The 144,179-nt window shown below is 40.6% G+C and overlaps 1 protein-coding gene across 1 annotated transcript; it reads left to right on the top strand.

Moving 5' to 3' along the window:
• Positions 1 to 70,062: 70,062 nt before the first annotated feature.
• On the top strand, positions 70,063 to 137,780 carry LOC126481117 (protein fem-1 homolog B). Its single transcript, XM_050104651.1, has 10 exons — positions 70,063 to 70,497; positions 72,289 to 72,466; positions 72,552 to 72,917; positions 77,023 to 77,215; positions 94,052 to 94,373; positions 95,679 to 95,822; positions 109,823 to 110,040; positions 115,923 to 116,039; positions 116,378 to 116,484; positions 136,003 to 137,780. Exons 1-10 carry the CDS (start codon positions 70,372 to 70,374, stop codon positions 136,158 to 136,160), a joined length of 1,929 nt encoding a protein of 642 aa, XP_049960608.1. The 5' UTR covers positions 70,063 to 70,371; the 3' UTR covers positions 136,161 to 137,780.
• Positions 137,781 to 144,179: the final 6,399 nt, after the last annotated feature.

Genomic DNA, 144,179 nt, shown 5'->3' with positions numbered 1-144,179 from the left:
ATATCCAAGTTGTCGTCATCACTTATATGGAAGGTACGTGAAGACAGAGTGTTGAGTACTGCTTGCTTCTGGGATGGGTGGGGATGCGAAGTGGTATCTAAATACCTGTTTGTGTTAGTCAGGTTTCTGTGCACTCTGTGACCTAGAGTGTTATCAGATCTTCTGTATACCAACACATCTAGGAATGGGAGACCAACCTCACTCTCAATCTCCAAGGTAAATTTGATTTTGGGGTGAATTCCATTTAAGAAATTGTGGAACACATGAAGTTCTTCTTCGCTGTGTGACCATATAATAAATGTATTGTCCACATAGCAGAGCTAGCAAGAAGGCTTCAAAGGAGCACTACCTAATGCCTGTTGCTCAAAAAGTTCCATAAAAATGTCAGCCGCAACTGGCAAAATGGGTGAGCCCATAGCAAGGCCGTCAGCTTGTTCATAGAATTCACCACTGTATTTAAAATAGCTCAAACAAAGACATAATTCAATTAAGTTACAGACATCTGGACCAACATTTTCCCTTATGATTTCCATTGTATCTGATACTGGGACGTTAGTAAATAATGATGTCACATCGAAGCTAACAAGAATGTCATCTGCAGATACCATCAATGTGCATATAATTTCTAAAAACGTTTCCTTCTGAACTTTAACCAATAGCTTCTTGAACTTCACTTTTTGCTTCATAGCACTGAAATCTGAAAACCTTCTTGAATGATCAAATATTATTTTTTCCATTTTATTCCAGTCCTAGGGTGAGAGAGTTGCCGTGAGTAAAAAATGCACATTAATTAAAATGGAGCTAACATAATTCAAGTCTCTGCATATTTGTAGATTCTTTCATGGAGAAGTGCTTGGCTGGCCCTTTGGTAGATCCTCCTGGCTTTCACTGTCTGCAGCCAAGCACTTCTCCATGAAAGAATCCAGCAAATATGCAGAGACTTGAATTATGTTAGCTCCGTTTTAATTGATGTGCATTTTTCACTCGCGGCAACTCTCTCACCCCAGGACTGGGATAAAGTGGACAGAATAACATTTGATCATTCAACAAGGTTTTCAGATTTCAGTGCTATGAAACAAAAAGAGAAGTTCAAGAAGCTAGCGGTTGAAGTTCAGAAGTAAGACGCTACTGTGGATCCGAAACAAGTAGTGGTGAATCTCTCATCAGAAGTACTCGATGAAGCAGCAGTTTCAGTTCTGGGCAAAGGTCTGAATTTTGCAACTACACCAAAGAGAATACCTGTTGAAGAAATTGTAAGTGCCATCGAAACATCCTTGTTTCATCTTCCAAAGGTGCAGGCCAAAGAATTAAGACAAGATGTTTCGAGAGTTCTATGGAAATCAAAACCTCCAAAATGCAACATATCTACATAACTACATCATAGAGAATACCTGTTGAAGAAATTGTAAGTGCCGTCGAAACATCCTTGTTTCATCTTCCAAAGGTGCAGGCCAAAGAATTAAGACAAGATGTTTTGAGAGTTCTATGGAAATCAAAACCTCCAAAAAGCAACATATCGGCACAGGAAAGGAAATCTCTTATTGAACGCACGAGAAACGAAAGCATCGTTGTAACAAAATTGGATAAGAGGAATGCTACTGTTGTTTTGGACACTGTGGATTATCACAGGAAGATGGAACAACTACTAGCTGATCCTGTGTATCGCAAGTTAAAAAGGGATCCAATGAACAGAATCGTTCGGAAAGTGAAACACCTGATATCAGACTCCAGACTGGACAGCTCTATTACTAAGAATCTAACACCTATCCAACATCTCAAATACCTGTCTCACGCAGAATGTATGGACTACCCAAAATACATAAAGAATTGGTTGCTTTGAGGACTATAGTCAGTGGGATTAACTCGCCAACTTATTTTTTAGCACGTCATTTATCTGACAAACTGAGACATCTAGTTGATAAAACAAATACTTTTATAAAAGATTGAAAACTTATTTTAGAAATTATATGCACACTGAAGATGTCTGCAGATGACATTCTTGTTTGCTTCGATGTGACACTATTTACTAACGTCCCAGTATCAGATACAATGGAAATCATAAGGGAAAATGTAGCTCCAGATGTTTGAGACTTAATTGAATTATGTCTTTGTTCGAACTAGTTTAAATACAATGGTGAATTCTGTGAACAGGTTGACAGTGTTGCAATGGGCTCATCCATTTTGCCAGTTGCAGCTGACATTTTTATGGAACTTTTTGAGCAACAGGCATTAGGTAGTGCTTCTTTGAAGCCTTCTTGCTAGCTCTGCTATGTGGACAATACATTTGTTATATGGTCACACAGCGAAGAAGAACTTCATGTGTTCCACAATTTCTTAAATGGAATTCACCCCAAAATCAAATTTACCTTGGAGATTGAGAGTGAGGTTGGTCTCCCATTCCTAGATGTGTTGGTATACAGAAGATCTGATAACACTCTAGGTCACAGAGTGCACGGAAACCTGACTAACACAAACAGGTATCTAGATGCCACTTCGCATCCCCACCCATCCCAGAAGCAAGCAGTACTCAACACTCTGTCTTCACGTACCTTCCGTATAAGTGATGATGACAACTTGGATTTGGAGTTGAATTTTTTAAAGAGGACATTGAAGGCAAATGGGTATGATAGTTATTCAATCAACACGGCTTTTAGGCAAAATATTGGTAACGCTAATAAGAAAAATGAGGAACCACCTCTCAGTCCGTTAGGTTACCATTTGTTTCTGGGGTCACTGACCACATAAGCAGAATTCTAAAGAAAAATGGTATTCAGACATTTTTCTTTCATCAAAACAGAATAAAAGATTTTTTCTGATGGACAACGGATGCATCTGATTGCCTCCACAATGCAGGCATCTACAAAGTGACATGTGGCTGCGGCAAAGTGTGTATAGGCAAAATGGGAAGAACTGTTAAGGAACGCATTAAGGAACATGAATGGCACACGCAGCTAAAACAAAGTGCAAAATCAGCAGTAGCAGAACATCATGAGAACTGTGGCTCTGACATCGAATTTAATAACATACGTGTACTGGCTAAGGAAACAAAGGAAGCTATGGACAGCGACTGAAATTTCCAGGAATGCATCTAATTTCAATAGAGAGGACAGCTATAGGTTTCCAGCATCATGGCTTCCCGCCATCAAGGAAGTGAATACGCAGCCGCGGTGTGAGCGACATAAACAACGTGCTGCAAGTCACCTTGGTGGACAATAACATTTTGAGTGAATATTCCCCCTCTCTTGCTCTGTCCATTTCAAATCTAACCAATAGTGATGACCAACCAATAGCAGTAGCAGGAATTTCAACCAATAACCCTTCTCCAGTGTAAGTGTGGAATAGCGCCTTTCTATCCAATGACGATGGGCCACCAATGGTATCTACAGGTGATCAGCCAATAACATCCCTTCTTCTGCATCAGAGCAAGAATATTAGCCTTGGCTATGGCCCACCAATGGTAGCCATATGAGTTTTAACCAATACTGTCACTTCTCTAGCACGAACATGAGAAAACTCCCCCTTATGAGAGGACATGACACTCATCTCTGACAGTTTTCTAGCAGTAGTGGACACCAGAAGATCCTGAGGAAGATCCCAGCAAAGGGGTCGAAACATCGATCATTTTAGTAGAAATACGATGCAGCCTAATAACCCAGAAGAGTTTAGCTTCAGTGACAACAGCTGCGAAACCCTGCAGAATTACATATGTGTAAGCCTGTTTTGTAGTGCTGATGTTGTCTGAAAGCTTCAGTTTTGCGTATTTTTTAACAATCTGGACTGTGGGTGATAGTGGGTGAATACTGAAAGGACCTGTGGATATTGATTGGATGTTAATTGCATCCCAGACTGCTGCCTGACATTGCAATGCAACAAAAAAGATAAGTACTTTCATCACTAATGTTTTTAAGTTGTTAGGATTTGCTAGGCCATGTGTAAAACTTGTGTGCATTTTGAAAAGTTTGCTTGTGTCAAATCTGTAGAATTTTTTCAAAATGATCATCAACAATATAAGTGAGATAGGCATCACTTTTAGCACAGATCATAATGACAACAAAGTGCAGCACCTTTAATTGTCAATTTCAGAATTAATTAACAGTGAGGAAGAAGATCATGAAGATAATGCAAAGAGTATTTGTTTGCCGCTTCAGGATTTCTGCAGCCACGTCCATTAGAAGGCATTCTTGATCAGTTAACAACATTCTTTGGTGACAAATTCTCAGAACAAAATAAGAGTATAAATAAAAATTTCAAGCAAATCGGAATAGGTGCAAAAAAATAAAGGAAACTTAGTACAGATTAACAACATAATTGATTGTATTGTTAAACAATGGAAATTCCAGGTAGGAATATCAACAACGTAGGAAAAGATAGACTGCTACTTACCCTAAAGAAGACATGTCAAGTTGCAGACAGGCATGATTGAAAGACACTCACATACAACTTTCAGCCACAGCCTTCATCCATGAAAGGGAGACCCACACACAAAACATTCACACACTCACAAAATCAAGCACAGCTAATGCACACACAACTGCCAACTCCAGCCTCTGGCCTGAATTGCTGGAGTTCGTGGTTGTATGCGCATGAGGTGGGCTTGTTCGTGTAAGTGTGTGAATATTATGTGTGTGTGTCTCTCTCTTTTACTGACAAAGGGCGTGCCAGAAAGCTATATGTCAGTGTCTTTTAATCATGCCTGTCTGCAGTTTGATGTGTCTTCTTCACAGTAAGTAGCTATATAGCTTTTCCTACATTGCTGATAGTACTGTTGCGAGAGTTGACAAACTAAGAGCTGAACTAGGTGCATGTAAACAATTTACAGATATGGAATTGAAAGTAGTGGACAGTAGAGTTACTACTGCTGAGGAGAGATTAAGAGAAACAGAGAAAATTATGCTTAAAGAGTCAGAGAAGATCTCAAGCGTACGCATAGATTTTTGAAGTTAGAGTCACAGAATTTAGACAAAAAATTGGAATAAAATGAAACAGAAATAAAGATTTAGGCATTGTAAGTGGAAATGTTGAGGATTGTAACAAAAAGATTTGTCAACACATCACCACATAATTCAAATTTCTGACTTACTTTTTTTTCTTTATCTTTCATCTCCCTCAAAATATTTTCCCAAAATTCTCTATCAAAATCGACTCTATTTATTTGGTAATCCCTGTTACTTCTTTGATGACAGCCAATTTGTTAACAGGAACTCCTTCTTGTGATTCTGTTTTGCCTAGTCTGGTTTCTGTATATCTATCTCACCTCAGATTGACAGGCTCCCAATGAGGTGTTAGAATCAAAGGAGCAACAGACAAACTTGCAAGCTAATTAACAGACAAGCTTTGATAACTGTGACTGCATGCAACTGTTTCAGCATCATGATCGGCCTCATCTTAATGTTGTGTTAACATGGGGCTGGAGAGGGCACTGATGGCAGAGGGCATGGGTCACATTTCACTGGTGCCAGTTGCATTTATCAGTAGATCGGGCTTCACTAGGCCTGGACTGCACCTCAGTAGATATGGGAAGGGGAGATTGGCAAAGCTTATAGGTGACAGTGTAGTGGGTGGTGGTGGGATCCCTCATGGAAAAATTCCTGTAGTAGTCATGTTAGAGGTGCACATTTTTTAGATTGAAGTCAACTGATAGGTATACTTCTTAAAGGAAGTCCCTCTAACTAAGGGCTCACCTTCAGAGGATGTCTTGTTCCCAAGTAGAGAAGGAATTAGCATATTTCATCAAAATATAAGAGGTATTAGAGATAAAGTTAGTGGACTGCTTAAAGATGTTGCATTGAAATTATTGGTATGTCGGAGCACCACATAATTAATTTGACAATTCAGAGGCTTCCTTTATCAGGATACAGATTAGCTGGCTGTTTTTCAAGGAGCTCCTTGCGGGATGGTGGAGTGGCTATGTACATAAAAAACAGTATTCCATTTGAGTCCATAGGCATTTCACGGCACAGAAGTGAACAGATATTTGAATGTTGTGCAGGGGCAGTTGACTTTAGTGAAACTAAACTTGTTATTGTTGTTATTTATAGGTCCCCTAACTCTGACTTCAGAGCATTGCTGCTCAAGCTAGAGAGGATTCTTGATTCACTTTGTAGAAAGTACCAGAAATTTGTTATATGTGGTGACTTCAATATAAATTTTGTGTATGATGGTGCAAGAAAAAGGGTGTTGGTGGATCTCGTAAATTCATATGATCTGATACAGACTGTGTTTTTTTCAACTAGGGTGCATGGGAACAGTAGCACAGCCAGAGACTATACTTTTATTCATTTTTCGTTACTAGATGGGCATGCTGTTAGTAAAAGGGTGAATGGCCTTTCAGACCATTATGCACAAATTTTAACACTAAAAGGCTTTTGTACTCAAACAAATGTCACATGTGTGCTGTTTGAGGCTTTCCCGGCGCTGCATCTGCTTGATAGGTTCCCGGGAATTATGCTGGATAATATTGTAGGAACTGCACAATATTTCAGCAAGACAACTGCCCGCCATCTTCAGGTGCTACTGTCGCATCGCTGAGAAGCTCACCAATTTATATGCTGGCTTTCTAGAACAGTGCAGGCGCCAGCGGGGCACAACGTCATTGAAGACCAATCATAGACAGCATCAAATACCAGAGCCCTCTGCTGGAGAAACGGGTCGCAGTCTGTGGAAGCACGCCGCAGCAAGGGAAAATGCAGCCGGGAGCGACGGACCCCGTTTGTGCGCGTGAGGTGTTGGCACGCGATTTAAGCATCTGCACTAAGGCTTCCCATCTGCGTTGACTCAGTGCGGTTGCTAATCTGTGGCTGACGATTCCTTAGTGCCACCAAGGCTGGCTCCCAGGCTTTGCTCAGGTGAAATCCTGTGTCTGTTTATTAGGACACTGCTTATACATTTCGACCGGCTCTTTGATGATGGAGTCCCAGTATGTGGAAGCATGTGAGAGGACCTTGGTTTCTTCATAATTCATGCCATGTCCCATGTCAAGGCAGTGTTCAGCAAATGCAGATTTCTCTGGCTAACCCAACCTTGTGTGACGTTTATATTCGTTGCATCTGTCTTTGACTGTACGACACGTCTGGCCAATGTAAGATTTCCCACATTGGCACGGGATTTTGTATATTCCTGGTCTCCTCAGGCTGAGGTTGTCTTTGACAGAGCCCAGCATTGATTGCACTTGTGCTGGAGGCCAGAAAACACATTTAATCCGTATTTCTTGAAAATTCTGCCCATCTTAAAAGACACGCCACTGACATATGGTAGAAAAACCAACCCCGTGGTGTTCTCTGCTTCTTCAGGCTGTTCTTGAGGTTTGGAGTGTGCTGGTCGAAATGCATTCCGGATCTGTTTCTCGGAGTACCCATTCTGGGCAAACACAGAGCAGAGATGGCTAAGCTCTGCCGATAAGCTGTCCTGATCTGAGATGGCTCTAGACCTATGCACTAGCATCTGTAATACACCGATGTGCTGTGAGGAATGATGGCAGCTCATAGCTTGTAAATACAAGTCTGTGTGCATAGCCTTCCAGAACACATTGTGACCCAAGGAGCCATCTCCTTTTCTACGAACCAAAACATCCAGAAATGGGAGCTCACCATATTTTTCTACCTCCATGGTGAAACAGATGCTTGGATGGAGAGAGAGTTCAGATGTTCCAGAAAAGAAGGAAGCATTGCTGTCCCATGCGGCCATACCACAAACGTATCATCTACATATCTCCAAAAACATTTGGGTTTTGAAACCACCGTCTGAAGTGCTTTGGCCTCAAAATGTTCCATAAAAAGATTTGCTATTATGGGAGACAGAGGGCTACCCATAGCAACACCGTCAGTCTGCTCAAAATACTGGTCATTAAATAAAAAGTAAGTTGAGGTAAGCACGTGTTTGAAAAGGTGTAAGACGTCCTCTTCCAGCCTAGCTCCTATGAGTTGTAATGAGTCCATCAGAGGCACCTGTGTGAACAAAGAAACCACATCGAAACTCACTAGTATGTCGGTAGATTCAAGAAGCAGGTTCTTCAGTCGCCATATAAAACCTTCTGAGTTTCGAATATGGTGTTCACATTTCCCCACCATGGGACTCAGAAGAGAAGCCAGATGTTTAGCTAGGTGGTATGTTGGGGCATCTATATTACTGACGATAGGGCGAAACGGAACATTCTCCTTATGTATCTTTGGCAGGCCATAAAGTCGTGGTGGAATTGGTGCTCATTCTCTTAAACTCTTCTTCAGATGGTCAGGAAGTTGGCTGGATTTGAGGAGAGCAGATGTCTTCCGTTGTACAGTATCCGTCGGGTCTTTCTGGAGACGAAAATATGCTGTATCCTGTAGTAGGTCCATCATCTTGCCAAAATAAGATGTAGCAGGCAGAAGAACAGTGGCGTTACCCTTGTCAGCTGGTAAAATTACTATATCATTGTCTTCTTTTAAATAATGTAGCGCCGTTCTAGAAAGCTAGCATATAAATTGGCAAGCTTCTCAGCGATGTGTTAGTAGCACCTGAAGATGGCGGGCAGTTGTCTCACTGAAATATTGTGTGGTTTCTAAAATATTATCCGGCGTAATTCCCAGGAACCTATCAAGCAAATGTGACATGTAATTACAAACTATGTAGGAAAGTTAATCCAACAGCAATAGAGAGTGAAACTGAAAAGTTCAAATTTCTAGGTGTTCAGATAGATAGTAAACTGTCATGGAAAGCCCACATTCAGGATCTTGTACAAAGACTTAATGCTGCCATTTTTACTATTCGAACAGTATCTGAAGTGAGTGATCATTTGACACAAAAATTAGTGTACTTTGCTTATTTTCATTCGCTTATGTTATGTAGTATTATATTTTGGGGTAAATCTTCCCATTCTAAAAGGATATTTTTGGCTAAGAAACAGGCTGGTTCTCGAACCTCTTGTTGACCCCTGTTCACGAGTCTGGGTATTATGACATTGGTGTCTCAATATATATATTCCTTACTGTCATTTCTTGTTACCAATATTAGCTTATTCCAAAGAATAAACAACATTGACTCAGTTAACACTCAGCAGAAATCAAACCTGCATTTGGACCAGACTTCCTTAACTCCTGTGCAGAAAGGTGTGCAGTATACTGCTGCATCCATTTTCAATAATCTACCATTTGAATTCAAAAATCTTTGCAGTAATCCATGTGCTTTCAAATCAAAACTGAAGAGTTTCCTCATTGGTCATGCCTTCTATTCTCTCATGGAGTTCCTTGAAAAATGAAGCTGATTCTTGTTGTATTGTTGATTGCATTTACTTAAACTTATGGATTGACTTTTTTCAGGTTCATAAACATTTTATTTTTATCTGTTATTACTTTTATGTTGTAATTTCATTTACTGACACGTTCCATGACCTTGGAGATTTGCTGCTCAATTTGGTCCTACAGAACTGACTGCAAATAAATAATAAATAAATAAATAATGTTTAGCATTGAGGACTTCATTTTGAAGAGGAATGTTTGGTGATGAATGACTTAAATGAAAACATATTGTTAGGTATGGACTAGATTATGAAAGCAAATGTTAATTTTAGTTGTGAAAAGATGAAATTATTGATTTTGGAACCAAGGTCTGGTAACATAATGGAAACAAAATTACATATGGTGTTTAATGAAAATTATAGCAATCAGATAACAGTAGTAGTAATTATGCATGATAGCAATTATTTTGATGAGGATGAAGATTTTTGTGATAATATTGTAAATGATTCACATGCACACCTTGTTACTGAAAAAAGTAATGCAACTGATAAGTTGAGTGTAGGAGAATAAGGTGACTTAGAAAGATTTTTGCAGGAGTTTTGTGACATTTTCAGTGAAAAGCCAGGTAGAGTGAAAGATTACCAGTGCAAGTTGAAATTGAGAAATCATGATCCATTCTTTATAAAACCATATAGTATACCAATTAATGAAAGAAAAGTAGTGGAAAGGGAGCTCCAGAAATGACAAAAGTGGATGATAGAAGAAAGGGGCAGCAGCCAGTACAATAATCCACTGGTTGTTGTATCAAAGAGCACTCAGAAAGCATGGAAGAGTTGTTGTATAAATTTGATAGTGTTAGCTTCAGGGTTTCATCAGATTTCAATTGAGCCTGAATCTAGAAAATACACTGTATTTCTTTGCAATGGGAAGTCATTGCAGTACTGTGTTGTATCTTTTGGCCTTAACGTTTTCATTGCTGAATTTGTAAGAGCTTTGAACTATGTCACCAGGAGTAAGTTACTGTCAAAATTAGTCATTTCTGCTGATGATATTCTAAAGCCAGTAAAACATGGGAAGAACATTAAGAAACATTGAGAGAAGTAAAAAAGAAATTTAGAGAAGGGGGTATGACTTTGAAGCTGGAAAAATGTAGATTTGCTGTGAAACAACTGAATTTTCTTGGTCACATTTTAAGTGAAGAGAGAATTTGCTGATAATCTTAAGCTTTTGGCCATTGTAGACTTCCCAAAGTCAAAATCAAAAAGAGGAACTCAGATCATTGTGAGGTTTATATAATTTCTATAGGAAGTATGTCAAAATACACTTAATGCACCTTGTTTATATAACTTATTAAAGTTCAAAATAGTATTTGGCAGAGGACTAATGACTGTCTAGCAGCTTTTGATGAAATTAAACACCAGTTATGCAACAGTGAGATATTACACAGACCAGATTTGTCTTATCATGTTATTGACTACAGACAGCAGCGATTCTGAGCTAGGAACTCATTTATTTCAAGAGAAGTTAATTAATGAGTACATTTTGCTAGCAGATTCTTACAAAAAGATGAAAGAAATTACATCATTACAGAAAAGGAATTATTAGCTATTGTATGGGGATTCAAGAAATTTAGAAATTATTCAGCTGGGTGCAAAGTAATTGTATATACAGACCATAAAGCCTTACATTATATTCAAGACTGCAAATTATATTCTAGTAGAATTATGAGATTGGTAGTATGTCCACAGCAGTTTGAATACATGGTACCAATATAATGAAAAGGATACTTGCTACTCACCATATAGCAGAGGTACTGAGTTGCAGAGAGGCACAACAAATTTATTTATTTATTTATTTCTTGTTCCGTGGATCCAGTTAGTGAGCCAATCACAAGGATATGGAACGTGTCAAATTGTACAGGTTTCAATTTAAACTTACAATAAATACAAGGGCAATTCAATGGCAAATTATACATAGTTTAAGTAAGACATACTATAAATACAGTAACAGATACAATGTCAGCTAGATAACATAACAACCATTTGACAGAAAAAGGAGTTTCAAGTAAAGGTTAAAGATAAGAGCACAAAGTTAAATCAGATATTAGGCCTACAAGAGTAAATACATGTACAGCCAATCTGTTGTTACAAAAAGTGTGCTAATGCCCAAATTCACAATAAAATCAATTGAACTACTTCTAAACACAATAAGTTTAGTGATGGTATACATTTTCTTTCAGGTATTCATCCACAGTATAATAAGATTTCTCTGTCAGGTAATCTTTGAGAACTTGTTTAAATTTTGGCAGTTCTGTATGAACACATTTGATATGTAGTGGTAGAGCATTGAACAGCTTAATGCTGGAGTAGTAAACTCCTTTTTGTACCAGAGTGAGACGTTTCATTTCTAAATGTAGATTGTTTTTGTTTCTGGTCTTATAACCATGGAATTTACTGTTGTCTTGGTAGATGGAATAATTTTTGCACACAAATGTCAGCAAGGAAAAAATATACTGTGAGGCAGTTGTTAGGATACCTATCTTCCGAAACAAGTGCCTGCAAGAGTGTCTTTGATGGACCCCACACATTATTCTGATTGCTTTTTTTTGGATGGTGAAAACTTTTTTTGCAAGTGGTTGGTTCCCCCAGAATATGATAGCATATGACATCAATGAGTGGAAGTAGCCAAAGTAGGCAATCTTAGTAGTGTCAACTTCAGCCACTGAAGAAATTACCCGTAATGCAAATGTTGCCGAGCTAAGTTTTTTACATAGATGAAGAATGTGAACTGACCAATTACATTTACTGTCTATGTAAGCACCCAGGAATTTTGTGTCTTCAACTTTCTGTATTGGTTGATCTCTACATTTTATGTCAATTTCATCGGGATTACTTTGTGATGTATGGAACCTCATATAATGAGTTTTATCTGCATTTAGTGAGAGACCATTTGAGGAAAATCAATTTAAGATGTCATTAAAAACAGTATTTGTAGTTTTTTCAAGATCATGATCAATCAAATCGTCAATTAGAATTGTGGTATCATCGGCAAACAGGGTAAATTTGCTGTTTGTCTCAGAACAAAGAGGAAGATCATTAATAAAGATGAGGAAAAGCAGTGGGCCCAAAACGGAGCCTTGAGGCACACCACACGTTATCGTGCCCCATTCAGACAAGGCAGGTTCTCCAGAAGAGCCATTTAGCATTACAGTCTGCTTCCGATCCTGTAGATATGATTGTAGCCACAAGCGAACAGTACCACCTAAACCATAGTATTCTGCCTTTTTCCAAAGAATTTGGTGGTTTACACAGTCAAAGGCTTTCGTAAGATCACAAAAAATACCCACTGGAGACATTTTTTTGTTAATGGCTTCCAAAACTTGGTTGCTGAAAGAGAATATTGCCTGTTCAGTACAAAGACCGGCATGAAAACCAAACTGATTTTTGCTTAAGATACTGTGGAAGTTGAGATGGTCTGCAATCCTCCTGTGCATGAGTTTTTCTAGAATTTTCGAGAAGGTAGTTAATAGGGATGTTGGGCGATAGTTTGTAACAATGCTTTTATCCCCTTTTTTAAAGAGAGGAATCACTACAGCCAACTTAAGCCTGTCAGGGACAATCCCATCTTGTAGGGATACATTGTATATGTTGCATAAGACGGGACTAACAAATTTATAACAGTGTTTCAGTATTTTACTAGAAATATTGTCCACACCAGCAGAATTTTTATTTTTTAATGATCTAATTACTCTTATGACTTCGCTTACAGTAACTGGAGATAAGGATAACTGCGGGATTCTGTTGCTAATAGCTTTCTGTAGGAGGGACAATGATTCTTCCATGGAACCATTACAGCCTGTCTTCTCTGCTGCTCTCAAAAAGTGGTTATTAAATATTTCTACAATCAACTCAAGTTTCTTTATGATACTGTCCCCTGTTTTAATCTCTACCTGAGACATGTTCCCTGTTGTCCTGCCAGTTTCCCTCTTTATTACATTCCATATAGTTTTAATTTTATTTTCTGAGCTTTCAATTTCTGATTTTATGCACATACTTTTAGATTTATTTGTAACCTTCTTGAGAATGCTACAGTAAAGTTTGTAGTGTTGTCGTTTCTTTGGATCATTACAAGTCCTGAGAGAACTGTATAACATCCTCTTTGTTCTACAAGATGTTATTATCCCTGTAGTGATCCAAGACTTCTTGGCATTGCCTATATGACTGTTTCTAACTACTTTTTTGGGAAAAATGGACTCAAACAAAAAGGCTGTCAGAAAGTTAGCTTTTGACCAACAAGGCCTTTGTCAAAAATAGACAACATACACACATGCACATACTCACGCAAGTGCAACTAACACACACATGACCACAGTCTCTAGCTGTTGGAGCCAGACTCTGAGTAGCAACTATCCTTTTCGTTATATTTTTACATTCCATTCTGGATTTTTCATCATTTGATTACAGAGTTCAATATATCAAAGGAGAAAAAATGTAACTGCAAATACATTATCTAGAATGCCAATGGGGGTGGGGTGTGGAAATGTAAATGCCAGTAAGAAAGCAATAGGAATGTCAGAATTATGTACATTCAAGGTATTAAGGGAGAAAAAGTGATTACTAAAATTTGTAAACAGCTACGGAGAAATCAGAACATGATGATGAATGGAAGCTGGTAAAAAGGTGTTTAGTTAAAAGAGGTTATGATAAAGTCAAATGGTACTATCAAGTACATAAAGGAATTTTGTTTAGAAGACCAATGTAGATTCACTGACACTATGTGATCAAAAGTATCCGGACACCTGGCTGAAAATGACTTACAAGTTCATGGCGCCCTCTGTCGGTAATACGGGAATTCAATATGGTGTTAGCCCACCCTTAATCTTGATGACACCTTTCACTCTCACAGGCATATGTTCATTCAGGTGCTGGAAGGTTTCTTGGGGAATGGGAGCCAATTCTTCATGGAGTGCTGCACTGAGGAAAGGTATCGATGTCAGTCAGTGAGGCCTGGCACGAAGTCGGCATTCCAAAACATCCCATAGGTGTTCTATAGGATTCAGGTCAGGACACTGTGCAGGCCAGTTCATTACAGGGATGTTATTGTTGTGTAACCACTCTGCCACAGGCCGTGCATTATGAACAGGTGCTTGATCATGCTGAAAGATGCAATCACCATCCCTGAATTGCTCTTCAACACTGGGAAGCAATAAGGTGCTTAAAATATCAATGTAGGCCTGTGCTGTGATAGAGCCATGCAAAATAACAAGGGGTGGAAGGCCCCCATGAAAAACATGACTACACGATAACACCACTGCCTCCAACATTTACTGTTGGCGCTACACATGCTGGCAGATGACGTTCACTGGGCATTCTCCGTATACACACCCTGCGATCGGATCGCTACATTGTGTACCATGATTCATCACTCAACACAACGGTTTTCCACTGTTCAGTGGTCCAATGTTTACGATCCTTACACCAAGTGAGGTGTTGTTTGGCATTTACTGGTAAGATGTGTGGCTTATGAGCAGCTGCTTGACTATGAAATCCTAGTTTTCTCACCTCCCACCTAACTTTCATAGTACTTGCAGTGCATCCAGATGCAGTTGGGAATTCCTGTGTGATGTTCTGGATAGATGTCTGCCTGTTACACATTATGAACTTCTTCAACCGTCAGTGGTCTCTGTCAGTCAACAGATGAAGTTGGCCTGTACGCTTTTGTGCTGTACATATCCTTTCAAATTTCCACTTCACTATCACATTGGAAACAGTGGATCTAGGGATGTTTAGGAGTGTGGAAATCTTGCATACAGACGTACGACACAAGTGACACCCAATCAGCTGACCATGTTCGAAATCTGTGAGCTCCCCAGAGTGCATTCTGCACTCTTAAGATGTCTAATAACTACTGAGGACGCTGATATGGAGCACCTGGCAGTAGGTGGCAGCACAATGCACCTAATATAAAAAACGTATGTGTTTGGAGGTGTCCAGATACTTTTGATCACATAGTGTGCTGGAAAGTCTGCTGGCCAGAGCAACGCACTGACACTCTTATTAAATATATACACCAGAGTTTCAGTCTCTGTAGCACTATGAAATGTATTCAGCAAATCCAGGAAACTTTCTATTTTAGCAACATTAATTGAAGAGTAAGGAAATGCTTAGTTGCTTGTGACAGATGTCAAAGGGTTAAGACTACAAATCAAACACATAAAGGTTTAATGAAAAACATATGCCAAAGAACAAGCTAGAACACATTGGAGTTCATTTGTTTGGGGAACTGCCTCGTTCAAAAGAAGGTTATACGTGTTTATTTGTAATGGTAGATTTATTTTTGAAATTAATTAAACTTTATTCTTTGAAAAGGCAACTAGAAAGAAGATTATTCATAATATTATTCAAGATTTCTTTTGAAAGGTAGGTGCACCAAAAGATATTTTGTCAGATAATGGAAGCCAGTTCACATCATATGTTTGAAAATATTTTGTTAGAGAAAGGAATATAAAGTACATACTAATTTCTGTTTATTCACTTTCATGTAATCCTGCAGAGTGATAAATGATGGAAACTGGTTGCTTACGTGGTACATATTGTAGCAAAGATCACACTAATTGGTATTCTTACATCAGTCAATTTGATGATATTATAAACAGTTTGCAGGATTCTGCAACTGGATTTTCATCCTGTGAAGTACACTATGGCAAGAAACCTGCAAATTTATTAAACAAACTGATTAGTTATCCTGTTTGTACAGGGTTGATTGTAGATGAGGGAGAAGAAGTGGTTAGGAAAAATATGCAGTTGTCACAGTAAGAGAAAGAAGACACATGACACTAACTTGAAAGCTACACATTTTTGAGTAGGAGATTTGGTATTGACAAAAAGTAATGAGAAATCTGAGGCTGTAAATAAAGGGATTAAAATTTTTTGACTTTTATGTTGGACCATTTGAAATTTTAGAAAGTCCACATCCTAATGCTTACAGACTCATTTATCCTAAGTCTAGGAAGCTGTTTGGACTCAGGAATATTACACAGCTGACATCATATCATCAGTAATGCATTTGAAAAGTGAAATTCATCCCTCAAGGGATACACACTCTTTCGTTGTTATAAGTGTGGCTTACACAGGGCCCCAGCCATGTAACATCTGTTTCTTCAGCTACACTTTATCAGTATCACACCCACAAACACATCCTACAACACATACCTACTACATATCCACGTATCGACAGTTATGCATACTGAGTGATTTGATAATTTGTGCATTTCGTCTTGGAGAAGTTTTGCATCAGTTGATTCAAGATTTGCATTGAACATAAAGTTTACTACTAAGAAATTCTCTGTATCTGGTGAAGAAATCTCAAGTTCAGTCACACACTGATGCAACAAATTACATTACTGCTATACTCTTTATGAATATAAGATGTCTATCATAGCTTACTAGCAGAAAAATATTAGGTCTAGTCAAGGATTAACCAGGGATTGTGTTGGCAAGTTGCTAAGTAAGACCAAATATGAATATAATGTAACCTTTCAAGTTTATTTGATAAAATATTTACACTATGAGGCTGAAGTGTGGAAGAGATACACATATACTTACTTGTTTTCATTATACTTTTCAGCGTCCATGTTGAACTTATGTACAGAAACTACACATATATGAATAATTACCTCAGCAATTTATGACATGATTTACATATTATGCATTGTTGTGCTTGCTTTGAAGATAGGAGTTGAATTGAGCTAATTTTCTGAATACTTTTGTAAACAGTTTCATTTGGTCTAAGACACTGCTGAGTGTCCAGCAGACTAATTGAAACTATCTGTGTATTATACGATCTGTACTCTTGCTACCAGGTAGAGTTTATACTTCATTTATGTGCATATCACCCATACTGTTCAATGATTGATGATTCTTCACATGAGTTTATGTGGGAAATGTGAGGAACTTGTCTCTTATTATGCACATTCGTATGCATTACTATAATTAGATCTACAACACACAGGTGTTGAACAATACACCACTTCAATTTATTATGAAATATTCTATCAGCAATTAGAGAACTGGAAATACTATTTGAACTTATTGTAAATTGCAAATATGACTGTGGCCCATGCTGTCACCATACTGAGATTATCAATATAATGAAGTTTCATTCCAGAGTTGATAGACTTATTTCTGTACTCAGTCTGGTTATTTGTATCATGGTACCTGAGTTAAAACATTATTATACTATGTTAACAATAAAGACCACACAACATGACTGAAGTTGTAATATACTACATTACTCATGATCGACTGGTCATAGAAAAGGAAAAACATTGTTTGTAGCTGAATTATTTGTGTTTTGCACTTGGCCTGGCTCAACATACATGCACCTGAGAGTAAAGATGAAATATACGTAGTCACAAACAATAACTATACACACAAAGCAAGTAAAATATATACTGTTTTGTAATATATCTTATGTAATATTGATCCATGTGACGTTTTAGCTTTATATTAACATAAATTTGATAGGGTCTGTAGCTCCAGTAACCCAATTTGTAACTCGCCACTACCTACCTTGTTTGAATATGACTTTACTACTCAGAAATGTGACAAAACTAATTAAGATGGAATTTTTCAGAAAAACATTCCTCGAACTGTATGACACAAGGACCAAAGAAGATGCTACAGCAATTCACAAACATGAAACTTTCTTGGAGAAAATACTACATAAAGAAAAGCTTGTAATACTGATAGTAAACTTTCATTTACAATTTACTGTATATACTGGTTTATGGATTAATGTATTCACAAAGAGCCTTAGTCAACAGTAAAAGTTTGGCAAGTTCCTCTGGAGCGGGTATTGTTAAAAGAACACGCTCTGGAGAACCATTTAAGTCTCAGATACGCATATAAAAAATTGTCAAACATTCAAATATTGCAATTTGACACTAACTATTATGTGAATTACACAGCACTTAATAAGAAAGTTCTGGTTAGAAGCCAAATGGAAAGCTCATGACTATATCAGATTCAAGTATACTTAATATCTCGACCCAGCAATTGGTAGGAATAGTTTTTATTAACATTGAAGCCAATAATTAGCTAAATTCTTTAACAACTTCCAATGTTCACTTGAATTTATATTTGCCTCATATTCTGTTTGCATATACATATACTTATACATACTCAGGAAATGATGTACCTAAATTATGCTGTCCACAGTTTATCTCTGTGTATTAATTTTCTATTGTAATTTTGTAAATTTTCATATAAAAACAATACCACTGATTATTGCTAAAAGTATAGTTAGACATGGAGGACCCCTTTTATTATTGATTTTTGGTGAGACTACTCAATGAGATTTCAAAGTGAACATTACTATTTCACAGTTTTAAATGGTCATATTAACTCACATTCCCAGCAATAATGTTACAAACTGGCACTAAATATTTCATGCTTTCTGGGAATAAACTGTGGTACATTGCTGAGTTAAAGATATGGCTCAGTATTCTACAAACTTCAATGCAACAATGTTTTCATAGCTTCCTTGAGATGTTGTCAAAGCCATATGAGTGTTCACTTTCTAAAGAGAGAATACTATGCTGGTAGTTACAGAAGATAATATTATTTAATAAAAAGTATTTGACAAAGTAGATTGCAAGTACTACTCTGAGATGAAGAGGTTGGCACAGGAGAGGAATTCATCAAGGGGCATATCAAACCATTCAGTGGGGGGAAAATTGGAGTGTGCTGTTTGAGGACAACCATTGTCTCTTGTAGATCTGACCAACAGTCTACACACCCAGTGATGCTTCAAAAGTGGTCACTGAAGATACTAACTATCTTGTACATATCAGTAATTTCAAGATTGTTGAGATAAAATACAGTATAGGAATCCGTTGTGGAAGCAATACCTGCCTCATTTTTAATAATGTTCCACATGATTGTGATTCTGTTATCTGAATAATTTATTTAGTCCAGAAACTACATGCTTTTTGCTTTTTCAGTCCTTTGTCCAGAATTTTAAAATACTTTTGTATAAGTTCAGTTTGCTATGGTTATTTGGAGACCTGCATTCGGTAAATAGTTTCCATTCCCTTCTACAGGCTATATTGATGCCCGCTGTAATTCACAACTTCTTAACTTCTTTTTTTTTTTTTTTTTTTTGGGGGGGGGGGGGTGAGGACTCTGTAGATTTTTTTGGAACCTTGTTTTCAAAAAGTAATGCAATTTTGTCATTAAACATGTTAAGGTATCAGGTTGTCAACAAAGAGGATACCAGTCAACTTTCTGAAGCCATTGTTTAACCACCTGACTATTGTATCATTGTTTATATGAGTATGCTCGTTCTCCAGTAGGATCAGTAATGAGACACAGAAGTTACAAATGTTGGTGGGAACATATTTTGTACTGAAATGGTTTGTGAATTACATGCTGTGGTATTTGCTATAACTGCCGTATCATGTTACATTTAGTTTTGTCTTCCAACAGGAGTTTATATTGGCTGCATTTTTCATGAATTTCTGCTATTTTGGAGTTTTTTAAATCAGTTTGTTGGTAATCATAAGCTCACAAAAGTTCCTAGTGTTTCAGGGAATCAGTGATATGTATTACGGTTTTTTCATAGTAGAAATTTCTTTATTGGGCGTTAATTGCTTCTGCCTATAAAGGTAGCTGATAACATTTATAGCATAACAAATACAGGAATTAAAATAGAATTAGTAATCTTGACTTAAAGTTGTTTTTTTCTGTTTTGTAAAACATTGCACTTGTCACATGGCCCTGAGCTAATTGCTCTTCATAAGTAGTTGGAAACCACCATGACTATAGTGATGCAGTTTCGGGATGCTGCAAATTGGTTTGTTGGGAGATCTTCTGAGAAATGTGTGAATTCTGTCTCTTCTGTAGGAAGTACAGGATCTATCACAGCTTGCCCACTTGACTGTGAGTGGAATGTCAATGGTACATGTTGGGGCCCTTTGCAAAAGAAGCTGGGACCAAGGAGGACACAGGATATGACACCCATCCCCATAAACAAGTTAAAGGTGCTGGTTTCCATGACACTGAAACTGACCCAGTCAGACTCGGTTCATCTATTACGTTCACAAAATCACTGTATTTATGCAAAATACTCTCCCCATGAATCAATACACAGCTGAAATTATTTTAAAAGTGTTTTGAATCAGTCACTGTACTCTTTTTTTTGGAACTACATTTAGTATTTCAGTACAGTTGTCTTGGATGTCCTTAATTGTGTCATCACAGTATCCTTTCAAAGCTAGCTTCAATATGAGGAACACCCAGAAGCCAGTGTGGCCAAATCTGGCAAATATGGTGGGTGATCCAGGAATGTGATCCATTTGCTGGCCAAAAGCTGAAACACAATCTTGACTTTATGGGGTGGAGCACTGTTGTGGAAGAGCAACCAGGATCCTGCTTGGTGGTATTCTGGTCAAGTTTGAATTCTCACACACAAACACGAAACTTAACATAAAACAAAGTTGCCTCACTGCTCCACCACCATTCAAGTGTCAGACACATACTGTTACATCTGTGGCTAGGATGTCTGCTGCAGTGATCTACTACATGGCTGTTAAAGTGTGTAGGACCTGTATCAAATATACTAATTGGCCTCAGCAGCGGCAATGTTCACATGAGTTGCGGTAATGTTCATGTGAGTTGCACTTTTGTGTGTGTGTGTATGTGTGGGCACGCACGTGCGCTCTATCTCCGATGAAGGCCTTGTTGGCTGAAAGCTCATTTACTCACAGTCTTTTTGTTGTGCCTACCTGTGACTCAGCACCTCTGCTACATGGTGAGTAGAAACTATCCTGTTCGTAATAATGTTACATTCCATCCTGGAGTTTCCATTATAGAAATATACTACTAAGGGGTGCTGAATGGTGATGGTGGTGGTGGTGGTGGTGGTGCTAGAGACAGTGCCAAGATGTTCTGACAAGCACAACACATGAGCATCTTTTATCCCTTGTCAATCCTCAAAAAGAAGAGAAATTTGATTACTAAATTAACAAGCCCTCTTCTGTTTTGGAGAAGAAGTGGTATGCTTTGTCATTTGGTGGAAATGCATACTTTTGTCTAAAAAAAACAGCTAAGGGCTTTGAAGCAAAAAGAAAGCTCATTATTAGCTATTTTGCTTAGGGCAGTTTGAGCCTGTAAATTAGCAAAATCAGATTGCTGGAGTTGTGTCAGGGAATAGGTTTTAAATGTGGAATTATTTTGTTTTGATCTTCCACAATTGCTGCATTTGGGAGGATGTCTAGTGCCATTATTTATGACCATTTTGGATGCATTCACTGCTAAACTTCCTTATATTTTGTTTTTAAATATATATGGAAAGACTTGATTGTATTCTGTAAAGGAGTTTCTCACAACACTTAAGTGACTTGTGCCATATGGTGTTCAAATGGTTCAAATGGCTCTAACCACTATGGGACTTAACATCTAAGGTCATCAGTCCCCTAGACTTAGAACTAGTTAAACCTAACTAACCTAAGGACATCACACACATCCATGCCCGAGGTAGGATGCGAACCAGTGACCGTAGCAGCAGCGTTGTTCCGGACTGAAGTGCCTGGAACCACACGACCACAGCGGCTGGCCCATATGGTGTTACTTATTTGTGTATACTAGCTCAAATCTTGTGTTTTCATGTTTTCTTCAATTGTCATATCAACATTGTTGAATCATATACATAGTGCCACTTGAAACTATCTATCAAGTGGCTGACCCAGTCACCAGCACAATGAAAATTAGAAGACTCTCTTATTTCTTTCACATATAGCGATGGCAAGAAGACTGAGTTTCACAGCAACATGTGAAGAGAAATCTTAGCAAGAAAAAGGAGAATAATGAATCTGAGAAATCAATTAAGATCTTAAAGCAGTTTGACTACAGATAACAGATCAAAGAACACAGATAAAATGAATACTCTTTTTAAGAACTATAAATTTTCAGCAGAAATAACACACAGGAGTATAGAGATTTCAGATGAATAGAGAACACTATGATCAGAAACAATGAAATGGAACTGGGTGGATTGCAAGAACCAAACAATATTTACAAAGCAAAATTGAACATGGAATGACTCCGCAGAAGGTGGACAAGAATGTATGATTGACCATAATATCAGCTTCCAGATTAACCCACATTTTATGGGAAAAAAAGCAAACTGGATTTCTTAATAGAGTTGCTGCTTTGGGATACTTACAGAATTATCATGGATCTTCACAGGACTACAGAACTCAGCATAAGCACCATTGCGCTAGATCATTTACACTTTATTCTTGTAATATTTTGTTTGTACATAGTTCATATTTTTCACTATTTTGATACCAACTCCCTCATACAATTTGCAACAAGAATAATTGGAACCAGCAACATTGTTACTGATCAAAGTTTTATGGATGTATCACAAAACATGTAAATATCTTAGTTGGCAGTCGTGAATGAATTGAACTAAATTGAAATTAATTTTATTTGATCTTTTAGGATTACATTGTCAAGTGAATGTTTAATACAGGATGTGTCAAAAACAGAACATTCTGTATGAAGTATTTTGATTACATCCTCTAACACGGTTGGTTGCTCTCTAACACTGGAAAATTCCTTTTTCATCAGATAGTCTTTGCATTCCTTTAGAAACAATGTAGCAAAAGGCAGAGTGCTGCTTATCATAAAGATGGCAGGTTAAGTTGCAGACAGGCACAATTAAAAGACTTATACAAAGCTTTTGGCTAAAACCTTCATCAGCAAAAGAAAAACATACACCATATCCTTCACCGATTGCTTTGAAATTTTGACAGGTTTTTAGCATGTAAATACACCCGTATTTTTATACAGCAAGATTTTTAATATATATAATACATAAATAATATATAATGGGAAACATTGTTACCAAAAAGCTCTAAGAGACTCAACTGATTTGTTTCAAATTTTTACATGTTAGTGTAATAAAGGTTTTTATGCAAATAGGCTGTATTACATTCTTAACATATATGATAAAAACATATACATATATAAAATACATAATAGTTAGTAGCATCTATTGCCTGATTTTGTCATTAAAAAGTTATTTTGGAATCTCTTTCACTGTTCATATTATTTCATCAATAATTTTATAAATTTTATTTCCACTTCTCAGCAATAAAAGCTAAAGCAAAAATTATTGATAGCGTATTTGCTGTGAACCAACTTTTATTTTTGCATAAATTCAGCAAGTATGAAAATTATACATCTCAGGGAAACACACATATCAAAGCACAAATGTTTGGAAAAGATTTATCCTATCACTTTAATGGGTATTGTCCAGCCTATGTACATAATCTACAACTCAGTCTGAGAAAGACAAGGATACCATGGCCTCCACAGTACTGAGAGTCAGAGCTGTTCTCCTGTCAGATATTATATTACAGCATGACCTCTCACTATTGACATTACTGGCTGGGATCCACAAAGCCTTCACTGTAGCTCCCACAAAATGCCCATACTCTGATTTCAGGGAAAGAAGAATAACAAGCACATCATCTTTACCTTTTCTATACGAACTAGCAACTAAATCCCTACACACTGTGTACAGTTCAAGATATTTTGATGTTGAAAGTTCTTGTAGTATGAGAATTTGCTTCATTAGCTGAGAGTTTTCAGCAGTGTCTAAATCACCTTTCATTATGTTTCTTGGATCAAATGGTTTACTGATAGAAAAAATGTCAATTTTCCTGTGTCACACTCCATTAAGTGGTTCAGTTTTATCAGACTTGCACTACCTACAGATTGTAACAAGGATATTAAATGTTCTTACATTTGCTTAGGCAGTTCATGATGCTTATTCGAGGTTGTCTCAGAAAAATCCTGCGGTAATTTAAAGCTCTTTGAAAGATCACAAAGCTTAGATTGTAGAACATGTACTAATAGTATCATTGAGCTTTCTAAGGTCCAGTTTACAGTTTCAATGAATTCTACTATGTCGTTGAGATATTTGACAATGTTTTGACACTTTTAAACTGTGAGTTCCACCTGATGATGACAGGAATAGGTAAAAGTTTAGCTTTTGTGGGTTTATATTAGTATATCTGATTTAGTTACTTAGTTGCATGTTCCATAGATCATTTGAAAGATTTATTTTTCAAAATGATATGGAATGAGTCATTTTATAGTTTATTTATACATGATTAGTATTAACATTAATGAATACATTATTATTTTTAGTTCTGCTCTTACAACTACACTCTTTTCTTTACTCTTTTACTGGCTACCGGCTTTTTAGTAGAAATTCATCAGTGGAATGGAAGAGTTGTGCAAGAGAAATGATTTCAGCATAGATATAAAACATGCTTTGCTACCTGTCTCACATTTTATGTTAGTGGGCAAATGATTAAAAAGTTTTATTGCTGCATATTGAATTCCTTTATGAGCCACTGACATGTTTAACAATAGTTAATAAAGGTCTTTTTCCCTCTAGTGTTGTAGGTATGTACATCACTGTTCTTCTCAAATTGTGATGAACTACCTACAATGAATTTCATTAGTGAACATGTGTAATGTGACAGCACAGTAAAAATGCGTATCTTCTTGAAGAGGAACTACATGATGTCTGTTGGTGAACACCACATAGTATTCTTACTGCTTGCTTTTGTGCGATCAGTACTTTCTTTCTAAGAGCTGTGTTACCCAAGAAAATTACTCTGCATGACGTTATTGAGTGGAAAGATGTGAAATACGTCAAGAGGTTGATACAGTTCTTTCCAAAACAAGCAATTACACAAAGGGCAAAAGTACCTGAGCCTAACTGTTGGACAATCTCAGAAATATGCTTCTTCCAGTTCAAGTTTTAGTCAGTATGTACATCCAAAACTTTGGAGCATTCTACTCTATTTAGCGACTCCCGCCAATGTCCTAAATCAGTTGTACAGAACTGAATGTAATGTATTTTTTTTTTCATAATTTGGGGAGAGTCCATTTTCAGAGAACCACTTAATAATTCTTTGCAAATATCATTTACCAACTCTTCTGTTCCTTTCCCCCGATGGAATTTATTATAACACTAATATTGTCTGCCAAAGGTATCAATTTTGCTTGTTGAATGTTAAGTGGATGATCATTCGCTTACACAGGGTGTCTGATATGTCCCCCCCCCCCCCCTTATGTTTAAACAGCTATAATTTCTTTATTTATGAACCAGTTTTCTTAGAACTACTTTTTTTATAAACAGCCTACCTTTTTTTCTTTTGTTTCAGTTGGAAAATGTCGCCTGTGTTGATTGTGGGAAAGCAGGCCAAAATAGCAGCTCATTATGAGGTCTGGGGATCTGTGGCACAAGAACAAAGATGGTGGAGGGCTGATCGAGATATCTATGCAGCACTAGACGCAAAAACAGTTAAAACTTACCATTCCAAATTATTAACAACAGGGAGTGTCACTGATGCAATATCAGGAAGACCATCAACTTTGAGAACACCAGAGAATGTTGACAGCATTTGTGAAATGTTCACAAGGAATGCTGAGAATTCATTGCATGAAGGATCTAATGAGAGTTGCAATGATTCTTAAGAAATATGTTGCTTTTACGCTGTGGAATCCATGTTACGTGCAATTGTTTCTTGATTACTGTGATAGAAGAATGGAGTTTGGAGAATTTTTCTTGGTTTGGAATGATGATTGGCCTGAACTTTTTAAGAACATTCTGTGGACTGATGAGGCAGTTTTACACATTGGGGGATTTGTAAACAGGCATATCTGCCATTATTGGGCAGCCAAAAGCCCATATGAATGTGTCAAAAGAGCACAGGGACATCTGAATGTGACAATATGGTGATGTACCATGTCATCCAAAGTTATTCGTCCTTTCTTTCTGTGCAACACAATAAATGATGAGAGATACCTGGAAATGCTTCAAGATTATGTACGGCCAGTAATTTCACAATGGAACAATGCACAGTTTCATTTCATGCAGGCCGGAGCACCTGCACATTTTTCAAATAATGTTCATGAATGGCTGCATGAACATTTCCCAGGTTGTTGGAGTGGCACACATGGTGCCCATGAATGGCCTGTCCACAGCTTTGTGAATTTTTTCTCTGGGGGTGAGCTGAGGAGCAAGTTTGCAAGAGTTAACCTAGGAACTTGGATGAATTTGAAGCAGCAATATGTGATGTGTTACACAATGTTCCACCTAACATGTTGCAGGCAGCAGTATCGCATGTACCAGTTCATTTGAAAAATGCATAGAGAATGCTGGAGCTTATGTGGAGGTTTAAAATGGTGTTAAACATGACCTCAAGGTATGGTGTTTCTAACAAAAGTTGTTCTAAGAAAATTGGCTCACAAATAAAGAAACTATAACTGTTTAAAAATAGGGAGTGACTTGTCAGATACCCTGTATATAAGTACCCAAAATTGAGCCCTATGTGATTCCACTTGTATCTTTTCTTTTCTTTTTTCCAATCGCTAAAATTTTCTGCCTTTGCACTAATGACTGAAGCTTAACTTCTTACATTCTGTGCAAAGCCATAAATTCCATAAAATTTGAGTTTTCCTACGACAGTATCACAATGTATACAATCAAATGATTTGGGAAGATCACAAAAAAAACAGCAACTGGTGATATTCTGTTATTTAAGCTTGCATTGTTTGATGGTGAATGTATAAATGGCAATCTCAGTCGAGTATCCCTTCTGGATTTCATTTCACCCTGTGATACACTACCTAAACTGATCCACTTAAGTGTGCAACTACTGTTTGAGTACATTACTTTTTTGAATATTTGATAACTGAATGTATGTGTGCTCTATCTTTTGGGTATTAGGGAAGATATGTTTTGCCTGCACAACACAATGGTTCAAATCACCAAGTTCCATGACCCATACCCTGCACAACCAATTTAATTTAAGAACTTAGGACTGCATGTGTACTAACCCTTCTGAAGCTAAAACCCTAATTGCATTTATGCACTTGCCCATTTAGCAGGCTAAATCCAAAATAATAGAAACTATGTTTTGGTACTGAATTTCAAGTTTCTCAATAACATTCATAATTTCTTGCGAACTTTCTGTAGCTTTTGCATTTGCAACAACTTCTGATCTGTACCATCACCACAACTAAGTACTTGTAACAGAACCATGAACACACACTACTGCCCTTTTCTGTCCATTGCTTCACTGCAAAGAACTGAAACTCTCTCATATTTACCAGCTTTTTTTAATCTTTCCTCCTCTTCTCTGATGATTCAAGGTACAGAACCATTCTGTAGTCTTCTAAGGACAAAGCCAAAGGCTGAGGAGGAGGGGGGGGGGGGGGGGGGGGGGGTTGGTTCCAGAAGGTCCAGATCCCTCCCCATTGCCTAAATGAAATCATACATGACCTAGTTGCCATGTAGTGAAATCGAAAAATCGAAAGATAGTTTGATTTTCAATCATGCGACGAAAAAGAGATACACACTGTTGACAGTCAACAAGGCTGACAATAGATTTAAACTATCTATACATCTATAGCACCATCAGCTATCACCCATCCCTATTTTACTGAAGACCAATTTTTGGCCTTGCTTGAGCTCTGCTGTTGTTTTTTTATTCAGTTCAGTTGTTACTTGGGGCAATTGTATTTCATGTAAGTGCTGTCATTTATTGTTTTTGTGTCAGTTGTTACTTGAGGCAGTTGTATTTAATGTGAGTGCTATTGTTTATTGTTCTTGAGCTGCATGCTGTTGTTATGGTTACTAATTACGGATAAGTTTGTTACGAGAAAGAATAAGAAATTAGCATTGGAGTCATTATTTGGAGACTGGTAGAGCTTTGGGGAAGCATTATTTTAATATTTCCCAAGGCAGTGAAACGGTAAACATCATCACAAATAAAATTAAATAAAAATCAGTGCATAAAAATATTCATGGATTTGGTTGTGTCGTGCAATAATCACTTTGATCAACAAAAATATTGCGCAAATGGCAATGGCTGCATTTCTTCAAAAATTTGCTTAATATCTATCATTAATAGTTTAAATGGAAAAACTTCACCCAATCTGGTCACCTGGAGGTATTTAGTTATGAAAACATATTCCAATACTGAACAATGGGGAGGGATTTGTGGAGAGAGGATCATGTACATGATGACAGCACATTTTGTAGTTACTTAGTTTCATAAACATTTTTTCAGCGAGCTGCTTGGTTTTGTCCAATCTGACAGTGCTCTGCATCCATGCCCCCCCCCCCCCCCTTGTCCATAAGCTATTAGCTCTCTTGCAATACTGTAACAGCTGAAGCCAGCAATTCCATGCACAAGAAAATTTTAAAATATGCACACATTCACGTACCACTGGATGGCTAAATATGCACAATTAAAGGAAAAACATGAATGTCAGAATTCCATCTTTCATTGTGGTGTATTTTATTTTATTTTATTTTATTTTAAAACAATGTACAACAATGAGTTTTTCCAAATTCTCCCACGGACTTTGGGTACCTCTTCGTGTTGAGCTGCTGAACCAGCAATCCCTGGATTCAGGAGGCAAGATAGTTTGAATCTGTTTGCCAGCAACCTCGAAAATCGTTTTCATTGGTTTTCCATTTCCAGTAGCTAAATGTACGAAAATTTAAATTATATTTCTCAGTTAGAAGTAAAAGAACAGGTGTTTCACTGTTTCTGTACATTCAACCCCTAAAGGGGTGAAATAGGGTCAGACTGATTCACTATGCCATCATCACCCAGCCCTAATCACTAAGGATAGAAATTTGAAGTTTGCCGAGGGTGTGGATCTTATAGTGTAGGCGTCATCTGAGAAAGGATTGTACAAAATTCCACCCCTACAGGGGTGAAATAGGCAATGAAAGGCTCTTTAAAAGTATGTAGCTATTAAGAGAATTTTGAAGCTAGAACTATGAAAACTGGTATTTGGTTTCTCTGTAAGAAAATAAAAAAATACATGTTTCAGCATTTTTGGAAATTCAACAATTAAGGGGGCAAATACTGGATGACATCTCTAACAAGTTATTAAAACAATGTGGAGAAATTACAGCTGATGTTTTGAGTCACATACGTAATGCATCACTGACTCAGGGTATTTTTCTGGATAAGTTAAAATATGCCATTGTCAGCCCTCTCTACAAAAAGGGGGAAACCACAGATGTCAATAATTACTAGCCAGTATCCTTGTTTACAGCATTTTCAAAAATCTTTGAGAAAGTAATATACTCAAGAGTGGTTATCCATCTGAACAGGTAAATCACAGTTTGAATTTCAGAAATGCTGTTCCACTTAGACAGCAATATACAATTTCACTATCCACTTAATACAGTCTTTAAATAGTAAACTGTCACCAGTAGGAATATTCTATGACTTATCCAAAGCATTTCATTGTGTGAACCATGATATTATGCTAGAGAAATTACAATTCTATGGCATAAATGGAACAGCATATGAGTGGTTTAAGCCATATCTACAGAACAGGAAGCAAAAAGTCTCTTTATATGCTTCAAGTGATTCAAAGGAGTTTGCCACTTCATCTAACTGGGGTGAAATTACATTATGTGTTCCACAAGGTTCAATCATGTGTCCCTCCTGTTCTTGATATATATGTGAATGACCTCCCTTCTTATGTGAAACAAGATGATGAACTGACATTGTTTGCTGATGATACAAGCATAGTTATTAATCCAGTAAAAGAAAGTCCAATAGAAAATGATATAAATAAGGTCTTTGGAAAAGTTATTAATTGGTTTTCTGCAAATGGGCTTGCTCTGAACTTTGGAAAAACACAGAACATCCAATTTTCTGCTGCAAAAAGTATAATTCCTTCAAGAAACATAACACGTCAAAAGACATCAGTAGCCAAGGTAGAGCATACTAAGTTTTTGGGTGTACATATAGATGAGAATCTTAATTGGAAAATTCATATTTTGGATCTCCTAAAGCGACTAGGTTCAGCAACTTCTGCAATCAGAATAATTGCCAATTCAGAGGATGTAGAAATTAGTAAGCTAACATACTTTACATACTTCCACTCTCTGATGTCATACAGAATAATATTCTGGGGCAACTCAATACTTAGGCAAAAGGTATTTACTGCTCAAAAGAAAGTAGTTAGAATAATGTGTGGGGATCACAGTCACACATCTTGTAGGCATCTGTTTAAAAGGTTAGGAATTCTTACAACTGTTTCACAGTACATTTACTCAGTAATAAAAAATTTTCTCAACAACATGGACCAGTTTAAAATCAACAGCGACATTCATGATTACAATGCCAGAAAAATGAAAGACCTACACTACCCTTTACTTAACCTACCTTTGGCACAGAAAGGGGTAAAATATGCTGCTATAAAACTTTTTGATAAATTACCAGATGAAATAGAATGTCTGACAGAAAATAGTTTCAAAAACAAGTTGAAACCGTACCTCCTGACAACTTTTTCTATACCATTGATGAATTCTTGAATATGAGTAAATAAATCTGGAGATATAATACATGCATTTTGTGTCATTTAAGGGAATGCGATAGATAATATAAATATTTAGGTATAACACTATAATGCAAACAAAAAAAAGGAAAAATAAAAAAAAACTTGTTTCCTGTGCACATTTCTTGTGCATTTGACACATTCCACATCACACGTTCCATGCTCTTGATCGATGGAACATGTAACTAACTAACTAACTAAAGTTTGAAAATAAATAATTACTAAAGAACTACTAAAGGATTTTTAAGGCTACATCTATGGCAACTGGTATTTGATTTCATTTCAGTTCTCAGTTAGATAAAAAGAAATATTTTTATGGGATGAAAGTTGCTATGAAAAATCGCCACAAGAATGCAAAAGGTGCGATCAACAACAACTTTGGACTCCACCTACCAGAATCACTTTTGGTTCAGAATTACAATCAGAAAGGACCCTGCTTATATGGTCTTAATTAGAGTGAAAAGCTTAGTAGGTGTGCAATTTGTGAACAACATAAAAATTTGATTAAATAAAGAACACTCTGCAGGCCATACAGTCTACTCAAGTGAAACAGCAGATGCTAAGCTATTTGGCTTATAATTCGAATACTACTACAGAGTGTCAATTTGCACTAACAATAAATAAGTCCCAAGATCAGAGAGAGGAGAAGAGAAGATGGACATAGGGATGAGAGCAAATGGACAGGGGGAAGAAGGAGATGGACAGAGAGAGGGACAGGAGGAAATGGAGACAGGGAGAGGAGGAGGTGGACATAGAAAGGAGGCAGGAGGTGATGAGCAGAGACAGGGGAAGGATTTTTTTTCTCTCTCTCTCAAAAGGATGGAGTTCCTCAATGCTTGCACCAGCATGGTGACCTTTACTTAAGTTCCACAGTCATTCCGGTATTTGTTAGTACTAATCAAGGAGTTCACAGATTGTGGGTCTGTGAAGTTGTCCATGCATCTGGGTAGGATTACTAACTAAGATAGGCCCATTGAAATGATAGTGATTGAATAGTAGTGGCTTTTAGGACAGAGGACAAAAAGTGCCAAGGGAAAAGAAACCTCTGTAAGGGGGGAAGAGAACTTAGTCAGAGAAAGGGGGGATGAGTTGATTGGCGGACAGAGAGGAAGACATAAGGGACAAGAGGAGATGGAGAGAGAGGGGGAGGAGAAGATGGACAGAGAAAGAGTGATGAGTTGATGAACAGAGAGAGTGACAGGAGGAGATGGATGAAGAGAAAGGGGAGGAGGTGACAGAGAGAGGAGGAGGAGGAGGAGATGAGGAAAGAAAACAGAAAGAGGAAATAGCAGAGATGGGAGGGAGGAAGAGATTAGGACATATGTCGAGTTCCCATACATGTTAGATATTTGTACTGGTGTGTCTGCTGGTAGAGTTTTAAACAGTGTTTTGGGAGCAATACATATTCTTTAAGTGCTGGCAGGTCGATAGACACACAAACAAACACAAACATACACACAAAATTCAAGCTTTCGCAACAAACAGTTGCTTCATCAGGAAAGAGGGAAGGAGAGGGAAAGAAGAAAGGATGTGGGCTTCAAGGGAGAGGGTGTTGTGGTTCCAAATTGTGTTGATTGGAATTTTGAGGTTTTGGAGGGAGTGGAGCTGGAAGTGGGAGATTGAGTAGATGGGAGAGACTGGGTTTGTGTGCAATGAGAGGTTTGCTGGAAAGGTTGTGAAGGGTGAGTGAGTTGCCTTTCCGGAGGTGGGAAACCAGGAGATTGGATGGTTTTTTATGGTGAAGGTGGAATGCTGTTCTAATTTGCGGTTGGCCTGATGTCCAGGCGGAGCTTCAAGGAATCCTCAGAACCTTGGGCCCTCTACAAAACCTTTCACCTGACTCCATCAACCTCCTGACCCCACCGACACCCTGCACCCCTACCTTCTACCTTCTTCCTAAAATTCACAAACCCAATCATCCCGGCCGCCCCATTGTAGCTGGTTACCAAGCCCCCACAGAATGTATCTCTGCCTACGTAGATCAACACCTCCAATCGATTACATGCAGTCTCCCATGCTTCATCAAAGACACCAACCACTTTCTCGAACGCCTGGAATCCTTACCCAGTCTGTTACACCCAGAAATCATCCTTGTAACCCCTCGTACGCCAACCTATTCATGGGTCACTTAGAGGAAGCCTTCTTGGTTACCCAGGCCTGCAAACCCAAAGTTTGGTACAGATTTATTGATGACATCTTCATGATCTGGACTCACAGTGAAGAAGAACTCCAGAATTTCCTCTCCAACCTCAACTCCTTTGGTTCCATCAGATTCACCTGGTCCTACTCTAAATCCCATGCCACTTTCCTTGGTGTTGACCTCCATCGGTCCAATGGCCAGCTTCACACGTCCGTCCACATCAAACCCACCAACAAGCAACAGTATCTCCATTATGACAGCTGCCACCCATTCCACATCAAACGGTCCTTCCCTACAGCCTAGGTCTTCATGGCAAATGAATCTGCTCCAGTCCGGAATCCCTGAACCATTACACCAACAACCTGAAAACAGCTTTCGCATCCCGCAACTACCCTCCCGACCTAGTACAGAAGCAAATAACCAGAGCCACTTCCTCATCCCTTCAAACCCAGAACCTCCCACAGAAGAACCCCAAAAGTGCCCCACTTGTGACAGGATAATTTCCGGGACTGGATCAGACTCTGAATGTGGCTCTCCAGCAGGGATATGACTTCCTCAAATCCTGCCCTGAAATGAGATCCATCCTTCATGAAATCCTCCCCACTCCACCAAGAGTGTCTTTCCGCTGTCCACCTAACCTTCGTAACCTCTTAGTTCATCCCTATGAAATTTCCAAACCACCTTACCTACCCTCTGGCTCCTACCCTTGTAACCGCCCCGCTGTAAAACCTGTCCCATGCACCCTCCCACCACCACCTACTCCAGTCCTGTAACCCGGAAAGTGTACACGATCAAAGGCAGAGCCACGTGTGAAAGCACCCATGTGATTTACCAACTGACCTGCCTACACTGTGAAGCTTTCTTTGTGGGAATGACCAGCAACAAACTGTCCATTCGCATGAATGGACACAGGCAGACAGTATTTGTTGGTAATGAGGATCACCCTGTGGCTAAACATGCCTTGGTGCATGGCCAGCACATCTTGGCACAGTGTTACACCATCCGGGTTATCTGGATACTTCCCACTAACACCAACCTGTCAGAACTCCGGAGATAGGAACTTGCCCTTCAGTATATCCTCTCTTCTCGTTATCCGCCAGGCCTCAACCTCCGCTAATTTCAAGTTGCCGCCACTCATACCTCAACTGTCTTTCAACAACATCTTTGCCTCTTTACTTCCGCTTCATCAGGAAAGAGGGAAGGAGAGGGAAAGACGAAAGGAATTGGGTTTTAATGGAGAGGGTAAGGAGTCATTCCAATCCCGGGAGCAGGAAGACTTACCTTAGGGGGAAAAAAGGACAGGTATACATTCGCACACACACACACATATCCATCCACACAAACACAGACGGACATGCGTGTGCGTGCGAATGTATACCCGTCCCTCCCCCCCCCCCCCCCCCCTATCCCCCCCACCCCCCAAGGCAAGTACTTCCGCTCCCGGGACCGGAACAACTCCCCACCCTCTCCCGCAAAACCCACATCCCCCAGTCCCCCCCTCCCCCCCAACGAAGCAACCGTTCGTTGCGAAAGCCCGAAACCCGCGTGCATGCTTGTGTCTGTTCGTGCGTCCATCGACCTGCCAGCACTTTCGCCCGGCGAGTCACATCATCCCTGATCCCAGACACATCCCTCCATAGAGAGAGAGAGAGAGAGAGAGAGAGAGAGAGAGAGAGAGAGAGAGAGAGAGAGGGAAACATTCCACGTGGGAAAAATTTATCAAAAAACAAAGATGATGTGACTTACCGAACGAAAGCGCTGGCAGGTCGAAAGACACACAAACAAACACAAACATACACACAAAATTCAAGCTTTTGCAACAAACTGTTGCCTCATCAGGAAAGAGGGAAGGAGAGGGAAAGACGAAAGGATATGGGCTTTAAGGGAGAGGGTAAGGAGTCATTCCAATCCCGGGAGCGGAAAGACTTACCTTAGGGGGAAAAAAGGACGGGTATACACTCGCACACACACACATATCCATCCACACATATACAGATACAAGCAGACATATTTAAAGACTCTTTGTTTGTTTGTGTGTCTTTCGACCTGCCAGCGCTTTTGTTCGGTAAGTCATATCATCTTTGTTTTATATATATATATATATATATATATATATATATATATATATACACACACACACACACACACACAATAGAGGGAAACATTCCACGTGGGAAAAATTTATCCAAAAACAAAGATGATGAGAACCACCAAACAAAAGCGCTGGCAGGCCGATAGACACACAAACAAACACACAAAATTCAAGCCTTCGCAACAAACGGCTGCCCCACCAGGAAAGAGGGAAGGAGAGGGAAAGACGAAAGGATGTGGGCTTCAAGGGAGAGGGCAAGGAGCCACCCCAATCCCAGGAGCGGAAAGACCCACCCTAGGGGGAAAAAAGGACAGGCATACACTCGCACACACACACATATCCATCCGCACATACACAGACACAAGCAGACATTTGTAAAGGCAAAGAGTTTGGGCAGAGATGTCAGTCGAGGCGAAAGTACAGAGGCAAAGATGTTGTTGAATGAAAGGTGAGGTATGAGTGGCAGCAACTTGAAATTAGCAGAGGTTGAAGCCTGGTGGGTAACGGGAAGAGAGGATATACTGAAGGGCAAGTTCCCATCTCCGGAGTTCTGACAGGTTGGTGTTAGTGGGAAGTATCCAGATAACCTGGATGGTGTAACAGCATGCTAAGATGTGCTGGCTGTGTACCAAAGCATGTTTAGCCACAGGGTGATCCTCATTACCAACAATATACATATATATTAAAAACAAAGATTCTGTGACTTACCAAAGAGGAACCAGCACTTTCGTTTAGTAAGTTACATCATCTTTGTTTTTAGATATATTTTTCCCAAGTGGAATGTTTCCCTCTATTATACACTCCTAGAAATTGAAATAAGAACACCGTGAATTCATTGTCCCAGGAAGGGGAAACTTTATTGACACATTCCTGGGGTCAGATACATCACATGATCACACTGACAGAACCACAGGCACATAGACACAGGCAACAGAGCATGCACAATGTCGGCACTAGTACAGTGTATATCCACCTTTCGCAGCAATGCAGGCTGCTATTCTCCCATAGAGACGATCGTAGAGATGCTGGATGTAGTCCTGTGGAACGGCTTACTATGCCATTTCCACCTGGCGCCTCAGTTAGACCAGCGTTCGTGCTGGACGTGCAGACCGCGTGAGTCGACGCTTCATCCAGTCCCAAACATGCTCAATGGGGGACAGATCCGGAGATCTTGCTGGCCAGGGTAGTTGACTTACACCTTCTAGAGCACGTTGGGTGGCACGGGATACATGCAGACGTGCATTGTCCTGTTGGAACAGCAAGTTCCCTTGCCGGTCTAGGAATGGTAGAACGATGGGTTCGATAACGGTTTGGATGTACCGTGCACTATTCAGTGTCCCCTCGATGATCACCAGTGGTGTACGGCCAGTGTAGGAGATCGCTCCCCACACCATGATGCCGGGTGTCGGCCCTGTGTGCCTCGGTCGTATGCAGTCCTGATTGTGGCGCTAACCTGCACGGCGCCAAACACGCATACGACCATCATTGGCACCAAGGCAGAAGCGACTCTCATCGCTGAAGACGACACGTCTCCATTCGTCCCTCCATTCACGCCTGTCGCGACACCACTGGAGGCGGGCTGCACGATGTTGGGGCGTGAGCGGAAGACGGCCTAACGGTGTGCGGGACCATAGCCCAGCTTCATGGAGACGGTTGCGAATGGTCCTCGCCGATACCCCAGGAGCAACAGTGTCCCTAATTTGCTGGGAAGTGGCGGTGCGGTCCCCTACGGCACTGCGTAGGATCCTACGGTCTTGGCGTGCATCCGTGCGTCGCTGCGGTCCGGCCCCAGGTCGACGGGCACGTGCACCTTCCGCCGACCACTGGCGACAACATCGATGTACTGTGGAGACCTCACGCCCCACGTGTTGAGCAATTCGGCAGTACGTCCACCCGGCCTCCTGCATGCCCAGTATACGCCCTCGCTCAGAGTCCGTCAACTGCACATGCGGTTCACGTCCACGCTGTCGCGGCATGCTACAAGTGTTAAAGACTGCGATGGAGCTCCGTATGCCACGGCAAACTGGCTGACACTGACAGCGGCGGTGCACAAATGCTGCGCAGCTAGCGCCATTCGACGGCCAACACCGCGGTTCCTGGTGTGTCTGCTGTGCCGTGCGTGTGATCATTGCTTGTACAGCCCTCTCGCAGTGTCCGGAGCAAGTATGGTGGGTCTGACACACCGGTGTCAATGTATTCTTTTTTCCATTTCCAGGAGTGTATATATGTTTGAAACTGTTGCTTTCATTTCTCCAAGATTTACAACATAAAAAGATGGTTCCCACAAAGACATACGATGTAGAGAAGGAATATTTTTTGGTCCTTTAATAATGAATGACACGGTGTTATGGGAGTAGCAGCCTACATTTTTCTAATCTTTTTTTTCCAGTAGAAGGATTAAAATCAGACTATGCCTAATTAGAGAAAAAAAGACCACAACCCTCCGGTGTTTCACTCCCAGAAAAGAACAAAGTGACATCATCATCTGTACAGAAGTCTCCCATTGCTTGGCAATTTTGGAGGTAGATTGAAGACAGAATGCATGAAGAATGGTGATTTTTCTGCGGCCCAAAAGAAGGAGAATGCCAGCTCAGCACCACACCCAATCAGGTCTCACAGAAAGGTGCAGCAAAAGCAAGTAGGTCCTGTTTCCAGAACTAACTGCTGACCTGGTAGTGTTTCACCAAAACCTGTGGGCACTAACGACAGCACCTGATGAATTTCAAAAACTAATGAAAATGTTCTTAAAGATGTTTAAGTCCTGTGTCTAATGTAACACTAGCTCCAGGAAGACACACTGAAAATGGTATATCTATGAGACTTCATACTAGGCTGCCTCTTCTGCAGGAAACCAAAAGTGAATCACGTATGTGCCCATTGAGTTCCATGAAGATATTCCCAGAGATGAAATATCAGGTAAATAAATAAATAAATTTAATTTTATTGTCATTATCGATTACAGCTATACACAACATCAAGATTACAAAAACATAAATAAAGCATCTTACATTAACAGCATTAGAGAAATTATGGTACACTCTCGAACACTTACTTCTATGACATCAAATTTTCACATTCATAAAATTCATTAATTGAGTAAAAAGGATTAATCAATAACCAACTGTATAATCTGTGCTTAAATAAGTTGAGTGTAGCTTCCACCCATTCTACAGGCAGTTCTTTGAACATTTTCGTACCAATAACTTCATACCTCTTCAATGTTTTCGATAATCTACAGTAAGGCATGAGCTGCTCGGGGGAACAAAATGGTAAGTGCCAAAATCACAGTTTCGAGATACAGCGCATCTAAAGTTTCAATTGATCTGCAAATCTGAATATTTTTTTTTGAACAGTCCTTTTATTCTGTAGTGATTCTAACTTCTATCTTCTACTATACAGACATAAATGAAACTCAGAGCTGACTAAAACAAATGAAATATACAAAAATTATTACATTACCATACATCATTAACAACACTTAGTGATAGAACATTACATATTAAATTTTACAGTAAGTCCTCAACACTTTACTGAAACTGCAAAATGATTCATCACTCTCATTACTAATGTTTTTTTCATCCAAAACTGTTGGCTTTAGTGACAGGATAAATCCATGGTGGACAGGAGGTATGTAATTTAGGAGCGACTGGACATCAGCAACTTTCTTCTTTTCAATAAGACTTTACCCATTGTATTTAAGTCGAAGCATAGGAACTGGTCCTTGTCTTCCAAGTTTCCTGAAGCTTCTTTCATGCCAAATGTCGTGACAAAATGTCTCGCTGATGAATAAGGTTGATGGATATTCGGAGGTCACCTTCCACCTACATACTTTCCTTAGGTTGACATCTCGACCATCAGCTGTCTTCTTTCTGAAGACAAACACTTCTTTAGAGTATCGTATTTGATAGAAATCCTCTGTTTTCATATTATATACAAGCAATGGATTCTTCTTAGCTGACTTCTTGATGATCTTGCACCACTGATCTGGACCGTACACATCTTGTTCTTGTCGACGAACGTAATTTTCAATTGTCGCGAAATCTCTATCGGACAGCAACATTGTGTGCCCGCTCACGGGGAAGTGGTGTTCAATCACACGAAATCTACCAGTTGAAATTGAATATTTCCAAAACAGTACCATGTTTCAGTTCTTATTTTGGCCACAGCAGCACCTTTTCCGAGACGACCTCTTTGTCTGTTCCTGAATGGTTTCTGCAGGAACGATACAGTGTTCGTTGTTTTGGGCAATATGATCTGATTCGATATTAACCTGTATAACAACAAAAACTACTACTAACGTTACCATTATTATTATTGCATGTAACAATATAAATGAGAAATGCGCATTCACACACCACTTAGCCAAAAAAATGTAGCCATTCTAAAATAAACTAAAAATTAACGTACTTCATGTACATAATGGTATGTACATGCATTTACCATTATGTTCATGAAACGTACTAAAGACAGTATATTTACAAAATAACATACCTCTGAGTGATCTGAATTGTTAGGAATGTATTCTGGATCCCTCTCGAAGATATTAGTATCATTGGAAGTATATTTCTCATCTTCTGCCATGTTCACTGTTGCCATAACCTCGGAGATGTTTTTACTTGCCGCCATTCTCTCTGTCATTTACCATTATGTTTCCGCAACAGACGGACAGTGGCACTTACCATTAAGCTCAGCCCTGACATCTGTTGAGTGAATTTGGAACTACTAGTAAGTTTACTGCATTGTGCATCCCACAGGTGGTGTCATTAGCCATCTACCGCAAAATACACAGTGATGACGCTTATCATTGTGTTCCCCTGAGCAGCTCGCATGTCAATATACCTATTATTTCTAGTGCTCTGGGAGAGTAGATCCTGTCTAAGATGGTATTCTGGTAAGTTGTTTTTTGTATATAAGGAACAGTATAAACATACAAGTTTATTACAGTTAATAATTTTAGGTCAATAAACAATGGCATGCAGTGGGCACACTTTTCTGAGTTTGTAATAATCCTAATAACTTTCTTTTGTAGTACCAAAATATCCTGAATGTGTGTACTATTACCCCAAAATAAATGTCCATAGGTTATGATACTGTGAAAAAAAGCAAAATAGGCTGTTCTTACATAAACCAAAGGTACACGATTTTTTAAATTTCTTAACAAGTACACCACTCTAGGCAACCTTGCACTAACATACTTAATGTGTGGCTCCCAAGACAATTTACTATCAGTGACAATACCTAAAAACTTAACACTACCTAGACAGTCTTCTACTGGCAAATCTCTTAAACTAAATACTGTTTGCTGAGTTTTAACCTCATTGAGCAAAAATCCATCAGCTCGGAACCAGATTGTTGCTTGCGACAGTGTGTCTTTGGTCATAGTCTGAAGGGCATCAAAGTCTGAATCAATATTGAAAAAAGTAGTATCATCATCATAGAGGATGTAGGGAGTATTTATAAAAAAAGGCAAATCATTTATCATTAGAATGAATAACAAAGATCCCAAAACTGAACCTTGTGGCAAACGACACTTAACGTCAGCTATCTGTGATCTCTCACAATTTGTTTATTGTTATTAAGAAATGATTCAAATATGTTATCTACATTATTGTTAATGATTCCATAATGAACTAATTTATTGAGAAGTGAACTATGCTCTACACAGTCGAAGGCTTTGCTAAGGTCACAAACAGCAGCCTGAGCAAAGTTCTTCTCCTCATAAGCATTAAGCACCTTTTTTTTTAAGAGAGTCAATAGCATGAACAGTAGATTTGCCCTTCCTAAAGCACAATTGTGCAGCAGAAAGAATGTTGTTATATTCCAAGTAATCACATAACTGGTAGTAGATAATGGATTCTAAAACCTTAGAAAAAAACTGTTGTCAGAGATACTGGGCGATAACTAGAATGGCAATTTTTCTCTCCCTTCTTATAAATGGGCACAACTCTTGATAATTTTAACACCTCTGGAAATACGCCTTCATTTAAACATTTATTTATACAGTAAGTGAGAGGAAGTACTATAAAACTGGCTATGTTTTTTAACATATTACTAGAAAGATCATATATATCTACACTATCAGAAGGCCTAAAATTATTTACAATACTTAAAACAATATCTGGTGTTACCTCTGAGAAAAAAAATTGTCTTTCAATGAACAACTTACGTTATTACAGTTTTTAAAATATCAGATGCAGTTTCTTAGGGTCTAACAAATGAAAATATAACCATAATTTGTTTACTCACCCTCCCCCCTCCAATAGTAATAGGGATACTTTACTACAAAATTCAGAATATCTCATTTATAAGTAATCAAAAAAGAAAAAAATGTCTGATTATTTGTGGTGCCTATAATGTTGCTTTTTCTCCTCTTGACATTTAACCTGGAACGCACAACAGAAACATCAACATGTGCAGCAAACATTTCAGCCACAGCAATAGACCAAATATTTGCTAGTGTACCTATAAAACATAATGCAAAATGTTTTGCCCCAGGTTTTGGAGATCACACTGCAAAAATAATATCAGTAAAAACAGATCACCCTCTATATTCCAATAAATCATTAGTAACTACTGCTAGAAATACATTTATTTGCTCTTTAACTAAAGAGACATGGGAAGAAGTATACAACTGTAGGAATGACACAAATGAAAAATTTGACAAATTCTTAAGCACCTCCGTATTATTTTGAGCTGTGTCTCCCACTCAGAAAAAGGAAAATCATGAAAAATAAAGCAAAAAGAAGTTGGATCACACCAGACATTCAGATTCATTCTAAGAAAAAAAGATTTCTCTATTACACAGCCAAGCAAAACAGATCAGCTCATGTAGAATGTATACATTTATGTAGTACTGGGAAGTCCAAGGTAGAATAAAAACTATGAAAGGCATAGATGTAACTATTTGCTGTACAGTTAAGGCATTGAGTGGTCAACAACCCAGGGGCAGTACCAGGACACTGTCACTTGTGTGTGTGTGTGTGTGTGTGTGTGTGTGTGTGTGTGTGTGTGTGTGTGTGAGAGAGAGAGAGAGAGAGAGAGAGAGAGAGAGAGAGAGAGGGTTTGTGAGCTGTTTCTTCACTAGTAAGGCTTGTTTTGTGTTTTCCTCCTCTATTACTTATCTCCAAACGAAGCTGACATATCTTTGCCACTATGAAACCACAGCATTGAGTCCATAGTTGACTATTCACTACTTTATATTAATGCGATCTATTTGAGTGCATCAGAGAAGAACCTCAAATAGCTATGTCACTGTTCAACTTACTTGCCTGTGATGACTTCATGTGCATCTTTATGTTCCGTGAACATGTTTAACCCAAATGTTTGGTGACATAGTCACATTTAGAGGGGACAGAATCAGTAACACACATATTAACAATCCAAAGTCATAGCACAACAAACATGGTATGCAGGAAACTAATTTCTATCTTAATTATGTGTGGAGCAGCATGTTTGTGCATGTGAGCAGCATGACTGGTGATACATTCATAGACCTTTTTACTGGCAAAATATAATCACTTCCAGCTTTTCAAGAATATGTTACTTGAGAGGATGTTCCACTAACCACTTGGGATGCCCTGTATCTCCAGCTTGAAAGAGATCCTGCACATTCTACCATGTGTGTGGTGTCACATCTCAACTAAATGTCCCTGATCAGTGGACTGCTTGTGGTAGTACCTGTTACAGAGGTCTCCAGGTGTAATAAAATTAGATTTTTGTTTACTGGACTGAATGAAAACAGAAGAAAGATGGATGTGCTGTCAGGCTGTATCATGGACTGCTGCCCTCATAAAGGAATGTACTAAGAACTAAGGCAAAAAATGCAACATGTTCTCCTAAGAATACAAAAGTACATTGAAATTGATTGCTTGAAATTTTGAGAATATGTTATGACTACTTGAAACTGATTGTGAATAGATACAAATTTCTTGTAGACCTCTGCCAAGTTAGTTGGTGCAGTAGTTATGGTACTCAACTCACATTCAGTAGGAAGACAGTTAAAATCCTCATCTGGTCATTCAGAAGTAGGTTTTCCACTGTTTCTAAAATTTGTTTAAGATGAATGTCAGAGTGGATCCTTTGAAAAACAATGTAGTCTATTTCCGTCCCTAATCTTGTTCTTTTGAGCTTGAGCTCACAAAATGGATGTACACTTGTACCTGGCCCCACCACACATTACAGCTGTATTAGTTAAACACCAGTTTGAAGACAAGAAGGATGTGCAGTAGATACTATCAACAATGAAAGATACCTGACATAATTAAGCAATCAGTCAGTCACAAGCAATTTTCAATCTCATAGTTTATAATTATGTAATTTGCAGACAATGCAAAGTGCTTTATGTAAAACACAGGAAGATGGCATATTGGATAAAGTTACCTGTAGTTAATAATTTGCTTTGTTTTGATAATGCTTTTAAGTTTTCTACTTAAACCTCTGTAGACAACAAAAATGTGAAATACAAGAGATGTGAAAACACAACAGTAAGTAGTTAAAGCCCTTTTGTGGATAAAGTAAAAAATTAATTTATTGACTGGAATATTCTGTTTCTATGCTTTATGTTTTAAGCAGTGTTATTTAATGTGTTCATATGTTTTCACTTTTTCAGTAGTATACTTTCTTCCTTTCAATATTTCTTGTTCATTGATTTAGCACTGATTCTTGTGCATGTTGCATTCACTTTGTAGACTATGTATTTGTGATTCCCCTTCCAATCACATACTGAGTGAGGTGGCTACAGAAGTCTCAATATAACTGACTTGCATTCGGCAGTACTGGGATACATTCTCCATCCAGCCAGCCTGACTTGAGTGTCCCTGGATTCTCCAAGTTGCTAAAGTGAATGCTGGGAAGCATCCTTTGATTAGGCCATGGCCAACTTCATGCCCTATCCTCACCTATTCCTGTCCTACTTTGCTAATGTTCTACATGTTGTTGTTGTTGTTGTTGTTGTGGTCTTCAGTCCTGAGACTGGTTTGATGCAGCCCTCCATGCCACTCTATCCTGTGCAAGCTTCTTCATCTCCCAGTACCTACTGCAACCAACATCCTTCTGAATCTGCTTAGTGTATTCATCTCTTGGTCTCCCTCTACGATTTTTACTCTCCACGCTGCCCTCCAATACTAAATTGGTGATCCCTCGATGTCTCAGAACATGTCCTACCAACCGATCCCTTCTTCTAGTCAAGTTGTGCCACAAGCTCTCCCCAATTCTATTCAATACCTCCTCATTAGTTATGTGATCAACCCATCTAATCTTCAGCATTCTTCTGTAGCACCACATCTCGAAAGCTTCTATTCTCTTCTTGCCTAAGCTATTTATCGTCCACGTTTCACTTCCATACATGGCTACACTCCATACAAATACTTTGAGAAACTTCCTGACACTTAAATCAATACTCGATGTTAACAAAATTCTCTTCTTCAGAACCGCTTTCCTTGCCATTGCCAGTCTACATTTTATATCCTCTCTACTTCGACAATCATCAGTTATTTTGCTCCCCAAATAGCAAAACTCCTTTACTACTTTAAGTGTCTCATTTCCTAATCTAATTCCCTCAGTATCACCCAACTTAATTCGACTACATTCCATTATTCTCGTTTTGCTTTTGTTGATGTTCATCTTATACCCTCCTTTCAAGACACTGTCCATTCCATTCAACTGCTCTTCCAAGTCCTTTGCTGTCTCTGACAGAATTACAATGTCATCGGTGAACCTCAAAGTTTTTATTTCTTCTCCATGGATTTTAATATCTACTCCGAACTTTTCTTTTGTTTCCTTTATTGCTTGCTCAATATACAGATTGAATAACATATGTTCTACATATGTATATATTATTTCTGTAATGTATCTGACATGTCCAAAACTTTTGTATGAATAAATAAAGTAAGAGTAACTGTGTGTGTGTGTGTGTGTGTGTGTGTGTGTTTTCACACATTCGTACGCAATGTTTGTACTGCTACCCACAATCTGGAAAGATTTTTTGGGTGAATGGATAAATAAATTAATAATTGAAAAAGCTGGTTATCGTGTGAGAAGGAGTAGTAAACCTTATTCACGACTGAGAACGCTTGGGCACTGGCCAGTAAAGTGAAACACCTGTGGTGAAACGTGTTTCTATTTGCAGTATGTTGGGAAGAAAATAATACTTGGTTGCATTTCACTTTATAGTGCGTTTTCGACCGTATGAAGTGACCTAGATGTATTAAGGAAATAAATTATGCACTTAAAGACGTATCATAACACCCAGAATCCCGTTTTAATAATAAATTCAAGCAACGCTGTGACTGAATGTTGATTTATCAAATTTCTCTCAAGCAACCAATAAGTAGGTATGGATCAAGTTAGCATAAATATTCGCCAGTCATCAGTGTCCATGTTTTCCAATTAGAATTTTTCACCGTTGAACATTTACGAAATTTTCTTTCTGTGCGGAAATAAATACTCGAACAGCCTGGGACAAGTAAGTGCTCTCAAGTTATGTTTGTTTCTAGGTATTACACGTATTACAACTCAGTTCATTCGCAAACTCGGTTTTAAGTGAGCAAAGGCAAAAGAAAAAGAAAGTCTCCAATCTTCGAAGTAGTGTGGTTACCACACATGTAATTCATATATACACGCAGGTGTGTGCTGTGCTATTGAGTTAACAAGTGATGCAGCGGCCGTGACACACGCTCCTTTTCACGGTTATCACGCTGGCTGTGCACTTTCTTCGACGAAACCGGTCCCAAACCACTTTCTCTTCAGTCGTAAAACTGTTAGGTTTAGTAGGACGGATTTATTAAATTCTCTTGTGAAATTCGTCGAGAGTGTCTTGGACTCGCCTATACGTGAGATATTTTCTGAATATGTCCTTCGAACTGCCGCGTCGAGCGTGTGTACAGTACTTGCTTTCTCAATGTGGTTAAGCAGAGGTCAACAAGCTTCGAAGGATTGTTTCAAGCTGACCGTGCGCCCATTAACGCTTTACGGCAAGAAGTGTTGGCAACATACGTTGCCCGCCAAATTTGGGTAGACATAGACCACAGCGACGTCAATCGAACATCCAACTGGTATCGTGAGACAAGAAACCTTCAAGATCTGCGTCGGAGTGAGTGCTCGTCGTCAACAATTAACAATACAAGCGGATGATCGCTACCTGCAAATTATGATTCGCATGTAACCAAGGAGAATACAACAAAACAGCAAGTTTCTTTTTTTGGGGAAGTGATACATGACGAACAGTAGGACAAACCCATCAGTGGGGGGGGGGGGGGGGGGGGAGGGGGAGTGGGCAGGCAGATAGTCCAAGAGAGAGAGGGAATCTCGGCAGAATCACAATTTTTAAAATTGCAGAAAACGCGGAAATAACGAAACACAAGTGTGACTTATTGTGTTATGCCATCTTGCTTCTTTCTTTTTGCCAGAATTTCAGAATTGACGATAAAAGTACAATAAAATATGACGTGGTATATTGTTTCGTGATTGTGTAGCTATTGTATAGGTTTTACCCGCTATACTAGTAAAGTTAAATCTTCAGCTTTGTGAAAAACTTGTAAATTTCTAGGGTTGTGTTCAAGCTCACACATTCAGATATTTTCGGTAAACGTTTCATCTTTCTGAATTGTTTTCCTAGTTGGTAAGACATAGTACTGCCATGTTTCGATTTTTCATTATCGTCAGACTTCTTAGTCAGTACGTTTGTTGTTCTATGCGCCTTGGCATTTCGCCAAGGTCGTCTTGTTGGCAAATAGTATCTCGTGTCCTGTTTGGCGTTTTTATGAGGAACCAGCATGTTTCTGTCATGGTACAGCACTTCACTTCTTGTTGAAAGGCATGATACGTAACGTATCAATATCATAAATAAAAATAACTCTTATCTTTCTGTTCTGTCACCTTTTCATGCCAGAGCCACTGAATTGAATTTGAAGTTTGGTATGGAGATATCTTGAACGCTAAGAAAGAATATACACTACTTCAAAAATTAAATCAATAGGCACAGGTGACAATAGTGAATCCAGACAGCAAAATCTTTGGCGGAAATGCACTCTTTCACAGTATGTTGCTCAAGCGATAAGAGTTACGTCAAATTTGAAAAGATGAAACTGTATATGTCAAAAGATCAACTCAAAAGCCCACGAGAGCATATGTTTAGCTTTTACGGTTTACCCATAATCGGCGCAGTGAATCCGAAAGACATCACAAAAATTGTGATTGTGGGTGAACCATAAAATTTAACATATGTTCTCGGGAAATTTCTTGTAGAGATATCTGAGACCTATATTGCGGTATGACATCAAATTATGCACCACAAACTGATTAGGCAGCGAGTTGCTGCCGGCAAACTCTTTATTTATATAGCAGACTACATAATGGCTGAACAAACTTTCACCAAACATACATCACGACAAATCTGATTAAACTAGCCTCCAAATAAATGAAAAAAAAATTGCATTGAAATCGATGCTTTCGTGTCGGTGCTGCGATGCCGTAGACATACAAAGACATAACACATGACTTCGTGTGTGTGTGTTTTTTTTTTTTGGGGGGGGGGGGGGTCATCAGAGGGGACGGCGCTCATCGCGAGATTTGCACCACCAATACTCTTCGTAACAGAACTACCTACACTAGAATGAAGCCGCGAGTAAAAGCTAATTGAATATATAAATAAATAGGAAATGCTTACAGGTGCCACTGTATTCATGTAGCAGTGAACAGCTGTGCTTCGAACAAACCAACAGACCCAATTTTCGGACACAATCTGTAGAAGAGTTGTCTTTACTTTTTCTCGATCATTTGTTAAATGAAATGTCATTACGACTCCCTGCAACTCAGCTACAAAGAATCAGACATCTACAAAAAATAGCTGACGCATAACTTTAGTGATAAAGATATAGAGCATGTTTTGCAAAGTGCTAAACCATACAAAGACGATCTCCCTTGTTTTGTAAGTTTGAAGGGAGAGTTACAGACCTGACAACAAATGGACAAAAATATGGAAAAGTCTTCAGTAGCGGTCTATCAAAGAGCAACGGCATTGCCAATATTTCCAGTCTTGTGTCAGTTGTACACATTTCCTGTAGCAACCAACACTACGAAGAGATCTTTCTCAACCATTCGCCGTCTTGAAGACGTATCTTCTCAGCAGGATGGCAGAAGATCGTTTAAATGGAATGCATGTCCATCAAGGTAGATACCTTGTGTGGGAAACACAAGATGAAACTTTCACTGCATCATATGTAATAATGACTATGATTATATATATATATATATATATATATATATATATATATGTGTGTGTGTGTGTGTGTGTGTGTGTGTGTGTGTGTGAGTGTGTGTGTGTGTGTGTGTGTGTGATTGAGTGAGTGAGGGAGTGAGTGTGTGTGTGTGTGTGTGTGTGTGTGTGTGTGTGTGTGTGTGTGTGTGTGTTTGTATCTTAAAATTAGACTCACAGAGCCTAGGACACGTTCACACTCCTAAACCTTATCCCCCCCGCCCACTCAACGAAAAAAAATCTGTATCCGCCTCTGACCACGGTGCTTTATCAACAAGACTGGTGCTTCAGGCATGTGCCTTTCTTCAGTTTGAGAATATGTTATTAACGAAAGTGTTGTTCTTGTCGTAGTTTTCAGTCGGCAGTCTGCATTGATACAACTCTCCACGCTATCATGGACAGATAAATTATATGGTAAATTACACTACTGGCCACTAAAATTGCTACACCACGAAGATGACGTGTTCCAGTAGCGAATTTTAACCGACAGGAAGAAGATGCTGTGATATGCAAATGATTAGCTTTTCAGGGCATTCACACAAGGTTGGAGCCGGTGGCGACACCTACAACGTGCTGACATGAGGAAAGTTTCCAACCGATTTCTCATACACGAACAGCAGTTGACCGGTGTTGCCTGGTGAAACGTTGTGATGCCTCATGTAAGGAGGAGTAATGCGTACCATCACGTTCCCAACTTTGATAAATGTCGGATTGTGGCCTATCGCGATTGCGGTTTCTCGTATTGCGACATTGCTGGTCGCGTTAGTCGACATCCAGTGACTGTTAGCAGAAGATGGAATCGGTGGATTCAGGAGGGTAATACGGAACGCCGTGCTGGATCCCAATGGCCCCGTATCACTAGCAGTCGAGATGACAGGCATCTTATCCGCATGGCTGTAACGGATCGTGCAGCCACGTCTCGATCCCTGAGTCAATAGATGGGGACGTTTGCAAGACAACAACCATCTGCACGGCCGGACGGTTCTAGGCGCTACAGTCTGGAACCGAGCGACCGCTACGGTCGCAGGTTCGAATCCTGCCTCGGGCATGGATGCGTGTGATATCCTTAGGTTAGTTAGGTTTAATTAGTTCTAAGTTCTAGGCGACTGATGACCTCAGGCCATTTGAACCATTGCACGAACAGTTCGACGACGTTTGCAGCAGCATGAACTATCAGCTCAGAGACCATGGCTGCAGTAACCCTTGACAGTGCATCACAGACAGGAGCGCCTGCGATGGTGCACTCAACGACGAACCTGGGTGCACGAATGGCTAAACGTCATTTTTTCTGATGAACTCAGGTTCTGTTTACAGCATCATGATGGTCGCATCCGTGTTTGGCGACATCGCGGTGAACGCACATTGGAAGCGTGTATTCGACATCGCCATACTGGCGTATCACCCGGCGTGATGGCATGGGGTGCCATTGGTTACACGTCTCGGCCACCTCTTGGTCGCATTGACGGCACTTTGAGCAGTGGACGTTACATTTCAGATGTGTTACGACCCATGGCTCTACCCTTCATTCGATCCCTGCTAACCCTACATTTCAGCAGGATAATGCACGACCGCATGTTGCAGGTCCTATATGGGCCTTTATGGATACAGAAAATGTTCGACTGCTGCCCTGGCCAGCATATTCTCCAGATCTCTCACCAATTGAAAACGTCTGATCAATGGTGGCTGAGCAACTGGCTTGTCACAATACGCCAGTCACTACTCTTGATGAACTGTGCTATCGTGTTGAAGCTGCATGGGCAGCTGCACCTGTACACGCCATCCGAGCTCTGTTTGACTCAATGCCCAGGCGTATCAAGGCCGTTATTACGGCCAGAGGTGGTTGTTCTGGGTACTGATTTCTCATGATCTATGCACCCAAATTGCGTGAAAATGTAATCACATGTCAGTTCTAGTATAATATATTTGTCCAATGAATACATGTTTATCATCTGCCTTTCTTCTTGGTGTAGCAATTTTAATGGCCAGTAGTGTATAATCCTATAGTCGAGACGTCCGAGGGAGATCCGTGACAGCTAGAATTGTTGCCAGCTTTCAACTGCGAAGCGCATACGACTGCAGTCGAAAACAAGACAGTCTATAGAGCTGTGACATTATAAACATTTTCAATACCTTGGCTTCCTGTTTCATTGAGTAGGCGTAAAGAGTGGAGTGTACGTAAGAAAACGTCACGTGGATTTCTTTCTTTTTTTTTCTTTTTTTTTTTTTGTGACTTGGGTCACACGTGTATAGAGCTGTGACGTTATAAACATTTTCAATACCTTTGCTTCCTGTTTCATTGAGTAGGCGTAAAGAGTGGAGTGTACGTATGAAAACGTCACGTTGAATTCTTGTTTTCGTTTCTTTTATGTGACTTGGGTCATACAAGGAAGAGATAAGCTCTCTTAAAACAGACTGTTGGCGTGTTGTACTCTAGTATTTAACGAAACCGCTTTCATTCAAATGAGTATGACTGCATAAATAATGTACCTGTGTTTTCCCAATTTAAAAACTGTTTTCTTGTTAAAAAACTGTAAAATATTTGATATCGGTTGAAATTCATACCGGTATATTCCAACTATAAAGAAGATTGTTTGTATCAATATTGTTATAGAGAGTGTCCCAAGGGAACGGAACTCTTTATTCACGTATTGTTCTGAGACTGGCTAGAATTTAAGTTATGGTAATCTCACGAAAAGCAGATTGCTGTTTGATCTTATTTACGTACAACAGTGGTCCCTTAGGTATGATGAGCTACGAAAAGTTGGGCTAAAGCTATCCGCAATACGACCAATTAACCAACAGAGCCGTACTTTAAATATTGAAGAACAGTAACTTCCTCCAAATTATAATACGTCACCAACTGGTGTAGAAGCCATTGAAGGAGGCAGCAACCAAAATTCAGGTACCAGTTACGACTTCAAGTCTCAATCAAAATCAGTCTCTCTCTCTCTCCAAACACATATACAAATATTCATACTATTAAGATAAAAGTCATTTTATAGCTCGCTGCCGCCGATTGAGATACTTATGGAAGAGAGAACTATAATACGTGGGAGTCCGCAATGAAGACGTAGCCCGTAGGCCTTCCTTGCGCCATGAACAACTATGAGTCTGCGCCAGTGGAGACATTATGTGTAACATAAATATACCTACAGGGAGTGACAAAAATATAAAAACATCAGAACACAATACATCACAATGCCTAACGCGGTGTAGGAACAACCGTTGGCGTTCAAAAACAGCTTGGAACGGATAAATACTGCTCCTGTATGGTTTTCAAGGGAATCTTATGCCATTCTTTCAGCAAAATAATGGCAAGTGCAGGAAACGATCGTGAATGTTTGTAGTGATCACGTACCCTTCTCGCCAAAGTAGACCGACTCGATAATACTGAGATCTGGTGACTGTAGTGATCAGGGGGAGATGCGACGGCTATCTTTTGTGCTCAGAAAACGAGTCCTGGACGATGGGAGCTGTCGTCCTGGATCAGGATCGGGGAGCGAATATTGTACCATGGGACGGTCAGTCAAAATGGTCATACAATACTCGGCAGTAATGCAGCCTTTCAGAGTAACCATGGGGTCAATGGAATACCATGACATGGCTTCCCAGATTATTACCGAACCTTTTGAGACGTAAACAGGAGTTGTTAACGGTGTGGAACAAAACAGGTACGGTCAAATGACTTTCTTCCTTTGCTCCATAGCACAGGTTTTATGGACTGAGCACTACGTTGTCCTGTTACATCTACATTTATACTCCGCAAGCCACCCAACGGTGTGTGGCAGAGGGCACTTAAAGTGCCACTGTCATTACCTCCCTTTCCTGTTCCAAGCGCGTATGGTTCGCGGGAAGAACGACTGTCTGAAAGCCTCCGTGCGCGCTCTAATCTCTCTAATTTTACATTCGTGATCTCCTCGGGAGGTATAAGTAGGGGGAAGCAATATATTCGATACCTCATCCAGAAACGCACCCTCTCGAAACCTGGCGAGCAAGTTACACCGCGATGCAGAGCGCCTCTCTTGCAGAGTCTGCCACTTGAGTTTATTAAACATCTCCGTAACGCTATCACGGTTACCAAATAACCCTGTGACGAAACGCGCCGCTCTTCTTTGGATCTTCTCTATCTCCTCCGTCAGACCGATCTGGTACGGATCCCACACTGATGAGCAATACTCAAGTATAGGTCGAACGAGTGTTTTGTAAGCCACCTCCTTTGTTGATGGACTACATTTTCTAAGCACTCTCCCAATGAATCTCAACCTGGTACCCGCCTTACCAACAATTAATTTTATATGATCATTCCACTTCAAATCGTTCCGCACGCATACTCCCAGATATTTTACAGAAGTAACTGCTACCAGTGTTTGTTCCGCTATCATATAATCATACAATAAAGGATCCTTCTTTCTATGTATTCGCAATACATTACATTTGTCTGTGTTAAGGGTCAGTTGCCACTCCCTGCACCAAGTGCCTATCCGCTGCAGATCTTCCTGCATTTCGCTACAATTTTCTAATGCTGCAACATCTCTGTATACTACAGCATCATCCGCGAAAAGCCGCATGGAACTTCCGACACTATCTACTAGGTCATTTATATATATTGTGAAAAGCAATGGTCCCATAACACTCCCCTGTGGCACGCCAGAGGTTACTTTAATGTCTGTAGACGTCTCTCCATTGATAACAACATGCTGTGTTCTGTTTGCTAAAAACTCTTCAATCCAGCCACACAACTGGTCTGATATTCCGTAGGCTCTTACTTTGTTTATCAGGCGACAGTGCGGAACTGTATCGAACGCCTTCCGGAAGTCAAGAAAAATAGCATCTACCTGGGAGCCTGTATCCAATATTTTCTGGGTCTCATGAACAAATAAAGCGAGTTGGGTCTCACACGATCGCTGTTTCCGGAATCCATGTTGATTCCTACATAGTAGATTCTGGGTTTCCAAAAACGACGCGATACTCGAGCAAAAGGCATTAAGGGCATTTGCGTCGCTAATGAGTGGTTAACGGACGGGTCATTCCTCTGTATGCTGTGTAAATCTTCGATAAGGTGCCTCTTGAAACACTGAAGGTTCGGGCACCTTGGTTATGGCCAAGCACCAACCATACGAGTAATTTGCTTGCGTTCGAATTCAGTTAGCTTCGACGTAATGCACTCACAACTACACAGAACGCTGTTTGACCACGACTGACATTTGAAATGTGTTGAGGACATGGCACGGGGGCTGTTCGCGGCCAAATACAACAGTGCAACCTGCAACTTGGCTTGCATCCGCGTGTACGTTCAAGCATGCATTTCTCGCGAGGTTTCCAAACTATTCTCCAACCCCTGTATGTACCGCAGAAGTAAATATAATTTTATCCGTTCATCTGTCGATTTTTAAGTGCGTGTCCAGAATACTGTAAAAGCATAGGAAATATGTGTTAAACTGACAGAAGTCTACGAAAATTCTAAACTTTCAAGAAGGATAGGCTAGTTGAGAACACTTCTAACGATATGAATAGAAAATTTCTATTCCGTGGAAGATTATTCCTACTTCTAGCAAGCTGAATCGTCTTTCCAAGTAAGAGATGATAGGTCGCTTACATTCAGCTCGCTGTGCTACCCCAGTACAAGTCGATAATTAGGGGTTTGAGAAATTCAAATGTTCCAGTCAAAAAAGATTCGTTTAAGGTAACGTTACTGCAAGAGGTAAACGACAAGCTTTGCTGAAAATAATCGTTTGGTGACATACCGGCAACTCCTAAGACTAAAAGCAAAGACTACCGGAATAATGCACGCCACATTTCCGAAATATCAAGACGTTACAAACGTGATAAGTACGGCAGTTTGGCAAAGCACTGTTGGAGCAAAACCAAGACTTAAGGCATCCGCAAAAGCAACAGTAGATGAGACATTCTTCATGGTACCAGCACCAGGCAAGCTATTAAAACAGACTAGTACATAGACTGAGGAGCATCTACACGTATGTATGAATTAAATTCGCCCAAGACAATAACCAATTACCAAGTGATTGTAGCCAACAACGAAAATGTACCTTCACAACAAATCGGCTGCACATACATGGCCTTGCGGGCGGTACGAAGGGAAGAATTAAGAGGAGGATGTATTTTATGTTTCAAAATTAACTAAGTACTTTCTTTGCAGAAAGGAAAATAATAGAAAAAAGACCTGTGACAAAAGAGGCTGTCGTATTTGTGAAATAGCGAAGATTCGTCTTGGCACAGCGTCTCTTATCAGTGAAATATACAGCTGAAGCAAAGGTGGCATCGTCATCACACGATGCTAATCTATGGCACAAGAAGCTGGTATGATCACATTCTGAAAGAATGGAAACGCTGTGTAAGAGTTTGGTCAAAAGTATGACAGATAAAGGGGCTGTCAACAAGCCCTGTAATGTGTTTGGTAGGTAAGCAGACCAGACTTCATTTCCAGCGTTCTGCTTCTGCAGTTAAGAGGAATCTCGAATTAATTCATGGAGATCTGTGTGGGTCAATGCATACTATGTCAGTTGGAAAAGCAAAGCACTTACTAACTGTAATCGATGGAAATGGAAATGAACGTATGGCGTCATTGGCCGGGAGGCCCCTTACGAGGCAGGTCCGGCCGCCTTGGTGAAGGTCTTATTACATGGCGACGCCACATTGGGCGACCTGCACGCCGGACGGGGATGAAATGATGGTGAAAACAACACAACATCCTGAGCGGAGAAAATCCCCGACCCAGCCGGGAATCGAACCCCGTAGGACGGCAATCCGTCACGCTGGCCACTCAGCTATCGGGGCGGACACTCTAATCAATGAATAAGCCTATTTGAGAAAGGTTTCGTTTACACACATAAAAACACGCATCAGGTACCATACATAAATCGAGCTTTCAAGGAATCTGTCGTAAACCGAACAGGAGAAAAGATTCATATCTTACGCATCAACAACGGATAGGAGTTGTAAATGAAAATTAATGAATCTTCTGAAAAAAGAAATCAGACATTAGACGACTGTGCTTCACTCTGCATAATAAAATAAGACAATTCTTGAGAAGGCACGATTACTGCTCTTTGAGGCTAACTCACCTGCTGAGTTCTGGGGAGAATCGGCCATTTTAGCAGGCTACACAGTCGCAACACAAAACAACGGTCGAAAAAAGCGTGGTCAGAATTTAGGCCATCTAAGTATATCTGGCAATAAAGCGCCACATTCCAAATGTCATTAGGCGCAAATGGGACCAAAAACTCATCAGAAATTTATAAAACAAAGGGATGACATTTACAGTGAACAAATCGTTGACAAAGATAGAGAAAATCAAGCACCTCTAATTATACACAAAAATAGAATCAACTATTCTTTCCATTCCCAAATAAAAAAGAGGACGAAGCAACAGGAAAAGATAAGGAAGAAGTGGAATCAGAACCTTGTCCCCTTACTACTGGAACAAATACCAGTACATAGTAATTTACAGACACAATTACGAATGAAAGCAACACAGAAGATGGAAAGTGTGTTTCTCATTGTTATAAAGAGTTACCTAGCTCAGACTCAGATTCATCAACAATGAAAGAAGCATCATAGCTGCAAATATCGACACAATAAGTATCGCTAATTTCTGAAGAACATGCTATTAAACTTTTTTGCGACAGCAAAGAAGTGATCGAATTGTCAAAAACAAATGAATTCATTAGCGTAACACCAAAGAGTTGTAATGAACGCTCGGCGGTATTTCATTCTATGTGCCGAGTGTTCACTTAACAATTGTTCGTTGCATAAAGCCCTAAACAAATTAATATCTACCAAGCAAAACCGCCTGAACCATAAAAAATCGTGGGTTTCATTTAAAACGTCACTGACTTCAAAATCTTACATTTCCTGTTACAAATACCACAAATCCAGCTTCGCTGGGATACATCCCAATTTACAAAATTCGGTGAAGGATTCTGGATTTTCTTTCAAGAAAGTCATTTTCGTTTTGAGCTTGCGCAGCGAAAGTAACTTGGTCGACATTAAAAGTGGTGGTACAGTATTGAAAGAATTCAGAAGTTGACGAAATAAATCTCGGGTGTACATCAACACACCTGATGATGGCAACAAGGTCAACTGCCGAAATATTGTGTCCTTTGTACACTCACACCAGGCTATTCACCCGAGATCAATTACGCGATCAAATACGCCTGGAGAAATTGAAGAATCACAATTCAGAAGTTAATGATGTCACAAGCGAGCCATAGCACAGCGTATTTAGCAAACACCTGCAGTAATCGAGGGGCTGAGAGTACAAGTGGTACAATTGCTTGCTAAAGTGAACTGAGTAAATGATTACCGAACTTAAATGGCTATTTATTAATTATGTGAGTTAATATCGAAACATCAGTATCTGTTTTCTAATGGTCAGTCTGTATACGTATAACTGCAGGTATGGTTCGAGACTGTAGTGCTTCTGCTCTATTTTTTGTAATATATTAAAATATTTATACTCCTTGCATTTTTTGGAGCAAAACAGGTACAAGTGCAAAAACATTTCCTTTGATGTGCTTTATTCCGAAGATTTTTTTGATATGACACACATGCTAATCACCGAGCGAGGTGTCGCAGTGGTTAGCACACTGGACTCGCATTCGGGAGGACGACGGTTCAATCCCGTCTCCAGCCATCCTGATTTAGGTTTTTCGTGATTTCCCTAAATCGTTTCAGGCAAATGCCGGGATGGTTCCTTTGAAAGGGCATGGCCGATTTCCTTCCCAAGCCTTCCCTAACCCGAGCTTGCGCTCCGTCTCTAATGACCTCGTTGTCGACGGGACGTTAAACACTAACCATCACCACCACATGATAATCATAGTACAGCATGCACTCGTTATAAAACAAGAATATGTACATAATAAATGAAAAATTAATACAAAAAGCTGAAAAACAAAAGGTAAGTAACAAATAACGTAAAAATACCAATACGAAAATATACTGGTGTGGTTCCACACTTTCTATAATCCTCTCACAGCCATTGTCTTAACACAGAACCTGGCTCATTTCCTTCTGTGGTATCTCTTGGAAAATGCCCTCCCTGGGGCAACACTCGTGGTGCTGTATTATTGTATTATTGTGTTGTGCATCTTTCAACCTTCCTTGTCCCCTTCTTTGACCACGTCCTCGTCTTTCTCCACTCCCTGCTTTTACATCCGTGGTACTGCTGTCTGGGAACCGGGTACATTGCTACAGAACTCATACTAAATTGGAGGGATGTTGTTCTCCATTTCCCAAAGATTTTTCGACATTCCATATTTTATTGCATACCCATCTTGATCCAGAGGCTACAGGACAGTTGCTGATGATCGACCAATATTGTGCCTCCTAAAACCAACTTCAATAAATTTGTCCTTTGTTGTGGCATTCATGGCTTTAGCTGAGAGAAAGTTTTATGTTTTCATTTCCACTACAGAAGACTTTAGACTGACCTTTATCATTGCTTCTATCCTGTATTGGGGAACAAATACATATTTTAAGTGTTTCATTGCATTATCAAATTCCATACACGTCTGGCCAGGTTCAATGAACATGTGAGTAATTGTGTCACTATGCTGATTTTGCCCCAAGATGTACATCCACTATTTCAAAACTGGAACTATTTAAGCAGGCAGTAAATACTGCTATAACTACTCTTAAAAACGTACGTATCAGGTTATTGGACTACTTTCAAAATATGTGTGTCTGAAGCTTCATTAAAGATAGCAGCAATTCTCCTTTCGATCGCCGTTTCACTTGTACTAGTTAGATTCTAAATGCACTCCAGACAATGGCTTAGATCCTAATATTTATCATCACACAGTGTAGAAATATGTTGGAAACTGCTTGTAGTCCTTTTACTCTGAAGAGACCGCTTAACAAATGTGCACTTAGATCAATTTCTTGTGAAATGTCACTTATACATCTTGTACTCTCAGTCCCTCGATTATTACCACAATCTAATGGTGGATTATTCCCGTGATGTTCTTCAAGCGCATACCGTCCAACACAAATTTTTATTTCTGTTTTTTGTGCACTGAGTTGCACCTCTTGAAGCAACTCCACAATGAATCGGTTTACGATTTGTGGCCTTTCCTGAGTACTAGGATACTGTTAATATGCTCTTTTATCTTGATAAAATACATGTTCGTTATTTTCAGTGCGTTAGCCACTGGTTGCAATCTGTCGAATACTTTGGAACAACGAAAGTAAGGAAGTTCCCTAACGCCCGTTTGTATCGAGGTCACTAGCGACAGAGCACATGCTCGAAATGTTTCACGGATGGCGAGGGAAATCGGCTGTCCCATTTCAAAGGAACCATCCGGGCACTTACCTCGAGCGATTTAGGGAAATCGCGGAAATCCTAAATTTGGATGGTCAAACGTGGATTTGAACTGTCGTTCTCCCAAATTCGAGTCACGTGTGCTAACCACTGTGACACTTCGCGCGGTCGGCACAAGGAAGGATGATTTGCTAACCACATAGCACAGTTGGTATTCTGAATTCCTCCAAGCATAATCTTCCTCAACAGATAGTTTTTCTAGTTTTCACAAGCTTTGAGAAATTTTGTGTGAATAGTCGAATGCTTTTACGTTATTCGAACCACCTAGTTCACAGGTAGCCGATTCTTTGGACAACTTTATATTGTCCTTTATAGAGGCGACACTGTTTCCAGTGGCGGCTGCTGTGTCAGAGCACATAAGCACGTGAACACCCAAACTTTTGACACATTGCTGATTTATTGGTTATTTTTCTTTGAATGCCATTAAATGTAATGTAGATTCAGTAATCTGAAACACACGGCACTTATATCTACCGCGCTATGCCATATTGCTACCCCCTCTAGACTCTGTGAAACTTGGCATCAGGGGCGCGAGCAAATCAGTTGTGGACGTTTTAAGAAGCTTCTGCGCATGCGCGACTGGCATGACGTAATTGCCTTGTGTGTCAAATATATGCAGAACAGATAAACAATGTGCATGGGTTGTGGCGTGCACAGCTAGGCCTTACCACTCAACTGCAAGTCTGTGTCAATGCCACTATATGGTAGCACACTCCATTCGCTTGGTAATTGGCGTAAATCCCTTTAGTTGGTAGCACACTCGTCAGATGTGTCAATTCAGTCAACGTATAGTAAATTTATCTTGGAAGTCAGCATGTGTTATAGCTATAGTGACAGAAAAAGCTGTTTTGTGCGCTTCTGAATGACTTGTTGTATATTAAGTTTAGTTGGTTTTATCTACCTGTAGTCAGTTTACTATATTTGAAGATATTAAGGCGTTACTACCTGAATTTAATCATATCCAATTGGTGTTGTAATTGGTTGGGTACTGTGTGGGCGACTGTACGGACAGGAAACAGTGAATCGGCTTTCGTGTACAGTGTCAAGATGAATCGATTTTAAGACGTAACAGAAAACTAAATTACCAGGATCTTGTGCATTTGTCTGATAAAATAAAAAAGCACGAAAGCTCCCTCTTCCACAAAAATGCGAACATTGAATTCTCAGTGGTCAGTAAAGTAAACGTCAGTACTCACCTTGACAGTGTATACGAGAGTCTGTCACGAAACATAACGAGCAAGTGGACGGGAATAGACATATCTTCTCCAGGTTAATAAAATGTATAAAATTTTGTGGGCGTTTGAGTTAGCTTTACATCGTCATGATGAAAGGGAAGATTCAGACAACCCGGGAGTGTTTCGTGGGCTAGTAAAGTTTGCTATTGATGGCTCAATGAAGGAACACTTAAAAGCTGCAGCTGTGTTTAAAGGTACTTCCAAAACAGTTCAAAATGAACTTCTGGACTGTATGCTAAATGTGTGCAGGGAAATAATAACGCAAGAAATTTTAGCTGGGCATTATTTTGCTATAATGTCGGACGAAACAACAAATGTGTCTACCATGCAACAGTGCTTCCCCACATGAACCATGGACCTTGCCGTTGGTGGGGAGGCTTGCGTGCCTCAGCGATACAGATGGCCGTACCGTAGGTGCAACCACAACGGAGGGGTATCTGTTGAGAGGCCAGACAAACGTGCGGTTCCTGAAGAGGGGCAGCATCCTTTTCAGTAGTTGCAGGGGCAACAGTCTGGATGATTGACTGATCAGGCCTTGTAACAATAACCAAAACGGCCTTGCTGTGCTGGTACTGCGAACGGCTGAAAGCAAGGGGAAACTACAGCCGTAATTTTTCCCGAGGGCATGCAGCTTTACTGTATGGCTAAATGATGATGGCGTCCTCTTGGGTAAAATATTCCGGAGGTAAAATAGTCCCCCATTCGGATCTCCGGGCTGGGACTACAAGAGGATGTCGTTATCAGGAGAAAGAAAACTGGCGTTCTACGGATCGGAGTGTGGAATGTCAGATCCCTTAATCGGGCAGGTAGGTTAGAGAATTTAAAAAGGGAAATGGATAGGTTAAAGTTAGATTTAGTGGGAATTGATGAAGATCGGTGGCAGGAGGAACAAGACTTTTGGTCAGGTGAATACAGAGTTATAAATACAAAATTAAATAGGGGTAATGCAGGAGTAGGTTTAATAATGAATAAAAAAATAGGCGTGCGGGTAAGCTACTACAAACAGCATAGTGAACGCATTATTGTGGCCAAGATAGACACGAAGCCCACGCCTACTACATTAGTACAATTTTATATGCCAACTCCCCCCCATGAACCATGGACCTTGCCGTTGGTGGGGAGGCTTGCGTGCCTCAGCGATACAGATAGCCGTACCGTAGGTGCAACCACAACGGAGGGGTATCTGTTGAGAGGCCAGACAAACGTGTGGTTCCTGAAGAGGGGCAGCAGCCTTTTCAGTAGTTGCAAGGGCAACAGTCTGGATGATTGACTGATCTGGCCTTGTAACAATAACCAAAACGGCCTTGCTGTGCTGGTACTGCGAACGGCTGAAAGCAAGGGGAAACTACAGCCGTAATTTTTCCCGAGGGCATGCAGCTTTACTGTATGATTACATGATGATGGCGTCCTCTTGGGTAAAATATTCCGGAGGTAAAATAGTCCCCCATTCGGATCTCCGGGCGGGGACTACTCAAGAGGATGTCGTTATCAGGAGAAAGAAAACTGGCGTTCTACGGATCGGAGCGTGGAATGTCAGATCCCTTAATCGGGCAGGTAGGTTAGAAAATTTAAAAAGGGAAATGGATAGGTTGAAGTTAGATATAGTGGGAATTAGTGAAGTTCGGTGGCAGGAGGAACAAGACTTCTGGTCAGGTGACTACAGGGTTATAAACACAAAATCAAATAGGGGTAATGCAGGAGTAGGTTTAATAATGAATAGGAAAATAGGAATGCGGGTAAGCTACTACAAACAGCATAGTGAACGCATTATTGTGGCCAAGATAGATACGAAGCCCACGCCTACTACAGTAGTACAAGTTTATATGCCAACTAGCTCTGCAGATGACGAAGAAATTGAAGAAATGTATGATGAAATAAAAGAAATTATTCAGATTGTGAAGGGAGACGAAAATTTAATAGTCATGGGTGACTGGAATTCGAGTGTAGGAAAAGGGAGAGAAGGAAACATAGTAGGTGAATATGGATTGGGGGACAGAAATGAAAGAGGAAGCCGCCTGGTCGAATTTTGCACAGAGCACAACATAATCATAACTAACACTTGGTTTAAGAATCATGAAAGAAGGTTGTATACATGGAAGAACCCTGGAGATACTAAAAGGTATCAGATAGATTATATAATGGTAAGACAGAGATTTAGGAACCAGGTTTTAAATTGTAAGACATTTCCAGGGGCAGATGTGGACTCTGACCACAATCTATTGGTTATGACCTGTAGATTAAAACTGAAGAAACTGCAAAAAGGTGGGAATTTAAGGAGATGGGACCTGGATAAACTAAAAGAACCAGAGGTTGTACAGAGATTCAGGGAGAGCATAAGGGAGCAAATGGCAGGAATGGGGGAAAGAAATACAGTAGAAGAAGAATGGGTAGCTCTGAGGGATGAAGTAGTGAAGGCAGCAGAGGATCAAGTAGGTAAAAAGACAAGAGCTAGTAGAAATCCTTGGGTAACAGAAGAAATATTGAATTTAATTGATGAAAGGAGACAATATAAAAATGCAGTAAGTGAAACAGGCAAAAAGGAATACAAACGTCTCAAAAATGAGATCGACAGGAAGTGCAAAATGGCTAAGCAGGGATGGCTAGAGGACAAATGCAAGGATGTAGAGGCCTATCTCGCTAGGGGTAAGATAGATACCGCCTACAGGAAAATTAGAGAGACCTTTGGAGATAAGAGAACGACTTGTATGAATATCAAGAGCTCAGATGGAAACCCAGTTCTAAGCAAAGAAGGGAAAGCAGAAAGGTGGAAGGAGTATATAGAGGATCTATACAAGGGCGATGTACTTGAGGACAATATTGTGGAAATGGAAGAGGATGTAGATGAAGATGAAATGGGAGATATGATACTGCGTGAAGAGTTTGACAGAGCACTGAAAGACCTGAGTCGAAACAAGGCCCCCGGAGTAGACAATATTCCATTGGAACTACTGACGGCCGTGGGAGAGCCAGTCCTGACAAAACTCTACCATCTGGTGAGCAAGATGTATGAAACGGGCGAAATACCCTCAGACTTCAAGAAGAATATAATAATTCCAATCCCAAAGAAAGCAGGTGTTGACAGATGTGAAAATTACCGAACTATCAGCTTAATAAGTCACAGTTGCAAAATACTAACACGAATTCTTTACAGACGAATGGAAAAACTAGTAGAAGCCAACCTCGGGGAATATCAGTTTGGATTCCGTAGAAACACTGGAACACGTGAGGCAATACTGACCATACGACTTATCTTAGAAGAAAGATTAAGGAAAGGCAAACCCACGTTTCTAGCATTTGTAGACTTAGAGAAAGCTTTTGACAATGTTGACTGGAATACTCTCTTTCAAATTCTAAAGGTGGCAGGGGTAAAATACAGGGAGCGAAAGGCTATTTACAATTTGTACAGAAACCAGATGGCAGTTATAAGAGTCGAGGGACATGAAAGGGAAGCAGTGGTTGGGAAGGGAGTAAGACAGGGTTGTAGCCTCTCCCCGATGTTGTTCAATCTGTATATTGAGCAAGCAGTAAAGGAAACAAAAGAAAAATTCGGAGTAGGTATTAAAATTCATGGAGAAGAAATAAAAACTTTGAGGTTCGCCGATGACATTGTAATTCTGTCAGAGACAGCAAAGGACTTGGAGGAGCAGTTGAATGGAATGGACAGTGTCTTGAAAGGAGGATATAAGATGAACATCAACAAAAGCAAAACAAGGATAATGGAGTGTAGTCTAATTAAGTCGGGTGATGCTGAGGGAATTAGATTAGGAAATGAGGCACTTAAAGTAGTAAAGGAGTTTTGCTATTTGGGGAGCAAAATAACTGATGATGGTCGAAGTAGAGAGGATATAAAATGTAGGCTGGCAATGGCAAGGAAAGCGTTTCTGAAGAAGAGAAATTTGTTAACATCCAGTATTGATTTAAGTGTCAGGAAGTCATTTCTGAAAGTATTCGTATGGAGTGTAGCCATGTATGGAAGTGAAACATGGACGATAAATAGTTTGGACAAGAAGAGAATAGAAGCTTTCGAAATGTGGTGCTACAGAAGAATGCTGAAGATTAGATGGGTAGATCACATAACTAATGAGGAAGTATTGAATAGGATTGGGGAGAAGAGAAGTTTGTGGCACAACTTGACCAGAAGAAGGGATCGGTTGGTAGGACATGTTCTGAGGCATCAAGGGCTCACCAATTTAGTATTGGAGGGCAGCGTGGAGGGTAAAAATCGTAGAGGGAGACCAAGAGATGAATACACTAAGCAGATTCAGAAGGATGTAGCCTGCAGTAGGTACTGGGAGATGAAAAAGCTTGCACAGGATAGGGTAGCATGGCGAGCTGCATCAAACCAGTCTCAGGACTGAAGACCACAACAACAACAACATATGCCAACTAGCTCCGCAGATGATGAAGAAATTGATGAAATGTATGATGAGATAAAAGAAACTATTCAGATAGTGAAGGGAGACGAAAATTTAATAGTCATGGGTGACTGGAATTCGAGTGTGGCAAAAGGGAGAGAAGGAAACATAGTAGGTGAATATGGCTTGGGGCTAAGAAATGAACGAGGATGCCTACTGGTAGAATTTTGCACAGAGCATAACTTAATCATACCTTACACTTGGTTCAAGAATCATAAAAGAAAGTAGTATACGTGGAAGAATCCCGGAGATACTAAAAGGTATCAGATCGATTATATAATGCTAAGACAGAGATGTAGGAACCAGGTTTTAAATTGTAAGACATTTCCAGGGGCAGATGTGTACTCTGACCACAATCTATTGGTTATGAACTGCAGATTAAAATTGAAGAAACTGCAAAAAGGTGGGAATTTAAGGAGATGGGACCTGGATAAACTGAAAGAACCAGAGGTTGTACAGAGTATCAGGGAGAGCATAAGGGAACAATTGACAGCAGCGGGGGAAAGAAGTACAGTAGAAGAAGAATGGGTAGCTCCGAGGGATGAAGTAGTGAAGGCAGGAGAGGACCAAGTAGGTAAAAAGGCGAGGGCTAGTAGAAATCCTTGGGTAACAGAAGAAATATTGTATTTAATTGATGAAAGGAGAAATTATAAAAATGCAGTAAATGAAGCAGGCAAAAAGGAATACAAACGTCTCGAAAATGAGATCGACAGGAAGTGCAAAATGGCTAAGCAGGGATGGCTAGAGGACAAATGTAAGGATGTAGAGGCTTATCTCACTAGGGGTAAGATAGATACTGCCTACAGGAAAATTAAAGAGACCTTTGGAGAAAAGAGAGTCACTTGTATGAATATTAAGAGCTCAGATGGAAACCCAGTTCTAAGCAAAGAAGGGAAAGCAGAAAGATGGAAGGAGTATATAGAGGGTCTATACAAGGGTGATGTACTTGAGGACAATATTATAGAAATGGAAGAGAATGTAGATGAATATGAAATGGGAGATACGATACTGCGTGAAGAGTTTGACAGAGCACTGAGAGACCTGATCCGAAACAAGGCCCCGGGAGTAGACAACATTCCATTGGAACTACTGACGGCCTTGGGAGAGCCAGGCCTGACAAAACTCTACCATCTGGCAGGGAAGATGTATGAGACAAGCGAAGTACCCTCAGACTTCAAGAAGAATATAATAATTCCAATCCCAAAGAAAGCAGGTGTTGACAAATGTGAAAATTACCGAACTATCAGTTTAATAAGTCACAGCTGCAAAATACTAACGCGAATTCTTTACAGACGAATGGAAAAAATGGTAGAAGCCAACATCGGGGAAGATCAGTTTGGATTCCGTAGAAATATTGGATCACGTGAGGCAATACTGACCTTACGACTTATACTAGAAAAAAGATTAAGGAAAGGCAAACCTACGTTTCTAGCATTTGTAGACTTAGAGAAAGCTTTTGACAATGTTGACTGGAATACTCTCTTCCAAATTCTAAAGGTGGCAGGGGTAAAATACAGGGAGCGAAAGGCTATTTACAATTTGTACAGAAACCAGATGGCAGTTATAAGAGTCGAGGGACATGAAAGGGAAGCAGTGGTTGGGAAGGGAGTGAGACAGGGTTGTAGCCTCTCCCCGATGTTATTCAATCTGTATATTTAGCAAGCAGTAAAGGAAATAAAAGAAAAATTCGGAGTAGGTATTAAAATCCATGGAGAAGAAATAAAAACTTTGAGGTTCGCCGATGACATTGTAATTCTGTCAGCGACAGCAAAGGACTTGGAAGAGCAGTTGAACGGAATGGACATTGTCTTGAATGGATACAAGATGAACAACAACAAAAGCAAAACGAGGATAGTGGAATGTAGTCGAATTAAGTCAGGTGATGCTGAGGGAATTAGATTAGGAAATGAGACACTTAAAGTAGTAAAGGAGTTTTGCTATTTGGGGAGCAAAATAACTGATGATGGTCGAAGTAGAGAGGATATAAAATGTAGACTGGCAATGGCAAGGAAAGAGTTTCTGAAGAAGAGAAATTTATTAACATCGAGTATAGGTTTAAGTGTCAGGAAGTCGTTTCTGAAGTTATTTGTATGGAGTGTAGCCATGTATGGAAGTGAAACATGGACGATAAATAGTTTGGACAGGAAGCTTTCGAAATGTGGTGCTACAGAAGAATGCTGAAGATTAGATGGGTAGAATGCTGAAGATTAGATGGGTAGATCACATAACTAATGAGGAGGTATTGAATAGAATTGGGGAGAAGAGGAGTTTGTGGCACAACTTGACGAGAAGAAGGGACCGTTTGGTAGGACATGTTCTGAGGCATCAAGGGATCACAAATTTAGCATTGGAGGCCAGCGTGGAGGGTAAAAATCGTAGAGGGAGACCAAGAGATGAATACACTAAGCAGATTCAGAAGGATGTAGGTTGCAGTACGTACTGGGAGATGAAGAAACTTGCACAGGATAGGGTAGCATGGAGAGCTGCATCAAACCAGTCTCAGGACTGAAGACCACAACAACAACAACATGCAACAGTGGGTGATTGTGTATAGATACGAAATTCATGGCTGTGTTGTGAAGAGATTTTGGGGCTTCATTAACTCTGACGCACATGATACTAGACGTTAGTTAAGGCGATACATTTTGAACTGCAAAAGCACGCAGACGGTAAGAAGGAAAAGGTGATCGCTCAGTGCCCTGATGGTGCTGCTGTTATGAGCGAAGGCATCAACGGTGTTCAGGCAAGGATTGCTCAGGTGTACCCTAGGGCTTATTATGTTCACTGCTATGCTCATCAATTAAATATGGGCCTGCAAAAAGCTGCATCTATAGACAAATCTGCTAGAATGTTTTTTTCTAATCTCTTCGGCTTTCCAACTTTTTCTCCCGGTCGTCCCACAGAAAAAGTGTGCTACACACGGTTGTGTAGACTATACCACCATGGACAGCAGCTACAAGATGGGTGTTTAGTATTGGGACAGTCAACACAGTTAAAACAAAGGAAAGTCTGATCGAGTGTTTAGAAGAAATTACCCTCTCTGATCGTACAGATGGTTTAACGAGACGAGAATGCTACGGTCTGCTCTCCAGTTTGAAAGATTCTGAGTTCTTATTTTGGCTAGAATTTTTTTATTGGATCATGCCACATGCAAACATACTCTTCAGGCAACTACATCATCGGAATCTTGAAGCAATAACCGCTAGACAATATTTATTGGAGTTTGAAGATACAATTACAGGAATAAGAAATATTGCCATTGGAGAAATTTCGTAATCTTGTGCAGAACAAATTCAGAAGATATGAAAATCAGAAAATGTAGTAGCTGATGCGAAGGAAGTTTGTGACCCCGTAATAAGTCACATGAATGAGAGATTTTTCATTCAAGAATTACCTTATGGCATCAAATTTGTTAGTTGTGAGCTCATTTTCTCTATTTTCGACAAATTTACTGAGAGGGAACCTGACATTACTGTTGAAACGTACCCGTGGTTATCAAAGCGGCAACGGGGAACACAGCTAGAAGTTCTCTACAGCAGAAAACACTTTCAACGCGCAGGTGGCGCTGTTTCATTGCTGCAGCTTTTGCTACATAACAACTTGTATCCAGACACATTTCCGCAGTAATGTCAACTAATGGGGATAATCATAACAACTCCTCTTACAACAGTTGAACCTGAACGTTGTTTCTCAACAATGAAAAAGATAAAAACCTTTCCTCGAAATACAGTGGAAGAAAACGGGCTTTCGGCATTGGCAATGCTTGCAATTGAGAAAAAGTTTGTGAAGCATATTAAAGATTTCAATCACAGAGTGATCGAGACATTTGCACTATTGAAAAACAAATGCATGGATTTTCTTTACAAATAGGCAACGTTAGTAATGTTGCTGAATAGTTTTCTTTATATAATGTGTACCTAAAGTACAGCTAGCGAATATTAACTTTAGTGTGGACTATACGGAAGGATAGGACATTTCATAAGATGTGTTTACACCGTTCTCCTGTATCAGAAACTGAGACTTGGTGAGTGATAAAACTTTAGTAGTATTAATATTTAGATGACGAGACGGAGAGTAGTGGAAGCATATACATTATTTCGTTCTTGCCCTAAACTCTACTTAATTAAGTACAAAACCACAAAATTTCACAAAAGCGAGTCTTTCTTTTGTCGGACAAGTTATGCATATTATTATTATTATTGACAACGGCTGCAGTTGTGTACATTTATTTATAATCGTAACTGTTGTATAGCAGATGCTATTTCACACATTCAAGTTGATCTGAGTCTAAAAACTTGTGAACTCCCAAAACGTATACTCACGAACCGTCACTGACTATTTCTGAATTTCTGTACATTTCTAATTATTTTATGGATTTCGCAACAGAATTATGACGCTCCAGCAGGCCTATATTTTCCTGGAACCGTCACCTTCTCCGGACGCCTCTGTGTTGTGAGGCTTCGTATGCGGCAACATTAATACGAATATGGCTATCGATCACAGCTGAAACCGGTAAAAAAGAAAAAGGTTATCGTCAGTTATAATAGAACAAAAGAGAGTCATCATATAATGTTTTGTGTGTGTGTTCTCAATTATGTATGATTCTGGCATATTGTTTTGTGTACATATATTCTTGAACTGGTTACAAAATCTGCTTATGAGTTTTCCTTATTGGTCAAATCGCACGTCTTAAAAGACCAATACTCGCATAATGATAAGTCGTCGTACCGTACTTACAGAAATAATAAGTGAGAATGAAGACCGTTTTATACATATGCCTAAACAGGCTACATTTCTTTCTGACAGTTGCACAAAATGATAATCGATAGAATTAGGAAAGTAGGTAGATTATAAATGGGTTTTCATTAACATTCAGATATATACAAGGAATGGTGCAGGTTCACTGAGCACAAGTTTCCAGTGTTTGCTAAGCAAAAGTTCTAGTTATGTTTATTACAAATAAAAACTGCTTACAGTGATCCGCGCCGTATATTCTTGGGCCGACCTAATCTTCAAAAAGATCCACACCAGAATCACCCTGCAACATTTATCATTCTAGTTAAGTTTGTTGTTGTTATGGTCTTCAGTCCTGAGACTGGTTTGATGTAGCTCTCCATGCTACTCTATCCTGTGCAAGCTTCTTCATCTCCCAGTACCTATTGCAACCTACATCCTTCCGAATCTGCTTAGTATATTCATCTCTTGGCCTCCCTCTACGATTTTTACCCTCCACACTGCCCTCCAATACTAAATTGGTGATCTCTTGATGCCTCAGAACATGTTAAGTTTATACCCGTTAAATTGATGCTTAAATTTCCAGAAATGAAAAAAAAATGTAACTTGCGAGGTTTTTCATAGATGATCAGTCTGTTTCAAAATTCACTCTTCACGATAGAAAGCATTATTTCCGCTATGAAATAAGATCTCTTGTATCACACACGTGCCGTATATTGCTCCAGTTGTACATACATGTTTACAGTTAGTGTACGCCTATTATATTCGAGACAGTCCTGCCTTCTACAAGGAGTATAAAGTCCATACTTCTTGCCGTTATTGTTATTAATCATTTTTCTTTCGTTCTTGTTTGGTCACGTTGCTCTTCCTTTGGTTGACTTGCGGGTAAGCAAATATACAGCAAGACTTACGCGCCGCCTGTAATATCTCACATCTATTACCTACCGTTCGTAATTCGCACGTGTAGTTGTTCACGAATTAGATCGATATCCGCATGAGTATATCAAAGATCCAAGGATGGCGTAGCAAGCTAAAACGATTTTTCTGTGCTTAAAAACACTGAATGCGAGTGTGTCTGTTGTAAACTTTGGTTTATTACACCAGAAGTAGCGATAAAGCGCAATTGTTTTCTTTCTGGTGTTGACAATCAGATTGGAATTTAATTTTGTCCTGTGACTCTTCTACATAGAAGGCAGTGACTCAGCTGACTATTTTGCGCACAAAAAGCAGAAGTTCGCAGAAAGCAGTTGTGGTTCAGCAGTGTTGAGAAGTGGACGAGTGCGTGTGGTGCATTGCGGGGTTCCTATACACGAAGCATCCTTTCCTACTTTTTTGAAAATCATACCTTTGGTGATAGTTTTCGTGAGAAAGGTATTCATGTGTGTAAGGAGCCGCAGCATTTGCGGAGAAATTGTTCTATACGTAAACCTGCTTAATGTATGATGCATAAATCTATTGCGTGTCTTTGGACTCAAATTAGAACGTTTTTATAAAATGAGTGAAGTGTCAGAGACTCTAAAAAATAAGGTTTATTTCGCTGCTCGTGATGGGTGTGCTGTCCTTCTGTGCGCAATTTTGTCAGAGAAAACGCCAGCAGAAGTACAAGAACTACTTAATCAAGTAAGTACTCCCGAAGATTCACACTATAAAACCATAGCTGATCGTGGTTAAGAATATTTTAATTAATAATTGTTTGTCGGTACTAGAATCAAACTGCACCTACCTACGATAAAAATTTAAATACAGTTAACAAGCTTGGTGTGCATGGTAAAATTTGATTTTGATGGTGCGCGGAGTACGGAACATACACAAATAATGTAAACAATAGAAAGAGGTGACTGTAAGAAGTGTTAATGAGAGGATTGTGTACAGTGGTGTGTCTGTACCATACTGTTAGCCACATTGGTGAGCCTTCAGAACCATTTTGTACTACAGATACTATTAATTAGCAAATGCTGGAACAAAAGAACATGTGCATTGTTAAAGTACCGAGCTAGGCTCACGTTCCCTCACGACAGGGTGACTCAGCATAGGCAACACTGCTTGTGACATACTTGTCAGTCTGCCAGGAACTACATTAAAAATTTAACAGGCCTTTGTCATGGGAAACAAACTTGTTAACAGTGTAGATAAAATATGTATCCCTAGCTGAACAGGTTGCCTATACACTCACACAGCAATAACTGTTGTTGTTGTTGTTGTTCTTAAGCTGCAGGGTACATTATGAAAGATTGTTGAAAAGAAATGTATTGTATGTGTATGCTTGGAACTTTACTTTTTTTCCCTGTTGGGAATTTTTGGAGAAAACAATATGCATTGCTCAAACTAACTCGTTGCATATATTAGCTTCACAAATAGTGACTGCAGTTAGTGGCTAAAGTCTAGATCACTGCAAGTGAGTCACAGAAGCAGTTTTTCTACTGCTCATTGCTATATAGGCCTAAAATTTATTTTTCTTTGGTGGCATTAACATGGTGCACTGAGCTAGATTGAGTGTAGAAATATGAAAACAATATAAAAAGTTATGTATTTTTTCTAAACTGATGGTCCTTACCTCACAAATGAACACTGTCTTATTTGCTTTTTAAGGATAGGATATTGCATTATTAATGTTTAAATAGTGCCGAAGCATAACTTCAATTGAAGTATGGCCACAGTTCACGTGACACACCTGTACATTTGTTTAAAACAGTCTTGAACATTTTGAGTGGTGGTACATGTCACTAATTTATTGAAAATATTTCGAGACAATTGTTAAAGCTAAGTTTTTCTTGTTGTGAAATTGAGATACAACTGATACAGCAGAGCAGAAAATAGCTTATTGGGCTCAAGTTTACAATGGGCCACAAAGGTGCAGATGTTGGCAGCACCTATGTCTGAATGATTAAGAGCAAATGTGTTATTACTTTCAGAAGAAATGATCACTTATCGTCACCCACCACATTCACAATTCAACTGTACTGCCGCATTTAGAGTTCCCCGACAGCTCTTTGTAAAGTTTGTGTAGCATTTCATTTACTGGGATGTCGTAGAATGCATGGTAAATACTAAGGCATAGTTGTTGTTATTTGGAAGAGTTTGAGGTAGTGTTCGTAAATCATTAAAAAGAAGGTATGTTAAGGGTATTGAAACTAACTTACTCAACTATAAAGCTGATCTATATATATTCCCAAATCATTTCAGGCAAATGCCAGGATGGTCCCTATGGGTATGTAAATAGTTGACACATTTCCCTTCCCATGCTCATTGTTAAGAACTAAATGCTTACTATTAATTATTATTATTTTCATTGTTGTTATTATTTCTGTTTTAAAAGTTCATGATACATTACAATTTTTTTAATATGACATTACTAAAGTTAACTGCATAATATTTGAAAATTGCGTAATTATAGGCTTATTGTAATTGTAGCAGGTGATAGAGGAAGATGGACAGAAATGTACACCTCTTATTGTAGCAGCGAGACATGGACATGACAGGTTAGTCAAGATGCTGCTTTCCAAATGCCAACCTGACATAGAGCAAGAGGGAACTGTGAAGTTTGATGGCTATGTTATAGAAGGTGCCAGTGCATTGTGGTGTGCAGCAGGTATTGTTTGACAAACAGTGAAAATAAAATGATAGTAGGACAGTTTCATTTCTTGTTGTTTCTATGTTTACTTCTTGTTTTCCAGGAGCCGGCCATCTAAATGTTGTCAAAACTTTGGTTAAATCAGGTGCTAATGTCAATCATCCTACTAGAACAAATTCAACTCCATTGCGTGCAGCATGTTTTGATGGTCGGCTGGATATTGTGAAGTATTTAACAGAGCACAATGCTGATATTCACATAGCAAATAAGTATAATAATACCTGCTTAATGATTGCTGCCTATAAAGGTCATCTGGACGTAGTGAGCTTTTTGTTGGAAAAAGGTGCTAACCCAGATGAAAAGGCACACTGTGGAGCAACAGCTCTACATTTTGCCGCTGAGTGTGGACATGTTGCCATTGTCAAGGAGCTGCTGGACTATGGTGCACTTATAACAAAAAATGAAAATGGTACATTTGTAAGCTTATTTTTTGCAAAACGTATTTGTGCATTTTTCATTATTGCTGTGTGTTGTTGTCATTTATACTCGGGAAGACTCATTGGAAAAAGTGTTAGATACATGTCCATAAAAGACAAAGTACTTTTTATTTTAACAAAACAGTAATTAAAGTGGATGGTTTGCCCTTTGTAGGCTTGTAAAAGTGAAACCCTCCCTGCCGATTCAGGTTTTTCGTCACGTCACTCACTCTCTCCCATCTATCAAACCAACCTGTGACAATTTGTGTTGCCCTTCTTTGTGTAGATTCAGTATACTTGGATAGTCATATTTGATATTGATCCCACTCAACTGAGAAATTTTCTTGGGTGGATTGCCACAGCGTTACACTATAGGATTGGTATGTACCACAAGCTTTTATCTATGATTGTGCCTTTGTGATCATTCCATTGCATATCCTTACAAATTATTAAACCCAAGATAGTTATTACTGCTGTGACTAATAGGTCATCAGTGAACATGATGACAGTTGAATAAGAGAGCTGAGGATGGCTTGTTTACCTCTCCATCTACATGCCACTGACATGCAAAGTGATTTCTGTAGATATCATCTACATTGTTGTTGTTGTACAATGATCTCTTAAACTATAACATAGGAACCATGCTATTCAGAAATGCACAACATAGTATAGAGATTGGTCACCTGATACATTCATATGTTCCTAATGTACCTGTCATTATGCGCTCTTATTGAAAACATATCTGATTAACAAGTAGTAGTGGAGCCAGGTCCCTATACAGTTGGTGACGGGGGTGGAAACTAGTTTATTAAACCAGAAGTTTCTTTGCCAAGTAAAGGAGAGAAACGCAATTAAGTAAATCGGGCTTACCAGGGATAAGTGAGGAAAATCTCAGAATCTTGTATAATGTGACATGTACATTAAGGCAAATCTGGGTTTTTATGTGTGACATTTTTCTATATCTACATTGAATGTTCTGTATGGGTACATTGGTCTTTGCGGAACACCTTGTGACGGATTTTGGAATGGCATCTTCATCAGGCTCAAGCTTCCAACTTGTGTTTCACCATTGTTCAGGCGGAGTCATATTATAAACCGTTTATTAAATGGGCCTTCTCTTCTCACGGTTCAGTCACTGGCCCTCATTCTATCCAAAACCAATTGCTTCACCTCCTCAGCCATCCACAATGACAATTTCTCCTCAGTAGTTTCCTCTCTCAATGGGCGGGTAGTATTGTGCCTCTTGTCCTAAAGCCCAGTAAGGATCCATCGTCCCTCAATAGTTACTGGGCAGTTAGTTTTACCAACATCCCCTGCAAGTTATTTGAACAAATGGTGGGTCATTGGCTCAATTGCATCTTTGAATCTCAGAACCTCTTGTCTCCTTACCAGTGTGGCTTTCAGGAGAGATGGTCTCTGGTCAAACATCTACTTTGATTGGAAACCTGTGGACGGCAGGCCTTTTCCCAGCACCGCCATCTTGTTGAAGTTTCCTTAGATCTTCATAAGGCTTATGACAAGGCTGGGCACCATCACATCGTACTCACACTCTATGAGTGGGGTCTTTGGGGCCCTCTCCCAATTTTATGCACCATTTCCTGTCCCACCAGTCATTCCTGGTTTGGGATCACAATATTCTCAGCTCTCTGCAGACCCGTTAGAATGGCATTCCACAGGGCTCCATTGGATCAGTGATCACCCCTGCTCTGCATGTGGATAATTTCTGTATCTGGGCTAGTTACCACTCGGTGGCCCCTCTGCAGTGACAGCTCTAGTGTGCCATCTGGCGTGATTATGGGTGGTGCATTTCTGTTGTGATACTATGGTCCATCCTGATCTGGAGCCCTAGCTCAATGCCCAGTGCCTCAGCATGCTCTTCTTTCTGACAACAAGCTTGCTTGATTGCCCATACGTGCCTTCTGAAGCTTGGCTGTTTTTTCTGTAAATTCGATGTCTTTCACTTTCTTGCCCACACCTCTTGGGGCATGGATCATATGACTCTTCTCTGCCTTTATCAGGCCCTGGTTCTGTCTAGCCTGGACTGTGGTTGTCAAGTTTATGCCTCAGCTGTCCCTTACACACTGCACTTCTTGCACCGGTCCACCATTGTGGTATCCGTTTGGCCACTGGTGTATTTCACACTAGCCCTGTCAATAGTGTTCCGATTGATGCTGGGAATCGGTTACGTGAGGATTCCCCATTGTATTTCACCAGTCCAAGCTCCTGGTTTCCTATACCATCAATATCTGTTCTTTCCGTGCTGATGGCTCCTACTCTATTCTTTCTGTAGCTTTGGGACAGTGCCCACCCTTGGGTGGGTTTACTGGCTGGGCTGTGCCTCATTTCTCTTTGCTGCAGTTTCCATCTTCCATTTTGTCTTGGTTCGCACATTCTCTCCCGGACAACTCCTCCTCCCCCTCCCCCCCCCCCCCCCTGCCCTCCCCAACTGCCCCCCCCCCTCCCCATCACCACCAGTTAGTTTCTTGGCCCTAGGTGTGGATGGATCTCTTATGGAGTTTGAAATCTCCATTGCTCCGGAGGTGTTCAGTTGTTTGTTGTGCCTCCTCTTACGCAAGTTTTGGGATGGTGCTCTAAATACGCTGATCACATGGGATATTTCTTCATGTCTTCTATTGACGTGGAGCACTATCCTGTCTGCCACGTATGGGGTGATTACTGCGGAACTGATGACCATCTATTTGGCCCTCTTCTTTATTCAACAGTCCTCCCTCACCCGAATTTTGTCATGTACAGACTTGATAAGTGGGCTTCTGGCTGTCATTCGGTGTTTCTCCCATCATCCCTTGGTCTCTACCGTGTGCGACCTTCTCGCCGACCTTGGCCACGCTACTTGTTCAGTTGATTTCCTTTGGGTTCCTTTCCTGGCCACATGGGTATCCCAGGTAATGAACTTGCTGATCGTCTGGATAACAGGGGGGGGGGGGGGGGGGGCAGGGCAGTCTCTATTGCGGGATCCCCCTGAGGGTGGATTTGCGGCTTCACGTAAATTACCTTTTTGCTCATTAGTGGATTGACTTCATATGGTCTAGGAGACTCCCATCATGTGGTGTTCTTCTTCAGATTCCCCCCATCAGGAATCTACCATCCTCTGCCGTCTTCACATCAGCTGTACCAGAGTGACCCATGTTTTTTTCACTCCGTAATGGGCCACACCTCTTTGTAGTTGCCGGGCACCTCTCGTGGCGATCCATACTTCAGGACTACCCCGCATGTTTTGGCCCTTCACTCTCAATATGCCCTCCTAGGTGTTAGTGGTTGACAATCACATGGTTATGTCCGTCCTCCAGTTTTCTTTGCAAAAGTGGTTTGTTCTTTCAGAGTTAAATACCGGAATTTTCCTCTGTAAGTGAAGTCCCTTGGTTAGCATTGGCGTTGGTTTGGGAGACCTTCGGTCTTGGCTCCACACCAACCAGTGTTCTTCCCCCACCCCGCCCCCCTTTTCCTCCACATTTTATTTGGTCTTCTGTGTTGTTTTGTTTCCCCTTGTCTTGTGTTTTTTTTCTCCTGGTGTTGTCCCAGTTGTGTCGTGATTACGATATGGCGCAGCAGCAAGATATGGGTCAGTGGTGGTGCTGGCGCCTCATCATGCATAGTGCCTTGGGGGTGGAGCGCCTCCTTCTGTTCCCCCCCCACCCCTCCTGTTCTTTACTCTTCCTGCCGCCCCATTGTTCCTTTTGCCTCTTTGTTTTCCCATTTTCTTGTTCCATCAACTCGACTGTGCTGTTGGTGTTGCTCCTCCCTTACTTTCTGTCACCTCAGATCATGGGATCGATGTCCTCGCTGTTTGGTCCCCTCTCTCCCCTTCCCAGTCAGCCAACTAACAAGAATAACATCTATATACAAGAGTTTTCTTGAATTCTTTAGATGAATTGTTTTGAAGATAAAGTAGTTTCATCCATTGTTTCATTAGCCTACTTCTGAAAGCTGAGATATTGTTAGTAAAAAATTTATTGGGTGGAAATCCTCTGTATCTTTATTCAGTTAAAATTGGTGCATATATAATAACGGAATAACTCTGAAATCCCGTATGTATTTAAATAACTGTATAATATCAAATGTTGCACTTTGCTCTTTCAGGTATGAGTCCACTGATTGCTGCAGCTGAAAGAACAAGAGCAGATGTTGTAGAATATCTCATTACGAGGCCAGAAGTTTCTCGACAAGAGAAAATAGATGCATTAGAGCTGCTGGGAGCCTCATTTGCAAATGATAAAGATAATTACTGTCTTCAACGAGCTTATTACTACTTACATCATACTATGGAAATGAGGTTTGTACAAACACACTGTAATTTTATTCAAGGGAATGTTTTTTAAGTGGATATGCTAGGAACAGACCATTTGGCATAAAGCTTGTATAAAGTGAGGATTTCAGTTCTTAGAAATGGTTAGTTGACACAGATTTGCTCGGGTGTAGTAAATCCTGGAATCTGGTGCATTACATGGCCATTCAAGAGTGGTTTGTTTCGTGAATATATGTTCTCCACACATTACTACTGTATTTTGCAATTCTAATGAAATTGACATAAAATTTTGGACCCACACTTGTAAAGTCAGCCAGTAATGAATGAATATCTTGAAGATTTTTTATAGGTTCAGAAGTTTTATAACATTCCTCAGTTCTTTGGCAAGGAAAATCAACAAACTATAGACAAAAATGTGTGTGTTTGGCATGAAGGTGATGGCCACTGTGATTTCACCCTTGTACGAGTTCTGTTCAAAAGTTCCGGAACATTTGTAATTTCATGCCAGTGGTGTATTGGAGTGAAATGCAGTTGGCTCCCTGCACATGCCTGTGTATGTGTAACTGCCAGAAGTTTCATTGTTGTATGTTTGTTAGTGTGTAGTGCTGCATTGAGTAGAACATTGTCTTGCACCGTTGACAAATTTCAAGATGGCAGAGGCAGAGGAACGATGCATCTTCATTCAGTTTTGCACGAAATTTAAGAAAACTTTTACAGAGGCACGCAAAATGATGCAGGAAGCCTATGGTGATGAATGCCTAAGTCATAACCAGTGGTACAAATGGTTCACACTGTTTAAAAGTGGCTGGATGGAAGTTACAGATGACCCTCATTCAGGGTGCTCTTTGACGTCTACCGATAATGGTCATGTCAGAAACGTCGACAAAGTTGTGTGTGCCAATCGCAGGTTGACTGTCCGAGAGAGTACAGAAGAATGTAACGTTTCAGTTGTGTCATGAAATCCTGACACAGCATCTTGGAATGCATTGTGTTGCCGCCAAGTTCATCCCACAGCTTGTGAGTCAAGATTGGAAAGACCTTCACCTTACAATCTGTGAAGAGCTTTTGGATCGTGCAAATGAGAATGAGATGTTCCTTAAGAGAGTCATAATGGGTGATGAGATGTGGGTCTACGGTTATGATGTGTGGCGAAATAAATAAAAAACATTTTATATTTTAAATTCCACGTCATTGTTGATTTAATCAGAGTTCTCACCTTGGACGTAGAATTAGTCCTTCTGCCACAATATTAATTCATTAGTCGCCATCGATGTTCTTCTCTTTGCTGACCGTGTGTACCATCATGAGTCGGCATCGGTTCACTTCACAAAGACGGTGGAAACCAAGGAATACTATGCTACGTCGCTATAAATAATTTTCGTAACACTTCGATACTTTTCACTATTTTTTTTATTCACAACACAATAAGACTTGCTGTGCTCGTCGCACAAACCATAATTACCCACCATATGGCTGCCTTTCCGCACAGTCCAAAAATCACGTCCATCCTCCACAAGGCAACAATCGAAAGTGTCCCTTAGCTCCTTGGAGTATCAAACAAAAGAGAATCCAATGTGAACTTTACAAAGATTATAATATACATGCCTCTCAATTTATCTTTGGCGCAGCTTTTAAGATATTGTATGTCTCTGCATAGGAATGTGTCATTACAGATGTTAAGGCTAAAGTTTAGTCTTCACAATGGGTCATAAAAGGTTCTCCAAGACCAAGGAAAGCTCGTCAAATCAGGTCAAATATCAAAGCCATGCTGATAGTTTTCTTTGCCTTTGAAGGATTAGTTCATCATGAATTCACGCCATAGGGAAAATCTGTTAATTGATGGTATTATCGGGATGTGTTGCGATACATGCAACAAAATATGAGAAGGTAATGGCGTGAAATGTGGTGAGACAATTCACTGTTTTGAATCACAATAACGAACCCATGTATTCATCCTTGTTGGTGCACAACTGTTGCACAAAAAACAAAATCACTGTGCAGCCTCATCTTCCTCACTCTCCAGACCGGGCCCATGCGGACTTTTTTTTTTTTTTTTTTAATTTTTTTTTTTTTATTTCCAAAGTTGAATACCTCATTGAAAGGATGAAGGTTTGCAGTGGTAGACAAAATAAAAGAAAATTCACGGATGGCGCTCCACACGATCTAGCAAGAGGCATACCGGGATTGCTTCCAGAAGTGGAAGCAGCATTGGGAGCAGTGTATCAGTTGTGAAGGAGAGTATTTCAAAGGAGAGCATGCACAAGTAAAAGGCAACAGTAGAAAAATTTTGTGGACAAAGCTCCGGAATTTTTTGAACAGACCTCGTACATTATACCTACAATGATGTCGCACATTAGAGACATGAACAAATAAAAATAATGCAGAATGTAGTTAATTAAAAAAGAAAAAAATCAAACCAACTGGACAACTGTGGGAATTAGGGCATTTGGGCAGGGACATATGAAATACACAACATTCCTAACACTAAATATGTATCAAACCGAAAACTTACGCAAAAATCCAGCCAGCAAAGTCCTCAAAATCCCACAAATCCTAAGTAAATATAAACAGAGAAAGTGAACTCTTGGCTACCAATATTCAAATAAATTTGCAAGATACTGATACTGGTATCTGAAATTATTCTTGACCTATGTAGCTCAGATGCAGTCCATGGTGCAACTCTGGTGTCTGTAGACAAATCAGTGGCCATGGCCTTCGTTTGTGTAAGAACTGTTACTATGTTTTGCGATAAAAATAATAGGTGTAACAATAGAGCAATGAATTGTTGGGAAGTTTCACATTACTTGGAAACACTTTTACTGAAACCTATCTTTTACTAAAAAACGTGTGTGGTGAAGACTGTTTATCGCGTACACAAATTGTTGAATGGTTTAGGCGTTCCAAGATGGCTGAGAAGACTTTGAAGGTGACTCACCCAGGATGCCCTCCAACATCAACAATGAATAAAAATCGGACAATCAGTTGAGCTTTCGATTGATTGCTGAAAATTTAGAAATTGACAAGGAATGCACAAAGCAAATTTACATAAGCAACTTAGTGAGAAAAGTGTGTGTGAAACTGGTGTTGAAAATTATCATGATTGAACAAAAAAAAAGCTCATAAGAATGTTTGTACTGACATATTGAACTAGTGAAAATGATCCTGATGTCTGGGAAAGAATGGTAACGTGTCAAATCTTGGTTTTTCACTTATTATCCAGAAACTAAGCACCAAACCTAACACTGGAAGGACTCAACTTCAGTGAGAGTGAAAAAAGTTCAAATGAGCAAATCAAGATTCAGAGCAATGACAGTGTTTTCTTTTTTACGGAATTTTGTGTCTTCACTGGGTTCCTGAAGCTCAGACTATTAATCAACATTACTACCTTAAGGTTCTTGCTCAACTCCATCTAAAAATAAGGGGAAAAAACCTGAATTGTGGATGAACAAGTCATGGGTTCTGCATCAAGACAATGAAGTGGCTCATATCACATTGTCTGTTAAGAGGTTTCTAGCAAAGCACAGTGTTCCTCTGTTAGAACACCAGCCTTATTCACCTGACCTAGCACCATGTGACTTTATCTGTTCCCCAAGGTCAAATTTGCATTAAAAGGAACAAGATTTCAGTCCATTGGACTCGAGAAAGAAAAAGCGGCACATGTCATTGATGAGCTCACAGAGGAAGACTTCCAGCACTGTTTCAATCAATGGAAAATCCATCTGGAGCTTTGTAGGGTTAGATGAGGGAAATATGTTGAGGGTGACAGTAACTAAGGATGCATGTTTTTTGAAGTAAAAGATTTTACAGCTTCCATTATTTTATGGCCACACCTTGTAGCTATTATTGGAAAGCTAACCTGATCGAAATCACTAGAACACTCTTTGCGCTACCCACTAATCACAATAAGTCAAGATTAACTTTGACTAACAACGCAAACAAATTGTTCATAAAAAAAGAAAAAGAAGTAGAACACTGGACAAGTATGATTAGGACTCTGGCTCTGAGGATTCTGTGCAAACTTAATTATGTGTATTATATGTATGATTATCAACATTGATCCATTAATCAAGCCTGTCTGTGTGTGTGTGTGTGTGTGGGGGGGGGGGGGGACCCTCTCCCTTAAACTACATCTGGCGCGCGCGCGTATACCTGTTCTTTTTCCCCCCTAAAGCAGTCGGCACAAGGACCGTGATGTCAAACGTTAACGTTGAGCATGCCACGTTCAATGTGCTGCTGAACGCTCAGGAACGATGCGACTTGTGCATACGGTACATGGGCCCCAACGTGGTATATGCGATCGTAACGCACTCTAGCGGCAGTTGAGGGATGTTTCTAGTTCGTAAATCACACTCTCAATGGGCGCGCGTAAAATTCCCACGTTAGCTCTATTAAAAAGCACATTTCCTCCGTCGTACACGAAAAGGAAAGTACCATGTCTAATCAATAAGGACACAGGTTTATAAAAGTTCCATTACAAACAGTGCGGTACAAATTTGGAATACTTCTCCGCATAACATAAACATTATTTCATCATTCGCACATTTTAGTAAAACCGCAAGGTCAGTCTTACTTGATCAGTGTTCCTACCCAGTAGCAGAATCTTTGTAACATATGAATTACGAAGCGTAAAAGAAAAAGGAGCAAGCTGGCCTGTAGATTAAGCCAATCAAACAAAGTCACCCCTCAAAAACAGGTGAACTTATATTTGCATAACATCAAATATTATAGCATATACTTATTTTAAACTAAAACGAGAATGTTGGGAAAAAAATTTGGAAGTGTTAAGACGCGATCCACCGCCCCAACAAAAACTCATTAGCTGACAGAGACGCTACTCATTACGCTAAACCAAGAACACACACCTTGTACTTAATCATATTGCATTACTCTTACTAAAAACGTTAATCGTGGATAATTATGTAGTAATTGAAATTTAATTATAACAAATTGTACCAAGAACAATGCGTTTTGGGTGGATCTTCATTGTGTCGCTGCCTTCAAATAGCCTACTCCCGTAATACGCAAGTTAAAATAATTCTTTTGCCACGAATATGATGTTTCATACTATTTTATTGCGATGGATCACACAGTTAACAATGGTTGTTCCCGTGATTCTCAATTTGCTGGTGCTCAGAAGCGGGATATATACGTATAGGCTTGAAATGAATGCCAATATGGCGTCTCACAACTCTGTACTGAAGGGAGACAGCGTGCATGTGACGTAGGTGGCGTTGTGCAATCTCATTGGTCAACGCTGAGACGCACGCTCAGAATATCTGACATGCCAGATACTGCTCTGCACGTTCGGAAAGACTCCCGAGCGTACTATTCCACGCTGTGACGTCAGAAACTCGGCACGCTCAACGTTCGGATGCACGGTCCGTGTGCCGACGGCTTAAGGTAATTCTTTCCGCTCCCGGGATTGGAATGACTCCTTACCCTCTCCCTTAAACCCACATCCTTTCGTCTTTCCCTCTCCTTCCCTCTTTCCTGATGAAGCAACCGTGGGTTGGGAAAGCTTGAATTTTGTGTGTGTGTGTTTGTTTGTGTCTCTATCAACATACCAACGCTTTCGTTTGGTAAGTTACATCATCTTTAGCCCAGTTATCCATCTCGGGAAAGGGGACCTACAGTTTCATATGGAATCTGAACCAGATGTAGTTTATGGGAATTCCTCACATCAAGATGTCAAGGCTAGGTTGAAACAAAGACTGAAAAATCGATAATCTGACCAAGATTCGATTCTGCAACCCCTTGGTGTTTCCAGGCATGCGCTTTACTGCTAAACCACCAGGTCCTACTTGTATGTAGATTGTTATATATAGGTTTTGATGAGTGGTATTGTGATTATCAAAATGTGTGCCATATGGCCTTATCTTTTGATTGCATTGACATAGAAAGTTAAATTTATCATACCACCAAGCGACTGTAGAGCTTGGATGTGATATAAATTTGCACTTGATATCTCTGCCCGTTCCTGAGAAAATGGGATCTTAACAGTTGATACACGAGTAACTCTCAATTACGCACTTAAACATACATACATACATACATACATGCGATAAAAAACAGCTAAAACATAAAATTGCACTTACCAGTCAGTCGACAACAAACCAGTCATCAACACAAAACCCAAATAAAATATAATTAACAAAACTTACATTATTTATGCCTTCAAAATTAAAAAAAAGGTGCATACAAAATAATCTTAATACCAATCTAGTCCCGTTTCATTAGCACACAACTCAATTGAAGCGTGACAGCAAAAATAATATTTTATGAATACTGCTTTACAAATGGCCAGCCTAAACTTCTCAAACCAGGAACCCCTCCAAACAGATCACCAAACATTGTCATGCCAACAGTGTAGTCATTCTTGGTTTGAAACACAGCAGCTTTGATTCATCTTGAATAATTCTCAGATTTTCAGCCGGGTTACATCTTCTAAAAGGTGCGATATTTTGGCAAGCCACCTTCTTGCTATCTTCAGGTGTTTCTAGAGACTGGATAAATCTGCCGGGTACTGCCTTCATATCGCCTCCCCCCTCCTCCCCCCCCCCCCCTTTGTTGCCGTCTCCAGCCAGCACCTCTGGCCTCTGGGTATGGACCTGGTGTGGTAGTGGGGGAAACATGGCACCAGGTTTCAATCCAGCAGTCCAAGACCTTCAGTAGTGCCAAGGACAAATGTGGATTGCTGCGGGTGTGGTAATGATGGTGCTTCTTCATCTTCTTCAGTTGTGATGGGAATGGACCTCCACGTAGACTGCTGCTATGGTCATTTTCAAGTATGGGTCTCAGGCCTTGTTTAATTGAAAATCACTGTACTTATTTATGGGTCTGTTGCGCTGTCGGAACTCTACAGCTTCTTTGACAATAAAGTCTCAGAAGGTGTTGGATTGTTGCACATCATAATTCATGGTATGTCTGTGGGAGATGCACTGCTCTGACTCAGCAGGCTTTGTCAGCTGAATGTTGTCTGTGCGATGTTTATGATCAGTGCATCTTTCCTGTATTGTCCGGATAGTATGGCATACATGCATTTTCCCCACACTGGCAAGTTGTGCAGTAGACACCTGCTTTACTAAATTTTAGGTTGCCGTTGACTGATCCTAAGAAGGTTTCCATCTTGATGATGAGTGGAACACACAGTTGATGTGTTTCCAGAGTATTCTTCTGATCACACGTCAAGTACCTCTATGAGAGAAGATGGATAGCAAAGTTAAGAAGCTTTACAAACTTTGGAACAGGAAGGAGTGCCTTTTGGCCCCCCTTGTATTTCTGCTGGGATGCCAAGAGGACTGAATCGTAGCACCTTTTGTGAAGGTAATTGATCACATCAGAACTCCCGCCACCAGCCGGATCACCAGAAGAGCCAGCTTGACCGTAGACAGGGAGAGGGGACAGTACACCCGATGCAGACTCAATGAGACCTCAAGAGAACTCTTCTCGTTTCACCTGCTGTTGGCGTCGACACTGTCCGCTGACTTGTGAGTGTAGAGGGGTGCAGTTTGCCGGTCCCAAGCCAACAAGACATGCAGTGAGCCACCTGCAGACAAACTGCTTAGTACAAACACCTTGCAGCTAAACTATTGTAATAAGAACCTTGGGGAACTGTTATTAACTGTGCAGAGAATGTAATTTATGATGTTACCTCATCTGTACCAGGGAAGGGGCTAAATTTTGCACTGACACAAATGGCCATACCAACAGCAGACTTTACCAGCACTGGGGAACAGGTTGCCATTGCACTTCCACAAGATTCTGTAGAGGAATAAGGTGTGAAACATGCTGTGCATTTACCAGGGCAGTTCCAACGAGGAAGAAGATACTGATGCAGTCATCGTCCCAGTAGACAGAGGAAATTGTATGGTCCTGCTACCACTTCACATTTACAAACAAAAATTGTATGACCTATCGGAGTGTGACACACAGGAGAACTGAAGATGATCCTACGAACAGAGTGAAGAGGAAGACCATTGAGCTTCTCCAACACACATTCCCAGACAAGAAGGTGGTGAAGAAACTTGGTCTTCAAACAGCTGCACCACATAGACTTTATTGACTACCTAAAGTCCACGAGCAAGAAATACCTCATCGTCCAATTGTTAGCAACAATGGCACACCAAAATATGAATTAGTGAAACACCTGACAGCGAAGCTGAGCCCCTTTGTGGGCAAATGCTAGAACCACATATGAAATTCGGCTTATTTCATACGGCAGCTTCAGAACTTTAATAGACTGGGCCAAGAAAACCTCATGGTGAGCTTCGGCATGGTATCTCTCTTCACAGGGGTGCCTCTTAGAGACTTGCTGAGTCTCACCAGAGAAAAGTTTGGGCCAGCACTAACAAAGCTGTTTCAATTCGTGCACACGTCAACATACTTCCTGTTCGATGGAAGTTGTTATATACAGACAGAGCAATGGTGGGCTGCCCACTATCACCAGTGGCGGCTAATATGTTTATGGAGCCATGTGAAGAAAAAGCCCTGGAGTCAACAGTCTACAAGCCCGCATGCTTTTTTTTTTTAAATGTGTAGATGGCACGTTTGTAATCTGGCCACTTAGATAATGTCACATACAAGACTTTCAGCAACACCTAAATTAGCTGCACCAGAATATCAAACTCGTGATGGAAATAAAGGAAAACCATCATCTTCAATTTCTGGCTGTGCTCGTCAAACTAAGACTAGACAGCCTGCTATGACACAGTGTCTATCATAAGCTAACACATACTGATTTGTACTAACATGCCTCCAGCTGTCATGCCCCTTCACAACAAGAAAGTGTTCTAAGTATACTAGTGCACAGATGACCCAAAATCTCGGACCTTGACAGTGAAGCAGGTGAGTTGCAGCACTGGCAGTCCGTATTTCGATGAATGGTTACAACAACTGTGAGACACAGTGTGCCATAAAACTGAAGAAGCCAACAACACAGCTTGCTGAAGATGAAGATAAAGCAGTTGCGTTTGTGGTTATTGAATATGTGGGAACACATCAGCAGAAATCTGAAGAATAGTGTGGAAACACAATGTCAAGTGTGTGTTCCGCCCACCAGGCAAGATGAAAACCTCATTAGGATCAGCCAAGGATGACCTAGGACTGAGGAAACTGGTAGTCTACTGCATCCCTTGCCAGTGTGGGAATATGTCTGTAGGCCAGACTATCTGGACAATATAGGAGAGATGCACTGAACATAAACGCTACACAGACAACGCTCAGCTGACAGAGTCCACTGAGGCAGAGCATTGCATCTCCCACGGAAATACCTCGAATTGTGATGACATTAAGTTGTTGCAACAAACAAACATCTTTTGGGATTATATTCGGAAAGAAGCTGTAGAGATCAGACGGCATGATGCACTAATAAATAAGGACAGAAGTTTTCAATTACGTTAGGCCTAGGACCCAGCCTTGAGCAAGACCCTCCCATCACAACAATTGAAGAGGACAAAGAAGCATTGTTGCCACACCAGCAATGATCCATGTCTGGCCTTGGTACTACTGAAAGCCGTGGATCGACGACAGATGCCTTGCTTTCCTCACCACCGCATCAGATCCATGCCTAGAGGTGCTGGCTGGTTGCAGTGGGAGAGTGAGGAAGATAATATAAAGGCAGCACCCAGGAGATATAATCCTGTCATCAGGAACTCCCGAAGATGACAAGAAGTTGGCTTGCTGAAATATCACACCTTTCAGATGATGCCACCTGACTGAATATCTGAGAACTACTCAAGATTTCTGTACATGGGAAAAACCTAAAAGCACACAACTTTTGGTAACTTTGTAACTTCACCACAAAGGTGACATTTCACATATTCAATAATCAATTCCATACAACTGCAAAAATTTAAAACATGTCACTATATCATTGTCTATTGCAGGATATGATGACCTGCTGGTAAACTTCGTGATAACAAATGTGAAATAAAAGTAATCTTCAACCGAGAAAATCACACTGAACTAATAATTCTGCACTGAAAACAAATCTGTAGCTAACAACTACCGACATCTCCAAACACAGTTCAATTACAAATCTTAGCAAATGGCGCGCTACCATGCAATCACTCACTAACATCACTCAGAAACAATTCCAAAACATCAACATTCAACACGAGTGTGTGCCACCACATACTTCAAAATGCTCTCTTCAGACATAATCCATTTCAGATAAGCAGCATAACCGCGATATCACAAAACACACCACAGTCAGTCACGGGTCAGAGCCGACAACTAGCACCGTACTTTTTAGTTCATCTAGTTACTGTTATGTTTTGTTGTTTCAACCATAAGGTTCAGCCATAAAATAAAGATTAATGATTAATGAAAATTGCCCCAACTGTAACACATTGTGTTGTACAAGGAATGTGTAATAATACAACTGAAGTGGTTTGTGATAATCATTAAAATTAGTGTCCGCTATGGTGCTAAACACGGTCAAGATCATAAAATAGAGAGAGATACCATTATAAGTTACATCATTAGAGGCTCTTTTATAAGAAGATTTGCCTAATGAATTGTCATTTCAGGTTGCTTTTAGGTAAGATCAGTAGGTAAAGTGACGCTGCTATCACCAACAGAAATGATAACAGTACTTGATACCACTGTGCAGCAGTTGAAGATGAACAATGAACTGTCCTCTCAGTACCCTTACGTTGTTGTTACTTTCTTGCTTGTTTACAGATAAAGTTGCCCTGTTAGTGTGTTAGACACATTCCCTGTTTGAGCAAGGTGTTTCATCCAGATTCTATTGTTAAAACTTAAGCTGCGGTATTCCAGTGACAGTTTAGTGATGGTGCAGTCAGAATAAGTCATGTGATTTGTTAAGTTTCGGAGGTAAATTATTTAATCATTCTCATCCGACACGCATCTGGGGCATCATTACTTCACCCTCCTACCATTGACAAGGAGAGCCAATGCCTGTCTGTTCATTGATAAATCATAATCGTGTGACCTTATGGGGGAGTTAGCATAAGATCACCAGTCACATATAAAATTAGGTGATTGACAAAATGATGCAAGCACCACACACAAACAAATTGAGCTATTCAAGAAGCAACAAACCCATAACAGTTGAGTGAATTAGTTTGTTACTCGAATTATTGGGAAGTGTGAGAATGCCAAGTAACAAAAACTCAAAACATAAAGCCCCATGGGTAGTGAACCCAATGCAATGTTGCAGGGTACTGAATCCCTCCCTCTCTGAAAAGGCCACGTAGGGTTGAAAATGGCCAGGCTTGGGTCTCAACCTATGGTGTAGAACCAATGAGGCCAACAGAGAACCCCTCAGCAGGCAGACAACCAAAGGAGGCAATGCCGATGCCATGGACTCTGCTAAGGGCACGGAGGCTGAGTCAACGAGGAGTCTGCCAGTAGCAGTAGCAGTTGAGGCTTCAACTCCATCGGTGGGGAGGGGGGGGGGGGGGTAGGGCAGGGGAGGAGGAGAGTAGATCAAAATCTGTGGTTTCCACATCAACAGGTGCAGGTGGGAGCCTCAGTGGGGCCCAAGGCTGCACATGCAGGGAGGAATGTGGAGGGTGTGGCAATGGAGAGACACATTTCTGCAAGCAGGAACCCACCCTGGACTGATGACGTGATCATCCCTGCCGCCCAACGGACCAGAAGAAGACTGTATGGTGATGCCCCAACAGGGTGCAGATGCATCTGAGTTCTATAATGGATTTCCTGCTCCCTACTAACATTTGTCACAAACAACTGCTGACCCTTGTAGCCCACCACAACACCTGACAGCCAACCCTGCCACCAGCCAAAGGACTGGGCACAAATGGCAGCCACAAGAGGAAAAGTGGTGGGCCACAGTGGAGAACACTCGGCAGCTGGCTCCCACTCAAACATTCCACTGAACCTGTTAACTGATGTCACGGGGTGTGTAGTCAGAAAGCTTAACAACACATCACGGGAAGAGGCAGACACAGACTACTTCATTTGGGCCTTGAATATGTGTACAAAGCACTCCACGTCCAGAGTAGAAGGCAGGTGAAATGGGGCTGAGTAATGTTATGAATTCAAAAGTCTTCAAACCCTCATGACACAAATCGCCTACCATTATCGAACACAGGACCCTGGGGGTCCCTAAGTGGCAAAAATAACTTCCATGGGGCATCCTACTACATGGAGAACACCTTGGCTATGTTCAGGACATTCAACAATGCACTGACCAACAACAGCTGCACGCCGTCCAAAATCGGACCTGCAAAAATTGATGTGCACCCTGTGCTGAGGGTGACTGGGACTGCCAAAGGAGAACACTGGTGTGACGAGGCAGCCTAGTTCTGAGCACAGGCTCCACAAGCATGCACCAGATATTCGGTGTCATGATCGATTGCTGGCCAGTAGGCATGATATCGTACCAACAACTTCATGTGAGTCATAGTCCTTTGCAGTGTGTGCAGCAACTGGATTATGTGAGGACACAATGCTGGGGATGAGGAGATAATCACTTGACAGCATTGCTCCTCTGTGGCAAGCATGAGGACCCCTTGGACAAGGATGAGTTGGTCACGTAGGAGAAAAAAAAATATAAGCTACGCCAGATTCACATCCGAAGAGATGCATTTCGATCAGCGCGTCTAGGGTGCTGAAATAATTTTTTGGAAAAATGGGTCAGCAACCTTGGTGGTCATGACCTTTTGTGCTGCCAATGGAAAATCTGACAGGATTTGCTGCAAGGCATCATCCAAAGTGAACGTGAAAGTTTCCTGCTGATCAAATTCTGGATCGGGTGCCCTCGGTAAGTGCAATAGCACATCAGCATTGGCATGCTGGGCAGAGGAGTGGTAATGAATGCCATAGCAATAGTTGCTGAGGAGGAGGAGCTGTGTCTGCATTTGGTGGACAGTCCTGTTAGACAGCTTAGAATGAAGACCAAAATAAGGTAACCAGCAGCTTGTGGTTGGTGATGAGAAGGAACCTTAATCTTTAAATAATAGCTAGTGCTGCCTTTTCCACCTGTAATTACTTGCACTGCACAGCTGAAAGTGTCTTCGATGCATGTATTGTCGGCTGTTCAGTGCCATCTGGGTTCCGATGGGACAGCACTGCACTGATGGCTTACTGTGATGTGTCACAGGCCAGGGTTAAAGGTTTACCTGACATAAAAGAAGTCAGGCAGGGAGCACAGCACACACAATGCTTGAGACTGAAAAGCCTGTTCACAAAACTTAATGCCCTTTTGGTGAAGCTGGTTAAGAGGATGGGAGATGTATGCGCCTGGGGAATGAACTGACCATTATGTGAAATCTTACCAAAAAAACGACTGGAGTATGTTCAGATTCATGGACATTAGGAGGTTGAAGGTGACTTTAATGTGGTCTCCAAAAAATGCACCTTTGGGGAGGAAAAAAATTACACTTTTCCAGCTTGCAGTGAAGGCCATTCTCCAGGTGTTGGAAGACTGACTGCCGGTTTTGTAAATGTACCTCTCGTACTCTCTTGTAGGGCCCATTACCTTCATGTTGTAAAGGTAGTTGATGTAACAGGGAACATCCTGAATCAGCTGCTCCAATTACAGTTTGTAAATGCCTGGTGCAGACAAAGTTGCCAAAGGCAAGCAATTTAACTGGTAAAGCCCAACGGCTGGTTAAGGTCCAAGAAAATCCCGATAACTGTATCCAGTGGCAAATGCCGGTAGACATCGTGCAAGTTGATGTGTGAAAAATTGCTGATGCTGCTGCTCCACACCCTCGTGGCAACCTCACCCACATCACCACTGTCCATGTAAATGGATACAAATCCACAATACATTGTGCATTGATCATTTGTTTAGAATTGTCGCAAAGGCGCATGATACCTTTGGGCTTCTGACTCACCACCAGCAGGTGTAATGCCTATATCCTGCCAATGCTATAACTTGGCTTTTACCTTGTTGTGCATGGAGAAGGGAATGCTGTGGGGATGACAAAATTTAGGTACCACCAATGGCTTAAGAGAAAGAGGTGTCTCAAGATTTGTAAACAAGTGGATTCAGGCACTAATTGCACTTTGTCAATTATCTGGAAGTCAAAAACAGAAGGTGTTGAGTCCAAAGACAATTCTCCATCTTTTTGTGGACTCTTTGAAACTAGCAAATGGCATCTTGGGTGACGGGTGCAGGGATGGAAACAGCACAACGGCTGCCTGGACTGTGATCAGCAGAGCAAGGACACAAAGCTAATCCGCATTCTGGTTCATCAGTGCCTGCACCTGCTCCTGCTGCTGCTGCCTCAGCTGTTCTTTCTGTAGGTGCAACTGTTCCTGCCAGCTTTGCAGAAATGCCATGGCAGCCCAAAATTAACACTAGGAAAATGGAAATAAAGAATAGGAGTGTCACAAGCATAACAACATCTCTTCTCACCATTTTAGTATCTGCACTGGTGTGACAACATTGCAACACTACATTTTCTGCACAAGTAGTTCATGGGCCGACAGTGGCTTCACAACAACTGGGGACCAGAAGCCCATGAGAGGAATTGAAAATTTACTATGCGAATCACTCTATGGGAAGCAAAAAGTCCAAAATCACATAGGGAGTTGCATGGAGATAAACTCAGCATGTGATGGGCGTTGGCGCTTAATGACTGAACACTCAGTGCTTGGCAGCAACACTTGGCGTGAAGGGAAAGGTGAGTCCCCATACTACTCATAGCTTGCATCCCCCATGGCAGGTTTGCCCATTGTGCCAACTTGTGCACCATGAAGGAATTATCTGAATGGGACAGATTTTTGTAGGTGTGATGTACATGTACAGACAAAGAAATGATTACAATTTCAGAAGAAAAAATGATGATTCATTCAAGAAAAAGAGTTTCTCAAATCCGGCAAGTCAATAACGCATTGGTTCATCTCTGGTCTGTATGCAAGCAGTTACTTGGCATGGCATTGATTTAGTTGTTGGATGTCCTCCTGGGGGATAGGTATATCATTCCACATTCTGTCCAATTGGCATGATAGATTGTCAAGATCCCAAGATTGTTGCTCATAATGCTCCAAATATTCTCAGTTGGGGAGAGATCTGGTGACCTTGCTGGTCAAGGTAGGGTTTGGCAAGCATGAAGACAAGTGGTAGAAATTCTCAGCGTGTGCAGGAAGGCATTATCGTTGTGAACTATAAGCCCAGGATGGCTTGCCATGGAGGGCAACAAAACTGGGTGTAGAGTAGTGTTGACACATTGCTGTGCTGTAAGGGTGCTGCGGACAACCAAGCAGGACCCTTCTGCCATGAAAAGAAACGACACCCAGACCATCTCTCCTGCTTGTCAGGCTGTATGGTAGGCAACAGTCAGTTTGGTGTCCCATTGCTGTCCAGAGTGTCTCCAAACCCTCTCTTTGTCCTGGAATCTTATTGTTGGAGAGAATTGTCTTCAGTGACAAGTTCCACTTCAAACTGAGCCCTGATGGCCAGTGAAGGAGCACATCTTGTCTCATTTTAATCCTCCTCCTCCCTCTTTTTGTTCTTGTTCTTCAATACCAACTCTTCCCCACTACAAGCCCCATAAGATATTCTGGAATGATTCTGTGATGTCAGACAGGAGTCAAATGACATCACAACCAGACCATGGCACGGGTATGACTGAACAGTTTGGTGTACTGTGCACATTTAAGTTTGAAACTTCTGTCTGAGTCTTTATATCCTCTGATGATGTCTCCAGCATTAGAAAGTGAAAATGTTATGCATGAAAATAAGACTTGGAAAGTGGCCTAGTGCCACAAAACAAAATTTTCCAGTGGTGCAAATACCGGCCTCAAAAGCCTGACTTGTATTATCCTTCCATTTGCATTAAGCAGTTTTGGCAAATTGTGAAAAAAACTAAGCTGACTTGTGATAAGAAGACTTGAACTACATTGCAGTGCAGTGCGATACCACTGGGCCACCTGCTCAATGACTCCCAGTGCAACCAAGTGAAGTTTCATCACCTAAAGATAAGGCCTGGGCAGCCCAAAAGGCTGTGAATATAACATATTTCTAAATGTTATTTTTGTTTCACACCATTTTGTTATTTTTCTTGTCAAAGAATGTAAGATGGTGCTGACTGTGGGCTAATTGTATTTACAAAAGTGTATCACATGCACTAAAACTTTAGGCACCTACAAGGAGTATTCAAATTAAAAGGTACGAAACATTGTAACAACCAAATTGGTTGAAATTCGCATGTGCCGTTTTGGGATAACATAGTGGGACATGTAGGCAGTGGAAGGATGTGTCATTGCCTCCCCCTAAAAAATTCAAACCTGTGCCCTCTGCAGGAAGGGTGATGCTCATCGTCTTTTTCAACACTCGAGTTCCAATACTCATTGAATTCCTTGAGATGGAAAAACCATTACCAGTGACATGTACTGTGAGGGCTCCATAGCCTACTCATGTCCATCAAGAGCAAATGACCAGGGCTGCTTATAAGGGTGGTGATTCTGCTCCATGATAATGCATGTCCACGCATCTCCAAGGTCACACAAAATGTAATGGCCAAGTTCAAGTGGGAGCAACTTGAGCACATCCACCTTGCAGCTCAGACATGTTGCCCTGTGATTTCTGTGTGTTTGATCTGTTAAGAAAAAACACCTCAAAGGGAAGTGCTTCAATGGAGATGGCGAACTGAAGGACATAGTGGAGGACTGGCTGCTGTCATAGCCACAGGAACTCTGGGAACAGGGAATCCTTTGGCTCATGAAGCAGTGGGACCGTTGTGCTCAGGCGTGTGGTGATTACTTCTGAGTAAAAACGTCAGCTATACCTACAGTGTTGCTTCATATCTTTTCTTTTGGACACCCCTTATATTTAACTTTATGTTTTATTTCCCTTTTCCTGGTACTGCCATATGGTGTGTTAAAAGTGATTTGACAGTCGTTCTTTTCTGTTCTACTTTCCAGGTACAGTGATCCAAATGATGTTGTGCAGAAGAAGCTCTGCAAACCAGTTCCAGCTTATGAAAACTGGGTGGAATGTCAAACACTAGAAGAACTGGAAGCCATTCAGAATAACCAAAATGCTTTACATATGGAATCCTTGGCGATTCGGGAGAGGATATTGGGTACTCATAATCCTGAAGTGCCTCATCCGGTTATCTTTCGTGGGGCAGTCTTTGCAGATAACGCTAGGTTTGATCGCTGCATTGAATTGTGGCTCCATGCTCTTCATCTTCGTCAATTAAATAAAGTGTCAGTCGTCAAAGATCTACTAAGATTTGCGCAGGTCAGTGTAGTTCTAATGCAGCTGTACAATCGGTCACATATATTTAGTTTATATTATGGCAAAAATTGCGAACTCTGAATCACTGTGAGAACTCTGTTGCAAAATAATTATTGCTTGTCCTCAGTAACAAGCATTGTTTCCTGATTTTAAATTTGCTGCCATACTACATAATCTATCTGCATTGTATTAGCAGCATGGCTTCTCATTATATTCTGCTCCATTTAAAAATTCATTCTCTTAATGTATTCGTACACAGTGTGTTGTCTATTTGGTGGTACAAAACATGTCTTTCCTTTTTGTTAGTTTTGACACAATAATGGCTAGAAATGTCAACAAGGGATTGATCAAAGGCAGGCACTTACCATGTGGATGACATGTTGAGCATCTCACACAAATGTAAAGAAACAGACCGAAACACCTGTAAAAGTTGTGTGTGTGGGAACAGCGAGAGAGCAAAATAAGAAAAATGAAGTTGGTAGCTTGCGCTTAGGATTTAATGAGCTACAGCAGGGAGATCTTAATGAGCAGCTATAATATGATTGAATATTTCATTGAAGCAGTCTCTATACATATCCAAGGCTAATGTTCTCGGTGTTAGCAGGAGCTTCTTTTTACTGATCCCGTCACCTTCATTTGGACATGATACAGCAAATCTGCTCTCATAGCTCGTACATTACAGCATATCTGTCTAAGTAGGAGGTTCTTTAGTGATGTCATTGCTGATAAAAGCTGATGGTTCACAGACTATTGGTAAATTATTGTGTTCTCATTAGGGTGGTAATTGTTGGTAAGGATGTTTTTGCTTCAAAAGGTGTTCACTTCTAAGAGATGTAAAGTATTCACAGGGGACAAATGACTGAAATTCTGATGTCTATTCCTTGTTATGCCTTTTTACTGGCCGGCCGAAGTGGCCGTGCGGTTAAAGGCGCTGCAGTCTGGAACCGCAAGACCGCTACGGTCGCAGGTTCGAATCCTGCCTCGGGCATGGATGTTTGTGATGTCCTTAGGTTAGTTAGGTTTAACTAGTTCTAAGTTCTAGGGGACTAATGACCTCAGCAGTTGAGTCCCATAGTGCTCAGAGCCATTTGAACCATTTGAACCTTTTTACTGAATATATGCAGTGATCAAGTCTGTAGCGAAGAAAATGGAGAGCCTTCCTGATAACATACTGATCATTAAACAAATTGTATTTGTTCCATTTTTAAAAACTTGTTGCAATTTTGTAGGTACTATTATCATTTAGCTATTTGCTGTTTCTTTAATGTAGGACTCACTACAAAAATAAAATTTAATATTTGTTTACAGGTATTTTCGCAGATGGTTCATGTTGGAGTTGAACTGACATTTCCACACGTCGAAAATGTGTTAAATGCATGTGTTATTGAACTTGAAAGGAATAAAGAAAAGATGATCAATCCTGGTCCCAAGGATGATGTAGAGCAAGTAATGGTAAGAATAAATAATTAATGTTGGACAAGAGTTAGTAATTAGGTGTAAATCAGTTTGTTCAGTCATTGGTTACTTTTTCCATGCTCAATTTCTAACTATTGTACAAGGAGAGACTGTATTTAAAATTTGTAAAATGAAGATTAATCAGGGTGTCTATGACCGTGGACAACTGGGAGATCCGGGAAAAACCCGGAGATTTTCTCATTCGGGAGAAAACCGGGAAAAACCTGGGAATTTTTTTGAATTGCGGGAATTTTTCATTGTTTTTGTTCTCAGTTAATTTTTTGTAATTTTCACTGGTAAGAACCAATAATACTCTTAACAAAGGATATTACTATATCCTGCTACTGCAGAATAATACTGCAGCAATAAAACATGAACAAGAGTAAAAACTAAAATAAAACTTAAATTGCAAAGGAAATGCGCCATATACAGCAACTAAACACAGTGCTCATACAAGCATTTGCCAACAGCAAAATGTGTCAAAGGCCTTAAGAAGACTATGCAATGCTTCATAACAACAAATTGCCTCCGATGAGCATGACGTCACAACTGTTAATATTAGATTTGTTTTAGCAGGTACGAGTGGGATCATGCGCATGCGCAGTTGAGTAATATCTTCTTCCGCTTCTGTCTACAGAAACGTGGCTGTTGGATGTGTAAGCAGTCGCAGCAAAAAAAAAAAAAAGGGGGGGGGGGCAGCTAGATGATGCCAGGAAAAATTTTACTGGCACGCCCAAGCTGCCAAAGCTACCAGATTGCGCAGCAGCCCTGGATCTAGGGGGGGGGGGGGGCTCAAATTGATATTCTTGAGGATAAAACCTTGTTTTACAAAGCGCCTAGCGTCCAGCGCATGTTGGTCTCTATCGATTATTCGTATGACTTTGAAACATGTCTCTGTTGGTTTTTGAACATTGTTGAACACATTCTAAGTTGATTTCTGAATGAATCATAAGTTGTTGTGAATGTCTGCATAGCGTACATGATGTCTCTGTCAGTGGAATCCACATCACATCTAGAAATAAACTTTTCTGTAGACAAAAGGGGCTATACGAGCTGAGCAGAGTATAGCCGAACAAAAGAAAGACAACCACTGTCTGATTATGTGGTTGATTTGGTTTGCAAATGACGAGCGTTATTATGATTACCAATGAAATCCATAGATTCAGACTACCAGAGTGCGAATAAACGACTAACAGGAATAACAGGTAAGAAAGATTGCGTATTACCTTCGCGGTGCATCCAAGAAAATGAAATTTTGACAGATAATTTTTGGCCAGATCACTATACTAGCAAGGGCCAGTTGTACAGTCTCCAGCTAGCAGCCGCTTTAAGGTCTATTCTGGAAGTAGCACGAAAAACACGTTGTACGAACACGTAACAAGGCCTAACCGGAGAATAATCGTGGGATAACTAAACTGGTGATTCTGGCAGAGTTAGTGAAGTTAATCGGTGAATAAGCTTTGACATTTGCAGGAATAGATAAAGAATTAGTGATGACAACATTGTTTGTTAGAACGAGGAAGGAGAAGAAACAGTGACATCACTTACATTATGGAAGAATATGACAATTCCAATTTTATATAAAAAATTCGCACTACTACTTTTCGATCTCAGGCTTGAGAAACTGGAGTGTATGAATGAAGTGTAAAACTATTTCCTAACGTAAAGCTTTTTGCTTGTTGTAGGCCTAATAGGCATTTGATGTGGATACTTTGTGAATTATATTCTGCCGTGTTATAAAAATGACGATTTCTGCCAAAACAATCATTTGGCATGTGTTACAATTGCTGCATTATTATAAAGGCCTATTTTGTTTTGTCTTGCAGACAGCGACAAAATACAGGTAATCAGGTCGAGAAACCACACCAGTCTTGGGCCTATTTGTAATTACAGCTTTTTCAGTATTAGACAACGACATTTCGATTTTTCGTGTAGCAAAACGTTTGATGAACTTTGATGAGGTAACAGATCCTTTCGCAGAAAGGGAAGCACAACATGTAAAGCTGTAGCAGGATCAGAGAGATAAAAATTTTAGGATCTAAGGATTGAAGAAATGTGTACTGTCTTGCTTGTCTCTTCTCTTTATTGGTTTAATGCAGCCTATACTTAATTTTATGTCTCACAAAGCAGCAAGTTGTTAAAGAGTGCAAATTTTCTGAAGAGGATTTTTTTTTTTTAAAAAAAAGGAGGCTCTGGATGTCAAACTGGCCAACTGGAAGTAGGAGAGGCACCTTAGGACATTTTAATTTCCGCTGTCCTGACTATAGTCTGATGTCGTTCAACTGTCACAACTTTCAGCCACCGAGTTGGAAGCTTTTCAGATGATGCCACATTGTGATACTTGCATGTCAATGATAATGATGACAACCCAACACCCAGTCCCCAATCAAAGAAAATTTCCAACCCAGGTGGGAATCGAAGCTGGGTCCACTGCGTGGCAGTCACATGCACTGACCACTCAGCCCAGCTGTGGAGCGACTACATTGCATAAATCTCTGTCATAATTTTAACATCTACCATTGTGTAGAATGTTATAAATTTTAAAAGGTAGGTCATAAGCGACACAATCTGCTATTTCTTTTCAGTCACTGGTTCTTTCTCCCGTTACTTGGAAGACCTGGGATTTATATAACCTCAACACGCATGCACCACTTCACCTTCATACTGATTCTCCCTCCCTTCTCTACTTACGTCTAGTACTACTTCTGAAGTGCAACAAGCATCGTATTAATTACTGAAATATTTGCAAATCCTATTTTGTTCTATTAACAGGGTGTATACGCGGAAAAAAAAAAAAAAAAGGTCCCAGATTTCTCCTGGATTTCCCGGTTAAAAATACACTTTCTTCCGCATGGAAACATAGCTTTTCTCTTTTAACTGACAGTATATTTTCTCTCGGAACTGTATAACTTATCAATCCTTTGAATGGTTATGGTTTTCTACATGGGCGTAGAATTTCCCGGCACTTTAGAAAACGAAACTTGGGAAAAAACACCTTCTGAAAAGATGTTTGATGTGCAGTAACATGTACGCTGTATGTTTTTGTATTACGAAAGTATAAATTCGAATTCCACCAAGCACCGCATGTTACTTTCCGAAGCATTGAAATCGAGATTGTGATGCATATTTGTAAGCCAGTCATAGCTCACGTCACGTGATCTCGCCAGCCGATGACAGCGGATATTCAGAGCTTCGGACATGTGGCGTAGTCAGCCAATAGCAACATAACTGTTAAGTAGCGCAAACAGACGAACAGGAAAAATTAATGGTTTAAATTTATATAAATGTAATGTTGATACAAGAAAAACAAAGCTTTCTAAGGCCGATACGCTGCAAGAGAAGCTAGGCTTTCACATATAATATTGGATTTTTATTCACGTATTACATTTTAATATATATTACAAAAATGTGCCAGTAAATTTTTTAATAACGACATAAAAGTATGATCTTCTGGGCTGTAAATTCTTCTAAATGGCTCGTCATCAACGAGCTGATTTTTAAATGAATCCCAGATTACCAGTGAAGTAGGCTTCGACCTGATGTTAAGCTTTTCAATGTGGTTTCGGGATGTAAATTGCGTTGGGTACCAGTACTTTGTTATCTCATGTCTGATTCTTTGTTACGGCATACTGCCATACGTGCTAGAAGATGAAAATGTACACTTGAAATGCGCCGAACAGTTGAAACTAGCCATTAGTTTGAAGTTAAACCCTTTGTTTCAAATATATTGACTGCCTCAGTGGAAAAGATTAATAAAAGAAAATTTCTTCAGCAAACTGATAAAAATAACTTCATTGTTTTGCATGGCAATTAATGCTCAACTGTCAGAAAGCTGTAAATAAAATAAAATCTGAAACTAATAACGTTTTTTAGACTTCCCTAATTATGTGAATGTGTTTTAATTCACATGATAGCTGCCAGCCAAAGAAATCAATTTTGTTTCCATTTGATGTGAGTGCAGTAGACAAAGAGGAAACACCAAAATCACTAAATGCAAACACGGGTCAAATGGAGACTACCCACTTCCCTATTATAACTCAGACTGCTCTGCACATCTGACCCGTATCTACGATATTTCCAAACCGGGACAATAGTAGATAGTGGCGTCCCTTGAGCATTTGAGATAGGACGTCAAAAATTTAAAAAAAAAAAAAAAAAAAAAAATAGATTTTTCAAAAATATGTTCATTTTGTAGCACACATCTTTCTGAAGAATCTGAAGAATCTGATGCATAAAACATATGTGTCCGAGGAATTGTAAGACATGTTATTTGATCTTAAGTGTGCCAAAGTGCAGTGCCACACCTCTTCACACAGCATTCTTCTATCGCACGTCACTGTATTTCGGTCTGTGGAATTGAATAAAAAAAAAGAAGAGGGGCAGGATGTGAGGCCAGCTGTCTGGATCAGGAGAGGCACCACAGGACATGTTAATTTCCACTGTCCTGACTATAGTTTGATGGCATCCATTACAAAATGTACACGTTTCAATTCCACAAGGTGAAATACAGTGACGTGCATTAGAGGAATGCTGTGTAAAGAGGCGTGGCACTGCACTGTCATAAGTTTCCTCGAACACATATGTTTTATTTATCAGACTATTCAGAAAGATATGTGCTACAAAATGAACATATTTTTGAAAATTCGATTTTTTAAAAGTTTTGATGTCCTATCTCAAACACTCGAGGTGGGGCCCCGTTATCTAATGTTACCCCAGTTCGGAAATATTGTTGATCTGGGGCTGATGCGCAGAGCAGTCAGAGTTATAGTGGGGAAGTGGGTAGTCTCCATGTGACCCGTGTTTACATCTAGTGATTTTGCTGTGTCCTCTTCGTTTACTGCTCTCACGTCGAATGAAGACAAAACGGATTTCTGTGGCCAGGAGCTATCAAGTGAATTAAAATACATTCACTTAATTACAGAAGGCTAAAATATGTTATTAGTTTCAGTTTTTATTTTATTTCCTCCTTTCTGACAGTCAAGCATTAATCGCCTTGCAGAACAATGTAATTATTTTTGTGGGTTTCCTAAAGAACTTTAGCTTTTATTAATCTTTTTCGCTGAGGCAATCAATGTATTTGAAATGAAGTGTTTAATGCCACACTATTAGCTAGTTTCAAATGTTCGCTGCATTTCAGGTGCACATTTCATCTTCTAGCACGTATGGAATTATGCCATTATAAAAAACGAAACATGGGATAATACAGTACTGGTACTCCAAAAACATTTACATCCCAGAAACCACTCTGAAAAGCTTGATATCAGGTCAAGGCCCACTTCATTGGGAATCTGGACATACGAATGTGCACTTTAAATATGCACCTTAAATGTGCACATTTTAGTATTGTTCACGAAATTCCGATGCTCTTGGAGTATCCTGTGATGTCTTGTTTCTTTTATGACATAATGTAAGATCTTTTAATGTTTTACACGTACGAACAATCCGGGCTTCCTATGTCATTGTAGCTGTGCAAGCGCGGTGGTGCCTGTTATCTGGCGCTCTCTGGCAACTGCTGAAACGAACCTATTTCTAACAGGTTGCAGTAAAATGTTGCAAATGGTGGTTTGAAAAGTGTTACTTTCAAAGTAAATTTTGTTTTATGCAAGTTGGACTATGTGCGAGAATGCATGATGAATTTCTTGAATCTCAGAGCATTTGACTCTCATTTAAAAATCAACTTTTTGATGATGAGCCATTTAGAAGAATTTCGAGCCCAGAAGATCAGACATTTATGTCATTAAAAATTTTTACTGGCAACTCTGAATGATATTTCGTAAAGTGTAACACGCGCAAAAAGATAAACATTGTATGTGAATGCTTACCTTCTCTTGCAGCTTATTAACCTTATAGACCAGTATTATATGTGAAAGCTTTGCTTTCTTTACTCAACACTGTGTATATTAATTAAAACAATTAATTTTTTCTGTTTGTGTGTTCGCGCTACTTAACAGTGATGTTGCTATTGGCTGACTATATCTCTGCTCTGAATATCCACTGTCATCGGCTGGTGAGATCACTTGACATGAGGTATGACTGGCTTACAGAAGCGCATTGCAATCTCGATTTCAGTAGTTCGGAAAGTAACATGCGATGTTTGGTGGAATTCGAATTTATACTTTCGTAATACAACAATATGCAATGTACTTGTTGCTGCACATCAAAGATTTTTCCAAAAGTGTTTTTTTAAAGTCCCGGGAGATTCTACGCCCTTGTATTAAACCAAAGGATTGATAAGTTTTACAGTCCTGAGGGAAAATATATTGTCACTTAACAAGGAAAAAGAGTGTTTTCACCTGAGAGAAAGTGTGCTTTTTAACCGGGAAATCTGGGAAAAATCTGGGATTGTTTTTTCCTTGTCCACGTATACATCCTGCCACAGAAGAATAGACATTTGGAGAACAGAACATCACACTGGTATTTTTTCACTGTGGAGTATGTTACTGCAAAGAAAGACAGTATTTGATGCCAGTACACCACCAAACATCAACCATTGCAACAGTTTTTATTCGTGCCAGTCAACTGCAGATGTTTAGTCAGCCTGTGGGACAAAACTCACACTGTACTCTGGGTGGGGTCACTTGCCAGCACACGATAGCTGTTCCTCGTCACCATACAGAGGTACCAGCCACTTGTCTAACTGCTGAATCTATCAGATGAAGTCACCACAGATAGAAATTCTCCATTCATGACAGTTACCAAGATGTCAAGAAATCCCATTGAACTCATCAACAGCAGCCAACCTATCCAGACATTGGTTGATGAGCTTACTTTTCTGTAATATTGAATGCTTATTGTTGCCAGATAAAGAAGACTGTGTTCCGAGATATGAAAGCTGTTGGCCTGAAAGTTGCAAATGGGAAATACATCCAGCTGAGAGGAACACATATTGTGAAACCAATGTCCAATGACAGAACAAAGCCTTTCGAATATGTCATTTTAACAGGCGGTAATCATGATTTTATTCTCAGTTAGTGCTTCTTGCCTGCGTCACAAGCAATCATAGACAGCAGAAGATCAACACTCCAGATTTATAAAGCTATTTCAACATGCACACTTAAGAGATTGCTTGGGGCAGTTGTTTGTCATCAGTTGTTTCTTTATCACCACACCGCCATCAATGACATGAGTTCCAGTCATCGATTGAGAAGCTCAGTTAAACTGTGAAGCTTTTGTTGATTTCAAAAAGCAATTCAGATCCACAAAAGAAATCATCAGTGATGATTGGATCATCAAGGAAAACTTTGGATCATTAATTTGTGTACAAGCAGTCACAACTCACTCCTAAAAGTATGTGCGTAGTGGCAGCAGAAACAGTCCTGGAAGGACATCTTGATGCCACTGACAAAGAATTGTGCTCCTCTACCACTGCAAACAACGCATGGGAGGAAGCAGCTATCAAACTACCATTAGGATTTGGCCTGACTGAGGAAGATCACCACTGAGAGTTCACCACTGAGTGCCAAATTTTGGTTGTCTTTGAATCTGGAGTGGAGAGAAAACAGACAAAGTGATCCACGGTAAAATATAGTAACAATACTGAGACTCGCCCACTATTTAGGCAGCGCTCACTTAGGACGTCATCTGCTGGACGACTAATGATCCTGAAAGAAATGGAGAAGATTCTTCAAGATGACATTATTGCACATTCAGAGAGTCCTTGGTCCTCTATTGTGGTCCTTGTGAAGGAGGACGATGGCATGTGGTGTGTCTGCATTGACTGCTGACAACTGAATAAAATCATGAAAAAGATGCATACATATTGCCAAGCATTGATAACATGCTAGACTGCTTAAAGGAATTTCTGAACTATGAACAAGCAGACAGGCTACTGGTAATTCGAGGTTGATGAGGCTGATGGCCAAAGAGGCTGCCTTCAAAACAGCTGATGGCCTCGACAAGTTCAAAGCTACATAATGTGGACTGTGTAATGCTCCAGCCACCTTCAGATGTTGATGGACAGTCAGCTTTGACACCTTAAATGGATGCTGTGTCTTTGCTATGTGGATGACACCATTTTTTTCTAAGAAATTGAACATCTAAATTGCCTGACAAACATGTTGAACTGTCTTCAGACTGCAGACCTCTGCCTAATATGAAAAGTGCCTCTTCCCCACCAAGGAAATAACTATCTTGGAGTACCTAGTGGAATGCCAGTGGATCACATTCTGATCCAGAGAAAGTGAGAGTACTCACAGATTATGACTCCCTGGCACATTTGTGATATGAGAAGTTTTCTTGGAATGTGCTCATACTACTGGCAGTTTGTAAATGTTGGCATATCCCTTGCAAGAACTACTGCAGGGAGATGCCAAATTTTCCAGGAAACAGGTGTAAGAAAGATCTTTCTTGTCCTTAAGCAGGCACTAACATCTCCTCCAGTCGTAGCACTGTATGGCGACAATGCAGGGACAGAACTTCACATTGACGCTAATGGTAATGGGTGAAGTGCAGTTCTAGTGCACTTCAGAAAGGTGCTGAAAATCTGATAGATTCCATTTCCAGAGTACTCTCCAAGCCCGAGATGAACTACTCTACAACTGAGGAAAAGTACCTTGCAATTGTTTGGGTCATCAATTTGTTTGAGCTCCACTTATTTAACAAACCATTCACTTTTGTGATGGACCACCATTCTCTGTGCTTGCTGACTAGCATGAAGGATCCATTGGGTCGAGTGGCAAGCTGCAATGAGGCTTCAGGGGTATGACATCCCAGTGCTATACAAAAGTGGGAGCAAACACAAGGACAATGACTGCTTTGTGAGGAATCCTTTGGCGGAACACAGCATTGTGGGTGAAATCTCAGTCATTGCTGCACTAAATCACATTGCTGCTGAACAGAAGGAATATCCAGCACTGATGAAAACCATAGAGACCTTGAAGAAGGAGCAACCAGCCAAAAGAGAATTCAGGTTAATAAATGGGACAGTGTATGAGAACTATGATCCAATGTAGCAAAAATGGTTGCTCATCGTCCCAGTTCATCTGTGGCAAGCTATCCTGAAGTGTTTCCATGATGCTCCTGCATCTAGTCACCTGGGATTTCTGAACACTCTAGACAGTCTCAGATGCAGTTGTCACTGGCCAGGTGTCTAGTGACCCATTAGACACTACGTGAGCGTCGACAGGAGGGGCTTCCTCAGATGCTGATCGTAGTGACCAGAAAGTGAGGCTCTGCCAGTGCTGCCATACAGAGGATTGATTATTAACAAGATGTAGATCGAGCTCCGGAGAGAACTTCTGAAACAGTGGGTCGCTGTTTCTCCAGGGGAGGGTGCAATGCCGTGAGGTGTGGTTCGTGCAGTGTGGCATAGTGGTTGAAGTTGCTGACTAGTGTGCTGCAGGTCGCCAGTACAAACCCTACCACCAGCAATTATTTATTATTTATCAATTCTGGAAGCTTCTCAAAATTCCTTGTGTTTATAATTTGTATATATTCTGGAATATTCAGAGGTTGTGTAAATAGAAACACTCTTTTCCCAGGAGATCAGTTCTGTTCTCACTGTACATTGGTGCTTGTAATAAATGTGCTTTTAGTTCCAAGTGTGTACTTCATTGATGACCTTGCTTTTGGACTTGGACCTGATTGCGGTTATTACTTGACAATATTATGTCCAGTGTTAGGTGATGTGTTATGGAGTGCCTGAGGGAAATAGTACCCAGAGCTGAAAGAAATGCATTGTATAGTAGGTATATCTGCTGGAGGACCTCATCAGAGATGTTTGGGAAACTCTGCCTGCAGCTATTGAGGGTGCAGGATCCAGTCATCTTCAAGTTGTGGCCCATTTCGACATCAGTGTTGTCTCAGTTCTGAGGCCATCCTCAGTTCGTATGTGCAGGTGGCAGCAGTGGTGAAGACATCTGCCCTTGGACCCAGTATGCTAACAGAGCTTACACTTTTGCAGTACCATGCCCTGAGGTGATCGTGGTCGTATGATTTGCGGCTGAATGGAGGGTCTCAACCAGAGGCTCTGACGATTCCATGATGGTCTTGGCTGCAAATTTCTGGACCTGTGTTGTGGGGTGGAAGGTTGTAGGATTCTCCTAGATAGGTCTGGGGGCACATCACACAGAGAAAGCAGCTGATCAGGCAGTAGAATAAATGTGGGGTGCACGTGGCTTTTTGTGCTAGGTTTTAGTTTGAGGTCCTATGACGAACGATTGTGAGTCAGTGCCCAGAGAACAAAATCAGATAATGTACAAAGTAGATATGATTTGAATGGAAATATTTTAACAGCAAATTGCCTGAGAATTTGTAACAAAGTCATTTGAATTCATATCCCTCCAGGAAAGCTCACATCTGTTCTTAGAACTGAAAGCTGAATGAAACCTGAAGCAGAAAGCTCGAATATTTAACAAGACATGGAGCTTACATCAAAAGACGATTAGACATCACAGTGAGTGCTCATTGCAATGAACAAAAACATTATGTTTATTGAGGTCGAAATTGGGTCTGACTGCAAAGTTATCTGGAAGGCGAGTAACTGACAGAATTGAATTCAGATTGTCGTTCAGGTGTGTTTTGAGAGTTTTGGAATCAGTCAATAAAGTCTACAAGTAGTAGCATGGAATTACCCCGATTGTGCCAGTTTTACTTGGAATCTAATTCAACCTGTTGAGTATATACTGGGACATATATGGATTTGTTACAGATAGTATGGGCACACAGTCTTTTGAAGTAGTTATGATTACTTACTCTGAAAACTGTTTTGAGCAGCTAATGTGATAACATACCCATAGTGTAAATATTTTAGGCCTTGTAGGTACAAACAGGTCTGACCTTATCAGCATAGACTGTATCGTAACTACAATGGTTACTGAAAGTTAATACATCCATTAAGAATGCTAGAAGAGTTTTTATGCTGGAAAGAGAAGATAAGCTGTTGTTACCACCCTAATTTTACGATGAATAGACATCGTTTAATTCAAATATGAGTAATGTAGAGGAATTATGGGCAAAGTTTAAACTGATTGATAATCACATTCTGCAGAAGCTAGTGCTAAGGACGGAAAATTCATTTCAGTAAAGATCTCCAGAAATATCAACAATCAGAAATTAGCAGAAATTAATGTTCTTACAAAAAGATTGATACACAGAGCATACAACTTCCACTGTCACATGCTAATAGAATATCTTGCGAAGAACCTGAGAAAATTCTGGTCCTACATAAAATCACTTAGTGGGCTCAAGGTTTCTTTTCAGTTGCTCATTGGGCAGTCTGATGTGACAGTAAGAGACAGTGAAAGGAAAGTTGAAACTTTAAATTTCATGCTTTATAAACCATTCATGCAGGAGGATCATGTGGAGATGCCATCATTTTACCATGCCCTGGGCTCACATATTGAGGAAGTAGAAAAAGGCATTGCTGATTTTGAAAGGCAACAGAAAGAGTTGAAAACGAGTAAGTCGTCAGGTCTGTGTGGAATCCTAATTCTGTTTTATAGAAGCCGTCTCCCACACTGGCCCCATACTTAGCTTGCATTCTCACAAATCTCTTACCCAGATCAGTCCCAAGCGACTGGATAAAAGTGCAGGTGACTCCTGTGTATAGGAAGAATAAAGGAACAGACCTGCAAAATTACAGACCAGTATCCTTACAAGGGAACCTCCCCATCGCACCCCCCTCAGATTTAGTTATAAGTTGGCACAGTGGATAGGCCTTGATAAACTGAACACAGATCAGTTGAGAAAACAGGAAGAAGTTGTGTGGAACTGTGAAAAAATAAGCAAAATATACAAACTGAGTAGTCCATGGGCCACATAAGCAACATCATGGACGGAGTGTGTTTAGAAGCGCCGTGGTCCCGTGGTAGCGTGAGCAGCTGCTGAACGAGAGATCCTTGGTTCAAGTCTTCCCTCGACTGAAAATATTACTTTCTTTATTTTTGCATAGTTATTATCTGTCCGTTCGTTCATTGACATCTCTGTTCACTGTAATAAGTTTAGTGTCTGTGTTTTGCGACCGCACTGCAAAACCGTGCGATTAGTAGACGAAAGGACGTGCCTCTCCAATGGGAACAGAAAACATTTGATCGTAAGGTCATAGGTCAACCGATTCCTCCACAGGAAAACACATCTGATATATTCTATATGACATTGGTGACGGCATGTGCGTCACATGACAGGAATATGTTGTCGACCCACCTAACTTGTACACTTGGCGAATGGGTAAAAAGATTCTTCTACCTTGCCCGGTTTAGGTTTTCTTGTGGATGTGATAATCACTCGCAAAAAAGTGATGAATACATAAGAGTTTGTCACATAAACTGAAAATAAAAAATTAAAAATTTACACTTGATGGAAGATTTGAACCTAGGACCTTTCGCTCCGCAGCTGCTCACGTTACAACGAGACCACTGTGCTCCTGCGTTCCTGTTGTCCTTATTGTTACTTATCTTCCCTTGAACTACTCAGTTTGTATATTTTGCTTATTTTTTCATAGTTCTACACAACTTCTTCCTGTTTTCTCAATTGATCTGTGTTCAGTTTTTCAAGGTCTATCCACTGTGCCAACTTATAACTAAATCTGAGGGGGGTGCGATGGGGAGGTTCCCTTGTTAGTGTCGGTTTGCTGGAGAATTTTTGAGCACATTGATATAGAAAGCATCACTCATGAAAAACTCAGCTTGCTCTTTTCCCACATGATATCCTGAAAACAATGGCTGATTGACCATGGGCAGATTCTACATTCTTTGATTTCTGGAAAGCGTTTGATGCGTTACCATACTGTAGACTGTTAACATAGGTTCGAGCTTATGGAACAGGTTCCCAGATATGTGACTGACTCGGAGACTTCTTAAGCAATAGAACCCAGGATGTTGCCGTAGATGGCAACTGTTCATTAGAGACATGGGTATTGTCATGTGTACCCCAGGGAGGATGTGACAAGGCCACTCTTGTTCTCCTTGATCAAAAACGATTAGACAGATTAGGTGAGGAGCAATCTGCAACTGTTTGCTGATGACACTGTAGTGTATGGAAAAGTGTTGTTGTTGAGGGACTGTAGGAGCTATAGTATCACTTGGATATATTTTCTGCTTTGTGTCCTGAAGTATGGAAAAATGTAAGTGCCAAAAACAATCCTGTAATGTTCAATATGGTTTTGGTGGTGTGCTTTTTGACAGTCACAGTGATTGAATATCTAGGCATAACTTCCAAAATGATGTGAAGTGAAATGAGCACATGAGATCAGTAATAAGGAGGAGCAAGTAGTCAAACTGGGTTTATTGGGAGAATTCCAGAAGCACAACTTTAAAGTAGACAGTATACAGAACATATGTATGACTCGTTCTTGAGCATTGCTTGAGTGTTTGGGATCCCCATCAAGTCGGATTAAAGGAATACATCAAAGCAATTCAGAGATATATTACTTGATATGTTACTAGTAGGTACATGTGAGTACCTGATAGGTACATGCTAGTACTATAGAAATGCTTCATGGACCAGATGGTAATTCCTGGATGGAAGATGATGTTTTCACAAAACACTGTTGAGAAAGTGTAGAGAACTGGTATTTGTGACAAACTGCAGAGTGATCCTACTGCTACCCATGAACATCTTGCATAAGGACTGTGAAGACAAGATAAGAGAAATCACAGCTCATACAGAAGCATACAAACAGTCGTTTTTTTTTTTCGCTCCATTTTCAAATGAAACTGGATAGTGAATGATTAGCAGTGGTGCAAGGTAATCTCTGCCAGGAATGGTAAATGTAGCTGTAGGTGTATAATATTTTATCTTGGTTTCAGTTATGCAATTAAGTGTTCTCCTGTCACGCAACTGTGTGTAAGATTGGATAACTGTTTTTCAGAGAAACTGGATAGAGTGAGATGCAGTGGTATTATTTGTTATATTGTGATGTATAGCTTTGTTTCAGTAAATATTTAGTGATTTGTTTCCACCTTGCTTATTTCCATATTCCTTTCACATCTTGATTGCTTCCGAACTGTCAGCATAAATTACTTTGTGAAATTCTCTAAAATATATATTTCTTTTTGCAGGAAGAATTTGAAAGCAACATTACAACTGTTTTGTATATACTGGTCATCATAACAAAATTAATGAAAACATGTACAAAAAAAGAAGAGTTTCGAGTAAACAGTTTAGTTTATAGACTGAATAAGTTGAATGTAGCAACAAGAGAAGGAAAAACTTTACTACATTTATGTGTTGATGCGGAAACACCCGTTGATGATTTCCATACCAATGATGTATGCAAGTAAGTATTTTTATTGGAAAGAAATATCCTTCATTTCTTAAGATATGTTACTTTATCTAATTTTTGGTCAATAATTTGAGAAATGGAAATATTGATGGTAAGGACAAAAATAGTAGCAGCAGCAGCAGTGGCATTGGCAGTGGCAGTAATAATAGTAACAATAATAGTGTTTGCTATTGTTCAGGAGATTAGGGTGCTGCTCTGAAGTGATCTTCATACTCCACATGTGAAATAATACTGACATCATACAGTCTGTCTTAAAGGTTTCCTTTTAGTTTAGAATGATGTCTCACAGTTAACCACAGATTAATAAGTGTAATAGTGTAACAATAGATGTAAGAGCGAGAAAACGTAGCTTATTTACTGAAGCTATACTACTATTTTGGCGCCTACAATTTGAGTGAGCAGTATGCTGTTGAGCTTAATGAGTTTCAGTAAATAATAAGAGGAGTCAGGTATGAAATTTCAATTGGTCTTGTGTAAACTGAAACTAAAGATGTCAGTGACTGTCCACCAGGTTTCGTGATGCAACTTATGTATCATGTTTGTTGCTGTGCCATTCTTATAAAGATTGCTATAGTATAAAATCTGACAGGATGTATACTCATTTTGTGTTGTGGAGTTACACCTCCAACCTGCCCTCAACATCATTCCCCAGGTTCCTTCCCAAGAACACCAACCTTTCAGCAAAAGACAAGACTGCCATGCACAACTTGAAAACAGATCCAGACCTCATCATCCTCACTGCAGACAGAGGCTCCAACCACTGTTGTGATGAGTCACAGTGCTACCTGACAAAAGAGCTCTGCCAACTGTCTTGACTCCTCCACCGACAAGCTCTGCCAGAGTGGTCCCATCCCAGAAGTCCAACATAACCTCAAATCCCTACAGAAATACATAAGCCCTTTCCAGAACCTGTCCCTGAGTCCATCACCCTCCTCACCCCAACACAACCTTGCACACCCACCTTCTACATGTTCCTCCCCAAAATCCACAAACTCAACAATCTTGGACATCCCATTGTTTCTGGATTTTGTGCTCCCATTGAAAGAGTTTACATTCTTGTTGACCAACACCCCCAACAAATTGTTAGAAACCTGCCCTCCCACATCAAATATACGAACTACTTCCTGCACTGGCTTTCCACTATCCCCATCCTTTTACCTCATAGATCCCTACCCACCACTGTTGATGCCATCTCCCAATACATGAACAGCCCGTAAGCCCATGGCGTTGCTGCTCTCAAACAGTTTCTCTCCCAACATCCTTCAGAGTCCAAACTCACCATCATATTCCTTTTATACATCCCAACTACTGAGCTACAACTACTTTACCTTTGGATGGAAGATTATCAAAGAAATCTGCAGCACTGCCATGGTCAGCCGCATGGCACTCTCCTGTGGCAACCTCTTTGTGTGCCATCTTCCTAATTTCCCAAAACTCCCAATCTCTAGTCTGGTTCAGGTTCATCATCTGGGCTCAAGTTGAAGACTCCATTTCCACATTCCTTCTCAACCACAGTGCCTTTTCTCCAATCAGCTTCATGTGGTCCTCTTCTATCCACTGCATCAGCTTCCTGGACACCCCTCCACCTCTCTGATGGCTCTATCCACAACTCTATCCACACTAAACCCACTAACCACCACAGTACCTGCATTTCAAAAGCTGCCATCCCTTCCACACCAAAATGTCTCCCTCATACTTCGTAGCCACCCATGGATGACGTATCTGCAGTGACAACTCCCTTGCCCAGTATGCTGAAGCCCTCACAAAGGTCGTCACATACAGGAAACACACCCCATACCCAGTACACAGACTTCGTATGTTGTATCCTCAAACAGCCTCAATCCTCCCACCACCCCCAAGAACCAGCTACAAAGGAGTGCCCTCCTCGTCATTCAGTATCACCGTGGACTAGAACAACCAAACCATATCCTTCACCAGAGCTTTGATTATTTCTCATCCTGCCGTGAAATGAGGGACACCCTACTGAATATTCTTCCCACCACGCCTAAAGTAGTGTTTCATCACCCACTCAAGCTACAAAACAAACTAGTCCATCCCTACACCACTCCCCCTCACAACCCTTGTCAAAGGTATCCTCTCCCTGTAGCAGACCATGGTGCAAGATCAACCCAATCCACCCATCCAGCACCTCTTATTTTTCTCACAGGATTATCCTATCCCATGAGAGGCCGTCATATACCAACTCTGCTGCAAACACTGTACAGCCTTTTATGTTGGTATGACTACCAACCAGCTGCCGCCCAGGATGAATGCCAGTGCCAAACTATTCAAGAACAAAGTTGGCCACCCAGTGGCACAATGTGCAGCTGAGCACAACATGCTCAGTTGGCTGCTCCACAACCAGAGCCATTTGGATCCTTCCTGCCACCACCAGCTTCTCTGAATTCTGCAGATTGGTGTTGTCCTTACAACAAAAACTCCGCACTCATGATTGTCCTGGCCTCAGTCTGAGGTAATCCACTGCCCTCGCACATTCCATGCCCCTCCTAGTTCATGTCCCCATGGCACCTTTGGTGTGAGTTGCTTCCTGCCGGATGCAACAATCATGCCAACCCATATGGCTGCACCCCTCTGAGTCACTAGCCAGCAACGGCTAGTCTCTCCACCTGCCTCCTGCCTCCTCAATCTCCCTCTACCCACCCCATCTGACACTGCCCCCACCACAACCAGTCCACTTACCATAAAATAGAATTGGCAGAGTCAGTCTAGACAGCACCATGTAGTTGGGGGGGGGGGGGGGGGCAAAGGTGGGATTGTATAGTTTACTCTGACCCGTCAAAGGGTAACTCCAAAAACTAGCAAGTTTCCTTTCTTTTGTGTGTGCCTTCTGGCATCTCAGTGCTTCTGCTTTTCGGTAAGTGTTGCAGACTGTAATGTATACAGTGGGAATCAGAAACAAAGAGCTCTTACTATGTGGCAATGAGATGTGAATTGTTAACAGACCACCCCAGGGGGGCAAATACCACACCCCAACCAGCCCAGATGTCTGGAACTGTGCCTTGTATGTCCTCAATGTCTCTTGGGCAAAGCTGTTTCTAATTTTTTGTACATGGTGGGCAAATAAAACTGGTCCGGAAACTATTTTATTCACTTTAAGATAGGGGTCCCTACTTACATCATCTAACATGGGTGCAAATTATGTAAGTCTGGTTGTTTACCTTAAAGTCCCTAAAATACTTTCTGGGCCAGATTTATTTTGCTCTCCCTGTATAGAAGTACTTCCAATCGGATGAAAGTACATCTGCAAGTAATAACTGCCATCCAGCAAATAGGCTGGAAGAGCTTAGGTGGATATATGTTTGCAAGTTTATAAAAAAAATTGACAAGGATTAATTGCTTTTATGATATGATGTGTGGGCTACTGTAAGACCATAGTAGATAATTCTCCAGCGTAGTCAGTGGTTGCTGAGGAAGAAATTTGTATATATTGGGAGTTTACTGGGCATGGATGGTTAAAGTTGTATGAGGGTCCATTACCAGACCTGCACTGATCTCCAGTAATATGTTTTTCTGCTTCTGCAATACGCCAAGTCCACATGAACTCAGTCAGCTTGCATTTGTGGCATTGATGCCATTCAGTAACTCACATTTATTGGTGAGAGATGACAGATATCAATGTCACTACAATTTTGAAACTTCTTTTGTTGTTTTGGCTATATTTCACTCACAGTAATGTGTGGTTTAAAACATAGCAATTGGTTGCCTGCATGCTGTCTGACTTTTTCAGTACGAGATTTGTGAATCAAATTCTCGTGCTAAACAAGTAGCATCATGTCACGATGAGTGTTACAGATTTTGTGAAGGTAAATGGTTTCTTACGAAACTAAGGTTTCACAGTACCAAATATGAAAAAAATCAGACGAGAACCATTATGGAACTAAAAAAAAAAAAATCACACAAAATGAAAATTAGCAGTTTTCTTTTTTCACACGGATAGCAAAACTCGTAAGGGAAAAATTAAGTTAATAAAATGTTGTGGTATAGTCTTAAATATGTTCAGGTATTTTCACAGTATGAAAATAAGAGACGTGGATTTTCTTTCTTTCCCAGAGTTGACAGTCAGTCCATTCAAGTATGGCATACTTGAACGATTATGAGGGAAGTTGACTGCAGTTGTTCCCTGTGTGCAAAGTGGCTACATTGACATGTGCCAAACTTTCATGGAAGTACATGCACCAAACAGTTTGAGCGAACATAAGCATCAGATGCAGACCTCTATTGGCAAGAGATGTGTTACATGTGAGGAGCTGCTGACCATTGTACTCCATTTTTTTAAACTTCCTATGCTCAGTCATTGTGCTAATTGGTCTACTGGTGGCACTCTGCAATTTATGAATGATGCCCTCTGCTGATTTCATGCGATTTTTTACAACCAACCTCTGCAATGCTCAGCATCGCAGTTCGTCAGTGTATGAGATCTGAGGTCTGCCAAGTCTTGGTTCAACTGTGAATGTTCCTTTGCATTTACACTTTAGAGTCACATAATCAGCAATTCACTTGGGCAGCTTCAGAAGTGTTGAAATGTCACTGATGGATTTGTTACTCAGGTGACATTCAATGACTAGTCCACCTTCCAAGTTGCTGAGCTCTAATGACCAGTCCATTCTGTTGTTATTGCTTCTCTAATGACAATACAATACTCTTCATCTCCTTTTAGACTGGGAGATCCACCTTTTGTGAGATCAAGTGGTAAACTTGGCATTAAGTATGGAGGTCTGGATACTTTTGGTCAAATAGTGCAGATATATTTTGCATTTATTTTTTGTGGGTTGGGATGTTATGGTATTCGGTCTCGCTACACTGACTTCATGGTTAAATAATTCCTGTATCTGTCATGATGCCATTGATACTATCATTTTTCTTTTTTTTCTTTTTTGCCCACGTTGCCTCCACATCTCCCTACCTCCTCTCCCCACTAGTGGAGAAATTCACTGTGTAGTTCAGGTGTTGTGTCAGATGAGTAGATAAACCAGTTTTTTGGAAAGCTTAGCAAATATTCATACTTGTTTATATGCCCATCAGCCACTCAATCCTTTATCTATTTGTTGAATGGTTACCTACATTTCTCCCATTGTTTGTAGTTCATTAACGACTTTCCAGTATCATATTAATAGTGTTCTTTTTACTTATTTTTCTTTTATCATTTAACATCTTGTCAACAGTATGAACATAGGATCAGTCATCAACTTAATTTTGAGCTTAACAAGAGGAAACTCAGTTGTGGCCTCACTGAGTATACATACATGTTAATTCTTTGGAGATCCAAAGAGAAACTGGATCTCAATATCTGTGCCAGTTCATGAACCTAGCACTTCTGTTTTGTACCATGCTAGTATCAGGACACTTTTATGACAGCTAAGTGTAGGATGTATACATAGTAGCAAAAAATATTTACGACTTCTGTTGTATGCCAGAGATACTTTGCAAGGTTTTTAAAGATAGTTGCATGTGAGGCCAGGGACTTTGTCTAAAGTTGAACTTCATTTGGGTACGACAAAGCAACTATGGTTATAGATAGAGGCATTTGGAGAAGAAGTTACCTGGAAATTGAATGCAAGGATATGTTTTACATGAGCAGAAATATAAGAATTACCTTTAATGTTCAAAATCATTGCTGAAATCAGAAACTTACTGTTTTTGGTTCACCTACTGTTGTCTGATTATCAGAAGATTGTCAATGATTTATGGGTGAGTCATAATATGACAAGAAGTACATTTTTTAACTGTAAATATGGTACTGCATAAAATGAATGGGGAACAGCAAGACTGGATTATTTAAATTTGTTACATAGAGCTTTGTGTTCAATGTATATCTTGAATCAATGGTTATACAAGTACTCGTAATTTATCCACAGATTCCCCTGTGCTACAACAGCTAAATTACTGATTCAATGTGGTGCAGATGTGAACGCAATGGACAGTAACAGAAATACTCCATTACACGTGATAGTTAGCTATCAGAAGCCAATTAGGTAAGTTTCGTGTATCAGGTACATACATTTGACTCTAGGAACAAAAATATGTAATGTCATTTAGTGAATCATCTTACTTTACATGTAAGTGTGCACACATGTAAAAAAAAAAAAAAAAAAAAACAAAAGAACTATGTGCTTGAAAAGCTCATTGGCCTACCAAATTAAAATTTGTGTTTGATATGATGAGTAGTATTTTGTTAACAGAAATCAGTGCCAACTGTGATTTCTTGGTGTTATTGTAATAATATTGTATCTCCAAAATTTACCATTCAATTCTCTTTTTTTCTGAAATATTGAGAAAAATGGATTCATTGTATCTCACTTTCATTCTGCAGTGACTTCTTGACGCTCCATGCAATTATAATGGATTTGACTGAAGCTGGAGCTCATATGGACACAGTCAACAATCATGGGGAAACACCGTTTCAAGCAGCAACATCAGGTATATGGCAGTTGTGAATTTTGTGGAGACATGTTGTCATTTCACTACATGACCTGCAACACTACGACACAGAGAGATTGAAATCAAGTAATCTAATATAAAAATGATGACATACAGTAATGAAAGTGTCTCTACAGCATGTATCATCTAGTGTATTATGATGACCTCATCTTGTTCAGTTATTTTGAAATATAAGTACAGCTGATTTGGCTTTTTATGAAAAGGAAAGTTGGTACAACGGAGATGCTGAGTTTCAGATGAGCACAACAAAAAGACTGTCACAAGTATGGATTTCAGCTGGTAAGGCCTTCGTCAAATTTAGACAAGAGACAAACACTTACAAACTCACGCAAACACAACTGACACACACGTGACTGCAGTCTCAGGCAACTGAGGCCACACCGTGAGTAGCAGCACCAGTGCATGATCGGAGTGGGTGGGTGTAAGGAGGAGGCTGGGCTGTGGAGGGGGAGGGATGGTAGGGTAGGGGTGGTGGACTGTGATGTGCTGTTAGAGAATGCACAGGGACAAGGTGTAAAGAGGGTAGGGCAGCTAATGCAGTCAGGAGATTAGATGGAGGTGCAGCGGAGTTTTGGGGAAAGAGGGGGGGATGGGGGTATAGCAGAATAGGAGAGAAGTATAAAGACTGGGTGTGATGGTGGAATGAGGGCTATGTTTGACTGGAATGGGAGAGGACAATGACTAACGAAGGTTGAATCCAGGAGGGTTACAGGACTGTAGGTTATACTTCAGAGAAAGTTCCCACCTGTGAAATTCAGAAAACCTGCAGTCATTAAATGAAGGATGTCCTGTTTGGCAGTGTGCTCAACAACAGGGCGGTCGACTTGTTTCTTGGCCACAGTTTGTCGGTGGCCCTTCATGTGGACAGACAGCTTGTTGGTTGTCATGCCCACATAGAATGCAGCACAGTGGTTGCAGCTTAGCTTGTAGATCACATGACTGGTATCACAGGTAGCCCTGCCTTTGATGGGATAGGTGAGTTTTGTGACCAAATTGGAGTAGGTGGTGATGGGAGGATGTACGAGACAGGACTATTACAGGGGTATGAGCCAGGAGGTAACGGGTTGGGGGCAGGGGTTGTGTAGGGATGGGCGGGTATATTGTGTAGTTTCGGTGGACGGCAGAATACCACTGTGGGAGGGGTGGGAAGGATAGTGGACAGGACATTTCTCATTTCAGGGCACGACAAGAGGTAGTCGAAACTGTGGCAGAGAATGTAATTCAGTTGCTCCAGTCCTGCGTGGTACTGAGTTATGAGGGGAATGCTGCACTCGTATCTTCTACATGTTTCCTAAAGTCCACAAACCCAACCACCCAGGATGCCCTATTGTGGTCTGTTACTGTGCCCCCACTGAGAGAATCTCTGCTCTTGTAGACCAACACTTTCAACCTAATACCCAGAACTTACCTGCCTAAAAAAAAGATACCAACCATTTCCTCCACTGCCTCTCCACAGTTCGTGTCCCTTTACCTCACGGTGCCCTGCTCGTCATTATTGATGCCCCCTCCCTTCACACTAACATCCCTAATGCCCATGGCTTTACCGCTATTGAACACTACCTTTCCCAACACCCAACAGATTCCAATCAATCAACCTTCTTCCTAGTCACTATGACTAACAATATCCTCAACCACAATTTCTTTTCCTTTGAAGGTTTTGCCTGCAAACAAATATGGGGTATGGCAATGGGCACCCACATGGCACCATTCTATGCCGACCTATTCATGGGCCATCTAGAAGAATCCTTCCGAAACATCCATAATCCTAAACCCCTCCCTTGGTTCAGACTCATTGATGACATGTTTGCAATTTGGATCGAGGGTGAAGACACCCTATCCACATTCCTCCAGAGCTCAACAACTTCCCCATTTGCTTCACCTGGTCCTACTCAACCCAACAATCCACTTTCCTAGATGTTAACGCCCACCTCAAAGATGGCTACATCAGTACCTCCATCCATATCAGATCTACTAACCACCAGCAATACCTCCACTTCGACAGCTGCCAGCCATTCCATACTAAGAAGTCCCTTCCATACTTTAGGGTCTCACTGAAGCCTTCACAAACCGTAATTATCCTCTCAACCTTGTACAAAACCAAATCTCCCATGCCTTATCTTCCCAGTCTCCCACTATCCACAAAGCCCCACCATCCAGCCACAGAGGATCATTTCCCTCGTAACTCATTACCACCCAGGATTGGAGCAACTGAATTACATTCTCTGTCAGAAATTTGACTACCTTTCGTCATGGCCTGAAACGAGAAATGCCCTGCCCACTATCTTTCCCACCCCTCCCACAGTGGTATTCCACTGTCCATTGAACCTACACAATATACTCGTCCATCCCTATACAACCCCTGTTCCCAACCCCTTGCCTCCTGGCTCATACCCCTGCAATAGACCTGCCTAGATGCAAGACCTGTCCCATACATCCTCCTACCACCACCTACTCCAGTCCAGTCACAAACATAATCTACCCCATCAAAGGCAGGGCTACCGGTGTAACCAGTAATGTAATCTACAAGCTATGCAACCACTGTGCTGCATTCTTTGTGGGCATGACAACCAACAAGCTGTCTGTCCACATGAATGGCCATCGACAAACTGTGGCCAAGAAACAAGTGGACCACCCTGCTGCTTAGCAAGCTACCAAACATTACATCCTTCATTTCAATGACTGCTTCACAGCCTGTGCCATATCGATCCTTTCCACAGACACCAGGTTTTCTGAATTGTGCAGGTGGGAACTTATCATGCAATATATCCTACGTTCCCGTAACCCTCCTGGGCTCAACCTTCGTTAGTCATTGTCCTCTCCCATTCCAGCCCAACACAGCCCTCATTCCACCTTCACACCCAGTATTTTCGCTTCTCTTCTTTTCCACTATATACCCCCCCCCCCCTCCTCTTCTTTCCCCACAACTCCACTGCCCTCGGTCTAACCTCCTGACTGCATTAGCTGCCCTAGCCTCTTCCCACCTCGTCCCTGTGCATTCTCAAACAGCACATAACAGTCCGCCACCCCTACCCTACTATCCCTGACCCTCCCCAGCCCAGCCTTCTCCTTACCCCCACCCACTCCCATCATGCACTGGTGCTGCTGCTCGCAGTGTGGCCTCAATTGCCTGAGACTGCAGTCGTGTGTGTGTGTGTGTGTGTGTGTGTGTGTGTGTGTGTGAGAGAGAGAGAGAGAGAGAGAGAGAGAGAGAGAGAGAGAGAGAGAGAGAGAGAGAGAGAGAGAGAGTTGCGTTTGCGTAAGTGTTTATGTGTGTATGTCTGTTGTGTAATTTTGACAAAGACCTTACCAGCCAAAAGCTATCTTTGTGACAATCTTTTTGTTGTAACTACCTGTGACTCAGCATCTCCGCTGTATGATAACAACTTTCCTTTTCATAATATTGATACATTCCATCCTGGATCTTCCATTGTTTGATTTGACTTTTTATAACGTCATTTTATTGGGGCAGATATTGCCTTGACTCTTTAAACTGTAATATGGTGTGATATTACTTTGCACTCTAACCAACTGAATATTTAAGACAACTGATTTTCCTACAGTGGATCACATCAATGTGATGTATGGGGGGAACCCACAAGTAACCAGAATTTCTTTATAAAATTGCACCCCCCCCCCCCCCCCCCAATCCGCTCAAATACACCTTAAGTATCCTTCAAAGTCCTCTGCATTACTGTTAAAGAATTTGTCCAGATGTTCATTCCAGTGTTGGAAGCATCTTTTAATTTTGTCCTCTGTGACATTTGCTGGCACCCCTGTGATGTTGGGTTTTACATTTTTGACATCTGCAAAACACTTTCCTTTAAAGTCCCTTTGCATCCAAGGGAACAGGAGGAAGTCGGCGAACAGGGTGCAGTGTCAAGATAGTCAAACCCCCCCTCCCCCCGCCCCTGCGGGTCTGGGGATTAGATTAGCCCCTCGGTATTGCTGCCTGTCGTAAGACGCGACTAAAAGGAGTCTCACACATTTCAGCCTTTATGTGATGGTCCCCTGTAGGGTTTGACCTCCATATTTCCAAATTTTCCTGAAGAGGGAACCAATTGGGGCAGGGCGCCTTACGTGGTGCATTGTGTCCATCTTGCGTTGAGGTCTTTAGCCCCCTTTCTCATTGTTGCATTGCAGTCCCACTCATTCTCCATTTCTTGGGCGAGGATACATTCCTGAGTGTGATTTCCACCATGCATAGTGCAGTGTCGCTTTCTGCGCCGCCACCGACCATGGACTTCTCTGCGCCTGATATCCAGCATGGTAGCTGGTCCGTTATGGTGGGGCCGCCACGTATCCTGTTGGTTGTAGCCCCCCTGACAACACAAAGATCGCTCTGCTGTTGCCTGTGCCGTGTACTCCTCACATATGCCAAGGAGTAGATGCCTGTCACCCTGGGGCATCGGGACTCCCGGCAATGACCATCCTGCCAGGGTGGCCCTTGCTGAGGCTGGATAGTGCCCGTGGGGTGGGCCCTTGGTCGGAGTGGGTACCATCAGGGCGGATGACAAGCAGTGAAGCGTGGCACATCTTCTCTTGCTGGTGGCCAGCCACTGGCAGTTTCTAAGCGTTCAAGGGCTCACTACAATGCGCAGAGGTATGACCCCAAATCGTTCCCCTCCCTGGCCACAACGTGGGAGGAGCGAAAGGCTAAGGATGGCAGTGAGACTTATTTGCCCCAGTTCCTAGTTTGTACGAGAGCTGATTGGGAGTCTTTCATGATGATGAAGCCTCAGTTCTGTGTCGAGCATTTAGAGGACAAGTTTGGGCCAGTGGAGGGCTTGTCCAAAATGTGCTCTGGGGCAGTTTCAACAATAACTGCATCCTCTGCCTAGTCATGGGCATTACTCACTTGTGATAGGTTGGGGGACGTTTCTGTTACCATCATGCCCCATAAGAACTTAAATATGGTCCAGGGCATTATATTCCACAGGGACTTTCTTTTTCAGTTTGATGACTATCTGCGTGCCAACTTGGAGCGGCGAGGTGTACATTTCGTCCGGCGCATTCATCGAGGTCAGAGGGATAATCAGGTTGCCACCGGTGCCTTCATCTTGGCCTTCGAGGGTGATACATTGCCTGAGAAGGTCAAGATGATGGTCTGCCGCTGTGATGTCAAGCCCTATATCCTACCCCCGATGTGGTACTTTAAGTGCTGGAAGTTTGCCCGTATGTCTTCCCACTGTACTTCCAGCCTCACAAGTCGAGATTGCAGAAGCCCATCACATCCCAATACTCCATGTGCCCCGTCTCCCATCTGCAGACGTGCCAACTCTCCCGATTTAAGCGGGGGACTCCCGATTTTTTCCTTCTTCCTCCCGATCTCCCGACCGTGATGACTGATCTCCCGATTTTCAGAGCAGTTTCAATACTTTTCTTACTATTTGAAAATCCTGCGCCTTCGATATATTGATGGATGACAAGGTATGGCTGCTACTTGTCTATGTTAACTTGGAATATTCGTGCGGTGGCTGTCGGGAGTGGCAGTAGGCGTTGCTCGTGCTTTGTATCTACAAGGAAGTAAGGAACTTATCGTTGGCAGTGTTTGGAGACGAATGAATATCTTTCAACTAGTGTCAATTTCCTCCGCTTCTTTTAGCACCAGTGCAGTCGTAAAGTTATCATGGACAAGGAGTAGTCGATAGTCGTTCCAAGCGAAGTGATTAGCGTTGTTGTGTCTACAAGGCAGTGTTGCCAAGTTGGGGGATTTCCCTAGAGGGAAGTTAGAGGGATAGATGTTTCATGGGGAAAAATATTTAGGGTTACTACCCTCCCCTCACTGGCCCTCCCCTCGACGTTTCATTCTGGACTGCTGTTGACCCCCCTCCCCCCTTACCTGATGATGTGATAAATTATTTAGGGGAATTTGAAGTGCAATATAGGGAGAAACGGTGCGCCAGGGTTGGCATAACTGCTACAAGACCATTGTCTAGAATGTAGGACCATTGTGTTCTCGGTTCTGCTGCGCGATTTGTGTACTCTGTAGTAGTTGTTGGCTGCATATCTTGGAGGTATTGATTATTTTTTGTGCGGAATGGCGAAGAAATACGATGCAGTGTTCAGAAATGTGTATAAGGAAGAGTATCCGTGTTTAAGTGAATCTAGGAGGGGACAAAATTACGCATTTTGTAGTGTATGTAGACGTGACTTTTCAGTGGCTCATGGCGGGAAATGCAACTTTCTTAAACATGTGCAAACTAAAAAACACAAGGAGGGTGTCCACTGTGTAGAACGGAACCAGAAACTTAACTTCTCGTGTAAACCCCAACCCCAAAGCGTAGATTCTGTGTCGAATGCCGAGGCTTTATTTACCTCATTTATTGTAGAGCATAACTTGACTATAAACTGACGACCACGCTGGGCCTTTGTTTCGCAAAATGTTTCCCGATTCCGAAACTGCGAAACGATATGGGTGTGCCAGAACAAAAACAACCGCTATCCTTACGGAAATGTGCATGGAAGAAAAAGTGAAAATTATTACCCATTTGCAGTCGAATCCATTCGCTATTTTTACCGATGGTAGTAATATAACGGACTTAAGTTATATCCTATTATCGTATCATTCTTCAGCCCTGAACTCCATGAAATTCAAAATTGCCTACAATCTGTGCCTAATTTAAAAGGGGATGCCACTGGAGCTAATATTGCTTATCTTCTACTTTCAACTTTACGAGAATTCTGTATTCCATTAAAAAATTGTCTTGCTTTTGGTGCCATGCAAATATGGGTTGCATTATGAAATGAAAACGTGTGATCATTTAACAGTGATTTATTCATGCAAAAACTGTGCCAATGTCAAAACAGAAATCCAATAGACGTTAATTTGTTTCCTCGGATCGTAATTTCGAACTGTAGTTCTCTTGAGAGTGCTTCACATGAATGTGTGTGAATCCAACAGGGTGTATACAACCCGGAACAACCGGGAAAAACCCGGGAATTTTTTCATCCGGGAGAAAACCGGGAAAAACCCGGGAATTTTTCGGAATTCCGGAAATTTTTCAATGTTGCAGCATTCAGTTAAATTTTTGTAATTTTGACTGGTAAGAATTGATTCTGTAGCAAAGAATGTTACTGTATCCTGCTACTGGAGAATGATACTGCAGCAATAAAATATAGAAGAGAGGAAAAAAATAAAACCTTAGTGGCAAAGGAAATGCGCAATTTACAACAACAAAACATCATGCTCGCACAAGCGTCTGCAAATAACAACAGTATGTCAAAGGCAGTAGGGTGAAGACTATGTAATCTTCGTAACAATAAACTGCTTGCTATGAGCATGGCGCCACAACTGTTCACATTAGGTTCGTTTGACCAGTTGCAAGCGGGCTGATGTGCATGCGCAGTTGACTCGCGTGTAAGCAGTACCTTTTCCCGCTTCCCACCACTTGATGGCTGTTAGCTGTATCGGCAGAAGTAGCAAGCAGCCAGATGCAAACAAGGAAAATTTTTCTCGCGCGCCCTAGCTGCCAGATTCGTGCATGCGCAGTGTTGTCCGGGTTGTAGTGGGGAGGGGGTTGGTCTCCACGTGACCCGTGTTTAAGTCACGTCATTTCGCTGCTTCTCTTTGTTTACAGCTCACACGTCAAATGGAAACAAAACGGATTTCTGTGGCCGGGAGCTATCAAGTGAATTAAAATACATTCACATAATTACGGAGGTCAAAAATATATATTATTAGTTTCAGTCTTCCGATTTTATTTAATTTCCAAGTTAATAGCAGTCAAGCATTAATCGCCTTGCAGAACAATGAAGTTATTTTTGCAAGTTCGCTAAAGAAATGTGGCTTTATTAATCTTTCCGCTGAGGCAATCACTTTATTTGAAACAAAGTGTTTCATTCCGCATTATTGACTAGTTCTAACTGTATGCTGAATTTCAAGTCCACGTTATCGCCTTCTGCCATAATAAAGAACCAAAATTAGAGCGTGGAGTACTGGTACTCCAAAAAAATTTACATCCCAAAAACCACACTGAAAAGCTTAGGGCACCTACTTCATTGTGAATCTGGAAAAAACCAATGTGCACTTCAAGCTGAATTACGCATTTTAGCATGGTTTACGAAATTCCGATGCTCTTGGGAGTATCCTCTGAAGCCCTGTTTCTTTTAGAGTGTAATGTAAGCTCTCTTAGTGCTTTATACATACGAACATGCGGGCTTCCTACACCACTGCAGCTGCGCACGTCCGATAATGCCTATTTTCTGGCGCTCTCTGGCAACTGGTAAATCGAAACTATTTCTATTTGTCTCCGGATAGTATTGCGAACGGTGGTTAGAAAACGTTATTTTCAAAGTAATTTCTTTTTACGCAAGATGAATTATGTTATATGTGAGAAAGTGGGATGGATTTTTAAATCACAGAGCGTTTCAAACTGAACAGTCTGAGGATGAGCCACTTACAAGAATTTCGAGCCCAGACATTTATGTCATTATTTTAAATTTACTGGCACATTTGTGTGATGCATCTTAAAGTATAACACACGCAAAAAATATCAATATTACATGTGAAATCTTAGCTTCTGTTGTAGCTTGTTGATCTTGGAGATAAATATTATATGTGAAAGCTTAGCTTTTCTTGTAGCCATACTATGTACATTAATATAAACACTTAACTTTTCCTCTTTGTGTGTTCACGCTACGTAACCAGAGATCTTGCTATTGGGTGACCATTACACGTGTCCTATGCTCTCAATATCTGTTGTCATCGGCTGGCGAAATCACGTGGCATGAGATATGATTGACTTACAAAAGGACATCGCAACCTCAGTTTCAACGCTCCGGAAACTAACGCGCCGTGTTTGGTGCAATTCGAATTTATTCTTTCATAATACGGAAATATGAAGCATATATGTTGCTGCAAATTAAAGGTCTTTCCAAAACTTCTTTCCTTTGTTTCATTAAAAGTCTTTCTAAAACTTCTCTCCCCCGTCTTTATTTATTTTTTTAAATTTTTTTTTCTGGGAAGTTCTTCACGAGTGTATGAAACGTTAACCATTCAAAGTATTCATATGTTTTGCAGTTCCGAGGGAAAATCTACGGAAAACCTACTGTCACTTAGCACGGAAAAAGTGTATTTTCGCCCAGGAAAAAGCATATTTTTTAAACGGGATATCCGGGAAAAATCCGGGAATTTTTTTCCATGTCCCCGTAGACACCCTGATCCAAGGAAACCTGCAGAGCTCATCATTCATGTTGTTCAGCATGTTGAATGATAAATTATAAAGTCTGAAGGCTCAGGTATGTCCATTATTTGCTATTTACATGCAAATAATAAAGCAAATGTAATTGAGTTCTTACAGGTATGGAATTATTGCAACTTTAATCATCAGAGATGTGTTGTAATTCACAATAGTACACTGCTAAAATTCTCCTGACTTTTCACTTTTGAAAGTTGGCATGTCTGCATCTGTCTCAACTGCAGAGAGCATCATTCACCTTGCTTGCCAGACTGCAGGATTTTACAGAAAGAAAGAAAAATCATGGAAAAACAAGACCCTGAACCGACTGACCTACACTGAGGCTAAGAGGAAATTCAAACAACTCCATCCTGTGCGAATGACTTCCTCTTATGCACCATTATGACAACAGTGATAGCCCCATCAGTTCAGCGAATCCCAGTCAGCTCTCCGAGCCATAAGACTACATCCCCCCCTCCTCGACCGTGGGGCCTCTACCCTCCCTGTTGCTCCTGCACCAACTACTTCAGGAAAAACACCCCCTCAACCATCTGGGACATCTATCCCCACTTCTAAGCCGGAGCAGCATACCACTTCTTCGACTCCTCTTGCTAGGGTCCTTGAGTCACTCACTTCCCAGGTTCTCACCAGTGGTACAGCTGACACCCGCCAGTGACTGAAGCAACCATAGGTAGCTCGTCATAGGGCTTCACGGTCCTCCTTAGTCCCTGAGACTGAATCAGTGAAGCCCTCCCAGCAGGGCAAACCTAACGGGCAGCGAGAGAAACCAAAAAAGCAAAAGACCCGCAAAAGCCAAGACACTGCAGTGGAACTCACACCACCACTACCTACAAGAGATTGTGGCATCTGCTGAGGATCTAGACCTCACCGGACCCTCAGACACGATAGATATAGATTGTTCAGGCAGTGAGTCGGTGGCAGCAGGTGACCCTGAGGTGTAAACCGCCTCATTGAATGTTCAATGCCTTCCCAGCCTCACAATGCTATTATCCTCCAGTGGAATTGCGGCAGATTTTTCCACCATCTTGCTGAGCTCCAACAACTTCTCAGCCTTCACCCTTTCTTCTGCATTGCTCTCTAGGAAACTTGGTTCCTGACGATGCGAACCCCCACCCTCCATGGCTATCGGGGTTATTATAAGAATCGGGCTGCTTGTGATAGCGTATCTGGTGGAGTCTGCACCTGTGTCCTTAACACTCTTTACAGTGAGTGTGTCCCTCTTCAAACACCTGTAGAGGCTGTCACTGTTAGGGTGTGGGCACCTCAGGCTGTTACTGTCTGCAGTCTCTATCTTCAACTGGATGGTGATATCCCACAGCATGTATTGGCTGCGCTGAAAGCCCAACTGCTACCACCTTTTCTGTTACTTGGCGACTTTAACACCTATAACCCTTTGTGGGGTGGATTGGTGGCAACAGGCTGAGGCACTGTCGTTGAGCAAGTGTTGGCACAGCTTGACCTTTCTCTCTTAAATAATGGTGCCTCCACTCATTTCAGTGTGGCGTATGGCACATACTCAGCCATCAACCTTTTGGTCTGCAGCCCTTGCCTTCTACCCTCTGTCCAATGGAGTGTGACGACTTGTGGAACACCTCATTGCCTTTAAACGGGTCCATGCCTGAGCCCACTGCCTTATTCACCGTCGGAAGCAGGAGTGCTGGGAAAGGTATGTCTCCACCATTGGTGTCCATACCTTTCCATCGCAGGTTTGGACCAAGATTAGGCGGCTCTATGGCTATCACACCCATGTCAGCATCCCTGGGCTTTCCCTGAATGGAGCAGTCTGTACTGAATCAAACACGATTGCTGAACTCATAGCAGAGCATTTTGCTCAGAGTTCTGCTTCTACGAATTATCCACTGGCCTTCTGCTCCCTGAAAGGGCAGTTGGAATGTCGGAGCCTTTCATGCCATATGTGCCACCCCGAATTGTACAATGCTCCATTCAGTGAGTGGGAATTCCAAAGCGCCCTAGCTGCCTACCCTGATACGGCTCCTGGGCCAGATTGCATCCACTGTCAGATGCTCAAACCCCTCTCGGTGAACTGCCAGTGATACCTCCTAGACCTTTTCAACCATATCTGGGTTGAGGGCGAGTTCCCATCTCAGTGGCGGGAAAGCATTATCGACCAAGTGTTGAAGCCTGGCAAGAACCCACTGGAGGTGGACAGCTACCGCCCCATTAGCCGCACCAACGTTCTGTGCAAGTTGCTCGAACGCTTGGTGAGCCGGAGGTTCAGTTGGCTACATGAGTCTCGGGACCTTCTGCCTCTGTCTCAGGTTGGGTTCCATAAGGGCCACTCTGCCACCAATAATCTGGTCTGTACAGAGTCTGCCATTCGTACGGCATTTGCCCGCCATCAGCATCTGGTTGCCATCTTTTTTGACATGCGGAAGGCATATGATACAACATTGCGACATCACATCCTCACCACGCTTCATGGGTGGAATCTTAGGGGTCCGTTCCCAATTTTTATTCAAACTTTTCTGTCGCTTTGTTCCTTCTACGTGCAAGTTGGTCTCTCCAATAGTTCCTCCCAAGTCCAGGAGATTGGGGTCCCGCAAGGCCTCGTCTTGAGTGTCTGCCTCTTTTTAGTTTCTATCAGTGGGCTAGCTGCAGCTGTGGGAACGTCCGTATCGGCATCTTTGTATGCTGATGACATTTACCTGTACTATAGCTCCACTGGCATTGCGGTTGCTGAACAGCAGCTACAGGGCGCTATCCGCTGGGCGCAGTCGTGGGCTGTCACGCACGGCTCCCAGTTCCCAGCCACCAAGACCCGCATCGTGCATTTCTGCTGGTGTCGTAGTGTTCACCCTGAGCTACGGTTTTATCTTGACGGCAAACCTCTTGCCGTGGTGGAGACCCATCGGTTTTTGGGCTTGCTTTTTGATGTCCAGTTGACTTGGCTCCCTCATATTCGGCAGCTTAAACAATCTCCATCTTAAAATTCTTCCTTTGCCTGAGTCACACCAGCTGGGGTGCCGATCAGTCTACCCTTCTACGACTGTATCAGGCCTTGATTCAGTTCCGTCTTGATTATGGGAGCCTGGCTTACGGTTTGGCATCGACTTCCACGTTGCAGTTGCTTGACTGCGGGATCCGACTTGCAACTAGACCTTTCCGCACCAGCTCTGTAAACAGCATATTTGTATAGGCTGGTGTCCTTCCATTGCGGATCTGCCACCAATGTCTACTGGCCGCTTATGCTGCACATGTTTGTAGCTTGCCCGGGCATCCAAATTACCGCCTCCTGTTCCCCAACTCATTTGTCCATCATCCAGAACGACGGCCCCTGTCAGGGTGTCCAATTGTGGTTCACGTCCGGGCTCTTCTCTGTGGACTTGAGTTTTCCCTCTCCCACCTATTTTCTGGGCCTATGAGGTGCATTCAAGTTCTAAGGCTCCGATTTTTTTTCTCCGGACTGGAAAGAGATAGAAACATGCGCATTGTTTTAAAATGAGGCCGCGTTCATTGTCAATACGTCCCAGAGATGGCAGCACTGTACGGCAGATGGAATTTTACCGCCAGCGGCGAGAATGAGAACTGTTTTAAATACTTAAAATGGCGACGTTTTCCTTACTTGAACAGCGTGCAATCATTCGTTTTCAGAATTTGCGTGGTGTGAAACCAATTGAAATTCATCGACAGTTGAAGGAGACATGTGGTGATGGAGTTATGGATGTGTCGAAAGTGCGTTCGTGGGTGCGACAGTTTAATGAAGGCAGAACATCGTGTGACAACAAACCGAAACAACCTCGGGCTCGCACAAGACGGTCTGACGACACGATCGAGAAAGTGGAGAGAATTGTTTTGGGGGATCGCCGAATGACTGTTGAACAGATCGCCTCCAGAGTTGGCATTTCTGTGGGTTCTGTGCACACAATCCTGCATGACGACCTGAAAATGCGAAAAGTGTCATTCGACGACCACATGGCTGCCCGTGTGGCATGTTGCCAAGCAATGTTGACGCGCAACGACAGCATGAATGGGACTTTCTTTTCGTCGGTTGTGACAATGGATGAGACGTGGATGCCATTTTTCAATCCAGAAACAAAGCGCCAGTCAGCTCAATGGAAGCACACAGATTCACCGCCACCAAAAAAATTTCGAGTAACCGCCAGTGCTGAAAAAATGATGGTGTCCATGTTCTGGGACAACGAGGGCGTAATCCTTACCCATTGTGTTCCAAAGGCCACTACGGTAACAGGTGCAGCCTACGAAAATGTTTTGAAAAACAAATTCCTTCCTGCACTGCAACAAAAACGTCCTGGAAGGGCTGCACGTGTGCTGTTTCACCAAGTCAACGCACCCGCACATCGAGCTAACATTACGCAACAGTTTCTTCGTGATAACAACTTTGAAGTGATTCCTCATGCTCCCTACTCACCTGACCTGGCTCCTAGTGACTTTTGGCTTTTTCCAACAATGAAAGACACTCTCCGTGGCCGCACATTCACCAGCCGTGCTGCTATTGCCTGAGCGATTTTCCAGTGGTCAAAACAGACTCCTAAAGAAGCCTTCGCCGCTGCCATGGAATCATGGTGTCAGCGTTGTGAAAAATGTGTACGTCTGCAGGGCGATTACGTCGAGAAGTAACGCCAGTTTCATCGATTTCGGGTGAGTAGTTAATTAGAAAAAAAATCGGAGGCCTTAGAACTTGAATGCACCTCGTATATACGTCTACCCCCCCCCCCCCCCCCCCCCCCTTGGTGTGTGCCCTGCCCATGCCTTCAGCTGGATTTGGTAACACCTGTTTCCATCAGATCACTGAAGTGAAGTGCTGTCTGGCTTGGCTAGCACTTGGATGAGTGACTGTGAGTCTGCCAAGTGCTGTTGCCAACTGGGGTGCACTCAGCCCTCCTATGGCCAATTGAAAAGCTACTTGATTTAGAAGTAGCGGGTCCAGTCATGGAAACTGACAACGGCCAGAAGATTGGTGTGCTGACCAGGTGCCCCTCCAAATCAGCCTATTGTCTGAGGATGACACAGCGGAATTTGATATTTTGCCTATCATTTATGAGGTCTGTTCAAAAAATTCTGGAACTTCGTCCAAAAATTTTTTCTGCATTTATCTGTTACTTATTGTGTACAGTATCCTTCGAAATATTGTACTCCGCAATTGATACACCCTCCCAACTCCATTTCCACTTCTGGAAGCAGCCTTGGTATGTATCTTGCTGGAACAAGTGAAGCGCCATCTGAAAATTTTCTTTTATCTCGTCTATTGTTGCAAGTCTTCTTCCTTTTTCAACTTTAGAAATAAAAACCAAAGTATGGAGGATGTGGCAGCACAGTGATTAGCACAGTCATTTCTTTTTTTGTCCAGTAGGCAAGGATGAATGTGCAGGTGTGTGATCGTGATACAAGAGCCTTGAATTGTCTTGCCACATTTCAGGCAGTTTCCGTCTCACATTTTCTCACAGGCATCACAACACATTCTGTTAGTACCATCAATTAACAGTTTTTCCCTACGGCTTGAATTTACGATAAACTAATCTTTCAAAGCCAAAGAAAACTATAAGCATGGCTTTGACACTTGACCAGGCCTGAAGAGCTTCTTTTGATCTTGGAGAACGTTTCCTGATCCGTTGTGAAGATTGAAACTTGGTCTCAACATCATAACCATAGGCCCACATCTCATCACCAGTTAAGATTCTCTTAAGGAACATCTTGTTCTCATTTGCACAATCCGAAAGCTCTTTACAGAGTATGAGGCGAAGGTCTTTGTGGTCTTGACTCATGAGCCATGGGACAAACTTTGCAGCAACATGATGCATTCTAAGATCCTGTGTCATCCTGAAATGTTGCATTCTTCTGCGTTCTCTTGGACAGTCAGTCTACGATTGGCACACACAATTTCGTTGATGTTCCTGACATGAGCATCTTCAGCAGGCGTAGAAGGGTGTCCTGAACAAGGGTCATGTTTAACTTCTGTCCGGCCATCTTTAAACCATGTGAACCATTCATAACACCAAATACGGCTTAAGCATTCATCACCATAGGCTTATGGTTTTCTTGAGTTTCATGAAAAATTGAATGGAGAATGTGACATCTTGAAATTTGCAAAGTGTGAGGCACGACATTCTACTCAATACAGCACTGAACGAGAAGAACAGACAAACAACAATGAAACTTCTGGCTGTTACACATTAAACACAGGCATGTGGAAGGATGCTAACTGCATTTTTCTCCAACATACCATTGGCACAGTATTACGAATGTTCCAGAATTATTTGAACAGACGTTGTATTTCCAATACTGAAATGATACTCAACAGACTAGATGGAGTGTGTGGACCTGCTCATTGGCTTTACATAGGAACTTAATTTCCTAGTATTTTCTGAAACATCTTATGCCAAAATGTGACAGTGAAAAGTGTTCTAGGCTCAACACATTGCTGCACAAGTCAAAACATTGTAGCCATTTTTATCAATTTGAGATTCTACATTCTTAAAGGTTGAGAAAATTGTGTATAAGCTATTTTTTGTGAAGTGGGATTAAATCCAGCAAGCGGCTCACTGTAATTGCAAGGGATCATGTCAGAAAGATCACTTTTCCTAAATTTTATATTCATTTACAAGAAGATCTTGTTATCTTCACATCATTTCATCTACAACAGAATAAGGTTCCACACACTGATGCTAATATAACAACAAAAATAATTGTTTTTTAGTAAAATGTAATAGGATAGATAAAAAATGTGCTCGCCAAGCAGAGGCAGGACAACACACATGGAAGGTAAACCCCTTTTTATGTGTGTGTTGTCCTGCCACCACTTGGCGAGTATATTTTTTTTTTTAATTGATCCAATTACATTATAACTTCCCAATACGCTAGGGACCTGAAACTTTCAACACAGCTGACACCCGGATGACAGTGCAATATTAACTTGCCTCCTTGTATGGTGTGTGGTGAAAGGTAGTTTGTGTACCACTGTTATTTCCCGCTTTGCTGTTCCAGTCACAAGTGTATCGTGGTAAGAACAATTATTGGTAAGCCTCCTTGAGAGCTTAAGTCTCATATTTTTTATGTTCATGATATTTTTGTGATATACACTGAGGTGAGAAAAGTCATGGCAGTAGTGTGATGTACACAAGGTATAAAACGGCAGCTGTCATTTGTACTCAGGTGATTCATGTGTGAAGGTGTTTGATGTGATTATTGCTGCATGACAAGAATTAACAGACTTTAAACATGGAATGGCAATTGGAACTAGATGCATTGGATATTCCATTTTGGAAATTGTTAGGGCATACAATATTCTGAGATCAGCAGTGTCAAGTGTGTGTCTAGGATACCAAATTTCAAACTTTACCTCTCACCATGAACAGCGCAGTGGACGAAGACCTTAAGGTAACGACCAACTTGAGAGTCGTGGCGTTTGCATAAAGTTGTCATTGATAACAGACTGGAAAACTGTGGCATGGTCAGATGACTTCTGATTACAGTTGGTAATAGCCGATGGTAGAGTGAGAATGTGTTGCAGGCTCCATAAACCCATGGACCCAATTTGTCAACTCAGCACTGTGTAAGTTGATGGTGTCTCCATAACAGTGTGGGCTGTGTTTGTGTGGAATGAACTTCGTTCTCTAGTTCAACTAAGCTGATCATTGACTGGAAGTTGTTATGCTTAGCTACTTGGAGACTATTTACAGTCATTCAAGGATTTCATGATCCATACAGCGATGGACTTTCATGGATGATAATCTGGCATGTCACTGCACCACAGTTGTTCACTATTGGTTTAAAGAACATTCTGGACAGTTCAAGCTAATGAGTTGGCCACACAGATTGCACAACATGAATCCCATTCAACATTTATGGGGACATAATCAAGAGGTCAGTTCGTTCACAAAATTGTGCACCAGCAACACCTTCACCATTATAGATGGTCATAAAGGCAGCATGACTCAGTATTTCTGCAGGGGACTTCCAGTGACTTATTGAGTCCACACCACATCAAGTTGTTGCATTGCACCACACAAAAAGAGGTTCGTCTACCTTCATCTACATGGATACTCTGCAAATCACATTTAAGTGACTGGCAGAGGGTTCGAAATGATATGAGGAGGTATCCCATGACTTCTCTCCCCTCAGTGTATACACAGTAGGAAGCAATATATGGGTTGAGTCAGATGAAGAGAAACTGAAATAAACATGAAATTTACCACATGTCTGTCGCAGTCTCAACAAAATGTTTGAAATTGATTGAAAAATTTCACACACCTAAGACTAAAAACGAGAAATTGGTTAAATAAAAAAACGTATTAATATAACATGTTTGTAAAATGCACTAAAAAGTACAAAATAATTTCTACTTGCCCGATACAGATTCCTAATCTCATACAGATAATTCTTAAAATTGCTACCTTTGAATTTTTAATAGCCATGACAATAGCTGTATAATTTAAAATGAAAGAATGTGGGGTACATGCAGCAGATAATAGTAAGGAGCGAAGAGAGTAGTTGTTGAGAAACTTTGGTGAACTATTCATTAATCAATTATCTATTACATGCACCCCACATTTTTCATATTACTTTTACAAGCACTGTCATAGCTGTTAAAAATTCATAAGCACAAATTTTCGAGATTACCTGTATAGGGTAAGGAATCTGCATGGGACTAGGAGAAATAATTTTATACTTTTTAATCTGTTTTAAAAATGTGTAATATTAAATGGTTTTATTTAATTTTCTGTGGAATAAGTTTGTGTCTAAGTATTTGGATTTTTACATTTTATCTAAAAAATATACAATTATGACAACAATATTTGTTAAAGCTTATATATGCTTGTTAGCACCAGTACTGGAAAAAAGAATGAATTGATGTTTGCAGCCACAGGTGGGTGAAAATAACAGTTAAAGTGTGTTTTGCTGGAAATACAAAACTACCAGAGTGTGAAGAGCAGAGATGAAAGTAATTATGACATGTGCAGGTTCCTAACCTACACTGACTTAAGTGAGGGGAAAAATGGAAATAAAATTGAGATCACACATAATAATTGTGTGAAAAAGTGCTGAATTTTCAAAGTATATAGTAAATGAAATTTTATGGTGATTTATGGAAGACTGGTGGAAATATTGGGTTGTCTCATAAGTTTGTTCACTTTTCATTACAGTGCAATCACAAAGAATGGCTGGAAACACACCTCACTGCAGCACAGCTTACACACTTCACACACAGGGCCGTGCACAGTATAATAAACTATTTACTTTCTACAGTATACACCATTATTGTCGACAATACATTGCCATTTCTCTGGAAGCATCATGTCCCAAGTCTGGTCATTTCTCATCAATAGCTGCCTTGAGACGATCCAACTGCGAACGGTGTTTCTCAGAAGTGATAGTGTCATTCAGAAGTAGTTTGTAATACAAGATGCCTGATGCCTTTGTAAACCCACCAAAGCAGTACCTTTATTGGATGCAGCCCCAGTTTAGGAACCATTAGTGGTGGCTGCCCTATCTTGCACCACGATTTACTCTTTCGGGTGTTATTGTACATTATCCATGTCTCATATCCAGTAACCAGCCATTCCATGAAAGCAGCATTCTGATTGTATCTCAATAAGGAGTCACAGATGGACAAGTGCGGAATCAAATTTGCTTCACTCAGTTCACGAGGAACCAATACATTGTGAATATTTATGTAAACCGGCTTCAGTTTCTGGCTGCAGTAGAATGAACGACATTGAGCTCCAATGCCAATACCTACATTGTCATTTGTAGATTGCTAACTACCATGTAATTATTATGTTTCACACCCATAATCATTCCCCTCACCCCCCTTCTAGATTACGGTTTGTCTGTTAGGGCGAAATTCCCAGCTCAAAATAACTAAACCACTTTTGACAAGCTTGAGCTGTTACTGCATCAGCTCTGTATTCAGCACAAATTGTATGCTGGCATTGTGAGGCCATTTTCCCCTTATGATAGTAAGGTAGTGTGTAAGCAGTGAGATGTCAGAAATATTCCTTCTGGCTTTCCATAGCTTGTAAACACATTTTCTTGCTGTTCCATGCACCACCAGCACAAACACACACTGGCATATCCTATTCAGGTTATTGAACTCTGTATCAGAGGGATGGTTAGGCAACTGTGTTACTTGGAGGGGGGGGGGGGGCAGTTATGTGCAGAGTTTTCAGTAGCTATAGATGACTTGTGGGCAAAACAAATGAACTTATGAGACAGCCTTACAGTCCTATACATTAAAATGTGTGGAACCTTAGAAGGTACACATATAGTGTAGTTGTTACTTTGGTATTGTTCTTACATATTTTGACATTGTGTGTTACAGGTGTGGCAGAAATAATTCTGCGAACCCAAACAAAGTTAAGTTTAAAGTGCATGGCTGCAAAAGCTGTGAAATCTTTCAACCTGACCTATCAAGGACATGTACCACAGTCTCTGGAAAGTTTCATTGAATTGCATGGGCCTGCAGTTAAACAAGGATGACATAAATGATGTTCCTAGGACAAAATGCCTGTCAGGCACCATTAGTGTGAATTAAGTGTAAAATCACGACTTGCCAATTATTTTTTACTTTTTTACATTTGTAAAAAGTTTCATATTAGTGCACAGAAAAGTGACAAGACCTGAACTTTCATTGTAGCCTATTTACAATGGAGTTGTGTGAGTGTAAGGACTTGTTTGAATGTGAATTATGGACATCCTTATTAATTTATTATAAGTAATGTTTGTGCTCTGCTGTTTGGATGTATGTACATAGGATTTGAAGCAGAAAAGGCCAGACAGATAAACAGTATGTAATTTATTGTAAGAAATGTTTTTACATGAAGTTTGAGTTATTATTGGTGTTGACGTAACTGTTTCTGTGATATTATCTGAAGATAAGTAGATTAATGGCAGCATTTTTGAAATGGAATTGTCAGTCTTTAATAGCAGATTCTCTTGAAGTATGTTGTTAACATTCAACATTGCTTTGCTCTTGCATGATATACTGGAGCAAGTGAAAAATAAAAATCACTGTGATACTAAAGCAATGTTATTTTACAAAGATTCATTATTGGGTTCTTATGAACTGTATTTGATTCATTCTTGTAGATTTTCATCTCTTGTTTTTAAAAATGGTGCATTTCCCGTATAGTGTTGGTATTTTTACTCACTGATCAGTACCCATTGTAAAGACATGCAGTGTCTTCCTTTTTTTTCTGAGCATTTTGCAGAAATATTCTGTTTTGAATGTTTTTTTACAGTGAAATAGTGGTGCTGCGTGTATTTTCATAGGATGGTGGTGACATTTCTGTATGGTTCTTAAACACGTGTACACTACGTACATCGAATTACCAGCAGAAAGATCATGAATATTCATTCGATAATGGAACTGAAAAGCTTTCGCAGTTACACATATTTCATATTTTTCATAAATTTCTCTTGCATGTACTCTCTTTTTTTTTAATTTTTTTTTTTTTTTTTTAATGTGACAGAAGTATTGACAAAATGTCATGTTGCTATGCTGTATCTGATGGTTGAAATTGGTTGATGTGGAAGGATTGAGAGGAAGGTGGGAGTCCAATACATCACAGAAAAATTTGGGATTTAGTGTGCGATATTGACACACACCCTGGTTACGAGGAATTGCCTGGCCTAAGCTCTCCTACTCTTTGTTAGCTAAATTTTGATAATGTTTCCACTGCTCATACTTGAAAGTGCACTGTGTTGGATTCCACTTATCACAAATACTTAATAACATTTGCAATTATTGCATACTACACATAAACTATATTAACAGTGCTGCATCATATAAAAAAACTTGGTACTGCCTCTAACTGGTCAGCTACTACATTTGTAAATTTTTCCTTACAAATATGGTGTTTTTATTCTGTGATCAAAACAAAAATAATTATTTAGGTGCGGGTTTTGTTAGCTATAGGTGTTACTGCTTTCAAAAATATGAATTTCGGATGTATGTTCATGTTGGTAACTTTAGTGTTACCAGTCGCAGTTATTACATTATTATCAACTTAAAAACTAAATGAAGTACTAATGACAATAGTATCAGAGTTAAAATTTTAGCTTGACTACATATATGGCCTCCCCCCCCCCCCCCTTTAAAAAAAAAAAAAAAAAAAAAAGTTTGTTACTGTTCCCTGTATGTAACGTCTCCTGTCCCTCTTTCCTGTGCCCCTTTCCCCATGTTTCATATTTGCAATGTATTAATTAGTTTTCATTGTAATATTTGTGTTAATATTTTGATCTAAACCAACATTGAACTTCCAAAATGAATTTGTGTAGCAAAAGGATGTTTTGTGTATACTTGAGTCATAGCTTACCTTGAAAATTTTTGCTTTTTTATGCTTTGTGGTACCTCTCTTTTACTGTCTTCAGTAATTCTGTGCTAAGTGGAACATCAACCTGACATTGTGTAGTTTTTTTCATCATCAGGAACACTGATCAGTAAGTGACCATTACTGTGCAGTGGTAAAGGAATTTGAAATGAATGTCAAAATTATGGAAATTATCAAAGAAAACCATATACCCTATTCCTCATACTTGTTGAATAGTAGCATTGTCTACGTGATCATTAGCAAAATTTACTTCTAAATGTAGAATTATCCAATTACGCCATTCAACTATGATTATTTGGCAGAGATCTTGCCCTACCTTGGTTAAAATGAATAATGAAAGCAATATGTTAACAAAAATTAACCCTTTCGCTGCTGTGTGTGTGTCGCTACAACATTCCTCACAATTTTTGGACATGTATACGTGCGCCACTTGGGTTTTCCCACAGTCTGAATGCATCCTGAGCCACTGAGTAGTAAGAGTACTGTGGATGAGTTACTTATGTTTCTTGGTGAATAAAAAGTTTTGAATATTGTAACATATGTGGCTTGTTGCATGCTATCATTTGCCAGAAACCTCGTTTCGACTTCTTGAACGGTTTATGAGACTTGATGATTGTTATGACAACATAATTCACTATGAGCAAGGACGTGAATGGGCATCCTTTGGATATAAAACCTAGTAACTTGAGGATGAAATGAGATATCCTTCTGCTCCCAACTTTATTTGAAGTTTCAATATTGTACCTACATTTCATTCGCTGTAATGTCTGAGCTAAAATCAACCATATGCAAAGTTTATGCTATGTGTTTTTACCTCTGCAGACACTCTTAAAATTTTGTGCAATGGTTTGCTTTGATGCAGCACAGTAAATATTACGGATAATGAAGAGAAAATCAGTTCTTTATTGAGTGAAGATATCGGACTGTAAGATATGCAAAAATCAAATGTTTTTTCACCTTATGGTGTTCAAAAAATCAGATGATAAGTATGTCATATCACCCAGAACGCCATCTCTTGGCACAGGCACCAGCATTTTGAGCAGTACAGCCATAACGAAAGGCACCTCAGAACAGAATGCAAAGAGCATGTCTGTAGCAGCGAAAGGGTTAAATCTTTCACTGAAAGAACTTTTACCAAGTTGCTATTTGTTACATAGCACTCCTTCTCTGCCTCAAAATATAGTTAACGTAGTAGGATGGAGATAAATGTCTCACGGCAAGTAGGTAGGTTGTTGAAAGCAGAGCAGTAACTTGATTCACACCGTGATAGTATAAAGATTTTTTCTCAGCATTTCCTTTAAACCAAGGGAGTCATGCTAGGATTTAAAGCTGGTGTCTTAACCGCACACTGGTTTTTTTCTCCATTGTGTAAGCTGTGTTAATGCAAATGTGAAATTGTAAACCTGTTATACTACACTGTTGAGATTCACCATCTTCAAATGCAGTGCTTATGCAAGAACCTTTCTTGAAGCTGATGGCTTCCTGGACAGCACAGTCAGTTTTTTAATCAAGTAGCTATTATGTTTATGAAATGTTACCAGTTTTTAAAATGTGATGGTATATATAAATGGATTAGGTGTATGTTCATTGTGCTTGATGTTGTATTGAGTGAGATTCCCAATTACAACTGTAATGTGGTCCATTCTCTCCTTCCTTCTTTTGTAATGATGGTGAAGTACAAATGCTGTGAACTTTTTGGCAAACACTGTCTCATTTACAAAAGTGTCATACACATAATAAAATAATTTACACGTTGTTTCGAAACTGTTGATATTTTTTTCCCTGTTCCATGACAATTGCTTAATTATGATGGAGAGAGAGCTTGGTTTATTGTTACATCTATCAATTCTGTTTACAGTGTCCTTAGAAGAAACTACAATATGATGTTGCTTATTAGATTCAGGAGTATTGGTAAACGGATTTTAAAATTTTCTGGGCATTGAAATGTAGGCCCCCTCTCTCCTCCTATCTCATCATTCCTATCCCATTACATTGTATAGCAGGTGTAGGCAAAGAGAGCAATCGTATTATAAAGTGTATACGACCCGGGAGAGCTGGGAAAAACCCGGGAATTTTTTTCATCCGGGAAAAACCCGGGAATTTTTTTAGAATTCCGCGAATTTTTCCACGTTTTAGTTTTCAGTTAAATTTTTTTACATTCACTGGTAAGAACCAGTACTCTGACAAAGGATATTACTGTATCCCGCTACTGCAGAATAAAACTCTTCAACAATAAAACATAAATGAGAGAAAAAAACAAAAATAACTTAGGAAATGTGCCATATACGACGACAACACACAGTGCTCATGCAAGCGTGTGCCAACAGCAAAATATGTCAAAGGCTTTAGGAAGACTATGCAATGCTTCATTACAACAAATTGCCTCCGATGAGCATGAAATCACAACCGTTTACATGAGATTCGTTTCAGCAGTTACGAGCGGACTAGTGCGCATGCGCAGTAGAGTCGCGTTTGAGCAGTAGATTGTCCTGCTTCTGGCAACAGGAATGTGGTTGTTGGCTGTGCAAGCAGTCGCAGCAAGCAGATAGATGCTACCGGGAAAAGGGGCGATTCATATTCGTGTGTGGGAAAAAAAAACTTGTTTCACAAAGCGCTTAGTATCCAACGCACGTTGGTCTATCGATTATTCATATGATTATGAAATGCATCCCTGTTGGTTTTTGAACACATCCTCGTCGCATCTAGAAATAAACTTTCCCCAGACCAAAGGGGACGGGGCTACACGAGCTGAGCAGAGTAAAGCCAAACAGATGAATGCCAATTGCCGTCTGATCATGTGGTTGATTCGGTTTACGAATGATCAGCGTTGTTATAATTACTAGCGAAATCCTTAGATTCAGACTACCAGAATGGAAATAAACGACTAACAGGAATAAGAGGTGAGCAAGATTATTTATATCCCATAAATCCATTACTGCGAGGCATTCGCATGGATGTAGGACGTGTCAGAATTATTACAAATAATACAAAAGAAATAAATAAAAGTACCTCTTGCAAGAGGATATCTGATATGACAAAATACACAATAATAGGTACAGAAAAAATTACATTAGAAATGGTAGATCTTAATAGTTAAATGAAAGACACAGTGATTGTGAGTATCGTAATGCACAATAGCACATCAAATCAGTAAATTAAAAAATTAATTACAGTAAACTCTACTGAAATATTCTTCTACCGAATAGAAGGAATTATCTAATAAATACTGTTTGAGCTGTTGTTTAAATTTAGGAAGCTCGTGGATAAGTAATTTCAGTGATGGTGGGAGAGTATTGAACACCTTGCAGCTGATGTAGTGGACTCCTTTTTGTACAATAGTAAGGTTTTTTGATTCGTAATGGAGGTCCATCTTCCTCCTGGTATTGTGGGTATGGCATGAATAATTGGTTTTGTACGATTGTCCATTTTTATCAATGAAACATTAATAGGGAGTAGATATATTGGTATGCAGTTGTCAGTATCCCTAATTTTCTGAAAAGGTTCCTCCAGGAACGTCTAGGCTGGACTCCGCTCATTATCCTAATAACACTCTTGGGCAATGAATATTTTTTTGGATGGTGGCTGATTACCCCAGATTACATATTGTCTTCTCGGTGTATCCAAGAAAATGAAATTTTGACAGGAAATTTTTGGCCAGATCGCTACACTAGTAAGGACCAGTTGTACAGTCCCCGGCTAGCAGCCGCGTAAGTACTATTCTGGAAGTAACGCGGAAAACGTGTTGTACGAGTACGTAACAACGCCTAACCGGAGAATAATTGTGGGATAACTAAACCTGTGATTATAGCAGGGTTAGTGAAGTTAATCGGCGAACAAATTTTGACCATGACAGGACTAGCTACACAATTGGTGATAAGATTGTTTGTTAGAATGGGGAAGGAGAAGAAACGGAGACATTATACAAATTATGGAAGAATAAGACGTTTCCAAATTTATATAACAATTTCATAATACTACTTTTCGATCCCATTCTTGAAAAACTGGTGCGTGTGAATGAAATGTGGAACTGTTTCCTAACATTAAGCTTGTTGCTTTTAGTAGGCCTAATAGGCATTTGATATGGATACTCTGTGAATTATATTCTGCCGTGTTATAAAAACGACCATTTCTGCCAAAACAGTCTTGTTTACTTGGCATGTATTACAATTGCTGCGTTATTATAAATGCCTATTTTGTTTTGTCTTGCAGACTGCGACAAAATACAGGTAATCAGGTCGAGAAACCACACAAGTCTTGGGCCTATTTGTAATTACAGCATTATCAGTATTAGATAACGACATTTTGATTTTTCATGTAGCAAAGCGATTGACGAATTTTGATAAGGTAATCGAATCTTTCGCAGAAAGGAAACCACGCCATGTAAAGCTGTAGCAGGATGAGAGAGAAAGAAAGGCTAGGAGCTAAGAATTGAAGAAATATGTAGTTTCTTGCTTGTCTCTTGTCTTTATTGGTTTTACGTATACTGTGTTTATTTTTTGTCACACAAAACAGCAAGTTATTAACTAACAGGCAATAAAGAGAGCATATTTTCTGAAGAGTTCTTGTTCTACCGACTAAGAGGGCCAGGCCGTCCAACCGGCCGAATGGGAGCAGGAGAGGCACCACAGGACATTTCAATTTCCACTGTCCTGAATATAGTTTGATGGCATCCATTACTAAATATACACGTTTAATTTCCACAGAACGAAATACAGTGACGTGCGATAGAAGAATGCTGTCTAAAGAGGCGTGGCACTGCTCTTTGGCCAAAACATGTCTTCCATTTCCTCGAACACACGTTTTATGTTTCATACTTTTCAGGAAGATGTGCGCTACAAGATGAACATATTTTTGAAAATTCGATTTTTTTTAGTATTAACCTGGTTAGCAAATATCGTAGATCCGGGGACGATGCGCAGAGCAGTCTGAGTTTAGTGGGTAGTCTCCACGTAAGCCATGTTTACGTTTAGTGATTTTACTGTTTCTCATTTGTTTACTCTTACGTCAAATGAAAACAAAACGGATATTTGTGGCCAGGCGCTATCAAATGAATTAAAACACTTTCACTAATTACGGAAGGCTAAAATATATTATTAGTTTCAGATTTTATTTTATTTCCACCTTTCTGACAGTCAAGCATTAATCGCCTTGCAGAACCATGAAGTTATTGTTGTCTGTTTGCTAAAGAACTTTGACTTTTATTAACCTTTTCGGCAGAGGCAGTCAATGTATTCAAACGAAATGTTTAATTCCACAGTGCTGGCTAGTTTCAACTGTTTGCAGCATTTAAAGTGCACGTTTTCATCTTCTAGCACGTATGGCATTATGCCATAATAAAGAACCAAACATGATATAATACAGTACTGGTGCTCCAAAAAAATTTACATCCCGAAAACCACACTGAAAAGCTTAAGGTAAGGTCGAGGTCTACTTCACTGGGAATCTGGATATACGAATGTGCACTTTAAGTATGCATTTTAAATGTGCACTTTTTAGTATGGTTCACGAAATTCTGATGCTTTTGGAGTATCCTCTGATGTCTTGTTTCTTTTATGACATAATGTATGCATTTCGATGTTTTACACGTACGTACAGATGGGCTTCCTACGCCATGGTAGCTGCGCAAGCTCGGTGTCGCCTGTTATCTGCGCTCTCTGGCAACTGCGGAAATGAACCTATTTCTAACAGGTCGCGCGAAGGTATTGCGAATGGTGGTTTGAAAAGCGTTACTTTAAAAGTAAATAACCTTTTACGTAAGTTGAACTACGTGCGAGAACGTACCATGAATTTATTAAATCACAGAGCGTTTGACTCTCATTTAAAAATCAACTCTTTGATGATGAGCCATTTAGAAGAATTTCGAACCCTAACGCTCAGACATTTGTCATTATTAAAAATTTTACTGCCACATTTGTGTGATATTTCTTAAAGTGTAGCACGCGCAAAAAAGATCAACATTATATGCGAAAGCTTAGCTTCTGTTGTAGCCTATTAATCTCAGAGACCAATATTTTATGCAAACGCTTTTCTTTTCTTGTAGCAACACTATGTATATTAATTTAAAACTATTAACTTTCCCTGTTCGTGTGTTCCTGCTACTCAACAGTGACGTTGCTGTTGGCTGGCTACATCACGTGTCCTATGCTCTGAATATCCGCTGTCATCG

Source organism: Schistocerca serialis, chromosome 5 (genome assembly GCF_023864345.2).
Source record: "Schistocerca serialis cubense isolate TAMUIC-IGC-003099 chromosome 5, iqSchSeri2.2, whole genome shotgun sequence".
Lineage (NCBI taxonomy): Eukaryota > Metazoa > Arthropoda > Insecta > Orthoptera > Acrididae > Schistocerca > Schistocerca serialis.
This window is presented reverse-complemented; position numbering and strand designations above follow the sequence as displayed.

Bases quoted from the DNA above. Each gene is read 5' to 3' on its own strand.
- LOC126481117 (XM_050104651.1), top strand. From the start codon at position 70,372: ATGAGTGAAGTGTCAGAGACTCTAAAAAATAAGGTTTATTTCGCTGCT. The intron at 77,216-94,051 runs GTTTGTACAAAC...TCTACTTTCCAG, and splicing joins CATCATACTATGGAAATGAG to GTACAGTGATCCAAATGATG. The intron at 116,040-116,377 runs GTAAGTTTCGTG...TTCATTCTGCAG, and splicing joins AGCTATCAGAAGCCAATTAG to TGACTTCTTGACGCTCCATG.